Raw genomic sequence first — 118,278 nt, 5'->3', positions numbered from 1 at the left:
ATTTACTTTAACTGCTTTCCCTGCTTCGACTTCAGCTGACTTTAGGTGACTCGTCCTTTATACACAGGGATTTAACTGTCACTTCCAGCTCAATTTATCACATACAGTCAATTTCATGGCCAGCACTTTTACTTCAACTTTATGAATTTTACTCACCACCTCAAACAAAATTTCTGTGTTTAAAAAGAAACTTTAACCTCTATTACAATGTCCATTGCAGTTTCAGCTTCTTTCAGCTAAAATGTAAAGGCCCCATATTGTATAAATTTAACTTTCATTAGCTTTTTACATAGTAAAGCGGGTGTGGGTTCAAGATAAACACTGTGTAAGGGTCAAAACGATTAATAAACCCATTAATGCACACAGCCCTAATCCAGTAATCCAGCGAGCCGTTTGCACTTCCGTAATGTTATGACATCATATCGTCACGGAAGTCTAAAACTGTATAAATCTGCCCTCCTCGCCGTCCCCCTCTACCACCCGGACACAGCCTTCTTCGATCTGCGTCAAGGTAATGACGGTTTTGGACATAAGTTACCGATTAATACTATACTATAGCATGTTGTCTGAAATATGAAAAAAAGTCATAGTACAGCGTTTCCTCAAAAGCACAAAAGAAAGTCACAGTATCACAGGCACAATGGTGAAGTGGTTAGCGCTGGTAACTCACAGTGAGAAGGTCGTTAGTTCATTTCCTGCTGGTGACATGCATGGTCCAAAAAAAAATATAAAAATAAATTTATAACAAAGTCATGCTGTCCAAATTATGAAAAATACATTTTTAGTCTGAAATGACAAAAAAGTCATGCTATAGCATTATGTCTGAAATGTGAAAAAGTCATACTATAGGATGTGTTCCGAAATGTGAAAAAAAAGTCATACTGTAGCATGTCGGTGGAAATGTGAAAAAACGGTCATACTAAAGCATATCGTCCAAAATATGAAAGAAAAGTCATACTATAGCATGTCATCTGAAATATGAAAAAAAGTCATAATACAGCATGTCCAAAATAAGTAAAATAAGTCATACTGTAGCATGTCTTCCGAAATATGAAAAAAAGTCACACTATAGCATGTCATCCGAAATATGAATAAAAAGTCACATTATAGCATGTCGTCCGAAATATGAAAAAAAAAAAATAGTCATACCATAGTATACTGTCCAAAATTTGGACGAGCAGAACCAGTTGCAACGTTTTAACTTGCAGTTGTAATTTCCTGGTTCTCGTTCCTTATTCTTCTTTTTTGGCAGCTTTAACTTGCTCACAAACTCATGAAAGTTGGTGCCTGACTCGTGCAAAGGTTTTATGATGTTTGGAGCAGACCTAGACCTTAAACATCAATTTCCTGTATCACGGCCAAACATCAAACTTTGCCGCATTGCCCTGGTGACTCCCTTTCACAAAAAAAGCACGGGCTTCTCAATATATCATCATCATCATCATCGATGTCTTAACCCTCCCGTTGTCCTAGGGTCAAAATGACCCGCAGCTGTGTTCAACCAAGTTCTATTTTATTTCATTTTATTTTTATATTTTTATATTTTTATAGGAGACTTTTAGGGTTTCTTTAAAAGAAACCCTCACAGCCTCCTTGTCACCAATGATCCCCAAAAAATATAAAAATAAAATAGAACTTGGTTGAACACAGCTGCGGGTCATTTTGACCCTGGGACAACGGGAGGGTTAAGGCTATTCTGACCCGATTTGACGTCGACGTCACCAACCAGCTCGACGGAGCACGTGAAAGTATTCGGTGCTCGGGCCCAAATTAAGTAACCGTTTCCTGTCGGTGTTGCGTTCACAACTATGGCAAATTCAGCTTTGCAAAGGGTGAGGATGAACTGTCAGGTGATGTAAAACACGACATAAAACCAAACAATATTCGCTGATAGACGTTATTGACACAGTGATGTAAAGTGAGTAGTTTAACACATAAATTAGACTCTTGTGGGTAAACAATAAGACATGCAAACTTTGCAGGTCTTGTGTTGTAGAATCAAACAACCGAGAGGAGAACATGTTCGTCACTAAAAGTCTGTACTGAACGAAAGCTCGGCTGTTTCCTAAATTAGCCTGATCATGGGGTTTTCCCTGAGGAGGCAGGAATCATCAGTCGTTTGTTGGTACTCCATCACTTGCTGTTTGGACCGAATGAAAGGCGTGGATGGAGATATCCTGCAGGATGTAGCAGTTGACGAGCACCCTGTATTATATATCTGAGAACTCAGTGACTGTCGTCAACATTTTATGTTGTTTTAGAGCTGACTGTGACCCAGAATCAACCACATGAGGGCAGTAGGTTTATGAAAATATCCCACAAATGTCTTCTGTCAACAGAGCAAAGTGTCTCTGCCGAGGCGTCTCTCTGTTATCGACTCTGTTCTGTGCCCCAAACCTTCAGGAGGTGTCTTTTCAAGTCTGGGGGATGTGTGGGCTCGTAGAAGGAATTGCTGATCAAGTATGCTTTTTAAAGTGCATCAGAACGGTGCAGTCAGGCGGCTTCTTCTCACATGTACGTGTTCTTGTTTCGATAGAAGCTGCGAGAGACGCCCTTCAGAAATGTTAAACAAATATTTCTCTCTATACTCTCATACTGAGACACCATTATTCATGCTACACAAAATATATTTTTGAAAGTCTAAGAAACACAAATGAAATATGCTACTGGCTCAAACTTCCCATTGTGCAAACTTCAACACTCCCACGCGTAATTTTGCTGTAAACTGATGACAAAAATAGTTGTGGAAAATATGAATTTGTGCAATAATTTCTCCTCTTGAACAGTCTTAACATATTTCTTATGGACACTTGTCTTTTGTCGTCTTCTTTAGCTGTGCTCTGTACTCACTAAAACCCGAGACACTTGGTCATTTGCATTTAGAGTGCATACTGAAGATAAAAACTGCAGTTTCAGAATTAAGTCACTTGGGACTAATGGAAGCAGATGAAGTTCTGCTGTTGGATTAGATTTGCGAGGCAAAAAAAGAAAAGAAAAAAAGGAAGAGTTAAAAAGAAGTTTCAAGATTTGGTATCGGTAAAAACATCTCATCATAACTTCAAGCCGATATAGTTGGTTTGGATGTGTGGGCTTGTGTCAGGCCGCAGGGACGAAAATAAGCCAGCTCCAATCAATAGTAGAGTCGACTCATCATTAGTTTGTCATTTTTGCTCTCTTGCTGATGTGAATACCAATTTCCAAACTGTGCGCGTTTAGGTAATCATTTACCGTGGCACCGTATCAACAGTTTCACAAGTTCGGTTCAGGAAATTCGGTACAGTCAATTTAATGTTCTGCCAAAGTGTCTCATCAGCTGTGCTCGGGACACGGAAACTCACAAATCCTAAAACAGAATGTTTTGCTTCTCTGCAGTCATGATTACCATAAATATCATGTGAAGGTGCTGCGGTGATATAGTGAGCCATTAGAGATATGACAAATGCATTCATTAGCTTCCTTACAGCACGGGTGGGAGTGTGTGTGTGTGTGTGTGTGTGTGTGTGTGTGGGGGGGGGTGAATACCTTTCGTTGCTGCCTCTGAAGGCAGTGGTCTCGACCTCGAAGGTTAATAGAGGAAAGGATGTTGGGAAAAACTGATCGACTCGGCTCAACCTTCAAGTGCTTTTCTTGGCCTACTGATTATGATTACAAAGAATGTCTGAAAGGTAAGGGAGCTTTATTTCACCCGCAGGTCGGAACAAATAAGGAAAGAACAGCTGTGAAGACTTTCCTGATTGAAGTCTCACTTTTGTGTGCAGTTTTTCACTGTTTGCGAATAATTTAAAAGTCTGATTCGTGTAAAAAAGAAATTACAGATGAATAATTCCTCTCTGCTGTTTGCCTACGAAGTTGTCTTGGTTGTTTAAAGATGCCCTATGATTTTAATGCATTAATTGAAGTCAGTGAGGATGATTCAGTCAGATCTCATGGTAAGTACCATTGCTCAGGAAGTCAGAAAAATTGACTATTTAAAAAAAAAGAAGAAAATGGGTCGGACATCGGAGGGGCTGCAGTTACCTCAAACATCGGAGAGTTAAGAGTTGGTAGCATTGCGCTCTTGTTTTGCCGAAAAGTCTGAACTTAACAATAAAATTGGAACTAGACAATTTTCTAATGGATAAGACACTTAAGACGGTGACATAAGTTGACCACAGTGTACGACTCAATGACCTATGATCAACTGCCAGTCAAACATCAAGCACCTGTTGAAGTACTTTTCATTCGCCAATATGGATGCCTCATTCACTAGACCACAAGACAGTAATTAGGTCAGTCTTGCAGATTATGTTGTCACTTCGCCCTATCTGAAATGACCTAATTGTGTAAGCTCTATTCGACACGTGCAAAATAGATTATCTGAACCACGGAGGCCACTGTGGAAACTGAACTATGAATAGCTCTCTTTCAAAAGGTCAGTTAGGCCTCATTTACAGAACATAATTAAAACGTTTGCCAGGGGAATGCATGTGAATCTCTCATGAATGTCTAATTGATTTCATTTTAGATCATTACAGATTGAGAGAGTCCGTATTTTGCGAACATTTACAGCAGGTGCTAGTTTCACATGCACATCCGCTGAATGGCCTATGTTGACAACGGGTTTTGAGGCTACTGCAGTTGAAGAAGCAGTGTTTATGATTTAGTGGCATCTAGTGGTGAGGTTGCAGATTGCAGATAAGCACATAAGAGAAGCTAGGGTGGCTTCTAAATTAACCCGAGGTCTACGCTGATTAGGTCACAATGACTGTAGAGGTAATACCAGGCTGAACGGGACCTGCTCATGTTGATATAAAGGGCTTATTCTAAGGTAAGGAACACGCAACGATTCTTAGTTTCGGGTGCTAGATACACAAATAAAAACATCATTATGAACATTATACTCCATGTCTGCCAAAAGAGCCCTTTAAATCCTACACGCTGGTCCTTCAAACAAAATCTAGCTGATAGTTACTCAGTGACATCTTTTAGAAATAGCTGATCTACACAACCAGTCAGCTTCAGACTGTCCTGCAGCAGAGCAGGCTGACAGCAAATCTGTTCCACCTAACTTGCTGCAGTAGCTGAGTGTAATGAAGGTGATGCCATTAGCCCCTTAATGTCAAAGACAATAAGGTTAACTGTCTGCAGTCATACTCATCCTACCGTCAATTCATCATCTCCTGCAGTCATTGATTCATCTAATAAGGGCTGCATATATTGATATCATATCAATATCTTGATATTAGATTTACTGGTATAAGTTTTCTTTTCCTGGGTTTAAAGGCTGCATTGCAGTAAAGTGATGTCATTTTCTGGACCTACCAGACTGTTGCAGATGTTCATTTTTATTCGTTCATTTTATCCACATCGCTGATGATTATTTATGAAAAAAAAATTGAATTGTGTAAAAACATTTCGTGAAAGCACCAGTCATCTCACCAATATTGTCAAAAATATTGATATTGAAGTATTTGGTCAAAACTGTTGTGACATTTGATTTTGTCACTGGCAAACACTGGCAGAAAAATAAGCCTAAAGTTGACTGATATAAAAATATGTATTTGTATAAAAGAAATGGCACCAGTCTACATCTATTGTTTTTATGCAATTTTAAAAAGAAAGCAATTTGGTTGTTTGATAGGACCACGGTATGTGTCTGTTTTCAATTATTTCACAGTGTGCTCTGTCACTATTTCAACCAATTTATATAACTTAGTCAGTTTTTGAATTTTAAAGACAATTGACTTACAAATGAACTGAAAATAACATGATTCTATAGTATACAGTGTGTGTGTGTGTGTGTGTGTGTGCAAGCGCATCCCAGACAGTGATTGTAAGTGATTTAATAAAAGTTCCATATTTCTTTTATCATGTCCATTCTCTCAACCCCGGGAGCTCTTTCCTTGAAAGAATAGATCCAATCTGTTTTTACAATACACACACCGAGGCCTTGGCAGTCATTGTCACAGATCAATCTCTGAGGCTTGAGCTGTAGAAAGTTAATCTGGAAGAGGGGCCTGTTCGTATATGCCCCGACATGCTCGGCTGTCAGTCAAAGCTCTTCGAGCACCTGTCCTGACAGCTGTGGAAGTGAATGTCCCGGATAGCCCTCCCAGGACCCATCAACTGCCATCTCTTTATCATTCGTCAACCCCATTTAAAATTCCTCAAAAAAAAACTGAGAGTGGGCTGAATATGTGACCGTTCATCCGTCGTACATTTTACATGTATATTTTAGTTGTCGCATAGACTAAATCCTGAGCAATTAACAGAATTAACTACTACTATTAATAAGAATATTTTGCCAACGTAAACAACTTTTTCTTCATTATACAATATTTTAAAGAAGTGCCGTTTTGGGAGTGATATCATGTTCAGTACTGTTGTCAGATGCAATACATTTAAAGCACATACACACCCTTTAAATAGACACCTCAAGATAATTACACAAGCCTCGAGCATCAGCAAGGTGATTGACTAGATGACAACTGTGCAATATATATCAGAATGATCACTTGTACAGTGTCAGAGTGTCTGAAAAATAAAAGACTGTGGTGCTGTCATATTCAACTCGACAACAACTGGGAAGAAAAATAACCGCAGTAAGAAGTGACTTTGTGTTTTAATGGCATTGTCATGTGTGGGCAGAACATCACATTGTAAATCTTTTGCCAAACGGAAGCTAATAAAAAGGATGGATCTCTGTAAACTGAGTCAATATGGAGTCAACAAGTCTGGGTCGTGACAGGTTTATTGAGCCCATTCATTGAGAGACGAACCCTTAGCTGCTGTGCACACAGATAAGGGACGATTGCAAAGGAGTGCAGCCAAATACACAAATTCAAACCTGAGAATAAGTGACATTCAAATCGAGAACAACTGGTATGAAGCAGCAGTGTGTTTCCATCTATCTAACGACAATCTCAGTTGCCACCAAATCCTGGTGCTCCTGTTTCCCCTACTTTATTTCCCATCATGAAATATTTCAAACTCACAGATTAGAATTCCTGCCTCTGTGTTCAGCTCCTCAGTTTGGTGGATGGAGACTGTAGTTTATTTTAACTTTGATCATCTGTGACAGCTTGAGGGAATGTGACATTCAGGCTGCACACCAGTATGTTTTTTTGTCAATAGATGCTGTCGGAGGAATTGTAGGGAAGAAGAAAAGACGCGCTGACACTTTACACAGCAATGTAGGTGATGTTTCTTTCTTCATGTTTATTCGTTTTTTTTTTTTTGTTTTTTTGAAAGTGCATATCTTTAACTTTAAAGACCAAAGGCAAGTGAATTGATTACCATTATGGTGACTCATGCATTAAAAGTTATTTGTCTTACTTACTTACTTACACTAACTGTTATAATTGAATTGATGAATAAAAATAAAGTGAAATCCACATTCTCCAATCCACCACTTCTAGTGTCTAGGCTCCAGGGAGCTATGTGTATCATCCATTTCGGACATCACTGTACGAAGCTGCCTCTTATTGTTGGGGTTTAACCGCCAAAATTTCATCAAGTCAAACTGTCATTACTTGAATAAATTGTTTTCCACTCCAAATGATCTCTTCCTGTTGACATGTCTGCCTGTGACATGCCAAAATACATCATAACAACTCGAGAGTCATACCGGTGAAGTGCATTGCAGTGAAAACTTTGGAGCACTGAGTCCTTTCCTGTATATCCCTATTGATGCACCCATTACCAGTTTGTTTATCTGGCTTATAGATCGGTTGAGGATGCTATAAATCCGTCTCTTCACTTCATTTTGCAACGCCTGCAATCAACCGTCACCCACGCACACATCCTGTTTACAGACTTCAATTCAGCTTTCAACGCCATTTATCCTCTCACATTCTTCACCAGGCTTCAAGTCTTAGACGTGAACCCAGCTTTGCGTTAGTGGATAATGGAAACAGAATTCAATATTTCAAGGTTAAAACAACAACAACAAAAATCAGTTCTCACCGTAGCTCACTCTAAATGTTCAAGTACGTGGACAACAGCTCTATCACAGCACACGAGACCGCCAAGATGCGAGTTGTTCTGGTGCAGCAACAACCACCTCAAATTCAGTACCTCAAAAACAATGGAAAAAGCCATTGACCTCAAGCAGAGGACGAACATCAGAGGCTCGGTTTATATCTTTGACCAACCCATAACCCTGACAGACTCCCTCTTATTCCCCGGCACCAACACCAGTAACACTGACATGAACCACATCATTAAAAAGGGCCCACCAAAGACTGCAGCTCATCAAGGCAACTCAAAAAGTGTCATGTCAAAAAAAAAAAAAAAGATCTGTTGATCCACTTCTATAAAGCCATCACAGGGAGCATCCTCACATCATCTCTTTTTGATGATGTTTCTAGGTAACTCCCGTGAACCTTGGGAAATGAAGGCTATTGTGTCCCTTTTCACTCCCAAACCTTCCACCCTCCCACACACATGGCCGTGTTGGTTGTGGGGTACAAAATACACCGTCAAACTTCAGGAAGTCCTCGCCTGAACGTTTGAATCATCTGTCAGTTGACATGGCCCAGCAGCAGGTAGGCACAAAAATTTGTGTTCATAATTGCTCATATACCAATATGACTGTGTTTATTTGAAACTGTCAAAAATTCACAATCAAGAGGGGACTACAAGAGGCAACTATCACCCTCCCTACACACCAACCTAAATGAAAGAAAAATAAAAAATTAACTCGAGTTCTCGAGTAAGAACTTAATTAAAATGAATACTACCACTTAAACTGACAACAACAAAAAACAACAACATACAATCACATGACAAATTAATGTGCACTGTCAAATCTTAGATCTCTGGAGTCTAAATCTCTAGTAAATGATTAACTGATTATTTAATTGATTTGGTTTGTATTACAGAAACTAGCCTCTGATACCCAAACTGAAAAATACAAAGACATTTGTTTTTGTTTTTACCTGCCCCTTTTTATCTGAATTCGTGGAATTAAAAAAAAAAAAAAAAAATCGGACTTCTTACAGAAAAAAATGATTACACTGGGTGTTGATGGTGACACTGACAGCTGAAGCACTGCCTTTAACTCATCATTGGACTCAATTCGCTTTTTCTCAGATTTTAAATAAACCTGCTCACTGTTTAATTACACCCTCGATCTTGTTCTGACCTATGACACTGGATCTTGGATATTTTGATAATGTCATCTCACGGTACCTTATTTGAACAGAAAAGCGAAAACAAAGACACAAGATGGATGGTTAATTTGTTCCCTTTAGGTTTAAGGGTTGCATAAACTCAGTAGATATTTCAGTTGAGTGACATACAGTCCATCACTGCTCATTTTTTTTATTGTCTTTGTGACTGAATTCTTATAGATTATATTTGAGCCCTTTTGCTTTAATCTGACACATTTACAACAATTTGAATGTAATGTATAGTACATTTAAAAACTTGCCACCTGTACCAGGCATTTAAATATTAAACTTTATTTTAGTGTTTTTAATTTCTTTGTTTTGGAGTATCTGGTAGAGGAAAATATTTATGCTTCTCTAAATTATCACACTGAGGACCAATAAATTGACGTAAATGTTTGGATTTCGTAAAATTTTACAACCAAAAACAACATTGCAGTGAAGTAGTGATTCGTTTGCAAAGTGAAAACAACTATGTACATTTTCAGAGCAAACAAAACACAATTTACAATTTTACTCATATGGGAACAAACCCAGTTATGGCGTGTGACATACAAAGGTAGGCCTCTGATGGAGGCTAAATCTTGTCTTGTTATTACCCTGCTTTAAAAGTAAAATGTAAGTGTTTCCTGCGACCAGATAGCTGTTAACTCTAATGACTTCAATCATCACAGTTGACTTGTTTTAGAGACATTGGTCTGCAGCTCTGTGTTGAACTCAAACTGTTTTCCAATGCCCTCAAACGTGCCTCGATTGCATATAAGAAAACACCTGACACGATCGAAACTGAATTGACGTTTTCAAAAAGCAGCTCCTTCCCTCACTTAGCTGGGAAATTGGGACGGAAGCTGAAAAACAGCTTTTTAAAAATACAACCTCTCAGGAATGTCATTTCTTTCAGTGTGTCTTTTCTCCCGATTTTTTTTTGTAAACAAAATCCTGTCCAGCTTAAAGTGGAAGGATCTGCTTCCCTACTTTTTTTTTTTTTTTTTTTAATATATCTCTTGTGTTGCCTGTAAATTCAGCACTGGATATCTGAATCCCATTTGAATCCACAATGATGAGGTGACACAGCGTGATCTCCCACTCTTCAAGGATTATCCCACAGCTGTCAAGATGATTTGTAGCATCATATGCTATCGTTTCAATGATCAGACAAATACTTAAGCTACTTAAGCTTCCCACGGTGCGCAACATGTGATTTAATGCAGATCCTTTTGTGTGAGCGAAGCTGGACCGACAGCTAAAGTCAACAGCACTTTCAGTCAGCAGATGTTAGTAAATAAGGGCTCCCACTGGAGTCTCATAAAATGGCATCAAATGGACCACAGTAATTACACTTCTCATGTGGGTGATGTTAATGGCTCTCAAGAAAAAAAAAAAAAAAAAGTTGCACGTCTGTTTCTTTTCTACAGACTGCTTTGTTCTAAATTGGTCCGAGTTCATTCCTTAAGGCTGTTTGTTAATATCAATAAATTACAGGAAATACATTTCAACTCAAACTGTTACCTAGCAACAAAAATGACAATGAGCACGAGGAGGATAATCCGTACACCCTGTTACTGCACAGGTTTTTTTTTGTTGTTGTGTTATTTGTTTGCTTTGAACTTGACATATCAAATCACTAACATCCAACGTAAATGTTCAATTTCATTTATTATATTTGAGGTGACCAGTAGTAACTAATAGGAAAATGAATTGTTAGTGTGCTTAAAGCACACTAACAATAGGAAGAAACGGATCCGGGCCAGTGGCAAAGTTGGTGGGTTGAGTTCTTGCCTGAAGGAGCCTTTCATAGGTGAGAGGACATGCTAGACGTACAGTATCGGATTTAACAGAACCCTGACGTCTACTCTCATTCTGCACAAGATTGTGTTATTAGTTATAATAATCCAATGCTTCACGATGCTGTAAGAAGCACGCAAGTTGATACGCGGGGAGTTGCTTGACATTGGTGCACTCGAGGGATCAATACCTCAGGAGATCCATACTGTGTTTCCTAAGGCAAGGACTTGGAGTGGCTTGACCTTTGAGATGGTTCCTGTCTGGCTGACCTGCATTGATCTGACCTGGAGGAGAGTTTCGGGACCGAGACTGTTAGAGATTGAGCTGTGGGTGGTCCGTGTTCTCACCCAGGATATTACTGTACTGGTGTGTGTGCAGGCATACTTTACAGTGTGTGTGTGTGTGTGTGTGTGTGTGTGTGTGTGTGTGTGTGTGTGTGTGTGTGTGTGTGTGTGTGTGTGTGTGTGTGTGTGTAATGTGAAGTGCAGGGAGGCTAGCTTTGCAGCTAGATGGCAAAAAAAAAAAAAGTCCTCAAGGTTATCACACACACACACACACACACACACACACACACACACACACACACACACACACACACACACACACACACACACACACACACACACACTGCAGAAAGGCTCCCTCATGAGTCTGCATTCAAAAGGTATGAATTTTAACAATTGAGTCGTCTCAAATGAGCTGTAAAATAGTGTGATCAATGGGCCACAGTGTAGTGGGAAGATTTCAATTGTTTACAACTCACTTGTTAACATTAATTAGTATCATATGAACCTCATCACTTGCCTCAAAACAAGACAAGACTCCAATTATTATGACCCTGAAAACTCAAAACTCCGTTACATTTCTTGGAAACGGCCGAATGTTTTACGGTGTAAAAAGACCTGCCTCCCTCATAAAGATTAGCAAAGAATTTTGTATGCATCTTGATTAACTTCTATTCCTGGATTTCACCGGATCTACGAAATGCCATTCGAGATTACTGATGTTTGCCACTGAATTCCTATCCGGTTCTCATTTGACTAATCTCCTCATCTGGCTTAATAATGTTTATTTTAGAACAAGTGAATTCTGATTTACGCACAAGATAAAGTCACTTGTCTCAGCAGTACATCAGCTTGTTTGGTTTGGTGTTAATTTAAATCTCTGGGACCTTGGGAAGAGTACTTTCCTCTTGTCGACATGTTGAGTTTTACTTACACGTGTTTCAGTTTTCCAACCGAGTTAAGAGATTGGTCTGTCATTAACTGGCAGCCAATATAAAGTTGTAACAATTCTGAGCCCTGGTGCCTAATGATACTGTTAAAGTATTTATCATGTTTTATATGGGTTTGCACCCATGCACTTCTTTTTTCATCTCAGTTCTGTGAGAAAATATAGTTTTCCTTTTTCATTGTTCCATTATCATAGTTTCACTTAATCTCCATGTCATTCAGATTTCTGTACCATATAATAATGAGAATTATTATTGTAAGTTACATGTAACATAAAATACAGAACCAAAAGAATAGAATCTAGTTAAAGAATACCAGATCACTGTTGAAAGTCACCACTTAAATGATAAATTTATGACCCCTGGTTCTTTGTCACTTTTCTGTATTCTGACATCAGAAATAGGGCACAATTTCTGGGGACGGCCATGTTGCCTGTTTGTGAACGCTCCAGACTCGGAAGTGAGACCTCCCTCAATGCGAACGCTCCTGAATTCCTCGCTGCCCGAATGCACATTAAGTCCCCCAGAAGTCAAGAAGGGGATGATGGAAGTAACAATAACAAGTAACCTAGAAATCATCGAATTATCTCAAAAATATAATACTCAACAAAACCACAAAAAAAAAAAAAAAAAGTTTCTATAAACAACAACAATGAAAAAAACAGTAAAATATTACCTGGAAGCTGCCAAATGGCCCACGAGCATGGATGCATCTCTGCTCCCAATCTTCAACCCTGATGAGCAAAGTGGAAACAGGTGCATTGGATCAAATGCTACAGGAGGGCGGTACCTGGAGAAGCACAGGAGAGCAGAAAAAAAAAACACAGAAGGGACAAACACATGGCACTACAGCCGTAACACACGCAAACCAAATGTATGCAAAGAACACAAATCCACAGAAAAATGCCTTAATGAAAACAATACTTTTTATTTTTGCTATGTGTAACTTTTTATTTACACAAACCAATGCTTATTAAAGTTATGTAGCCTACTGCTGTTTGTATAAATGGATCTTTACCATTGCCACTGCTAGAGAGGAGGAGAATGGGATGTTGTGCAAATACAAAATACACAGCTATACAGTTACAGTAAAAATGCTATTAGGATAGCCAACATTCATGCACGAGAGCTGTTATCCTTGGGCTTACAGAACGTACTGCACTGAATAAGGCATACAAACTGTTGCTGAAGTTACAAAAAAAGCTAATATCTCAGTACTAAGTTAAAGGCAACCAGATTTTGGCGTTTGCTAAGTACTTTGACTTAATACATCAAGATATCTTATGACCTGGATGACTGAGAATCTTCATAGACAAAAGAAAAGCCAAGTACATTAACTATACAGGTGCATTATGGTTCATCACATTTCTCATTGTCTTGTACAAGGTCAAGTGCAAAACATTTGAAAGGAAAAGTACAGGAAAGACCAATTGAAAGCTAAATGGAGGCAGTGAAAAGCAGGAATAAATTAGCAGATCATGATGAATAAGTGGCAAGAAAAGAATGGAAGCAAAATGAGCAATTAATGAACACAGTCAAAAAAAATGAATAAATTAAGGGGGCTGAATAAATGCGGTGCTGAATGAGAAAACCATTATGAATATGAAGACTGCTTTTTGGAAAAGCTTTCACTTTGGAGAGAGGAAGAAGCTTTGGAAATTACTTGAGTTTCATTGTTAGGTGTCTAAAAGTTGGCGTGTGAAAGTGCTATTATTTAGTCCAAAAGTGTGTTTGCAGTACATTTCATAATGTACTGAATTAGTTATCCTCTTGTGCTGCCATTTATTTTATATACAAAGTGTTATGCTTTTACTTTGGACAATATCTGAATCAATTAACTCCTCGTGGAAAAAGGTAAATAGCTTGTGGTCAAATAAATAAATGTAATGTTGGCTTAATGAAGTGTGCCAAACTACTGAAGGAAATTGAATAAATTAACAAATAAATAAAATAAATTAGAACATTCAGGCACAACCTTTCCTTTTTCTACGTTTTCCTTATTTCATTATGTTCCTCCCTTTAAGAGTCGTCTTCTGTTTTAATGACGTGGAAAAGTGTGACATTAAACAGGACCTGGTGGCCGTTGTTCCAGCCGTAGAGGGCGCGGTCCCTGGCGTTGTAGTCCAACATAGACATGTGGAAGTACTGGTTATGAAAGGGAATGTCTGTATACTCGTATGTGGAGGTTTTAGTGGAATAGGCATAGTACACCTTGGCACCGGTCAGGTGAGAGTTAGTGATGTAGAGAGTCCCACAGATCATAAAAGTCTCGCCGGCGTTCCTCTTAGAGTATTCTGTGTTCCACGTGCTGATGATCTGGAGCGTGTCCGGGTTCAGCTGGCTGATGACGATGTTCCCAGCGTTCTGGTTGGTTGCATATACGGCCCACAGGCCCAGCTCGTCTGCCATCAGGTCGATGTCTGAGAAGCCTCCCCAGGTGTACGGGTACACATTGTGGAAGCCTGCCGACTCCAAAGCCCTCTGCGTGACCACGCGGCCTGTCTCGAAGCTGTACCTCACGATGATGTTACTCTGCATCTTGTTGTAGTACAGGGAGCCGTTGTACACCACGTGGTTAGTTCCAGCCCATTTGAAAGGCAGGTTATAGGTTCTAGATTCGACTCCTGCCACAAAATCAGCAACGGTTTTAAACTCTTTCACTATCTTGTTGTTGGTGTAGCTGTCCATGTACCAAACCTGGGGACAAATAAATACAGCATTCCTGTAATGGTCACTTACAAGAAAGACTATCTCACATAGACATGGCTTCTGCTTGAGATATGTACACAAGCCTGGGACAAGTGCTGACAGATGGACAAACCTAACACATAATTCCTTTGACTTTGGCTGTCACTGGTGTGGTGTCAAATAAATTTGACCTATATTGACATTATGTCCATAAAAAAGTATTGGAAACAAAGTTGCTACTCAAATAAAGAGATCACAGAACACAGAAGCTCCATAAAAAAAAAAAGATATAACGCAGCCGGTGGCCTAACACTTCTTTGAGGTCAAATGGTCAATGATGCACTTCTCTTTTATTGGTTTGTTAAGGTCACGCTGGGACTGATGCAGGGTGACTGTAACCACCCTCGGAAACAGAGACTTTTTTGGATTCATAAAATAAGAATACAGCATCCTAGCAGGAGGATTGGGACTTTTAGTGTTCTGAGAGATTTCAATTTATTTTTTATAAAATTTTATTTTTATGCCCCTGTGGCCAAAGGCATTACATTTTTGGATTATCCATCTGTCCTTTTGTCCATTCAAGGCTTTTGAATGCAATATTTCAGGAATACTTTGAGGTAATTTCTTCAAACTTGGCACAAGCCTTCAGCCTGGCTCCACTAGACTATTGCGCATAGATTCAGTTTTCTTCGCTGTAACTGGAACAAAACACTGAATGTTCAGCGCTGTGCAGAATAAACGCTCAGCGCCTCGTCACGCTGCTGGCATTCATTTAAAATCGTTTTTAAAATATGCTGTGCTCAGGAAAAAATGCTTTGGTGGACAAGTTGCAGTGGTGGTAGAGTGTCGGCCGGTTTCAATGCTTGCTGATTGGTTAAAATGAACCCAATGTCTATGTCCAGCAGGATTGAAGAACTGTGAACGACTCCCTATGGAGCGTGGCCCGATTAATATATTCATGCAGTAAATGTGGGTCTGTGTAAACCAGGTTAACAAATGTTCACTTTGACTCAAAGGTGAACTGAGTAGATTTTAGATCCATCCATCCATCCATCCATCCATCCATCCATCCATCCATCCATCCATCCATCCATCCATCCATCCATCCATCCATCCATCCATCCATCCATCCATCCATCCATCCATCCATCCATCCATCGGAATATCCATGAATCCATAAATTCATGGATCCATTAGTCCGGCAATACATCCATCCATTCAACAATAAATCCATCCATCCGTCCTTCCATCCGTCCGTCCGTCCGCCCGTCCATCCATCCATCCGTCCAAACATCCATCCATCCAGACAACTGGTTAGAGCACAAATGCATGAAGACTTTTCAAAACATAAAAAATATTGATCTCAAAACAGAAAACTTTAAAAGCAAGAGAGAAATTAAGTTCAAAAGCCTTCAGTTCGACTAAAATAAGCTTTTTCCTTTTATGTGACTAATTTTGTCAATTTGAAGAGCCACCTGACCCTGGATTTACCTTGTGTAAAGACCTCTGACGTCTTTTTGTGTTCACAAAACTGACTTTGGAAATGCTTTATGGAGATTGGAATGCATCAGCAAGCCTCAAGGATACACACATTGCTTTTTTGCCAATAAACATTGAATGCAGTTCTTGAAGTGGAAAAAAAACAAGTGCCAGTACCCCCCTTATTCACATGTTGGCGTGCGTGTCGCCCGGTATCAGCAAAGTGAATAACTACAAGGAGATGTTGCAGATCTTCACAACATCAAATTATTTAATTAAAGGGGCAATAATTTCAAATATTAGAGTAACAAGAATATTTCACAATCTAGTATATGGCTGGACTGTGTATGAAACGCTGAAGGGCTTTTAATTTGAAACAAGGGCTTTTAATCTGAAATGAATACAGGAAGTTGTGTAAATTTGGTGGACCAAATGTGATTGTTTTTTCATATGAAAACTGGAGTGTTCATAAGAAACAGCAGGCAATTAGGTTGTAATATGTCACTAAATATTTGATGGTGTCATAATAATTTTTGGGAGGACAGACAACATTGTTATTCATAATGAATACGATGTTCACCTACTTATTGTATATTCTGGGGTTAAACTGAAATGTAAGCCTCAGTTGTTTTAGTTACATCTTCGAGCTCTTCGCTGATGCTAACATTAGCTTGCTGCTCCTGACTCTCATTTATAATGAGATAGGCTCTCAGTTTGAAACTAGCATGAGCCATAAAGAGTGCCAGCACCTTGTCAGAAGTGCTGATATGCCAGAAAAAAAAAAAAATCACGGCATCCCAAAGAGTACAATGTTAAAGTGGCTGTTCTGCAGACCGGTGAGTACTGTCCCATTTTGAGCACTGATTGAATGTTAACATGAAAACTCCACAAGATAATCCTCTCCTCATCTCAATGACTCTATTCTTGGATCGTATCGGCGGTAAGTTTAACTTTTCAATTAAGAGTTTGACATTTATTTTGAAATTCCTGTGTTGAAATGGTAGCATCCTTTAACGGCTAACCATAATTACATAAATACACAACCATTCACAAGTACGGTGCTCATTGCATAGTTGACAAAATCAGCTAATTTTGTGCTGAATGTATTGTATGTGTTGTATGTGTGGCAACTGAAAAACAAATTGCAAACTTTTCCAGTCAGTCACATTCAGTTAAAAGAATCCAACCAAACTGCCTCATCTCAATCAAAATGCTCAACAAGTGAAATCAAATTTTGTGTTTGAACTCAGCAGTCGAGTGTGCAAAAAGCTTTTAGCGATTATGCTGCAGTTGTAATTCAACAACATCTCTTCCCTCCGAACAACAGGAGGGAAGCAGTTGTGTGTAAATCATTGAACCGCTCCGTGTTGCAGCCAAGACCTTTTAAACATAAAGAGATGCACACGAACTCACCCTGTTGTTTTTGGGAGACGCCAGCGGGTCGGTCATCCAGGCTCCAAATCTGGTTCCTGATGTTTTCACTGTCAGCGGCCCGGTGATCTTCATTAGCTTGCCACATGCTGCAAACACATTGCACAGCTCTGGTCACATATGTTATGATGTAATGACTGGAATACATCTGAAAGCAGTGGGTGGCTCATTTATCCCACATGGTTTAATATTTGAAGTACTTGAGAGGCACTTAATTCATCTTGCCAGACACTTTAATTGTGCCAAATGACAGTAAGCTATCACTCGCATGCAAGCTTGCTAGTTCCCTTTTAAGTATTGAAGTGCTATTTTACCTAATCAATCAAAGCTCATGCGCAATGAATGCTTAAGCAATAATCTCGAGCTCCGATGGATTTCCAGCAGCATCCGATCAGTATTCGCGTGTTACTTATTTATGTTTACACTTTGACAGGCACCGTCTTTTTTTTTGGAAATTGCAAATTGGAGCTTTACTAATGCAATTGTTTATCACAGGCAAAGCTGTTCTTGAGGCAGAATGGGTCTTATTAGCAGAGTTAAACCTCAATGGGTGGAGCGATTCAAACACAGCTTTTAGGGCTAAACTCCATGCGGCGAAGGAGCAACAAGAAGGAATCAAACTTAAGAAATAAACTTCTACTCTTAATTGATCAATCATCACTTTCAATAACCCTGAATCACACTTTATTGTGACCACGTTTGACCTTTAGCTTGGAAAAATGTATCTGCAAATGGGGCCCGTTTCAAGCCAGTAACAGAGTTTTAGCGGCCTGCTCTGTTCCCTGCTCTGCAGCTAAAATGCCAGTCTGCCAGTACGTGTAAGAAAAGTGCCTCTGATCCCTTTGCCATTAAATAATCTGAGATTATCGCGTCTGGATCAGCTTTTTATTCCTTCTTTTTTTGCAATGAACTTACTGAGTTTGCTCATACAGTTACGGAGCCTATTTTCCAGGCTTAGGACCCTCTGTTGCAGCTCCTCGTAGTCGTAGGCTCCCATCTCCTCCTGGATGCCCATCAACAAACCAGACAGGTTTCTGATCTCCTCTTTGAACTGTGAGATGAGCTTGGCGTCCGTCTTGTACTGCTCCAGGACGGGGATCAGCGGCTGCAAGGACTCCATCTTTCCCTTTAGCTCCTGAAATAGACAAAATGACAGAATAAATCTCTCAGTTTGGCAATATGTAAGTACTGCAATACCTGCATCTTATTATAGACGTGTCTTGATGCTTAATGAATTCAAACAATCTTTTGTCTCCTTTGCTTTTTACACAGATTCTCCCTTCACTTCTCAAGAACTGATTTTGATTAAAAAAAAAAAAAAAGCATTGTAAGGCGAGTGAAAATGGCATCCTTTAGTCACATTGATGGAAACAGAAAACAATATTTGCAGGAAAGGTTCTCTGTATTAAAAGTTCATCACATTAAGAGCAGCAACAAGGGGAGAATTAGAAAGAAGCTTTAGAACAAACAAACAAAAATTCACTAATGGATGATATTAGGCAAAATTGTTTTTGTAAATATAGTATTATTATACAATTACATTGTCAAATTTGATTAATTCTTTCCCCTTGATGAAAATGCTATACATTCAATGTCCTTCACAATACATTTTTTTTTGTGTGGTTTTAATCCAAAATTAAAAATCTTTGAATTTGAATTTATAATCTATGTATTTTGTTTCAGGAGGGTTCAGAAGAGGAGTCAGTATCTGAATTAGAATATCTCAGATATCTCAAATCCTAAAGAAGCATGATAGTGAAAGGAAGAAGTAGTGGTAAACATGAACATAACGAGTGAGACACAAGACTGATGGAAAAAAAACTGGAACGTTTGGGAAAATACTAAAGAGTTTAGACTACGAGACAACTCTGGTATCTCGGCGATGCAAGCAGATAAGCTGGCCTGGTGTCTGAAGTTAGCATCATGTTTTTCCGGGTCACAATCACAATACACACCTTTTTTATTGAATGAACTTTAGCTACCACTACTTATTACATACTGAAATGTGTATGCTGTGTATGTATGTTTCAGATCTACCCGATGCAACTCTTCTCTTTGGTCACGGCTGTAAAAAGTTCCGTGTCTTTTCGTGGGTCAAACAAATGGCTCATGGGTATTCAACTTGTAGCCACCAGGATCGCTCCGCATCCACACAAAGTCTGTCTATCTTTTCATGACAACCTTGTCTTTGTCTGGGCAGCGGTGGACCTGATCGGGAACGATAGTTTATCAATTCAGATGCTCCTCAGGTATCTTCAAGAGATCCTTTCCTGTGATGTTTCTCACAGAGCTGAACATCAAACAAAAACATACCTGAAAGTTTTTGTTGACGAGCGTCTTCCTGTCCGATTCGATCTGTCGGAACTTTGACCGCAGCCCTTTGATCTGACTCTCCATCCTCATGATGTACTGAAAGTCCCTCTGCGTTCGCAGGTTCAGCACCTCGATTGACTGCGACATGTTCTGCACCTTTTGAAAAGAATGAAACAGCGCAGCATTGATTTTTCCGTCCACTGCCAGATTAAAATGTCCTCCATGTTTAGCCCTTCAGTCGAACAAATAGAATAACGCTTCGAATTAATTACACAAGGACACGAAACTTTTACATCGCAGTTTTTAAACCCACAGTCAACTCAATGTGCTCTAATTCAAAATAATTGGAGTGTTTTTCACTATTAAATTATTATATCTTTTTGTTTTGGGAACATATTTCAGCGTTAATATTTGAGGCAGAAATCTCAAAGTGTGTCTCTGGTTTAACAAAAGCTTATTAGGTTTGTGGGGCATGTAAAAAAAGAAGAAATATGGTCCTTTTCTGTCTTGTCTGTGGCTCTAATTATAACAAACCAACATTATTGGAGCACATCATTGGCAAAGTGGTACAAGAGTCATACATTGTGTTCTGCATACTTTTCTGGCTTTGGTAGAGGGATCCTAAAATGGCCTCACTGATGCCCCACGGCAGCTTAGTACATTAGTGTCAAAGGCCCCAGTGAGTGACAGAGAACACCCTTTGGCGTACAACTTTAAATGTAGGCTGTAGCTGTGTTTCATTATATGGCCCACTCAATTGAGGAAAGTGACTCCAGTGCTTGTGCTGTGTTTGTTTGTAGATAATGCATTAAATCACTGGGGAAAAAAAAAATAATAATAACAATATAAATTAGTTTTGATGTTTCTACTTCAGTTCCCGATGTTTGCTGTTGTGTTAATAAATAATCTGGTGGAATCAATTCAAAGTGTGTACTTTTATTTTATATTTTTATTTCATGGTGCTAGAAGTAAAAATAATGATAACACTGGTTCTGAAAAAGCAGATTTTCTGATGACTGTCCAATTCCAGACATAAATAACATTTACAATCAAATGCTTCAACTCTTAAACAGATCCTTGAATGGTTTGTTGCAAAAAATAAATAAATAAGGGGGGCACTCCAGTTCTGTTAAGATGAGATGAAGAGCATTCTCATCTTCACAAGCAGCCATATCATCCATGTAATATATGCAGAAGTGGAAAATAGGGTTACGGACCTGGCTGGTGCAATCTCTCTGAGGATGACGGCAACAAAAGAAGCATGAATAACGATGGAAATCGATGAATTCAGGTGTGCTGGTTGCTTACAGTAAACGTGTGCGTGTGTGCGTGTGTGTGTGTGTGTGTGTGTGTGTGTGTGTGGTGGTCACGTAAAAACAGAAATGTGTTCGTGGCTGTGTGCATGCACACACCTTCTCCAGGAGCTGGCGGAGCTGTCTGCCTTTGGCATCTCTGGAGCACAGATTCTGTTCAGGTGCCACCACTGTGCAGATACAGCGGCCGTCTGCATCCTGAGCCGAGCTGTACACCTGCCACCCCTCCTTTGGCCTGATGGTCTGCACACAGAGACACGAGCGCAATCGTAAACACACGGCACACACACAAAATAAACAACACCGATGATATCACTATTATGAAATTGCAGCACACAGGCTTGAATGCTTTGATATATATATATATTTTTTCCCCCTCATGGGTCATCCATTCTTCTGCCTCACGCCCCCCCCCCTCCCCCAGGTTTGACACCAACCGATTCCACCGACCTATAAAGAGTCCCTGCTTTGAAAGAACAAAGTGCTTCTTCTGTAAGATATTCCTCTGCTCACAATATAAGCTCCCCGGTGAATTTCCTCTTCAACAATAAATAGTGTTTCCTGGCCTTGATGAATAACCCGGGTGCTGAAATTCCTCTGTTTCTCCTCACTAAGCCTCCCAATGCCTTAACTGCAAGTCCTGCTGGGAAACAGATAAACCTGATTTGTGGGTGCTTTACCTATTCTTTATTACATTCAATATGCTCTGCGGCGCTAGCGTATAAAACTTACAGAACATAAAGTTATACATCATAAGCAGGCGCAGCATATTTTAACACGACACCATCAACTAATGTCAGTGTACCGAGCAAAAAGTAGTTTTGCTCCAAATATTGATCAAAGCATCCTGAAGTGCTGAACACGTTAATAGCTATCAGGCACACAAACAGCATCCGTATTTGAACAATACTGCTTTTTACTGTCAGCATGGGAAACTAACACAAGCCTCCAGCCAAACACTGGCAACCTTTGACTGTTGATGGCGAATTTGTCTGCACTACCAGCCTCTTTGGCAGACCACCAATTATTATTTGGATTTTGTGGCGCATTCTAAAGCTAAATCCAGGGGGAAAGTCGCACGTGAAACAGTGAAACATGTGAACTTTGGCGTCTGCCAGCCTTTGAAGCTTATGGATAGATCAAAAATAAAAGTGGAAGCGCCCTGTTTTCATAGTGCAGGCTTTCGTTACTTCTCCCCTTCATCCCTGCCTGTCAGCCCGAGCAGTTTAAAGAGCGTTTGGAATCAGCCTTGAAAGATCATGTCCCCTCTGAGCAGGCGAAAGCGTCACACCGAGGGGAAGAGCTCAGGCTTTGACTCATCGTTTTCACCTACGGAGACGCTGCTGTATCGCTGCCATAAAAAGTATTGTTGTTCGGGAAATAAATGTCACATCAAGCCATCATCTGCTTCTGCAGTTTATACTGCTTTATCACTATTTTGCTTTTTAACACTTGCATCACGACTCCCTCCAGCGGATCTGCTTTTCGCTTTGAAATCTTATTTTGAAATCAAAAACATAACAAATATATCTAGAGTGCTTTCAATCTCCTGAGCTTTCCTTCTTCTTCCCACCATAACTCTCTTACGTTGACATGATCAGATTTCAAGAAAATTGTTTCAGGTATCATCAAAGCACTGCAGCCCTGATCTCTGTCCCTCTTGCTACTGTTTGCTTGTAAAGTTTGTGAGCTCGGAATTAAAGTGATGCCCTGGTATCAAGCTGGTCCTTATGTGATTATTCAATAAAAAACATAAAGAGAATAATATTATTACCTTTGCAGTCTTATTTATTAAACTGTACAACACGTGCCTCCTCTGAGCGCTTGTGTGCTGTGTGCATGTCATGGAAAACAAAAACCACGGCAGAAGAAAAGGTGATATTGCAGTGAAATATCTGGAGGTCATGTGTGGAGCATTGCCATAGTCTTAGTCAGACGTCATTGGAGAAGCGCTATTGGAGATACTGAATGGCATGGTGCAACATAACTGTAGCTGGAATCTGCCTTCTCTCTCTCTCTCTCTCTCTCTCTCTCTCTCTCTCTCTCTCTCTCTCTCCTGGTATCAGAACCGAATGGGATAAAAGAAGGAGAAGAAAAAAAATAAACATCCTCAGCTCATCTTTTTCTTACTCTGCTTTGAAAAGCTCTTGAAAAGAAGCGAGTTTCACTGATCTGTTAAAATGGTCCTGTCTCTTGAGTGACGCACATCCTCTCCCCTCTTCTCTCTCTCACATTTCCTCATATTAAAATGATGCTGATGCTCAGCCAAGCCAGATGCACTCTCCAATTAGGCTTTTTTTTTTGGTGAGGAACTCTGTACAAATACTTTTTCTCTCCTTAAATGATCCAGACAGCTGGTTCCTCTTTTGTTTTGAGCATTCATAGATACTTTTTGACTGATTTGTAGGCAGTTTGGAGTATTTCGTCAGCCTGTAAACGTTTCCTGTTTTTTTTTTTTCCTTTCTGAATAAATGGGCAACATTAATTCTGCACACCATTTTCAATCATGGCAAGGTGATACAATGTGAGGACACTGCTTTGCAATCAAGACACTGGCACGAGGGCTGTTCTCTGCATGGGTGGGATGAACCTAATCGACCATTGTTCTTGTCCAAATGGCTTGGTGATCTGCAAGCTGCTCCTTCTAATTCCTGATTATGCTCCTAAACTCGTTCCCATGTCGGAAGCTTACACAGACACTTCCTCGAAAACATTACATTTTCAAACCACAGAATAAGGTAGAATGAAGAAGAAGCCAGCATCAGAAAGCCATTGATATGCAGTTAAAGTCTGATTTTTACAGAATATTTGATGGTACCGAGCTGTTTAGTGTCTCTTCTTATGTCTGGGGAGGATTTAGATATATTTCACAGCAAGCAATACTTTTCTTTTCTTTAAAAAAAAAAAAAAAACAAAAAAAAGACAAAACTCTCCTTTAAAAGTGAGTTATATGCCTGGCAACAATCCACGATCAATATCAGTGCTATATGGTTGATGTAAGCAATAAACAAAGTGCTGTGAGTGTGCCTTCCACCACCACTACTTAAATGATTCTTTTGCCCATGATTTTGCATATTAGTGCCAGTGCTGGAGAGCGCAAAGAATACAGAAGCAAAGAATCCGCCAAAACAGGCAATAATGAAACGAGACATTTCTGTGTTTCTGAGTATTCACCGGTCATTATGAAATTCTCCACCCAAATTAAAGACATCCCCAATCACCTGAACTTAACGTTACGCGAGAGACCGAGCTCGTGCTCAAGTTTATCCCGGTGTTTTCTGGCAGAAACGTGAGCCAGTTCAATTGGGAACTCACCGCTGAAGGGCAGTATCCGAACAGCAGCAGAAACAGCAGCGGGTTCAGGACCACGGACAGCGACCACATTCTGGTCATGCTGCTCCTCCACCTCCTCCGCAACGGGAACAAAGATTTTCACGCAAGTTTTTGTCCGTGGGCTCGCGCCACCACGTCCACTACGCGCTGGTACAAACCGTGGCGTCCTCGGGAGGAGGGGGGGGGCACATCCATCCACTCGTCCCCGTTACGCATATGCCATAAGGGCAGCGGGGAGAAACCTGGAAGGAGGGGAAGGGGGGAGGTATAGAGTGGGGTGGGGGGCGGAGGGGGGTGGGGGGGGGTTCGTGGGCAGGCACCCAGCGAAAGACGGAGCTGCGTTTAGATTATAGGGACCCTTCTTCACGGATATGACATCATCCAGCCGCCTCGCTTGACTTTTAATGAATCGAGTTTGCGCGTGAGGAGGAACCACCGGCAGCTGTGCGGCTCCAAAAAGTTGCATCTGGCAGTATTCACTAGAAAATAGGAAGGATAAAGGCGTGAGATCAGAGCTACTGCTGGGCTTTTGTGACCGCGCAGGGAAAGAGAAAGAGCGCGAGAGGACACAAAGAGAGCAGCACGCGAAATATATGCTGTTTACTTTTTTTTAACTTTTTTTAAAAAAAACAAATTCAGTGAGTGAACAAGAAAACAAACAAACAAACAAGCAAACAAACAAACAACAACAACAACAAAAATCATTATTTAATTATTGTGAGCTACTTAATTGTTTTATTTGTAAACTGAATGTTAAAGGGTCACTTCCTACAAATTACAATGCATTTTTCAGCTAATCTCTTGTGTTTATTATGGAAGCCCAAATATGCCAAGAAAAGGGGAAGATAATGATTAAATTTAGGAAAGCTAAAAATAAAAATACTTGTAATCAATTTAAAATAAAATAAAATGAAAATCACAAATATTTTGATTTACCAGGGAATAAAAAAAAAACAACTAAATTTTGATTACGATTAGGTGAAAACAGTCATTTTGATTTTCCATTTCATTATTTAAACTTACAAAGTCCGAATTTTTATTTTATTCTTAACGTCAGTCTTGGAAATAGTATGAATATTTGTCATAACAATCCTTTCATGGCCACTTAAAGACCTTGCTGTGAGTGGTTATGATTCGAACATCTTTTTGACTGAATAAATGCCCCATCTTTTCACAAGGTTTGAAATTCAGAGGATAGAGGGACGCTGTTTCTAGTAAGAGAGTGGTTGGAGTTTTAAATGAAAAACATTCAATGTCATGACCACTGCAAACACGATTTCCCTGAATGCATGGCATGAACATATTTGTTTGTAATTCCAGTGAACTGACCTCTTAAACAGAGGAAATATTCCTGATTACTCAGATCTCATTATCACGTAGAGGAATTTAAAATCTGTCATATTACTGAAACAAATGACACAAAACATTTTGTGGCACAGTGCTGTTATAATGTTCCTTTCCAGCCAGAGCCATTAGTCACATACTCTCATATGACACATTGCTTTCAACTAACTGAGACGAGGTACTAAATAATCCGCGGAAAACTCATTATGCATACAAACAGAGTACACAGTTTGGGCAAAACTAACACACACAGCTGGTTTTTTTCAGCTTCTATGCTCAAGCTGTTTTTCTTCAGTAGAGATTCATAAGAGACCACTGGCAAATTTTTTGTCTGAACATAAACCTTCAGATTTTTGTCTGTTTTGAAATAAGACTGAAAAAAATGTTTTGAAAAGAGGGTTCGGGACTACTTTCATTACCAGTTTCCTCACTAGTTTTTCCACTGTTGTCCGAGAATATTTTCTGCAGCATTTGAAGAAACGTCTTTCATAATAGTACACAATCATTTGGGACAAACACGTCGGAGAAAAACACCCGTATCCTATGTTTACATTTCACGTTGATGATACAGCCCTATCTGTAAAAACACATTGCGTTAACTAAGGATTAACAATCCTACATTTCCTCATTTTATTGTGCAAAAAAATTGTGAAATTAAAGAAGAAATCTCATTTTACAAACACTCTAGATGTCTAGTTTTCAAATGAGAATTCTTGATTTAGAGATTAGATCAAAGGTTTTCCAAGTCTACTCAAAGAAAGTGTGACAACAACTGCTCCCCTTTAGTTATGTGGCTTGCGCGATTCTTTGGTGGATGTAAACAGGAAGTATAAAGTCGTCATGTGCTGCGTTTGGATTATCCACTTGTCCACTATATGACCAATCAGAGGGGATTTTGTTCACTATATTACACTATTTAGTGGACAAGTGGACAATTTGAATGCAGCAATGGACTCATTTGCCTGTATTAGTTTACATCAATGCAAATGGAACCATTAAAAGTATGCAATTAGCACTTCCTGTTTTCAACGTGTCAACAGACATAAAACTGGAACTGATAACATAATACTAAAGAAAACCTATAAATGTGTGGATTATCGGGTAAATTCAGAAATCCGAGAAGTGTGGTTTTCTTTCCCTCTTGTTAGTAGATGTAAGGACATTTCTGCACAATGAACATTGAATATAATGATACTGCAGTGGTCTAAGTCACACTGAATCTGAAAAGTTTTGACAGATTCAGACTCAGAGGAGTATGAATTCTGACACAAATTGCAGATACGAAGGGCTTTTAAGTTCCTTAGTTGCCTCCGTGAGCTATGTGTCACATCCTGTGCTGCACATCCAACTGCTGGCTGTGTTGGTAAGTGGGACAAATCAATGAGCAAAAAAATACAATAACTTTCCATTGGCATGCATGTCTGACTTCCTCCTCTTAGAGTACCTTTGCTTCATGTCTCCTTTCACGAGTCACTTGCGACTCTCCCACCCCCCTCTGGGGAGGTGAAACCCTCTGGACGTTTAGAACACAGTGCGCCTGAAACATTTGAACCGAAAGAGCACTCGACTTCGGCCCGAGCCACGGCTTTTGTACTCTGACTGTCATTCAGACCTTCCCTGAGAGGCCGTTTACAGGCTGCAATAAGAGCATGTCCTTGACAGCAGGAGTCACCTTCAAACCTCTGGGAGGACTCTGACTTTGGTTTGCCAATCAATGTTTTCCTTTGTCTGAGGAAAATGGACAGTTTGTTCTTGATGTGTACATTTTTATAAAGTGAGACTCAGTGGGATGTAAATTTCTCTCAGGTAAAGGTGAGTTGGGGTCCGCTTTTGCTTTTGGTTTCAGCTGTTTCCTGGGCACTCCAGGCACTTCTGATGTAAGAATGGCTAATATAAACTCGAGACCCCAGGGGGTGTCTCCAGGCCGTTTCCAGCTCACCAGTCAGCATCAGGCTGAGCAGTGAAGCACAGTACTGTTGGAGTGGATCCCAGTGAAACTGTTTGAACAGGGAAAACTCGAACGTCTTTGACAGGAGAAAGAGACACAAACTTGGCACACTTGAACAAAGGGTTTTTGTGAGCAATGACCTGCATTCCTGATGAGTTTCTCTCCAGCATTAACACTGGCTGCTGCTTGCTTTGTGGCTCAACCAAGTTCAAATTGTTTATGACATATGATGAGCCCAGTGCATCTTTTGTAGTACAAATACACTTCCAAAACTGCTGTAAACAGTTTATTTACAGAAGTAGCACAGACAGAATCAATAGACTGCTGAGAGATGCTAATACTGTAAACACAGCAGATTTATTGTCTGTATTTCTGTCTTTCAAGGAAATATCAACAGAAAGAACAAGCAATTATCTTGCTACAAAAGAGACACCAGTCGATACAGGCTGTTTGCAGTGTTCCTCTACAAATAGCTGAAAATTACACGGTGTCAGCTATTTTAAACAAGTTATCTTTATCTTCCTTTATCTAGTCAAGTGTAGACTTGCTTTTTTTTTTTTTTTTTTTTTTTTTTTTTTTGCTGTTTTGCTGTTCAAAAACATTTACAGTATCTTTCCAGGAAAATAGGCTCTTTCTACTCTTGGTCACTAAGCAGTTCAACGGATTGGAGGGTAAATACTTTGGTCAAAGAGAAGCAGCAGCTTGATATCAGTTAGCTGCACAGATTTCGCCCCTATCTGTTGGAGGGTTTAAACCAGTGCCACACAGTTAGATTTGGAGTGTTAAGATTACACTATGAGTGGTAAAGGGTGTTGAATGGTGGGCAGATTGCAAAGGCCTATGAGGCGAATTTTGGATTTTGGGAAAATCACATAAATTGAACTTGACCTGAAGTTTCTGTTTCCTTTCACAGCCCTACCAGACAAAGAAAAATTACCACCTTAATGTTTCTGGCAAATAAGAGAGATGTGTTGACAACGATTGTTGCCAAATGCTGCAAACTAAATATTCCAACCTAGCATCATGGCAAAACGTGAAATAGACACACTTTGGCCTGTCTAGGCGTAAAAGTTACATGTTTTCCTGCTGCGGACAAAAATGAAGCCTACTGCATGCTTAGAGCCATATGATTTACATGACAATTTAATTTACGGCTAAAACATGTGGTTGGGGTTTCTAAATAATATTTGGGGCTTGTCATACTTTAAGGGAACAGATATTCAGACTGCACAGCACCAAAAATAACTTTTTAACTTATGTAAATCGCAGCTACTGGTTGAAAGTGTGGGAGCTGTGACTCACAGTTCTTCCATAGGTTCATAAGTTCACTAGCAGCCTCCTTCTCTGCAGAATTCGTTTTCTGTTTAAATTATTGTTAATTTCTTAATTTGCAGTTTTTCCTCAAATCTCATAATTTCTAGGCTCATGAATTGGACCAAAGTAAAAATACACCAATTAACCCTGTGGTAGCATTAAGTTACATCAAATAGACAATATTCACAAAGTGCTGCTGTAACTAAGCCATGCTACATCTTCCAGAGGTGAGGTCAGCAGTTGGACACCAGTCAGTGATGATTAAAAAAAAATGATGAATGATAAATAATGAATAATGAGTGTCCCTTTTATAGGGAGTAGTAAATGACTAAACAAGGAAGTGGCCAACATTATCATGTTAGGTTTGCTCATTTAGATCATTTTATATATGCAGAATTTTATATTTTAAGAAACAAAAGCAGCCAAAGTGAAAACAAAATGATTTACTTGTAGTAGACATATACCGCTTCTTTCTGCAAATCAGCTGAATATGTGAGAGAAAGAGAGAGAAACATAGAGCAGGATCTATAAGTGACAGTACGGTATACCATCCACAAAGGGCTTCATGAATAGACTATATAGAAGTAAAAACACCTGGTAGAATAATAAGGGTAGCTCAGGGGTGTCTCAGACTGTATTCTATTTTTTTGTTTGTGTGTGAGCTGCGTGTGTGTGTGTGTGGGGGCTTTGTGTCGTTTCATTTAAAATCCCCCAACAAAAGAGATTCGGACTTGTCAGTTGTCTCAGACGTGATTGTGTGTCTCACCGCGTTAGTCTTCAGACGTGTGAGTAGAAACTTTCTTGTCCTCTGGCTTAATTCCTGCTGTGGCAGCGTCCAGCTGTTCATGACCCTGGAAAGGATTAAATGGGCGGGAAGAACGTGAACAGTGGATGGAGAACTTAACACTTTCTCATACAGACAAAAATACAACAACATCCCTTTCCCTTTTCTATTATATTCTATTTTTTTATTCTTCTACGTGTATTTTGTGTTTATCATGTAAGCTGCTGTAACACTAATTCCCCTTTGGGATTATAAAAGCGTTATCTTACACTATCTTCCCTTTGAAATGCATCTCATCAGCTGTGACTGTTGCCCACAGCAGCTCTTAAGTTTTTGTTTTCATCCTGTATCCATTTAACAGAAAAATATTTAATTCTGTCTCTAAAAATGAAAAACAGGTGGCCCTGTATTCATTTAAGTAAAAAAAAGGAAAGAAAACTAGTCACCAACTCGAGCAAAATTGCCAGGCACAAACTTTATGATTAGTCATCACCATATGTGCATCCACTGACCAAAACATGATACAGCATTCAGGTTCAAGAGGTGCACGGAGAGCTCTACGAACAGATGTAATGATTCACGAGGCAAAATAAAATCAGCTATGGAGGAGGCAGATAAAACTAATAGTTTTTCTGTATGTAGTCTATTAAAAATAATGTTTTTGCATGTGAGATAACAGAGCTGTGAGGCAGAGGTTTGTTTATTATATGTGAGTATTTTGCTTACAAATAAAGATAAATATAAATTTCTCTCTTTGCACTACAAAGATTCCAAATATAGCACATGACTTGGTAAACGGTGAAATTCCAACAAGAGGACCTACTAATTAATTGTTCAATATCATGAAGATATGTGTGTTTATGAAAAAAAGATCTGTCCTGTCAATTTGACATTAGCTGAGAAGATGTAAACGTGAGGGCAGGTAACATCGGCTCCTACTTTTAACTCTGTAATATGTCTTTATTACAGGTTACAAAGCCAATCATGACATATTTATGTAGTTGTCATGACAGAGATGTCTTTAAGAGTTTCCATGACACTGTCAAGCAAGCACTACTCAGTTTTCTAAAATGATCTAAAGTCAGAGGTACAGTAAGTGAGTTTTCAAAACCAAAAGTCTCTGCAGCTGGAAAAACCAGCACTTAACGATGAAACCATACTGATATTTACCTCTTTATTGTGCTGTAACTCTGAAATCAAAACCCTATAACTGCATTGCTTATAAAAACGAACCCTTTCACTTTGCTACTGGAACACTTGCACAACAAATAAACTAGATTTGTTGTTGTTGTTTCTGTTTTGGGTGTGATGAGCTGTCATACTTGCTTTTCGGCAAGTGGTTTTACATGCCTCATTATCACGAGTGTAATCTGCTCTTTCGTACTCGCCGCTGCTAAAATGACAAACTTCCTGGGAAGAAAAGATAATTACTGTCAGTATGCATTTGCTGCGGACACTTCAGCGGCACAGACAAAAGCTGGGATCTATCATTGTGTCAATATTATGTCGTAAATTATCCTCGGTGTGAGCTTCGTAAGCATTTCATCTCACAGTAAAGGATGGTAATCAAAAAATCACACAAAATGTCAAGAAACATACACGAGCCATTTCTGCCGCCTGTCTCCGTGTGGACCGAACTCTCTGGAATCACGCAGCGAGCTGTTTGATGTATGGTATATAAATTGATCGGTGCAGTCGCAGAAAAGTGAAAGTTTTGGAGGTTGGTTGTGCTTTGAATGTTGACGCGTCATACTCACAAAGTTTTTGACTGCAGTCACTTGAAACCTGTAAGAGAATACTAACAATGTCTGATCACAGGCCTGAGGAAAATATATTTTTGAAGTAAGTAGGCTACTGGAAAGATTCTTTGGCATTTGGTCTGACTGTATTTTCTACAGACGCCAGTGGTGCAAACGGGAAGCCATTCAGTGAGTGTTGTCATTCAGTGTTGATCTCATGCATCGTGAAACCATGCATTTCAGCAACATACTCTGGTTCTATAGACTCTGAATACAGTTCAATCTGCAAGTGAATGCAAACGATTGCAGTGTGCATTTGGCAAAGCACCAAAAGATTTATTTCAGTTGTACATAGGTTGTAGACATACTGTAATTACACAGGTTTAAAAGCGGCTCTGGAGTCTTTGCTATCATAGCTTTAAGCTAAAGAGGGGCAGATGCAAACAGATCTTGATCAAAGTCAAATCTGAGTCAAAGAAAAACAAGCTGGAAGACATAACGGCGCCTGGGCTCGGCAGAATCAATGACATGAACCCAAACGCTCGGAACCACTAATCCTCCTGATCTTAAATTATAATGGCGAAGGAGGGTAACACGTAGAAGGCAGCGCAGAATCACAAAAAGAGCACTACTCATCTGGGCACTCAAATAGCCAACAATACAGACATTCAACCCGACATTTTTCAGAATCCAGTTTTAATATTTTTGAATGAACAATTCAAGGCACATGAAAACATTTCGTTCACTGTTACAAAGAAAGTATCAACAGGGCTTTTTCTGTGGATTTGTGAAGAACAGTTGGACAAATTTAATCACGTAAAATTCATTTATCTTTGTAAGTTAGAAACCACAAATAATGTTCCAACATGATTGTGTTCCAAAGATATTAACATGGTTGAAAAGCTAAATAAATCCACATTAAAAAAAAAAAGAAACTGAGGTATAATAAAGTCTCTCTGGAAGAATAAGCCCTTTCTAAGAATATTTATATTACTATCTTGCTTTATTATGGCTTAAGTTCCTAATGGGCATATTGTACCAACTGGTTTGTCTTTTATGCTAGGCTTTTTGAGTTTGATGTTGTGTTTCCAGTTTGTTTTTAATATCTGATAAAAGTCCAATAATGGAAGTTATATTATTTACAAAAGGATTATTTCATACTTACAAATTGGAGCTTTTGTCAAATGTATGCCATGAATCTTTTCAAAAGACATAATACTTCTCATGAAATTTGTTCCTAACAGACATTAAATATATTCATAGGATTTATTCTAATATAGTTTTACCGAATATTTATTTAAAACTTTAAGAGCTGGGTCACATGCAAGTTTTTAGAGTGGATTCGGAAAGGAACAATATTGTACAAAATAATAATAATAATTACAGTTTTATCAAAAAGCACTTTTTTGTAGCACCTTGAGTGTTTTGTGATTCTGCACAAAAGCACCTCTGTGGTTGTATTCAGAGCAGCACCCGGAGCATCCAGAGAGGGAGGCATGGTGGGAGGGGGAGGACAAGGGAGGGTGGGGCTTTGGGTGAGTGGATCCTCTCTCTGTTGCTGAAAGTGCGCCACTGTCCGCCACGGCATCAAATGTCCTTTTCCTGATGTCACTCCCATTACTAAGTTAAAGTCATGTGAATCTGGCCCTACAAGGGCGAGGAGTAGTTTCCCCTGGTCAGCGCTTCCATGACAGGGCCTGAGGGGCACTCTTCTTCTTCTTCTTCTTCTTCTTCTTCTTCGGGCTCGAGTGGATCTTCTCGGCAACAAAAGAAAACACAGGTTTTTGCTTCGCGGGGAGAGAAGGTAAAGCTTGTCAGATCTCAGCATGTGGGTGTTGTAATATATACCCTCTGACCCTGTCCTTCAGCGGGGGAGTATGGGCGTGTCTAGCCGAGGAAACAGACGGGGCCGACCTCGAAGCCAAACCTCTGGTTGGAGTCCCCAAAGTCATTCAGCATGACGTCAATGATGGGCAACTGGTCGATGCGGGGAGTGTTGATCTCCATCACTGTCTTTGAATAGCCCTGCTTCAGCTGCAGACAGAAAAGGGCACATAGAACAGACAGACAGGTGTTTAGCAAGGTGGTCCAGGTATAGGTCATACAATGTCTTACAGGAAATATCAAATAAATAACAGGGGAAGAAGATCCAGCCCGCTCCCTGACCCAGAGAGAACAGGTTGAGAGAGCTGGATTGACATACTGCGTTGTGCTGAAACAATCAGCTGATCAGTTGACTGACAGACAAATAATCCATGATAGGTATGATATGTGAACTATTTAAAGCCATTTATCAATCAAAATATGCAGCTTGCAGACCTGCAAATGTGAAGATTTTCATCCTTTCTCTGTTTTATGACATTTTAAAGGCTAAAGAACTGCCAGAAAAAAAAAATACACATATCAATCTATAGTGAAGATTATATTTAGCTGCAGTGCTAACATACATGTTATAACTAACCTGTGCAGGTTTAAACCTCCAGGTTTATATTCATCTTTTGTAGAAAAGTAAGAAAAAACTTCTAGATGAGACGTACTATTAACATCAAATTATATGAATCTAGGAATCCAAAATTAAAGAGTACATGTTTTTTCTTGAAGTAAAATCAGTTTCCAACACCTGATGCTGGTCTGCTGCAGAAGTTCTCCTGTTCAAAATTAGCCTACATTACTGCATGATGATGGCAATGATTAACGAAGCATTTATGCATCTCTAAATAAAATGTAGGTTGCACCACATAAACAATTTTTCACAGAAAAAGTGAGTTTTTACTAAATATTTACTAACTACAGTACTAATCACAATCCATATTTTATGCAGCTAGCTGAACTAACTGTTAAAACTTATGACGTGTTTTAAAGACTGACATACACTCGACGGCCACTTTATTAGGTACACCTTTCTAGTATCGGGTTGGACTATGTTTTACCCTCAGAACAAACTTATATCTTTGTGGCGTAGATGCAACGAGATGCTGGAAACATTCCTCAGAGTTTTTGGTATTGTCATGACAGCATAGACGATGGACATGATCAGCAACAACAAGATACTCAGGTGGTGCTTCAGTGATGCTCAGTTGGTGCTATGGTGCCCAAACCTCCACCACCAGCATGAATTGTTGATACTTATCCTACCATCTGAATCTTCCATCTGAGATCGAGATTCATCAGACCAGGCAGCATTTTCCAATCTTCCTTTGTCCAATTTTTGTAAGCTTGTGCCCACTGTAGCCTCCGTTTCTTATTCTCAGCTTTGAGTTACTGTTGCCTTTCTGTCAGCTTGAACCATTCCTCTCTGATCTCTGCACAGAGAACTGCTCACTGGATGTCTTTTCTGTTTCGCACTAGAGATGATTGTGCTTGAAAATTCCAGTAAATCAACAGTTTCTGAAATACTCAAACCAGCGCCAACAACCAGTTTAAAGTCATTGAGCTCGGTTTGAGCTTGAGCAGATCGTCTTCACCATGACAACATGCCTGAATGCATTGAGTTTCTCCCACGTGATTGGCTGATTAGGAGCAGTTGAACGGGTTTACCTAATGAAGTGGTCTTGTGTGTATTTGACCTGACACTTCAAAATACTGTTCAATAGTGATGCTCACTGGAGAGAATTTAAAGGATATCTGTCTCAAATTATAAAACTTGATGCCAGTACTGTTGCATATTTCCATTTTACTCCAAAATACATGAATATTTATGGGTTTACAGCATAATTAACACAAAGTCACACCTAGATTTACCTTGGATCAGCATCTAGGTTTAATATATTTACATCTTGAAAGTTATATTACAGCTTTTAATGCTACATGGATTTCCATTTACTTAGGAAGGTGTTTTTGATTGGATGACGTTACCAGTGTTTTTCAGCAATCTGTTTACAATGGTGCAACCAGGTTCAGTAAATCACTTTTTAAAACTGCCGAGCAGCTCCGAAGAAAGCAAGGATTTCACAAAAATAATGGTGATTTATGAATAGCAGGTGCAGCCCAGTTATAGTTTGTCCCTATTTTTTAAATATTCCCATACTGACTCCTGGTACTTGATTGTCCTCTTATTATTCTGTCCACCATAAACATTACTTCATGACATTTCCCTACAACAGTATACATATTTGTAAGGATTAATGGGATTATACGGGATTTATACAAAGTTTAATTGCAAACCGAAAGTTAGAAAACGAGTGTTTACCGAGCAGCCGTCCATCAGCGGCTTGATGAAGGGATTATTGTCGTAAGACATTTCCTCATCGTTGGAGCCCAGGAAGCGCAGTGCCTTGTCGTAGTTGTCAGCCTTGGCGTCGTACCAGGCCACAGACTGATGGCAAATGTAGGTGAAGTTCTGCCGTGCCGAGGAGCTCAACAGCTTCAGGAAGGTCATCTGCACTGTGTTGATGGTGTTTTCTGCCCCATCAACGTAGTTCAACTGGGGATAGGTGGAGAGAAAGAGAGAGGGGAGAGAGAAGAGGAAAAATGGGAAAGAAGAAACGAAAGAGGACATTAAGGGATGGAGTGACGTGAGTGGAGATGGAAAGTTGGAGACAGGCAAACAGAAGAGAAAGAAAGAATGAGAAAATTGAGAAAAGGAAGGATGTAAAGAGTAAAGGGAGGGAGACGTATGACAGGAAGGAGAGACATTAGTGGGAAAGAGTTACTTTACGTGAGACAAAGTGATAAAGGAGCAAAATTGAAAAACTTATCTCAAAAGGATGTTGAATGTCTACTGGGAGGTAATAGAAAAAGAAAATAAGAAGCTGTGTGGGCTGACTCACGATTTTGCCACGTTTGAATTCACTGAACCATGAGCCCGGAGCCTCCTTGGGCCAGTTGGATATTCTGACCTACAATAAAAACCAAGAAAAAAAATGTATGAATTATAGAGATTATTAACATGTCAAGAATAAATGTGCTTTACACAGACTTTTGTTAAATAGCTGCAAATATCACGAATAAAAATGGTGACTTTAAATTTCTATAATGGTCTGATAATGTATATAACCAGGTGTTTGAAGTCACTTACTCCTGTGGATTTCTTATCTGGGTAGATGCATGTTTCTCCCCCTGCTGTGAAGTTACAGGACACTTTGATGGCGTCTCCTATGCAGCCCTGGTTTGGATCAATCCAGTATTCACCTGAGAGAGAAGCAGAGCTATGAGACACAGCCAAGACAAACAAAATGCGCTGATTTTACAATGTATTCTACTACTGATGAATCCTGTGAGATTGTTGATACTATGGTAAACACGATCTCGGTCGTACCATCTGGGAAGTCGGGCTGGCTGAGGTGCAGGTCGTTGCAGGTCCTCGCAGGGTTGTCCTGGGTTCCCAGAGGGAACTTCAAGCGCTCAATGTCCTGTTTGAGGTTGTTGAGAGATCCGAAGACATCCTCCATTCCCTCCACGCCCACGTCGTCTACGCCGTAGTCTGCCAGCGCATCGTCTCCCTGCATCTCAGCCTGCCGCCTGGTCTTTCTGGAGGGCTGCTGGAGGGGCAGCGGCTGGATGACATCAGCAGGTGGACCCTGCAGCACAGAGGTTTAAGGTCGAGCAGATCGCTTCTATTATTTCTATTTTTTGTTTTTGTTTTACCATGTAAACTCTTCTACCCTGGGATAGAATGCCAACACTTACTGTCAACATTTCTTAATCTTCCAATTATTTCCTAAATAATCAATTAATCCCATAGTCAGATGCCTCATGATGTCAAATGCTGACTTTGATTTGTCTCACTACTCAACATTTAAAACTTCAAAGATATTGAATGTCCAATGCTACAAGCAAAGAAAAATATTATATTATGAAATGACCGATGATGAATAATTAATAGATGATCAAAATAATTGCTAATTAGCCTTAATAATTTACTAATAGAATAACTCACTAATTGTTTTAGCACCAGTGACGCATAATGTTAATACAAATTTATACCAATTTCGAATATTGGTAAGCTCTCTTTAAATTAAATGTCAACAAAGAGGTAACTTACAGGAGGTCCAGGTGGCCCAATCATTCCACTGTCTCCCTTCTGACCAGTTGAACCCTGAAAGAAAACAAGGCATCACAGACATATTTAAAAGAGAACCCATTCTTACCGAATGTAGTGGTAGGTGAAAACCATCAAAATATTGAAAAAGAACCAAAGAACAAACTTACAGTTGATCCCTTAGATCCCTTCTGTCCTTGAGTACCCTAATAATAATAAAAAAAAAAAAAGATGAAGAGGTGAACAACAGCTGTGGAACAGAAGGTGGAAAATACACATTTGGTCGACAAGAAGTGCAACTTACAGGAATTCCAGGAGGACCAGGGGGGCCGAGAGGACCTTGTGAACCACCAATACCCTTTTAACACACAACAGATCAGATCATTCAGCATGCAGTAAATGCAGGTCCAAAATAAAATATGATATTTTATCTATGTATGTGACCACAATGTCTTGCAGTTAGCCCTAGGAACTGAAAATGAAGTATAGTTTTTTTTTCATTAAAGATTATTTGTGACAATATACCAAAGAACAATTTTTCTTTGTTTAATAAGAAGATGCAGGACACTCACAGAATCGCCCTTTCCACCACCAGTACCCTGAGGTCCAGGCAGACCTCTGTCTCCCTTCTCTCCAGGTTCTCCGGGAGGTCCAATCAGACCGATCAGACCTGGATGACCCTGGAACAGGCGGAGAAGAAAACGAAGAACAAATAATTTGAAAAAAAAAAAAGCACTGAAATAATTCACAAATCAAAACAATATTTGTACTAATTATCCATCTGACAAAAAGTAATTTTCATACACTAGCAGATAAAAAAATAAAAGTGAAACAAATACGGTAATACATCTGTATGTTTATGGACAATGGTCGGCCAGACAACCTCAGTACTGTCTTATTTCTCCCTATGAATAATTTGTTTGTTTATTGTGGTCGTCATAATTAACACTGGTGGTCCGTCTCAGCACCTGCTGCTGGGCAGAGTTATGACCATCTGCTTCTGACTGCTGCATGCTGGCATTAAACCAATGACCATTACACAGATGATATTATTGAACTTATACATATTCATTCGCTGCATTAAATCACTGTGAGAAAAACTCCTGGCAGAGCAGAAGCTTTCTTCATCTCGCTGGGAGACAGTGTGCAAAGAGATAGGGAGGGAATAGGCCGAGATGTTTGCTTACTTTGGAGGTTTCAGATAAGGCACATGAGCAGATATAGAGAAATACACAATAAAGCAATTTGAGATTAGCATCGTAATAATGTCTTGCCTTCTCTCCCTTGTATCCAGAGTCACCTTTCATACCAGGAAGTCCAGGGGGTCCCTGTGGAGAGAAAATCAGTTTGTCAAGCATAACTGACAGCAAAATGAATTGCTATTATTTTGCAGTGGGGACCAGCAGAGATCTCTGCACTAATGGTGACCATTGCATATCTATCCTCCAGAGCTACTAAACCAAGTATCATACCAAAAACCTGCATATTATACCAGAAAACCCCATATCTCAAATTCATTCATTCTTATCTAATAACCAGAAAGCATGCATTATTATCATTCAGTCCAGCAGATTTTTGAATGCAAACAATCTGTGCTATGAGTTTATGCTGCAGGTTTGACAGTATTCTAACAGGGAGATGGAAGAAAATGCCTTACAATAGGTCCAGGAGGGCCGTCCTGACCAGAAGCACCAGGGAGTCCTTGCTCACCCTGAAAATAAAGAAAAACAATTATTGTTTCAGAGGTTTTCTTCCTGTTCAAAGAAAGTTTTCCCTCGAGCTTTCGCCCACATGAGAAATACTGAGAGGTTAGGTTCCTCTCTATAATGTTGTAAAGTTCTGTTGTAAGGACCTTACTTTGTTAGGTGCCTTGAAATAACTTGTGTTGTGATTTGGCGGTATATAAATAAAATTGAACCAAATAAACAGACAGCCTGGCTCTGCCTGACAATTGCTCAGATTCTGTGTTTGCTGTAATTATAGTCCAGAAACCCTGTTTGCATTAAAGTTCACTCGGCCACTCTGAAGGGCGGACTATTCAGAGATCAGTGGGGGTGGCAAAGTGCGATGACATTGCTGCTGTGGTTGAGTTTAGGCTCACAACATATGTCATACAATGGTCACTGCTCCAATAGTTTCAAAATTAACCTAAGGGATTTTTCACCTAATGGGCAACTGAGAGAATCTGGGTCCTGTAACACCAGGCTTATAAACACCAAGAGATTTTGAAAATCTACTCACAACAGCACCAGGGATTCCACGCAGACCCTCAGCACCAGCTTTTCCAGGGGGACCCTGAGGTCCCACGGGTCCAGTTTTCCCAACAGGTCCCTCTGCTCCGGCTTCTCCCTGTAAAACAAAGAGACATTAGCAAAAAACAACAACAAAAAAAACAACAACGGTCTATTGGACTAATGCAAATGTAGTGTACCAATTGGAGTTCTCTTCTAAACATAATTTGTTTCTCACCAGAATGCGATGTGTGTATCCTTGAGGCCTTAAAAACATTGTTCCATAGTACTGACAACAGTAAAATAAATGTCACAGGGTACAATACTTTGCAATACAGACAGTCCTATGGTCTCTGCACTACATGTGTTAAGATTAAAGTCAAATATATCTCTGCTTCAGAGAAAACAAGACCTTTATCCAACTTAATTTTAATCCTGAATTTGAAAGTCACTGTTCGATATTCTGCAATGTTTTCTACCATGCAGGATTCAAGGATTTGCAACATCCAAACAGATCAAATGTGACCAGGTCTTATCTATTGGCTCTGAGCAGAACCAGCAAGTTTTTATGTATTAAAGTTCCAGAGATGTCATATTGACTGGGAGGAGGGGATTATATTGTTCTGACAACCAATTAGGCCTGGATGTGACACTAAAGGATCACAATGCGGGCTTTGTCTTGTCTCCATCAAATCAACTCTAATCCTTTACCTCGATGTGGATGTGAATGTGTGCATGTGAGGAGGAGAAATCAGAAACGGAGTGACAAAGTAGAAAAGAGAGAGCCGGGCTGTGTCTGAGATTTGTCAGGTTTTCTGTTTGTGCATTTCTTTGAACCATCTCATTTGGAGACAAACAATTTCTTTAAGGCTTACAAAGATGTTCCCTCTTTGATGCACTTCGATTGTGCAAACACTGGCATGTTATGGATTTTAAAAAGCAATCAAACGTGTTGATAGGCTCAAGAAACATGACTGCTTCTGCTGTGAGACCAATTTGAATATTCTTACAAATACAAGCCACATGAGCCGAGTTTTAGAGGACAGGGGATTGATAGGTGAAGCTTTGTCCTTCAAAACATCTAATGGACATCTTTCTTTAAGACATTTCATTCAGTTTTATTTGAATGTTTAATTGGAATTGTCATTTATAAATACTTTACTGGTTAGTTGTAGTAAATTGTAAACATGACATGTTGTACTTAAAGTTAATATGAATTGGACTGGTACTGATACCTTACTGGTTCCTGAATGGTATTTTTTTCAACATCAATTTTATGAAATCCATTTTAAGAAAAAGAAAATTACATTACACATTACAGTACATTATTTCTTTCAGTTTAGAGGGGGAGAGTGTTACCCAGGTTTTCTGTAGCTACAATTAATCCACTAAAAGCCTCACATGCAAGCTATCGCTAGTCACTACAATTTACTGAGGTTCCCTAAATGCCTCAAATGCTTTCGGTAGGTTCCTGGCTAGTCGGCTTCACACAGGCATGCCTCTGATCTTAAGGTGATAATTTTGTCTTGCTGCAGTTGGGTGCTGAGCGGTGGATTTTTGTCAATGAAATCACTTGATTCCTCTGGCTAAAAATGACAGAGCAGTGGGAGGGAAACAATATAGGAAAATTACAGGCTGGACAGATTTTAAAAAATAGCTGAAAGATACTATAAAGCTCAGTAAAAATTAGGGGAGCTGCAGATTCAGGAGATAATTCTCTGTAGGTTCATCACTACAAGAGATGCCTTTGTTATTGCATATAGTCATACTATACTTAGGCTTTATAAAAATATTGATTATAGCTGTTTTAAGATCCTTTAATGCCTCCAAAAATAAACAAAAAATAAACTCTTGACTGAAGAATCAGATCTGCACTTCAAACATTGATGCCTCAACGTTGATTCGTACAACGCAAGTTTTTCTATCTTACCTTGGATCCCTTTTCTCCTTGTCTGCCCTCCTGACCTGCAAGTCCGACAGGTCCCTAAGAAAAACAACAATCAAACACTATTAGAATTTTGTAGGTGAGAACTTAAAATAAAGCTATAATCATAATTAATAACATGATTCAGTAAGCTCCATTATGTCAACATTTTTTAGGAACCTATTCCTTTAAATGGTCCAATATTTACTGACAAACGGTAGTTTAATGTACATAATTATTCAGCTAAAGCACGCTCTGACCTTGAAAGGGAGAGGATTATGCAGGGCCAAGCAACAGCAATGCAAGCAAATTGTCCTACATTCCAAACATACTGAGATAAAAAGACATCAGCATTTTCACCAAACAGCCTCTGGTCACAACCTTGTAAGTGGGCTGACATTTGCCATTAGAAACCATAATCAAATAGACCAAACAAAAGCCACCCGTCTTCAATGTAGGTTATGAGCCCTGGCAACCGTGTATGTGCATTAGTGAATATGTGTGTGTGTGTGTGTGTGTGTGTGTGTGTGTGTGTGTGTGTGTGTGTGTGTGTGTGTGTGTGTGTGTGTGTGTGTGTGTGTGTGTGTGTGTGTGTGTGTCTATGCAGGCATGTGTGTATTCACCCGTGCGTGTATGTGCGCTAATGTAGTCAAGCAACCACATGCATCAATGAGCACCAAAGCGGAGTCAATTTTGAGGAGATATTGGGAAAGAGACTAACCCCGAATTACCTTGGTGAAGGATGAAAAATCATATCGCAAAGTCCATTAATATGGACATGCAACTGGGCTCTAATTTGTTCTGTGTAGGCTCTGTCACTTGCACACTACCCCTTTGAATACAAATTCTGGGGGTAAAAATTGCTTACCATATCAATGTTTTAAAAAAATGTATCATCAACCACTCCATCCCGTCCGTATTTAACATGAGCCAAAGAACTGCATCGAAAACACGCAAACTAGTGAGCCTGATGCTTAACAAGCATTTCTGGTACGGCACCACCACAGGTGCATCTTTTATCTAATGCTACGTTATCTACCCAGTGATCATTTTTTGTCCAACAGCCCACAGAATTGTACAGTATCTTCACAACTAGTGTGGTCATGATAAGGTTGATAAATGAATGTTTCAGTCGCATCACACATTTTTTTTTTATCACGTGCTGCAGTCAAAATGCTGCTTAAGAAAAAGTGAAAAAAAAGATGAGCTAAATACACCGAAAGTATCAAAAGTAGAAGTACGTGATATAACTCATATGTTGGATTGTAAATACTTTGTAGTTTGCTGGGGTACTTTATACACTTAAGATAGTTTAGTCCTGTGTTTCCCAATCTAGGGATTAGGGCCATATACGGGGTCATGACATAAATTAAGGGGGGCTGAGACAACTAATGGGAAATGAATGGGTTTTATGCTGCTATATTGTGTGTAAGGAGTCACAAAAGGTTTTGAACCACTGGTTTAATCTTTGCAATCAATGTCTTTGTTTTCTAAAACTGTTAAGAGGTCGCTACAGCGGATCATCTGTTCCATCCTCTGGGCAATCACTCTTTTCAATCAACGTGATCTGAAAAGTAACTACTGCTATAAAATAAATGCAGTGAAGTAAAAAGTGCATCATTTTCTTATGAAATGTTGTGGGGTAGAAGGAAAAAGTATCATAAAAATGGAAATACTTAAGTACTGTACATAAACCTAAGCAGAGAAGGTTGATTTTGAAGCTATGGAGGATAAGTCAGACTTTCCTGAGCAACATCTCTGCTGAAGTAAACAAAAAAGAAATAAACTGACTTCAAATGTGAGAGTCTCATTTCTGTCTTGCCATGTTGTGTCAGCCTTTCATATGGTACATTAATGGCATGCTTTATTGTTAATTGTAAAACATTATTACTGTAATTGGAAGGCATCGTAAAATGGCTGCGCCAGTGAAATGAAATAATCTCAGCTCAAGTTTGATGTGACAGAAAGGGCATTGAGTGCCAGAAATCAAAATGACAAGTTAATTTCCTGGCATTAGCAGCAGCAGCACTCCTCCTGCTTTCACGTAACTGTCATTTAAACCCACAATATGTCAATATTCTCTTAACAGGATGATCGCTATTTGCAATTTCGGGTTATTCTAGACTCTCCATTTAACTAATGGAAATAATTTCCTGTCAAACTCATGGAGATCAATTCAAAAATCTAAGCATATGATCATAAATATTTATTACCCTACAGTGAGTGATAAAATAGCTGGGGGCATGTAAGAGCACTGAGGCTAAAAATAGAGAGTGTCTCAAGAGTTTAACAGAAGTATTTTCTCATACATCATTCTGGAAATATACTCACCCTTTTGCCAGGAGGTCCTGGTACTCCAGCCTCACCAGATGGACCTGCAGGGCCCTAAAGTGCAGCAGATAGAACAGATATAACTCCACTTCAGAAAAATTGAGGGTATTGTTACATAATGGTTATTATTATTTTTTTTTTTTACAAATGTAGAGATATCTCAATTTCACAGGATGGAAACTGCAAAATATTTTAAAATGCCAAAACTTGAAATTTCGCCTCCATCTTCTTCTTAGTGATTCTTTTTCTATACTTAAATTTTTTTTAAGAAACACCAGAATTACTGAGATATTTATACAAAATGCAGCTAATTCTAAATACTCTACATTATCTGGTTATTGTAAATGCCAAAGAGTGAAACCTACTCTATTTCCCTGCATGTAATGAATCTTAGTAGCACAATGTGTCTGGCTGATACTTTTGAATTTTTTACATGGCTATTTTTTTTTTTTTTTTTTACAATTTCAGTTCCTGTTAGACTTACTGGTTGTCCAGCCTCTCCATCGTCTCCTTTGTCACCGGCTAAACCATCAAGACCCTAAAAAAAAAAAACACAAATAAGACATGACATCATTAATCAGTTGTCATGCTGTGACAAAGCTTGGACAATATTCTGACCCATAAAAAAAGATTTCTCCTACACAAAACAGAGAAGTTATCATGAATAAACATACCAGAGGAAAACAAACACTAAAGGTATAAGGGCATTTTTTTGGCCTTTGAGTCTATTTCAATTATCAATATTTACTCAGACTCACAAACATAATGATTTACATTATTTATTGTAATGCATATTCTTTAAATGCTATAATATCCTGAACATAAAACCATATTTGAGGGATAAATGCAGCACTTACACCAGCACCAGGCTCACCAGGGGGACCAGGGTCTCCTGGAAAGCCGACAGGACCCTGCAGACAGATCAAGACACGGAGAAGACTGAGCTTGACTCTTATATTTAACATCATGTCAACAACAACTGTGGAAGCAGACAGCTCGACAGAGAAATATGACACAAGGATGCTGTCGCTGACAGCTCTAATAATGCATCAGTTACGACTGTGTGTGTGTTTCAGCGCGGATGACGCACAGGGTTACCCTTGGGACCATCATCTCCGGGGGGACCACGGCCACCGGGGGGTCCTGCAGCACCTGGGGGGCCGGTTTCTCCCTTTTCACCAGTCTCTCCTCTTGGGCCCTGAAGGAAAAATGCATCAAAGTCTTGTCACTATGAAGACAACACAAGGGCCATCCACACCACTTTGATAACAGGATGCTAATAAGGCACCAAAAAGAAAACTGTTATAAAAACTGAGCTTTAAGCATTTGTTTTATATATAGATATTTGATCATAGCTGCAAATGAAAATCTGAATTTCATCCACGAAATGATAATGCCAAATGGTCCAGCATCATATTTCATTAGAGTAATAGCACAAATAGGGCCTTAAAGCATTGGTGATGACTCAGAGCAGCAGCTGAAGCATGAATACAAGCTCAGAGTCATTAGTTGGCCCATTAGAGCCGAGCGCTTCTCTCGTCAGCGTGGCACCTTTAAAATTGACCTCGATATGACGTGCAATACCGGGTCTATCTGTCACTGTAAACAGATACAGAGGCAGCAGACGGAGACGTCAATACAATCTGATGGATTCAGACTCAAAGAGGGTGAGTGGCTCACACCCACAACTAAGGTGAGGGATCCCTGGTATTACACAAGCAATGGCTACTGCTCAGCCCGGATCGATGGTACTGCCCAGATCTGAGACATATCCTTATTTATACAACTACAGACACTTTTTTGCAGGCAAACCAATGAAATTATGAAACAGATTTTTTTTTTATTTTTTTTTACCATTTTTCGATTGATGTAGTTGATGTAAATTTACCACCAACCAAGTGTAATTAAAAAAAACAACAACTACATGCCGTTATGATGCGGCTGTCACCGAAAAAAACAACTCCTGACATATTCAGACTTTCTTTCCAATAACAGCCTGTTACAAGAGCTTCGATTAATGACAGCATCAACAGTGGAGGAGTACAAATGTGGCAGAGTTAATTATCTGCTGAAAAGCCCTCAGGTGGCGAGCGTTTCTGTGTATCAACCTACCGTAATCTGAGGGAAAATACTCAGAGGTAAAACAGCCCCCATAGCTGAAGCATCAAATAATAAACACAACCTAATTAGCTGCACTCACAGACGTTGCTTGAACAGTCACAGTTACATATGGGAGGAACTGTACACGAGGACATGCTGCTGGATTAGGTATAAACCGTCAGTTCTCTTGTCTTTGAAAATAAAACTTACTATTTGAGATGTGAGCATGACACAGTGTACTTACTCCAATACCAGGCTCTCCGGGTGATCCTGGGTTGCCAGCCTCACCGGTTTCTCCCTGTGATGTCACAGTGAAAATGTGCATTAATGTGTGAAATATCTCTTATCACAGTGACATTAACCAAACCAGCATTATTGGCTGACTAATTAGTATCAACTGCCACCTCTTTTTGTTTTTACTTTGCATCTCTATAATTAATGGCAGTGTCCTTTAGATGTGGAAAGAGAAACACTCAAAACAAGTTTCTTTTTTTCTGCAAAACATACGAAGGGAAACTAAAGATATTAATTTCTTGGCGATGAAAATTTCTTCACAAGTGCGTCATCTGGCATATTTGGTTCTTACCTTCTCACCAACACCTCCCATTGCACCAATACCTCCAGGGGGACCTTGTGCACCCTGCAGATAAATCAAGCATTGGTTGAAATAAGTAAGAGAGTCACATAAAAGAAATGTATTTTGGACAAACTTCAGTTTTGAAATACAGAGTATGACTAAAGCTTTACAGAGAAGAACGAAGAAACTTACATTGGCACCGCTCGATCCTTGAGGGCCTCTGGGGCCAGGAGGACCAGGTGGACCCTGTCAGAAAGACAGGAAAATATGTTTAGAATAGTGAGATGTCACATGATTTCCAACCAAATTTATTTACACAGTAATAGATAAATGCTAAATAATCACTGTGCTGTAAGGTATATTTTACTGTTAATGTAACTTGAATAATAGTGAAACCATAGTAGCCTCTATGATAGTAGTTGTAACATCAACATGTCAGACCTACTGCTGTAATTTACTGCATAACTTTTTGTGTCTTTCTTTGGAAGTAGTGTCACACCAAACAACAGTAGCCATGCTTTGTGCAATAGTTATCAAATGCAGGTAAGATCATTTTAAGAAACATTTTTCTGATGACACTCTGTCACTGAACTTGTGAGTTACTTGTCTAGACCCCATAAAGGGAGAGAAAAAAGTACAGGCTGTTCTGTTTTATGTCATCAAATCAAACCTTTATACGATATCTAGACATGTACTGCTGTTTTGTTCTGACTAGTCAACTTACTCTGTAGGACTCCATTGAGAGTGAAAAACTAATAAATGATGGTAGAAAAAAACATCCTGCACAGAACCAGAGCATCGAAGTTTCACCCATTGGAACGTTTGTGTCAATACATCTTTCACTGACGAAAACATCTGCCTCCAGCCTCCAGCCAAAACTTCAGAACAATCAGCAAAAATTCCCTTCCACTTCACTGGGTTGTACGTGAAAACAATGTGAATTGCTGCAACAGAGAAAAAGTCTCACCATTGGTCCGACGTCTCCATTTTCTCCCTTCTCGCCAGGAGGGCCGGGCAAACCCTGCGAAGGAGAAAAAAAACACTCTTCATAACTCAGAAAAAGAGGTCGTGTGAGGCAACACCTGAGACAAAACTGCACATTAGATAAATCCACTGATGGGACTATAAATACTTTATTTTTGCCGCTCATTAACAGGTACTTTCAGATGATGTGTGTTGAATACTGGGCTTCAGGATGCAAGGTGATAGAGAATGCATTAATACAAGCAGAACCCCCTGAGTGTAAACACACAATTAGTCAAAAAGGACACCTTTTGTAATTAAAGGGTATGGGAGGCTTGGGTATAATCAGCCTGTGTAAATTGCTAGGTAGGAACTTCATCCATCTACGTCCACAGGAGAGTGGAAACAAAGGGGACAGTGCAGGCGGTGCGTATTATCCAGGTTCGAAATTCAATCAGGCTCGAATACAACAATTTGAATACACCTTGGCAGGGAGTATCTGTAATGAAAATGAAGAAGCTCTCACTTGCTGTTGTAGCTTATTGTCTATGTGCATAATTGTGGTTATTATGTGTTGTGTTAGTTTAACTACAGTGATGGAGCGTGCGTAATCAATAGGTGGGTGGAAAGCAGCAGTGATAAGTTGCTGTAAAAATCAAATGACATAAATATCTATCACTGCGATCACATATGTGTACTTTCAGCCTGTTAAGTTGATTTACAGTACTTTGAGATGATAGAGGATAATTTATTACAGACTCTGACTGGGACTTTAGTCACAGTAATAAAGCATGAAGGTAATGGGAAAATAAATAAATGATCAAATAAATGATAAAACATCATGTGTAATGTTCAAAAGTGACAGACTCTTGATCAGTAGTGGACTTGTTAGGCTTGTTTGTAAATGTACTGGAAGAAAATAGAGGCACATTATGAGTAAAATTAACAAATGCCATATACAAACACACAAATACATAAGTACTCTTTGGCACACATTAGAGGATATCAATAAACGTTTACTTATGACTTGGCATTTCTCTCTTTTTTTCCACACCAGCCTAGAACTATAAGGACTCTGGTGTAATCAAATCTGATATTTACTTTCCTCCACGTCCCCAATCTTAACCTCTTAATCTGAAGAATTCATCCGCCAGCAGAGGAAACCAATATTCCACAGCAAACACAGCCCCGTACGATGGAAGGCTTTCGGACTGAAGCCATTTGTTCCCCATAGTCAAAAATCATTAATGCTACAGATAATTGCATTGAAGAGCTGAGCTCGCAGCGGCTGCTGCCATCTATTGAAGGGCAGCTTAGCCAAACATAATTAAAAGAGTGGAGATGGAGTGCATTATGCCCAATTAAAAGCCAATTGCTCTTAATAACAACGTTATCTGGCCCTATTGACCAGCGGGGCTTCGCTCTAATTTCATCCTCAGTGAGGCCTTGGATAATTGACTTTGAAATATTCTGAAGTGTACCGTTTCTTTATTCATTGCGACCAAAGCAAGTTTCTTCCACTTTAGCTTGTTGGCTTAAGGAGTCAGTGAGCTTGCCTTTTGTTCATATTTCACTCTGTTGCAGTTTTGAGGAAAGGAAGGCTGAACTGAGCAAAGTAGAGAAATACTTGTGCTTGTACTTCACCTACTACTTCTACCACTACTACTAATGATAACTATAATAAACCTTATTTATATAGCAATCTTTAAAAATTAAATCACAAAAGACTTTACAAGACAAAATAAAATCATTTAAATTATTAAAATAGAATGGGGAAAGTGCCTTTGTAGAAAATACGATCTCAAGAGGTGAGAAGTCCAATTTACACCACAAACCCTTTAAGGTGCATTTATAGAAATATGTTTTAAAGGGATTTAAAGGAGGATAAGAAGTTTCAGGGTGGGTGCCCAAACAGAAAAGGCCCTGTTGCTCCTGGTCTTTAGCCTAGACAGAGTAGGGCAGCACTGCCATAATAATTACTCTTAATATTACCAGCACACAGTTATTATTTCTGACCAGCTAACATATGGCAATAGCAAATCCAGAATATATATATGTATTATCTTTAAGTGAGACTGCATCTTTGGCTGAACACCAACAGCAGTCGCCACAAGTGACAACTGCCACTAACCCTAACCCTAAAATATAATCTAACACAAGAAGTGCAATCACTGCAATTATCTGACTCTATAATATCTGACAAATGCAATATTTACAAAGCTTAATGTTAGCTAACAGAAATCACCATAGCTAACCATTAAATTGTATCTGAAAAAAAAAAACCTAATTTGAGTGGATTAGATTAAAGATGGGTGCATAATGTTGGTTATTTTTTTCAATGTTTTATTAAGAATCAAAAGCACATGTTTATGCTTCTCTGGAAACTTACATGGTCTCATTTTGATACCAAGAACTGGTGCTGCACTCAACACTGTGCGTGTTTCCAAGAAAAAAATCTATAAACTACAGCCATTAAAAATAAGATAAATAGCCACAGATCAATGTGTATTGAGGTGGAAAATATAAACTGTGGGTCAGTTATTGATAAAAAAGCCCTCCAACCCTCCATGATTTTTAAGATGCAAAAGTCTGTGTTGCTGTTTCCAGGGAGTCCTGGTGGGTTGGCAGGATATTTGTAAGGTCACGGCTTTGATACCCAACAGAAGTGTGTCTATCCAATTATCCGCATAATTCTTTCTACAAAACCCAAACTTCCAACCTGTCTAGGAGTTGCTGCCCTTTTTCTCTAAACAATCCTCTTGGAAATGAATACTGTGTATTGTAATATGTCTTTTATGCTCCATATTTGCAAAAGATAAATAGATTTGTACAACACATTGATCAAAATACCTGATTAAACACAGGCTACCACTGCAGCTGGTCTCCTATTTGGACCGGAGAGCACTGGAGGGGAGCAGTTTACTGCATGATAATGATGCAGTCTGAGTGGAAAAACCAATGGCAGCACCCCCACCCCACCCCCACCCCTTCCGCCATTAACGCCACGGCAAAATGCCAAATGCTAAATGTTAGCAATGGTGATGGATTTTTAGCACTGCCTACGCTAAAGAAAGTCCTTGAGGGGGGGAAAAACATTATTTGCCCAGGAGCAATACAAAGTACCATTAGGAGTCAAGGCTGCATTAATAAATTATGCTTTGTTTTGATGTAATGTAAATGACGCAAGGAGAGAGGAAGTGTTGTCGGTTTAAGGGCTGTGGAGGAAGTCATTCTGCTCCGGATGGATTTGACAGAAGGAAAGTACTGTGAATACCTGCTCAACGTGACCTGGTTGCCATGTGATTAGAGAGTGAGATATTGAGTATCAACATGTGTGTTTGTGTCAATAAAAAGATTTCAGAGTCAATGGAGACTTACCTGCAATCCGATGGGTCCCGGTAGACCCGGGAATCCTCTGGCCCCTTCGTCTCCTTTCTGGCCAAACATACCCTGCTGTCCTCTCGGTCCAGCTTCACCATCGCTGCCCTGTGGGGGGTCAAAGGTCACAAAATCCAAACATCTTTATTCTGATCTCCATTAGCTGGAGCTTCAGCAAATGCAACGTATATCTCAATTTTTTTTTTTTTTAATTTTTTTTTTCTCTTATGGGATATTTTATTTCTTTTTAATCTTTTTCAAGGTTACAGAGTATATCCAAACAGAGGGTGCCTCAATGCACGCATTCAAACACACATTTAATGAACAGTTACAGTGCTTGAATGCCTGTTCTGAATATCATTTAATGGCAGTTTCATCCCTCCATTAAGTGCTCTAAACCCATGTATTCTTGCGCGTGTGCGTGCTGGAGTTTTTCCAAGCACGCACCCTGGACAAGTCAACAGTGCATCTCAGGGCCAACTTATAAGCAGATATTTGCACTCATACAGTGGCGAGTAAACCTGAATGTCTATTTGATCATTTAGAATGTATTTAAAACTAAAAACAAAAAATGGACAAAGGTCAGGTAACATTTTTTTAAGCCAGTGATCCACTGTGCTGCTGGGGTATCTGAGGAAACAGCAGCCATCCAACCAGAGCTTCTCATCAGGGAAAGCAGGATACAGTGTAGCCACAGGGTTATGGTAAACAGTGTATGTGAAAGATGCTGACTTCATCTGTGAAGCCAGAGGTGCACAGGGCTACAGAGGATAGAAAGGGGAGACTACAGGGAAAGAGTGAAGTGCTGACAGACTAGGAGTTTGCAGTTCAAACGCATGTCAGCACTTGAAAGTGCTCGAGGAGCTTTCCCTGAGCCCTGGGACATGTAGGCAGCCTCGGGCGCTGCTACTGAATGCAGAACAGCTTAGAAGGAAATGTTAGGTGATTAAAGGTAGCTCGAGTACAGCGAAGAGACTAAGAGTCGGATACAAGATGGACTGAAGTTTAGAGAGACTTAAAAAAAAAAAAAAAAAAAAAAAAAAAAGTCAGCTCTTCAGGGAGACTAGAAACAGTTGTGTCTGGATGTAGACTGCTTGGGCTTAATTGCTGTATAATTTGTTATTTATTGTATCATCACAGGCACAACTCGTACCACTATTTTATTGACTCAATCCCCACTCCCAAACCAGTGTAATAGAGCTGCTCGCTTCAGGGAATTGGATGGAAGTGCCACGTAATAGAGGAAAGCCTGCAACAGATATTGTCACGAAAATGTGAATTTTGATTCTCATGATTAGTGAAATGGTCCAACACTTGTGAACATTATGTATTCAAGTGACAATGGGCAGCAAAGGTTGAAAAAAAGGGAATTTTATATTATAATCATCATAAAAATCATAGGTTTAAAAAGTTCTGTAAACTAAATTGTTCACTGTTTAAAAGTTAGAATTGTTTTCGTTTGTCTAAATGATTACATCATTTACATCACTGTCCACTTCACACTTGTGGCTATATGTACGCATCTTTGATTCAATAGCAAGCAGATCTAACCACCACAGGGAAGTCCATTACTGTCCATCATTTACCTTGAAATAAACTGCTTCTGGTCTCTGTTAGTCAGTAAATATGTGAAAATGTGCAAGCAGTGTAAGTCACAAAAACATTTTCTGTTTAGTCTGTTTTCCGAATTAAAGATCTAAAAGAGAGGGAACTCGAAAAATTCAACTCAATGAAGTTCTAATTATTAAGATGCCTTTTAGGGGCTCTAAACATAATAAGTCATAAGTCACAAGTGTACATTTTCTTTCACTAAACCTTGTTAACTTGTGAACATTTACGTCTTTAAGACTCCACAGTAATTTTTGTACCGATCCATTTGGAAATTTGACATATGATTCAGCATAGCCACATATTGTACTTGGACTGTTCAACCTGCAGACACCACACACACAGCTAAGGGATGTATAATTTATGATCCACCTGAAATACATCTCGCTGAATATATGTTGAGAGATTGTCTGTGAGACAAATCTCAGCTTCACATTATGCTAGAAACCAACTTTTACATCATAAATATGTGTTTTCTTCCAAAGAGTGACATTTCAAAGATTGTTCCAACACAACATTTTTGAGTTTTAATTAGCTACAGCTAAATAAATCACACTTGATTTGTATGATGTTAACCACATCTTGATCAATATGATCAATATTGCCCTGCCAGAGACTGTTGGATTACAAATGCTTGACCTTAGCTGAATCTTGAAAACAACAGCCAACAGACTGAGCTGTTGTAAATCTTGTTCAGCCTTGGCTGAGGAGGAAATTGGATCATTCGTTTTCCCTACAAACACCAACATTTGTCCTGGATTGAGAGGTGGGGTAAATAGTATCGTCATAAGTGATAACAGCATTAAGACAGAAAGCAGATAGTGTTGAAGCTACGCAGCACGAGTCAGAACTGTCATGAAGATGTAAATACACATGAGCAGATTGACTCACCAGGACAAACAACTGTTAAATAATTTGTTATTCAGCTTGGGCGCACTACCTGCTCACGGCAATCCGTCTCACCAGGTCTATTCTAGCTCCCACTGAGTCTTGCAGATGCTGAATCTTTGGTAGGGTGGTTGTTAAGGCCTGATAATTTACAGCAATGAGCTGTTAGTTGCCCCCCGAGCCAGCAGCTATTGTAGAAGCAGGACTTTCCCTGTTGTGTTAATGAGATGGATGAGCTGAGGATGTTCTGCAGCATACAGGGCAGTATTTTCAGCTAGTTGTGGTGACATATGAGGTAATACATGGAAATGATTGGCGAGCCGGCTGGCTGGGTGGCTGGCATACCGTTGTGAGTTGTGAGACTGTTTTTTTTAAATGAAAGGTCACAAGTTTAATCCTATGTGTGAATAAATTCCAAATTTGTAATTAGTTTAATTGATGACTGGGTGCTAAAAATTGTCCAGTAAAGCACATCTGTTGTTAAAGACTAATGAAAGAAGTCTTTGTGGGGTACCCTGATATAAATATGATGCCTCAAGTAGAAGTTGTGATTAAAATGAAATTTGTGTAGCATTACAATGACAAAAGGATGGGCATTTCAAAATGAACAGGGACCGCAGCCAAAGGTTTTTGGACTGCAGAGGCGACAGTAAAAAGCAATAATGCATTCATAATGTGTCCCTGACCTGGCTGGAGCAATACTTAATTTCCGTCCATCTGGGGAATAGAACATTGTTTATTTAAATTACGCTACCTTGTTTTAACAGGGGTCTCCAATCAAGCACCAGTACGAGCCAAGTGGCCAGTTTTCCAATCCATATAAATGCTAACAACTAATTTAACTGATCATCTCGTCATCAGCCAGAGATGGTTAAGTAAAATGAAAACCTGCATAGAGTACATATTGCTGCTTTTGGACGATGGCTGAACAAAAGGGTAACAGGGTGAAGTCGTGCAAAATCAGACATGATTCTGGGACATCATGAGATAATTTAAAACTCTTTGCTGGCAGTCTTTTGGTATAATCCATATCCCAGATTTGTATGATCACCTTCACTGTCTTCTTGAGGCCTTTTGTTAAAGTAAATATTTCAAACATTAAACATTTTTAAGGCATCAGAAATGTTGCAGAGGATTTGATTTTTTTTTTAGTTTCTGCCAAATAAAGGTTAAAAACTTTGTTTTAAAGGGGAAAACAACATTTGGAGCGAACATTAGTGTGCATGGGTTATTTGTGGCACTTTTTTCACTTCATATTTTATTCCTCACTATGAAATCCCTACAAGTAAACAGTAAAAGTCAACTGAGAGTGTACGGTAATCTTTCATGGGGTAAACATTGCCATCAGATGAACAGAAGAAGTGATACTCACAGCGGGACCAGGAGCTCCAACCACACCCTGGAGACCAGTTGGGCCTGGTGGACCCTAAAAACAGAGGAAACAATGTTATTCTCGCTATTAACATTACTATTAGTATGACACACCTGTTGTCTGTGCACAATGGAAGTTAGCAGATAATTATCACACACACTGTCTGCCTGAAGGAATTTCATTTGTATTGGCAAAAATCGAATTCCTTTATTAATTTATTTGAAGTGAAGCCTGCGATAACTAAAACAAAATTCAATTGAAAAATGCAACTGTTTCAGATGAAGATTTTAGTTTTTGAAGATATAATTTTTTTGGAAACTAAGTAACCAATTAGTAAACATACCAACACTTCAATTAATATTTGATATGTTGCAGACTGTTTAGGGCAAAATAAACATACAGTGGAGGAGTCAATGCCAAACAACCTGTGTTTTCACATTTATTCAGTTCATTTGAGAAATCAGCAGCTAAGAATAATGTTCTTTGCTCAATTAGCATGGATAATTAGTTAAAACTCACTGCTTTATATAACAAACAAAAAAAAAGACTTACAAGTTCACCCTTGTCTGCTTTGCTTCCCTTCTGTCCAGGTCCACCAACTTCTCCCTGTAGTGAAACACACACACACACAACACTCACATCTCTCCTACACAAAAGCTCTTGTTTAGTCAATATCTTAAAGTGTCACCTTTACCATGATTGGGCAGTAAATATTTCTCAAGAGATTCTAATTTGATTGGCCCACAAAGACCTTGGCCGTGTGTTTGCAATGAATTGATTGGCTCCCTGTCTCACCCCATTGGCACGATGATTGACACAAAATGGTGTGATAGAAGACGTGACTGGGATTGGAGGGATGTGATGGTTACAAATGCACAATCGCACATCGCTGGTAGAGTGTTTGTGGATGTGGGATTCGCTGGCCTGACGGTAAACAGGGTGTGTAAACAATTGCCTATTTCAATAGAAGTATTTGTTCATCTATTTGCATTCAGAAATATTTCCACGCTTCCAAAGCATACGTATTTTGTTTACTGAATGCAACAATCTATTCTTTCAGAAATAATATTTTCTGCAATCGCAAAGTTGAGGCTGAGCAGTATCTGACAGACATGTAGTGTGCAGTGTATTTCCTATATATGTATTATATATGAAGGCATTATGTTTGTATGACATACTATGCAACAGCCTGAATCTGAAATGGTGTAATGATAGGTAATCATAACGATAGAAGTATAAAAATATCAAAGAAACAAAAAAAGAATGTATAAAACAAATATGCATATGACATTCCTTACATTTCTAAGCACATTTTGAAGATACTAGCTATGTTTTGTTTACAAAATTGATTTGTATTAAAACAAAAATTGTAGTTGCTCTGATCCCATTAGGAAGGAGCTGATGGTTACAGATATTGAAATAGAACTCTGAGGATATCTCTGCTATCTCTGTCTGCTGTGACCTTTCACTAATTGCTTTATGTGCTTTTGTTTCGATCTATAAATCTTTTAGCTTGTTCATCCCTAGCATTAAGATATTTGCTGGCCTTGGTGATGCACAAGTGGACAGCGTTAAGTACTTCTTTTTCACACCTGACATGATCATGCATCTCCACATGCATCCTGAGTGATCACTTGTAGTCGGATCTCACCTACCCACTCGATACGCAAATGAGCCCGTATATCACGTACATAAACACGGAAATAAACATGGAAAGACGTACAGAAACGCAAAGAGAGAGGAGTCTAAACAACCAGCATTTAACCAATCACTCGAGCCTCATAATGTGCCGTCAACGCATTTTACATTTGTAAATGTCTGAACACTCTAATCTACAACGTGAACCGTCAGGCACAGCCTGCTCACATCTTCAGGCTCAGGTTATTTGATTATTTCAGTGGGTTTGAGAGGGTTGGTCTCTGTGCTGCGGTGGATAAAAGAACTGTGTGAGGTGGTGGGGGCTTTACAACAGCTGTGGGTTTGATGAGTGTCTAAAGTAAACTAAAAAATTAAATAAAACTGAAACCGAAGGAGACTTTGGTGAAACAAAGTTTCCAACTGCTTTATAGCCACAAGTTCAGCTTGCAACTAAATCTCTCCTGCTTTCTATAAAGTTCAGCTCCTCTTGGCAGAATCATGTACTGAGTACATGAGCACTTTTTCTATTTGGTATTTTTATTGCTTATTGGCCATATGTGTGCCAGAACACCTCATTATGTCGTCTGAATAGATCAGATCTCAATATATACGTGTCTTGGGTGTGTTCACATTTGTACATCAAGCTGTCCACTTGTGATTGGATCACCCAGAATGCATGTGCCAGGTCTGAACAGGCTATTTGAGAAGGATATTTAAATAAAGGATCAATAATTCAAGTATAAAGTAATACAGCTTTACTCTACCTTGTCACCGTCTTCTCCAGGGGGACCCTGTGGACCAGCTGGACCAGGAAGACCAACAGGACCTTGAATGCCATCACGACCAGCAGGACCCATGGGACCTTTCTCTCCCTGCGAATAACAGTGCTCACATTCATTCGAAGGTATTGCAAAAACTTGAGCTTAAAGAAAACTGAAAGTTAAGACAGTTAAAACTTACAGGAGCTCCCTTTTCTCCAGCGGGGCCGGGTGGTCCTTGTGGGCCGTTACGTCCTGTCTGACCAATAGGACCTCCAGGGCCAGCAGCACCTCTCTCCCCAGGAGAACCCTGTCAACCAAAACACTCATCAGTCACTGCTGCATTATGTGGAGGCGAACGACAAAAGCCAAATTCCTGCAGAAAAGGTAAGAAACAGCTCAAAGCCACAGAGAGTTTCTTTGTCTAGTTTCAAGCATGACGAGTCTGCCTTCTTTAGAAAAGCTGCCTTAATTAGGGATTTTTTTTGTGGAATACCATCGCCACAGGATATGGTCACAATGATGTGAAGTGTCTTCAACACATTCGAAATAATCATTTTCATTTGAAGACAGAAACACTTGTTTTTTGTGTCCACACAACCAGAAATGTTTCTCTCGAGGACGCCGAACACTGAAGTTTGGAGTCAATGTTATTTTTGCAAAAAGCATACATTATAAATATAATCTTTTTATTTGATTTCTTTTAATTTGATTGGTGTTAGGAGTGCTAACAAGAATAATAATGTAAGCTGCAACTTGACAGAAATAAAATCATACAAGCATAATAATACTAAAAGCATATTGACCCAGCCGAAAGCCTCAAAGCTTCAGTAGGATGAGAGCTATTCTGACGAGCAAATGCTTATCTAACTAATAGGACTGAGCTGCTTTCTACGGCCAAGGCTTTATGAAGGTCTCCCCATTGTTTCTCAGATTAGCATGTCTTATTACGTGCTGCTCTACACGACATCCAGGTGGGTGCTCATCGCTGTGAAGGTGGCTCAAATCACCTACAGCTGTGACTACATCTGTGGTCAGCAGGTCATTACGGCATCCTCCTACCTAGGAAAGGACTAAGGCTGCTTTCAAAAAAATATGAAATGTGCATATGTGCTGGCCAAAGCCTCACCCTGATTCACACACACATTTACGCACAAAAACCCACAAGCACACGCGCTGATTCAGCTGCTGATGTGAGCTGCCACCTGGCACTCATATGCCTGGCCCATTTCATGACAGACATTGTTGGTGACACACACACAGCTCCAAACTGTCATCCATAGCCTGCCAAACTGGAACCACCAGGCCACACACACACACACACACACACACACACACACACACACACACACACACACACACACACACACACACACACACACACACACACACACACACACACACACACACAGTTTCTTTGACTCAAATGAATTCACATTCTTTCCATCCCTCTCATTTTGCCCATGTTTTTCTCCCCCACGTGATTCTCTGGCTCGCAATCAAAACCACGCAGATACACAAAAGTTTGTGACTTGTCGCATTCATCCTTTCTGCTCCTTTTTTTCCCCCTGTGCTATTCTTTCTTGGTCTTCCTCTTTCAAACCCATACAACCCTGTAAAAAAAAAAACGGGAAAAGCAACACACACACACACACACTGCACAAACTTTCCCACAGCACAACAGCAGCTCGATCTCTGGCAGGAAATCGATGGAGCAAAATATCAGATCTCCTGTGTGCGTGGGCATTGCACACTGGCCTCTTTTTTTTAAGGATTTTTTTCAAACGCTACCAAAACAGTCCATCGCATGTTTTCAGTCAACGGCTCACTTTCAAGCCAATTTAAGAAAACTGTCTCATTTCACCGTGGAAATGGTTTCACTCATTCAGAGAACACCCTTCTTCTCGCTTTCATCATCTTTTCATCTGTGCTCTGCATATCCGCTGTCATCTAATCTGGTGTTGCTCTGTCACTGGTGAGCAGGGGGCAATTATCGGGAGCCTGCGTTTAACGCATGAACAAAATGTCAGACAGTTCAAAGCTTCTTGTCAGTCAGCGTTCTGTACAGAATCACCGCCGGAGCTCCTGAGGCTTTTCATTGCAATGTATCGCTAACTGAAAGGCTCAAAGGCAGGAAAAAAAAAGTGACCCACTTATTTATGGATTACCCCTCCATACGTCTCCCATTCAGGATCCCAAACTCTGTGGAATACCTTTTTCACCTTCACTGTTATTTTTGGTGTATCAGAAAATAATCCTTAGTGTTACACGTGGTTATCATTGTGAATAATTTCTCTCAATGTAGTGGTCATAAATAAAAATAACAAGAGTGAAAATGAAACTTCCTCCATTTGTGCAAAAAGTAACTACTAAATGTGCGAGGAAAACAGCTTACAGGGATGAAACGAGTTGTTATTCCATTAAGCAATGAAGCAACAATTAGGCCATGATTCAAAGTAAAACACGATGAATCAAGCAGCATATTGCTTTTATCTAACAGTGGTAGATATAAGTGTAAGCTTGTTCATTTAAACAGCTGAGAATTAATACTTAAAACATGTGATGTTTACCTTCTAAAAGAAATAGCTGCAAGTTTTAAGTGTTAAACTTGATAAACATAGAAAATACATTTTGAAAAATGCCATTGGATCATTAATGTTAGAAATGCACAATCATATCGAACACCATCTATTAAACAATAATAAACAATGGATTTCCATCGCACCACCTCACTCCACTCTAACGCCCTCTACGCTGCAGTTTACACTTGCATGTGCTGCTGAAGGACTGGAGAGCGGAGCTGCGCGCAACATGTGCAACTCCATTTTCCAAAAGCACGAGTCACTTTTCACTGCAATCTCTGTGGCGAGAGAGAGACGAGGTAACCATAGTAACGGGCTACTTACGATGGGGCCGGGGGGACCCTGAGGCCCTTCTCCTCCCTTCAAGCCACCTGGACCCTGAAAGCAGAGGACAGGAGAGGGTTAGATCGCGCTCACTGCGGGCCGTCACTTAATGCCATTCAAAGAGCAATAATCACAGCTGTCAAATGGGCCTTTAAATGTTACTGTGGGAATGTATGTGTGCATGTCCGTGTGTGTGTGTGTGTGTAGATTTATGTGGATACCTGTGTATGAGCATGTATATATGGAGGGCACAGAGTACCTGCCAATTTGGAAAATCTCTGTGGAAACTGTTCTCTATGATTTTTCAGAATTATCCTGCTTTAAAAGACATTCACCTACTAGTGACAGACATCTTCAAGAGAGATACTCTAAAACATGGCAACATAAAAACAAAACCTTTTTGATAGCCAAATGAACATAGGTGTCAGGGGAAAGGCTAATCATAAATAGTAATGTATATATATATATATATATATAAATAAATTGTATCAATCTACAACAAATTTAGAGGTATGAACCCTTTAAAGAGCATCATCCCTCTGAAAATCTGAACCCAAAAACCAAACTACACTCCATATATTCGAAGGTGAAATGGATGTGAAACGTGCGGCCAGAGAGGGCAATAAAACACTGCTGTTCAGATGTTGAGTCTCGTTATGCAATCAAGAAATCTCAGTGATATTCTGTTATAGCCTGATCTGTAGGTGTATTTTTATTTTTTTAAAATTATTATTAATGCAAAATGAGTCACTGAATGAGCTTCAAAGGAAATAAAAAAAAGATAAGCGATGACAAGCTTGTGAAGCCCACAGTCGGCCACAAGTTCAGGTATAGTCCATCTCTCTCTGGCCCCTTGTCATCTGCTCAAGATCCCGGTCCTTGAATTGTAATGCCTGTGCTGAATCATAGCACCAGGAGGCTTGAGACTGCATATGGAAAACACAGTTCACCAGAGGCAGTAAAGACTTTCATTATAATAACTAATTTACAGGCTCCAACAGAGCCAGGGGGTGCAGAGGCTGCCAAGCAGGCGCTCTACCTCCCCTGGCTTCCACTTTTCACCACGGTGCATTAGAAGACGGGACGGATCTTTCTTTGCTAGACACACAAAAAGTTATTTATTGGCTCATATATTGCCACTGTGCCTTTCCTCAAGACTGAGAGATGGGGTGAAGAGAGAGTGTGTGTGTATGTGTGCAACTCTTTATGCATACCGACTGTGTGTGTGTGTGTGTGCTTGCAGGCAGAATGTGTGTGCGCGAGTATCTGCACTCTCTCAGCAAACAGAAGGAGATTATCATGTCAGTTTTCGCTCATACAACAGGTGTACATTTGGATGGGATAACTTTAAGGGAAAGTGGGAGGATACGCGTGTTTGCTCAAAGTGTGTGTGTGTGTGTGTGTGTGTGTGTGTGTGTGTGTGTGTGTGTGTGTGTGTGTGTGTGTGTGTGTGTGTGTGTGTGTGTGTGTGTGTGTGTGTGTGTGTGTGTGTGTGTATGCTGCGGTTATAAAAGGAAAGCCATCCCTCTGCACACATGGGGCAAACATAACGGTTGTAATAAGTCTGGGCAGTGCTGTCGTATTCTCTCCTAATGGCCAGCCTTGAAATGAGCTTCAGCCACAGTCCCCCAAGCTGATCCTCAGTCAGCCTCGAACAGCCATCCGCTCTCACCTTGAACTTTTTCTCACTCACTCCCATTCCTTTGGAGAATTAATTCGGGTTTCTCAGCAGGCTAGGGTGCATGCAATGCAATCGCTGAGTTGTGGGTTGGAATCAAAGGGCTCTGACTCATTCTTCGATCCAAAGCAAAACAAGAATTCCTCAAAGGAAAGGATTTGCTACTGGCGCAAGTCTAAATGAAGACATACATGGCTCTAAGAAGCAGACTACAGCTGATTACAAAGGAATTATTCTCATTAAAATGCTTCGCCAAAGCCCAATATGCTATAACCTACTTCAGATTTGCTGATCTTCACAATGACAAAATATGTCAATATTGTGTCTGGCTCAGGCCTCTTTATTAGTTCTATGTGAGCTTGTTCTGAGCATTTCAGTGAGCTCCACTGCCAAGCCTGACATTTGGTTTAACAGCAGGTTGTTAGACCGGTAATTGGGGGTTTGGAGTTAAATTCAGCCAGGTGCATGCTCAGGGTGTGGGATGACACACACTTCTATGTGCACATGTGAATGTGTTTGCATGTTAATCTGTGGGTGGTCATGTACGTTACCATGGCCCCTGGAAGACCTCTTGCCCCCTGGAAGCCCCTCAGGCCGGGTGGTCCGGACTTGCCACCGGGACCCTGAGAACCTGGATCACCCTACGGAAGGAGACAGAATAATCCTCTCAGGCAATCATCATCATCATCAGGTCAGAATAAAACACAGAATTGCTTTAGGAGTAAACAAAGAGAAAGACTGTAATCTGTGAGAATAGCAGATTTAAACAATTAAAATGATTGATCTGTTTGATAGCAGCTAAAATTATACCTTCTTATGTGCAAACATTGGAAAGTGATTAAGAGGTAATGGCAAAAAAGAGCAAAGGGGCCAATTGTTAACAAACAACTATTAAAAGAATAATAAAAAGTAACATAACAAGAGCAGCATTTTAAATTGTACCAGTGGATTTTAGTTTTCCTGAACACTAAGATACAAATATGTCTGCTACACTTGAACCTCCCATTAACTTCTACTAAAAAGTCATCTTTTGAATCTGCACATTTTTACCAATGAGACTTTTTTTACTAAAGAAATAGAACAAAAACAAAAAAACTTATAGAGTTCAGAAAAGCAATTTAAAAACATGTATTCTGATGTAAGTTGTTTAAAGAACAAGGATAAAGATTACATTTCAATAAATACAAACGCACTGTTTGATCTAATTGCTGCTAAATCATCCAGTTCAGTGTAGAGTAACTGCTGGCCACAACTCGAAAGTGGTTTGGATCTCTATTTATCACACTTCTTTTCTTCCCATGAATAATATTAGAAAACAAATCTGTTCCAGTACAATGCTATTTGTACTTCAAGTGCAAAGAAACACAATCCAATTACAACTTCCAAGGGCAAAAACTAAGAAGCCAGACATTAATTTCCATAGTCGTCGTCAAACATAGAAGATGACAAACAAAATGAGAAAAAAAAAACACTTGGGATAATAAAGTATGTATATAAATACTAATGACTGGTGTAATTTGATAGCCAAACATCTCAAATGTGTGCTCATTCACCTTTCCACCCTCTTTTCCAGCTGATCCAGGTAGACCTTGCTCACCAGGTGGACCAGGAGAGCCTGGGTGTCCTCGCTCTCCGCTTGGTCCCGTCTCTCCAGTTGGTCCCTATCAAGGAAAGAAGAGACACTTTAAGGTCAGTGTGCTATAAAAATGTACCTTCGTGTTAACTACTGTTGATGAGCAGCATACATTACAGCAGTATCTGGACCTCAGATCTCTTCGTGTTTGACTAATCATACTTTTTCACCAACTTATGACTTAATGACATGGAATCATTTATTTTCAGCCTATGCTTCATTACTTTTGAAAAACAAAAGATCTCACTGAAGGCATCCAAAACCTTTTCAAACCCATCCAATGCATCTTGATTACAGTCTACCCATAAAGGTGTTGTTTGTCAGGGTCAGCTACTGTTAAAAGTACATTGTTAAATCTCTGTGTTTCATAACTCCCCACCAATAGAGAGCATTTGGTGGAACCTAACAATAATAGTGAAGCTTGCTGTATAGAGTATTTACCTGTGGTCCAACCACCCCTCCAGGTCCTGGAGGTCCAGTCTTTCCTTGAAAGCCCTGAGGAGGAAAACAAAGACATTGTTGAGTTATACATCATGTACTTTCTACTTTGTTTTGTGTGCTATGTAATCGTCTGATGCTTTTAATTAAGTAAAGTACCACAAGATTCACTTTATTTCCCCTCGGGGATTAATAAAGTAACTACCTAACCTACCTTTACCACCTGTTTTAGGGCTGAATAACAGACAACATTTCTTGCTTCATTTTTTACAGCAAACAAGCAATTGTAAAAATTGTTGAAGAAAACAAGACTTTAAAAAACTCCTTATAAAGATATAAAAAAAACATAATGGAAAACCTAGCTCAGTAAAATTAATAAAATTCAATAAATATATCATAATATTAGAAGTGCTGACTCTCATAATGCAGCACATTTTGTAGATGTTAGGAGAAAAAAAATTACATCGTATAGGACTGTATATTGGTTGATAACATTAAGTGAGATTAATTAATGCATAATCTTAGATGAAATTAGTGTCAATTAGTATTTAATATGATGCACTAAATCAGATCATCACCACGTCCATGTTTCATTTTCTACTGCTTCTGCTTCCATTGTGTCATAAAACACAATTTGGTTGCCGTTTTAGTTATACTCTCCAGTGCTATATTTTTTTCATGCCAAATACGAGAGAAAATGACCTGTTTCGTTTTTACAGCAAAAAAATAACTTATTAAATTTTTTTGTAGCAAACCAGTCCTTATACAAGCAAACAAAACATGTCCTGCATAATTACCTCATCTCAGCACATTGAAACCGTCACAGTAACTATCTGGGAAGCCGCAAGACATGATGTTCAGGGTCAAAACAGCACAACACGCATTCATCTACACAGCTACCCACTCACCGTCTCTCCCCTCTGCCCAGGATGACCTGGCAGCCCGTCTTTCCCCGCTGGGCCCTGTAAGTGAACAGGTGAACAGTTCATAACAATGAAGACATTGGTTGTGTATTAATATTTGAAAAGTGTCAACAGGCTTGTGGAAGATGACAGCTCGCTGACAGTTTGACAGAAGCTACTTACATTAGGTCCTTTGGGTCCGGGGAACCCGACAGGTCCCTGTGGTCCACCAGGTCCCTTAAATGAAAAGAAAGCAAATGCAGTGAGTAGAAAGAAGAGTGGAAGAGAAACACGGCATGACACACACAATTGGAATATAATTGGATTTTAGGTGGCAAATCCAACTTTCTTACCATTGTGATTATAACACCTTTTTCATTATAAATATGGAGGATTTTAGCATCAGTAATTAGATCTCTTCAGGAAAATGAAACAAAAATAAAATCTATCATTGAACCAGCAGCTGGAGAAACTCAGATTTTGAAGTGACAAATAGCTGCTGTATGAAGCGCAGTGCACCTGATGTACTTTTGCTGTCACTAACTCAAAACAAGAGGTACTGATCAAACAAAATCCAATACTAACCCGCTCTCCAGGCGGGCCGGGAGGTCCGTCATTGCCTGAGGTGCCCTGAGGAGAAAGAGAAACCACAGAGAGGCGTTGTGAACTTTGTCAAAAACTGTTAAGAGTGCGAAGGGAGAACAAAATATATGCAAAGCACGGATTCTGAGGTTGCATAGCAAGCCTATATGCGCATGCACATGAATATTTCCATATGATTTATCACTCCAGAATTATGCTTAATATGACTTATGTATATTTTCACATTCGTACATGATTAACAACAAACACACGGAGCCAAAGCTTTGCGTAATGTGTGAGAATCGCAAAGTCATTGTCTCCATTTTTCATGTTGAATTCAACCCACTGATGTTGTTTATGTTGTGTTCGCTTTCATGTATATTCTATATGCAATCATAAATATGTAGACAAATTAATCAACATTGGCCCCGGCATAAAAATAAAAATAAAAAAAAAGGCCTCGGCTCTCACCTTTGCACCCGGCTTTCCTGTTGGTCCTCTCGCACCGCGCCCACCACGTGGACCCTATTTTCATCGTATACAAAACAATTCAATTATCATAAAATAAAAATAGCATTTTCAGTACTGTGTCTGAATTTAGAAATCATCACAAAACAACAAGTAATTAAATAAAGGGGAGCAAATCAGTGTCTGATGTCCCTTTAATAAATTCCCACTACTCAGTTCAGGTCTTCTTAAAAAGACAAAAAATATACCCTATACACTGCCACACAAAGGATGAGATTTTCATTTAAACACAATAAATCATTTATGTCCATCACTGGAGCTGAGTTGGCAGACAGATGAATCGCCTACCGTTGGGCCACGTTGCCCTCTAGGGCCAGCTTTTCCAGCGATGCCCTGAGAAAGAAAAACAAAAGCTTTGATTTAGGACAAAATCATACCTCGTACCATAAGCCAGTGCAAGTACTTTTTAAGAAGTTTAAGCTGATTCGGTTTTATAAAACCAAATACCGTAGACTAGAACATCGGACAGAAACCGCTGCTGGGGGAGTTTGAGTCGGCGATGAAATGAAACCAGTCGAGCATCTTTGGACAAAAATAAATAATCGAATTGCCGCAGTAAGTAGTTACCCACAGGCGCTTGACAGCTTGAACTACCTGTCAGTTGTGGCGTACTGGGGCCAGGTGTGCATGCCTCTCAATGTCTGATGGAGAGCACAGACGAGCTTGTCTTGTCAATAATAAGCCACATCATATAACAAGCCTCACTCTCATGCCTTCATCTTCTACTGGACAATTCGACTGTTGTGCTCACACAGCTGAATACAGATGTCAGTCCTCCCTCAAGAGCTAAACTTTTTTTTTGGCAACCTTCTGGGGAACGCCCTTCAGACATGACAAAGTAAAGCACATAAAGAGGTGTTTTTCACAGTTTGGTCTTGAAAAACTTGACTGGGCTGCACAGAGTCCTGACCTCAACACCATCCAACACCCCTGGGATAAAAAGGAACGACAAGCCTTAGCCTGATGCTCCTGCGGATAAAAGGAAGTACATTCCTGCAGCCAGGAACCAAAATCTTATAAAAACTCTTGCAAGAAGAATAAAAGCTGTTAAAGTAGCAGATTAATGTCACATGTTTTGCAGGGAGATGATCAACAAACACATTTGGGTGTCCACATACTTTTGAGTTTTAAAACAATCACATCCAGATTCTATAGTCAGTGGTATATTTGGTATTCATAAACAAACTTTAGTGCTAACTTAATCATGTGCAATAACTGTGTAGTGCATGGAACAAAGTACAAAGTAGATTTTAGATTGATACTTATTGGTATTTTTTTCCCTTCGCGTCCTCAATCAGATCCAAACTAGCAGTTAAATGATGTGTCTCAGACCTCACTGGATGTGCTACATTCCAGTATTTACACCATCTAATACTTACTTCCCTTTAATCAATAGGAAAGCCCTCAGTGAGTCAGTATGCATGTTTTTAATGGAGGGGAAAATAATGAATTTTTGCTCACCCTGGCTCCCTTCTCGCCGTTTGCCCCGGGGAATCCAGGGAAGCCGTTGGAGCCCTGCAAGGCAAGGGAGAGAAAAAGTTGGAGGAGAGAGAGAAGGAGTGACAGAAAGAGGAAACACATTAGAGGAGTGGAGGGTACAAAATCGGAAACGACTACGTTAGTCTGTGTCCAGTAACAATGTCTTTTTGCACTTTTCTGACCAAAGCTAATTAACAGAGGAAGTCCTTACATAGAAAAGACTGCCATGCTAGCCAGCAGATTGTTACCGTAGCACTACAGTTTATAATTTGTGGGTCCCCATGGATAAAAGAACACCGTCTTTTAGGGCTTACTAAGGACCCCAATGGGATGGTCTCCTCATCACTATCTGACACATAGACAGACCCAGGTGTTGTGAGGTTGTTAGCACAGTGGGGAAGCAAAATAGGAAGATAAAAAAGGCAGCAGGAGCAAATAAAGACAAAGGACGGGGAAACAGCGGATCCCCTTTGATACCCATCAGCAATTTAGTTATTGGGCTTTTGCAGGCTGTGCTGTTTGATAGCACCGATGGTGCCAGTCCAACAAATACTAGGAGGGCAATCACTGTTGGATGAATAACAGGAATACCGAGCAGCTTACGAATACAGCTTTACTTTATGCAGAATTAGGTAGCACAAATATATATATATGCAATCAATTTAAATGAAACATGTCTTTGTCTTAGCTGCACACCAAGGTCATGTCCATATTGAGGTGTTTGGAGTTTAAAACATTATGTGACGCAATGCATCTCTATAGTGCTCAACAATGCTGGCATCCATATGTATATGAGGCAGAATACTGTGCAGTGTAGGCAAGGGCACCACAACAAGGTGGCGTGGGCAGAATTGCAAGAGGTAAACAGCCCAACATTGTGGAGACAGCAGGAAAAGGGAGATCTATGCTGCTTAATTTGTTTTTCAGAGAGGTGCAGTTATGGTAAATTGAAAGGAGAGCTGCTGCTGGACAAGCCTGACTTGCGCCACAGAGATAAGACAGTCCACTGAAGCTTTTTGCAAATGGCATCCAGAATTAACGGCGTGGGAAAGCTGTTAACAGAGTGTGATGGGGTGCAGCAGCCAAAATCACAGCCAGTGGAGGGATTCATGCGCCGCCTGATGGAAGGGGGATAAAGGCTGCTAACGAGCCAAAACTTTGACCCTGAACCAACTCATGAGGACAATGTGACATTTTTTTTTTACTTTGATGATACTTGGAATTGACATGTATTTTGTGGTTTTGATCTCACATGGTAAATACCACCTCATCTCTTCAATTTTATGACTCAGTTAAGGAAAAATAGAGGTTAAAGAAAAGGTTTATTAAGTTCTTGAGAAACATAAAGAGAAGCAGCTTTGAAATAAGTTACCACAAACAGCCTCATAAAAGTTTTAACTTGGAGTGGGAGTCACGGTTTTTAAATTCAGAATGACTCTAAGAAAACTCTTCAAATAAATAAAGAAAACTGTGGCACTATTTATTTACCATGCCAATGTCAGGATGCCTCTATTGTCTCAAAAATTTTTTTTTTGAGGCATATGAAGTCTAAAAAGAAAATGTAATTCCTCACTTCATCTTTATTCTTTCTCGGCTGTCTTCTGCTTTTGCTGTATGCCTAATTACGTCAAATGTATTACTATCTGTTTTTTTGTTTGTTTTATTTTAGTCTGGTATTGTTAATTAGCGTGCTGTAACTTTTAGTTTCTTTTGGTGTGACGTCTCCAGGTTTTTTTTAATTTTTTTTTTACAATTATCACTAATAAAGAATTTTCTATATGAGGTAACTGAAGGAACATGAACGACTGATCGCAAATGACTATAATTAATAGATTAGAAATACAACCCTTATCTCACTGGATTTCTTTTGTATCTCCTCCACTTTGTCTGATTTGCCTCTTAATAATTTGTGGGCCAAGCTCAGCTCCCATTTTGCTGACACGAACAGACACTTGCCTATCTGGATGTTGTGAGAGTAGGTGTATCTGACCCATCATATCAGTGCCAAGGTGTCAGTGCTGACAGCAGCAGAGAGGAACCAGCTGCAGCAGCACATCTCGAATAGTGGAGCCTTAAGCACAACGGTCAGCGCTGCTAAGGTGCAAGGAATATGCCAGCCCGTTAGATAATGCCTGCAGTTTAAGGAGGCAGGACGGCTGATGACTACAGCAGGTGACCATGCCAGTTATGCTTCCTGTAAGAGTCGTGTAGCGTGTGCAGGAGGTGCCTGCTCGGGTTTGTGTTCGTGGGTAGAAGGGTTAGTCAGCAAAACAGCAGATGTTTTGAAAGGTATGTGGGAGCAGGTTTAAATAAGGGTGTTGATCAGCCACTGGAGACACTGAGAGGATGCAGACATACAATCACATATTTAAACACATGCGATACACACGTGGATTATACACAGACAGATAGGAGAACTACCACAAATGCAGGTATACAAATATATAAAGAACAGTTGGACACTGAAAAGCAGTGTGGTGAGCGAACACAAACATAATCCTTCAACCGGCTGCATTACTGTGTTTTCCAATGTCTCCTAGGCTAAATCGCCCTTGACCAAGACAGTGATCTTTGACCTCCCCCTGAGGTGGGAGGATCCATACGAAGAATTTCGCTGCACTGATCTCCAGGAGAGAATGATATTTACTCTCATCACAAACCTTAGAGCCTTGTCTTCCAGGGTATCCAGGCAATCCAGGGACTCCCAGTTTTCCCTAAAAAAAAAAACAGAGGAGGAAAGAAAAAACAAAACAAAGATGCTGAATTCTCGTTGTGCCACCAGAGACATTGCTGGAGGCTGCAGTAAAGTTCACAGAAGCATTGCAACAAAGCAATAAACTTATAACCATAAAGTTTTACTTCTGGTGTGGGAAAATGTTTTAATACCATGTTTATGAACATGACATCATTCGTGGAAAGGATTTCCTGCTTCTCACCCAAATGTGAATTCACTTTGGTCCATTTTGGTTGTTTCAGATTGTGCATGGTTGTTAAGAATAACACTGAATCAGATGTAACTGCCCCCTGTGTTTTTCAGCTTTGGTTGAGTCACATATTTTAAGACTAATTTGAGGAAAAACTTCTGACTTTGTAGCTGTTAATTTGTACTTCTGCTGTGTGGTAAAAACTCATTTTAAGCATCTCAGGATGAAGATGTAGCCTTGAGAAAGGAATTAAATTAAATTAGTATATTTTTGCACAAGTTGATATTAGCTCATATTAGCTTGCTAATGTATCTGGTTTTCTTTGTCAGAATTTCCTCAGTTAACGATTATTTCTGGGGTTTTTTTTTATAATCTAATTTAGCCAGAAAATGGGATGATCCATCACTTATATCCTTATCCTTGAATTTGAACTGCGACAATCTTGTTGTAACCTTCATTACTAATTTGTTCATGTATAAATACTGCAGCACACCGAAGCAAAATACTCTATGACCAGGTCAAAGCGCCATGGATAAATGTTGGCAACACAAGGCCAATTAAAGTGGGACTTCTGTAGAGTTGATAGAAAGTGGAGAAAAAAAATTCTAAAGTTCAGGGCAGCTACAAAGCTAAAGTACAATACTCTCTCCAGACCTTTATCCTTTCATTAAAAACAGCTATTAGACTCCTCATACTGTATCTTATTGTGCAATCTAGTAATGTACAGTATTTATATTGATATGTTTTAATTCTTATTTATTCTGTAACTAGTTTTATTTTGTCATTCTATGCAATTCAACTTAAATTTCAGCACAATAAAACACATTAATCCACAAGAAAATCTCAATTTTCTTTTTTTTGTGTGGATAATTTACCTTCTCTCCAGCGGATCCCAAGGGACCAGCTTCTCCGTTGGGTCCTGACTTGCCCTTAGGTCCCTCGGGGCCGTCCTCTCCTCTCGGTCCTAGTACGCCACCCTCACCCTGAATGCAGGTAAAACAAGTATAACAAATGGGATTTGTTTTAGTTGCCCATGACTCTCTACACCCGCAACCATCAGTTTTCTCTGTAGAAATGATGACTCACCTTGTCACCCTTGAGGCCCATGTCACCTTTAAAGCCAGGAAATCCATCTTCTCCCTGAAGATGAAAGACAAAATATTTCACATCTTAAACCATGTCAAATTCCAAAGTGATTATTTGAGTGACAAATTTATTGTGAAAGTTTACCATGGCAGTCTTAGTGAACTATTGAAAGAAAGTTCAAGAGGACCGGGGCTCCTTAGGAAAGATTATTACTGACATCTAGTGGCCATTTGAATGTAGCATTCACGTTAGCAGTTTTGATAATAAGCGTCTTGTCTTTCCTCGTCTGTTATTCTGCTGACACCACGTGGTTCAAATTGAGAATGCAGTTTTCCATTTTTTTCATCATTGTTTCATGAAAGCTGTTAACGCTACAAAATATAGTGTATTCTGAGTCCAAGTTTCTGATATATTGTTACAATTTAAACCACTAAAGCAGACATCAAATCGCATTACAATAAAATATTATTAGGTTACGCCTAATGTGTATGTCGAAACTGGCCAAACATGTGTCTCCACTGGTTTGTTTTGTGTGACAGAAGTATCAAAGTCAAGGAGCTTTTAACAACATGCTTAGTATTTTAAGGTAATCTCTTGAGAACTTCAAATTCCTGGCAACAGAGTGGAAAATCTACACAGGCTCAGTTCGACCAGTGCAGTCCAAGAAAACAATGGCAACCAATCAATCTTCCTTAAAACTGCACTACAAAACAGCCTCATTCTGGTTTAATGTTCCACACTCCATTACAGCTCAGTGGCATGAGGACTTAACTGCTAGTCTGATGGGCCTTTCAGTGTTTTTCCACTTGCTGGATTCAAAGGAAGCCTCATGTGCAAAGGAATTACAACTTTGATGGGTCAGTTTTTTTTTAGAGGAATGACATCTGTCAACCGTGTAGAGTAGAAAGAGGAGGCTGGAGAGGTGCTTACCTTTTCTCCTCTGTCACCTTTAAGGCCCCTGATTCCCTCAGCGCCCTGGAGAGAGTGGAAAATACAGTCAGAATGAAGTTTAAAAGGAAAAATGGAAATTTATCAGGCATAGTGGTACTGTATGACTATAATAGCACTTACTTTCACACCACGAGGTCCAGGGTAGCCGATGGATCCCAGAGGACCAGGATGACCCTAAAAATGTAAATTAAAAAATGACAGAAAAACAAGTTGGAGTCAATAACTGTTTGGGGACTTATTGGATTTAACTATGTCCAATGAAAAAAACATAACAACAACAAAACTCTGAATGAATAATGGATCCTAATGCTAAGAAGTTGGGATCAAATATTTGACAAATACAGTACAATAAAAAACTGTTTATGTGATATTAAAATGAGTTACTGCTTTCAATTTTAGCATTTTAAACTGTGTTCAAAATTTGACAGTGGTCTCTTCTACAGTACTTACTGCAACAGGACAGGTACAAAAACAACAACAACAAAACAAGCAATACTGCCTCTGAGGAAATGGATTTCAAATCTGATAAGCTACATATTTGAGTAAAATAACGGTACGATTCCAATCATTTTCATTATGTACTTTATTTATTGTTGGAGTCAATTTATGATCACCATCTTTAAAAATGAGACCATTTATTGGGCTTAAGTACATGAAATGTGTTAATTGTCTTCATAAACTCTCTTGAAATACCTGCCTTGATGAGTTATATATTAGTCATTATTGTTTACTAGACAGGACAAAGTGACAAGTCACTAGCCAAGACATTTAGGAAAATGTAGGGTATTTCCATTCTGAGACAATTTACCTGATAGTATTTCAATTGTGTAATTATATTAAACCTCACCCTTCTGGCTCACTAGCCTTAGTAAAATACAAAATTTAATTATATGAAAAAACTCCCAAACCTGCTGTTTTTCCTGTGTTGTGACACTATTGATGAATCTTTGAGAATTATCACGGTAAAACAGATTAACAACAAAATGATGTTATACTTACAGCGGTTCCTTTCTCGCCCGGGGGACCCTCTTTGCCCGGGTGACCCTATGAAAGCAATACGAGAGATTCAGCATGTTGATCATGTTTGGATTTTTGTCTGGATGACAGAAAAACAGACATGAGATCGTGTTACTTACGGGAGGGCCATCTGCACCACCAAGGCCAGCCAGACCTTGTTTCCCTTGAGGTCCCTACAGAGACAGAGAGCAATAAATAAAGACAGAAAAACAATAGATAGATAGATCGATGCATTCGGAGAAGCAAGTAAAGGCCTATAGCGCAGCAGAAAATCTGCAGAATCACTTATGCGGTCTGGACTGAGACATTCACTGAGCGGGGCAGCAGAGTTGTGGGGGAGGACAAAAGGGTGACTGGGTTCCCTCTTTACTTACTTTTTCACCAGGGGGCCCGATTGGACCTTGAGGACCGATAAGACCCTGAAAGACAATAGAGAAACACTTGTTATAAGAGAAGTCGGCCATATTTAAGGAGACAAAAAGAAATGTGTAAAAGAACACCTGTTATATCAACGTGTGAAAGTCTACATCTTTTTTTCTGGTGTACCATAATTTGTAATTAGCTTGTTTAGAATGTATTCACCTTCCTCCCTCTACTGTTTGCTTATTCAGATGTATTTAGATATGTTCATTCAGCTGTGCAAAGGGAGGTTCATTATTTCCTGGAGTCATTTTATAGACTTGACAATTCTACCCATGCAATTAACAACAGTTTAAACAAAAACAAAAAAGCGAGTGGTGTTATTTTTCAACGGTCCAACGCTTTCGTTGGAAGCCATCAATCTGCCTCTGGCCAGGTAAAACTAAAACCAATGACTTATTTATTCAACCTGTATACCATAAGGACAGGTTCCTACTAAAACTTTCCAGGGGAATGACGCCATTCTGTTCAGGCTGTGACTGAAAATCTTACCTGGCAGTGGTCATTTACCCCTGGCTAAAATATGGGGAGCACTGTTTCATATTAAAGATGACTCAAAAATGGAATACTTGCCACCAACCGGACAAATTGGTCGGCTTCAGTGCTATTAAATAAATGCAATATGTCGAGTCTTAGCAGGACAGAAAGGGAGTTATTTTTCTTTGTGGTCCTGAAAAAACATTTATTAAAGACCACTTGCAAAAGGCTTTGCTCGTGTTAGATGTGAGTTCTGTGACAGAATGATGGTGGCTTGAGGAGTGAAGGATGGATAGGGAAAAGAAGAATGAAGGAGAGCAAAAAGGAAAATACGACTGTGGACTTTTTGATTAAGAAAACAGGAGTGCGGGTGATCATTTGAGTTTAAAGTACTCCCTGTGGCACGGTGGATATAGAAAAGAGAGGATGGAGCAGACAGAAAGAGGAAGAGAGAGATCAAGAGACGGAGTACGAAAGGAGACAGTGGGAGACGCAGCAAGAGAGACGGAGTGATCAGATCAGATAGATACCGGGAGACAGAGAGGACTTACATGTGGACCAGGCATACCCTGTTGCCCAGGAGGTCCTGGCTCTCCTTGTGGACCCTGAACACAGCAAAGAAAACAAAATACAGGATGCAATTAATATTTCCAATCACTGTAATTGACTGTATTCATTCTAATGCAATCCTTTAAATCTAACTAACTATTGAAAATGTTGCAGATTAATTCAGATTATTTAAATTAATACAAGCAAATACTCATTTATATAAGTACAAGGAAGAGCAAACCCTACAAAGACTAATTGGAATGAAGGCTAGTTTGGCTTCCCTGCTGACATTCAGTGTGTCACAAAACAAACACACAAAAAAACAGTTGAGGCCCTTGTGAAGAAGTTTACTCCAGCTGTTGCAACAGACAGAGAGCTTTATTCTGAGAAATTGAGGTTCCCTGACAGTGGAAACTCGGGCTTTCATTTTAGAATCCAAAACGTGTTTTTTTTTTCTGATAAAGGTTGCCTTAAAAACACCCATATGTTAGAGAAGCGTGCGTGTACCACAAAGGCTTATAAACCCTTAAGGGAGGTCTATCGCATTGGATGTAATCAATTTATTTTTTACATGTTTGAGAATACGGCGTGATCATTACCAACTTTTGAGGAAAATAATGAGAAACAGACCACATTTTCTATTGTTCTATGTCTCTTCTACAGCTGCTTGTTTTTTCAGCTCAGTGACCACAAACAGCATTTGGGCTCTACCAACTGTCCTGACCAATAATCTGCTCACGTCATTCAGAAGTCCCACGAGAACCTCCGGGAAGATAAATGGATGCTGGGACCGCTGACATAAACACAATTCTCTGTTTCATCCTTTACAAAAGCTTAAGGCCCCCCTCACAGGCCTGTCACAACTATTACATGAATGCCTGACTGCGATTATCTGAGTTAACTGCAGTCATTTTGCACAATTGTTCAAACTGTTTTCATTCATTTGTAGAGGAACAGCTGGATGAAACGAACACAAATGTCATATTTCTGCCGTATTCAATTTATGTATATAAAGCCAAAAAGGTGTATTTTATTAAACTATGGCAAGGCTTATACTATATTATACTATATACTGTATATTACTAACTAAAATTTCCTGACGTTGAGCCCCTCAGTCAGCAGACTGTAATCGATGGAAGAAAATATAAAAAGTGTAAGACACTTCTTGCTACCATCTGCTATCATTATTGATGATGAATTATGTCACATGGGGGGGTTAAAGGTCACTGACCTGCAATAAGACACGTTCAAAAACAAACTCATTGCTTGGGTGGTCCTGATAAATGTGTCCTGACAACCTGATTTTCTATTTTGCTTCCAAACATTAATGTTTCTCACCATGTTTCCTTTGGGACCGCCTTGTCCATCAAGTCCAGGAAGACCCTAAAGAGATCAGAATTTCACAATGAAAGTCGCTGTTGAGCAAGAACCACATGAATCTCTGAGGATTCATTGATGTAGGAGGCATACTTACACGCTGTCCTCCAGTACCGGGAGACCCTCTGGGGCCAAGCAAACCTCGAGGACCCTGCATATCAAAACAAACACAAGTTAAAGAACATCATATAAAATAATACCGAAACACAGATTCATGATCGTTTATAAAAACGATCTACTAGAGGTTGCCAATAACATATGCTTATGTATATGCTGCACATCAGATGCAGTGGAAGTCATCTAAAAGTGCTCTGTGATTACCCTGAATATGTATAATACTGACCTCACGTGGTCACTTATGGAAACTGCAGGCATGGAGTTCGTATGAAAGTTCTTTTGTATCTCAAAATCTTAAGTTAAGTGCTTAAAATCAGTGCACTTACTTTGCTCTTTCATCTTATTGACAGTGGCTGATGAAATGCTCTGCAACCGTTTCTTTTAAAAGGAGTTTGTCTTACGACTGGGAGCAAACTATTTCTCATGCAACTTTATGGTCCATTAAAGCCGCACGAGGCAAAATATGCCAGTTTCTCGTTGGTAATGACAGAACAACACATTTCCTAGTTCTATTTTCAGATCTATTATTCAAAGACATTCTGTCTTGGCAAGGTCGAGATTACAAGCGCAATGCTCCTCGTACACAGAAATGTCGTTACAGTTGCAGAAAAGAGGAGGATGGCGAGGTCGTGTTTTTGAATATTTGCCAAAATTAATGTTGAGGAATGAGAGTGAGGGATTCTGTAGCGGCGAGGGAAGGGGGTAGCATGAGGTCAGATTCTTATCGTACTCAAAATCCCATAAAAGCTTCGGTTTAACAACCCCCGTCCCACTGTGTTATCAGATGTACTTACACTCTCTCCAGCCACACCTCTCTGTCCAACCTGGCCGTCTTCACCCTTTGGTCAGAAAGACAAATACTTGGTTATTAAGGAATGCAAAGTAACTTTAGAGAGACAGTTGAAAACAGGATGGCAGAGATGGTAACTTACTCTTGGACCATCTTCTCCTGGAGATCCTGGAGGACCTGTAGTCCCATGTTCTCCCTGGAGAGAAAAAGGATCAGAGAATATCAACAAAGATTGGGAGTGGTGCGGGGTTACAACAAAGTTCACAAGCTTTATCTCTGCAGCTAAGAGTAAAAAAAAAAGATCTAAATTTTCACTAAAAAATTCACAGAACACACCCAGAAGATGCTGTAAAGAAAGCAACAAAAAATGGGCAACTAAACTGCCTTTAATCTACAGTAAGCCTGGTGACCGCAACTGGCATGGACCTATATGGTTTCCACTATTTAGAGTGCCCTATAAGGTTTGGCCTACCTCTGGTGGCCCTGTAATTACTCAACATAGCATAAGGCATGGAAGCCAGTCTAGAAATACCCCTCTGTGATCTCTGTGCTCTCTTTTTGGGCACTATATGTGGGCCTAAATTCCACAAACACTAATTTCAGCACTCCTCATTTGCCTCCAGGCCTGGTTAAAGGCGGCACTGGTGGTTCTGGAGCAGTTCCCAACTCTCGTAACTGGGTTAAATTGCCGTAATGAGCTCCGCTGGGTTAGAACTTACATCTGTCAACACTGGAGTGTACACATGAGATTGATGGAAAGTGGCCTTTGAATTACTAAACCCTGACGCTGCAGTAAGGACAGGGTACAGGGTAGCAATAACTGTGTCAATGGGTCAAGAAATAACAGACTGCAGGATATTATTTTTAGAGGCAGATAGTCTTTACTGATATTCGTCCTCTGAATTTTTACATCCAACAAAAACGTTCTCTCTCCGTACTTACTCTGTGTCCTTTCTCTCCGGGAAGACCAGGGAGGCCGTCGAAACCTCGGTCACCCTGAAAGAGCACGGTAAGAAACGTATATCAATCAATATGGCAGTTGTCAATTATTCAAACACAGTGAATCCAAAGCATCTTTTCAAATGCAGACTGTTTTTTGGAAAAGCTTCATGTGCACTTTACCTTGCCCCCTGCCTCTCCTGGCATTCCCCGAGCACCATCAGCTCCATTACGGCCCTGGAGGATGTGCAAATATCATGTCATGTTACATGGAAATCCCATTTGAAAAATATTCAATAATCTTGGTTGGTTGTGAAGAATAAACACTGGGAAGATGCAATCATTTTTCTAACCAGTTTACAGTTATATAAACAGAAGTTTATGAATTTATTGGGTGCAGCTGACGTATTTGAAATAGAGCCATGCATGAAACTAAACAAACTCTTCTGCATTGATCTTTGTGCTCATGTTATCCTGAAATATTAGAAAATTAAGGAGTGTAAACTTATTCTTCTGGTGCAATAGAGCTCTTAGGATGATTTATCAATAAATGTAAAAGAAAGAAAGGAAAAGTATAGAAATGTTCTAGTTGAGCCAGGTTGGAAACTACTCTTACCCTCTTTCCTGCCTTTCCCAGTGGACCAGTAGAACCCTGAAGACCTCTGGGTCCCTATGGAGAAGACATATAGATATCAAACACCATCATTAATATCACTATGTGTTCATATTGAGATTTACAGATGTTAAAAATAATGAGGCTTACTGTACAAATCCAGGAAATAAAAAAAGAATCGAACCTGTGGTCCAGAGTCACCGCTGTCACCTTTCAGTCCAGAAGCACCAGGACCTCCCTGTTTAAAAATGTAAACACATGCCAGTTTAGTAAATGGATGTTATCAATGATGCCAAATATTTGTCATTTCATCATTTGGATAGGAAATAATTTCTGGTGGACTACAACCTAATGCAAATCCAAACACACATTATGTAACATTTCAAACTTGGACAATGCAAGTACAACAACAAAAAAACTCCCGAAGCATATTCCCGTGTGCACAAAATCTCTCTGGTATCCAAGAATTACAGGAGTTAAGTAATATTCATGTTTAGATTGAGACTGCACCGGTCATACAATTACTATTATCAGCTCACAAGATTGGGCAAGAAATTATCCTTTTACTATTACAAGTAATTGCAATATGTACAAAAAAAGTGATTGTATTTTTATTACTTAATAATAAAAAGTAGATATTATGTATTGATGGAATAAAATCTGTTGGTGGTCTATAATGACCAGAGGTATGTTTGCATGTAAAGCTACTCACCACAGGACCGGATCTTCCTGTCATCCCCGCTGGCCCTGGAGGACCTCTCATTGCTAACTGTGGATTAGACAAAAACAAATCCATAAGCCACCATTCGTAACCGTGGAGATAAGAATAATATGTGCTATAATTATAAGTGCTGCCATGTCTATATACTAGAAAGCCCTCAGTTTGTTAAAATGAAGTGACGTGATCTTGAGATCATCTTTACTTGATTTGATAACGCTGCTTTTACTGTAAACATATAAATGCGTTTTTATGTCTACTGATGTAGTTTTTCTCAAAACAAAGACTAGCTTTGTTTGTATTATTAGTATTACAAAATAAATGTGGTATGCATGTTAAAATGCTACATGTCATCTCTGTAACAAGGGGACATCAACTGATCAAAACACCGTGAGGGATCTGTAAACAATAAAGGACACGCTAATAGAAAATTCTCCCATTTTGCAGCATGAACTCTTACAGTGTGCAAACTTTACTTCATTCTTGTTCACACTTTCCCTCTCGAGTATTTGCCTGTGCTCATGGTTTTACCACAGTGAGGTACTGCCAAATAAGTTGTCTGGAATGTATTTGCAGCGTGATTACCGAATGACAAAATTTGCTAATTCAAGGGAAAGCAATTCATGCCCGATAGTACGCTCCACTAAGAGTGAACTGCACATGTTAGTCAGCGTACATGCATTGCGGTGATTTGTTTGCAGGTAGAGGGGAAGACAAACTAGCACAGAAGCCCTGAAGAACATTTCAAAACTGAAAATGGCTCCAAAGGATTACAATTTGAACCTATAATTTACTCACAGTACATTCCAGGGCCTTTTTGCTTCCTCCGGCAAAAACTTTTTGCCATAAAAGACAAATATAGAAAGGTGACAAGTGCTTTCTAGACATGACTAAACACCAGCTCTGGCAGCGCTCCAGCTCCATGGAGCGTTGTGAATGAGTGAATATTCAGTGTTTGTGCAGCACTTAATGATCTCCATCTGTTCGACTATAGATCACACCTTGCTGAAAGCCCCCAAATTCAACTTGTTTTTCAACAGCCCTCGGCCCGTCAGGAACCCTGAGTGGGTGTGAACATCTGTTGTGGCTTTATATACGACCTAACCTGACATAGGTTTATATTTTGGAATTTAGACAATTTATAGGATGAGTGGGACTTGTAAAAACAGTATTTGTCCCTTTTATTTTTTGTTACTATGATTTCTAGGTCATTTAAAGTTAGTCTTTCGTAAACTTGAGAGTGCTGACTTCGAGTACGACAGATTTTCAAACAAATTGAAATCTAAATTTTAAGTTGCATTCAGTTGAAGTTAAATTGAAGCTACAAAGAGCACACAGAATCAAGAAGGATATCCTTCTCTAAACTGAGAATGATGCACTAAGGTCCTATATGGCACTGATACTTACCCTAGCCTGAGACATGATTGCCTGAGCCTGAGCTTCCTGCGCAGTAACCACAGGTCCCTTGTGTGCCTCGCCGCCTGCACGGAACTGTCAGCCACAAAACACAACAGTATCACAATTAAAAACAAATCGACTTGTCTTGTTTTTACAGACAGAGACAACTAACGCCTCCCCTACTGACGGTCTTCAAATTTTTGCTGTGCTCTGGTAAATCAGTAGAACTGCTGCCACACACACACACACATAGATAGACTCTCACAAACACACACACACACACACACACACACACACACACACACACACACACACACACACACACACACACACACACACACACACACACACACACACACACACACACACACACACACACGCATATGTGAACAAATGTGTGTCACCAAGCCTTCGAAAGCCTCAGTCACTGGTTCCACTCCATTGCACTGGCTGACATTTACAAGGTAAGTGATTTGTAACCCAAAGAAAATATGGCTGCGATCTTCTGGGCTGCTGCTTGATGCAATGAGGTAAACTTACTAAATGAAGTGAGTTCACGGGCTAATGCGTGAGATGAAGGGTGTACAGTATGTGAGGGAAATAGGACAGAGAGCCCGGTGGGCATATGGAAAGCAGCGGGACTTACTGGAAGCATCAGAACGGTACCTGAAGGCCCAGGGACACCGTCTGAACCAGGAAGACCAGGACGCCCCGGAGGACCCTGGAGAATCAGAGGAGGGAGAGAGAGTTGTTTGTTCTCTACGTAGAAAAACATCAGATCTCTGTGTGACTGCATAATGCAGCTGGAGCTGAGGTCTACAACCAAAGTAAATACAATCTCCATTAATTAAAAGAATGCTATTTAAAAGGACTTAAACAGTATTTTTGTAAGCAAAGACATCCTCAAATAATTGATTTTGAATAATAAGATATTGTTTTGTTAACATGTGGACCAGTTTTGCTGGTAATGATTAATTAGATGTGGTTAATAAGCTAGCCACATATTTTCCCATGCAATAACATGATTATTTTGCTGTTTCTTAATAATCCCCCGCAGAGGTTCTGCAAATTGAAAAGAAAAAAAAATAATTGTTAACAGTACTAACAAACAACAGCTACAACAGCAAAAGTGCAGAGACTGAAAAACAAATCTGTTCACAGCAAACCCTTGTTTATCTACAACAATAATTTCGGCATTGTTGTTGTTTATTCTAAACAGAAAATGCACTAATCCTACTAAAAGAATAAGAGAGGGAATTCAATCACTGGCAAAGACAAAACCTGTATTTTCATTAAGCTGGCCTCAGGATATTGCCTGCAGGAGAGCACTGACACTGTAACAAGACTAAAAAAAAAAAAATCCTCAGTCACCGCCCTGGGAGGCGATAATGCTCATTAAAATCCACAAAACAACATGACTCAATGAATGCAAAACAGAGGGAGAGGTTTTTTTTTTTTTCTGTTCTTAAATGCTCTCCACAAGTTGCCTAGAAAATGTGCAGCCTATGGGTGGCACCAGAGGAGAGATCGTGTTACATAAATGTAAAAAAAAAAGGATGCATTCTTTTATGGTGGCTATTTGAGGAAGTCTCCGGGCCAGCTCGGCAGCTTTCATCCGTCTGAGCTGCGTTTTGCGAGTTCGCGGCTATGACTTGTCAGCCTTCAACCGGTATCTCCCATCTTAATCTGAGCTCTGTCTGCCTCCAATTGGGTTCAGATGTGCTTTGAGCTCAACGCTAACATTAGCATGCTGACACGCCAACCTTGCCTACCTTGGTGTCCTACTATGCTAACAACTTTAAGCATGGGAGGTTATGCTGCTGGCATGAAGATAAATGGATTCAGCTAATCATTTTAGAGGAGCATTGTCATTAAGAACAGGTGGAAAAGCATCATTGGCGCCAGATAAAATGTTGGGGTGCATTTAGTGGGGATAATCAAAGTTATTAGGATTCTTTCTCCGGAGATCATCAATGTTTGTGCCAGATTAATGGCACTGTATCCAAAAGTGTTGAGATATTTGCTGAACTTAAACACAATGACACTATGAACAGACAGTTAAATTATAACGTGAAGAGATGTTGATTTAATAAGGACGCAAGCTTACAATAGTTATAATAAATCAGGTCAGGCCTGAGAAGTGCCCACTGCTTCCAGGGAAACTTGAATCTACTTAGCAGTCTCGTCATGTGCAGCGATCTAAGACTGGTTCAAATTGTTGCCATATGTTCCCATCTGCCTTCTCACCCGTGGTGGTGACTATTCTCCATCCATTGCTGTTATTGTAAGCATAGCAGCGGCATCTAGTGTTAACGACGGCCCTGCATGGCTGGGGAAAGTGGTGCTTGAGTGGAAAGAAGGGAGACGGTGGTCGCGAGAGAAATGAGCCGATCAAACGTCGGGTGAAGGCGGGTACTGCGCAACGGAAAACCGCAAGACTACAAGAAACGAGTCACTTTTAATCCCCCTGTCAATCCTCAGCAAGACTGTTTCTCATGGGAGGAAATGAAGGGTGGGGGAGCGACTTTTGGACCAACAGAATATGTTTTGATCACTTTGACCCAGTGGAACAATAAGTCTTTTGTACTGGTGAGGAGTCATATTTTTTTTTTTTTTGTTGGAAACTAAACGGTTAAACTTACAGAGACAGAATAGATCCGCTAAAAGGGCGATGGAAGAGGGGTGTAGGGCAATCACCACATTTGGGAAAAACAAACTGAGATCCAGCTTTCACGAGGGGGACAGGCACTTATTTTGTGTCATCCAATCAATCGAATAAAGGGTGCTGGGAAAAAAAAAATAGTTGGAGACAATTTAGGCTTCTACATATTTTAACAGAAAACTGCTTGGTATTCTCACCAATCGCAGAGCACACTGACACAGCTTCTTCTCAGAGCTTTTTCTTTGTTACTATATTGACAGTTTATAGGCATCTCATTTCCCTCCAGCTCTCCTCACTAATCCCCCCCTTACTGCTGCAGTAGCAAGCTGCGTCCAGTTGTTTTATTCATTCCAAGGCGCTGAAACGGTACTTCACAGCTTTTCCGTAAAGAAGGAAGACAGCAGGATAACAAATGCAGGGGTATTTTTTTTTATACATGCTGACCCCCATAATCCTTCAAGAAAGATGAATTGCTGAGGTTGAAGTCAGTATTTCAGTGTTTGGTATCAATAACGGTCTGAAAAACATGTTTTAATTGATACCTGGAATTTTAAATGATTAGTGTACATACAATATATTCTTCTTTTAGCAAGATATAACTGGTTAGTAAATTTTAACATTCATGAGGAGTAGAAAATGGGTGACAGAGCTTCTTGAACACATCTGCAATCAGCTGTAAAATGAGGCCGGCCTTCACTCACCCTCTCACCAGGATCTCCATGAGGACCTTGGAGACCCTGCAATCCTGGGGTACCGGGAATACCCTGAAACCAGACACACACACACACTTATCATAATATCCCCAACTACTGCTAACCAGCCTTCCCACCACAGTCAAGTCTATCCACTGCTTCACATGCACAGGCCAACAAAGACAGACGCAAAGACACGGGTTTGAAAGAAATAAGCCTCAAGATAAAATATCCCCCCTCCTCCCCCCAACACTCCCCTCTGCTTCTTTCTCTCTCTCTCACATACGGAGACGCAGACATACACACATTCATGCACAAATACACACTCTGACTGTCTCTCCCAACTCAAGCTTCACTGGCGATCAGGGCTGACGCTCTTTCCATAAAGACATTTTTTCCCTCTTTAGCTGTTCTCCATCTGTGGAAGGCAGACAGGAGTGTGGGAGAACGTGATACTCACTGCTTGGCCAGGGGTTCCTTGGGGTCCTTCTATAAGCATCCCCTAAAAAAAGGAAAAAAAAGTGGATACAGTAGCATTATAGGGCAGCCCATAAATCCACAGGCAAAGGAGAAGAATGGAGGAACCGGGGCAGGGGGGTTTGGGGGGGGATGGGAGTCAGCGGGTGCGTTGGGTTTGAGGTTGAGGAGTTTACTCAACACGCTAACAATTTTGCCGCTATCTGACGTTGTATTTTCTATAATGTGCGTCTGTGGTCAAAGGTTTGGACAAGAGCCGTTCGTGGTACAGATGCTATGGGAGGAGAGATGGTAACTGCAGCTGCTATTTCAGTCCATGTTTATTCTGAGGCGGTAAATTGTAAAGGATGGCTCTCTAAAGCACTTATGTGGCATTTTAGTGGAGACGGTGCCAGTTGTTTTGTCTGTGGCCTTCAAATGAAAGATGAAAGTTAAATCTCATTAGAGGGGAAGATACCCTTGACGGCCTTTGCATTAGGGGAAAGCATGAGCTAAAGTTCAGTTGCAACGAAAATGAAAAAAAAAAAAAACATACATATGGATGTAAATCAAATTTGAAAGAGATATTTCTCAGAAAATATGCAGAGAATCTGATTCAGGACTTTTATGGACTCATAAATCATTGCATGCAACCAAAGCGCTAAGGTGATATGAAAGCTTGGCACTTATCTCTGAACATTTTGTTAGTTAAAGTATATATATATATATATATATATATAAATATATATATATAGCTTGATTGTTGACAAGATAGATAGAAAACATCAACTAGATAGACGTATATACAGTATACACCAGTGCAGAGAAATACAGCAGTAACGTTCATATAGACCTCTGCTATCAAATTAACATCAGCTGTGAGTTGAAGTACAAATGTCTGAATGGATCTGGACAAAAAAAATGCCATTAGCATCTAACTAGCTAATGTCTTACAGCACAACCACATGATAGTTCAAGTGGGTGTTTTTGTTTCTATTACATTTAACTTTGGCAGATTTTTTTTATGTAACTTTCAACATTTGCAACACAATTTATTTAGTGAATCAAACACCACTTGGACTGTTTCTCCTTTAACAGAATGGTTTATTATCAGAATTAAGACACATGAAAGTGATGCTTCACTTACTGGTTCAATGACAGCAGGTTCACCCTTCTCTCCTTTTTCTCCCAGGTAAGTTTGACCTCCACCCATCTGCTGAAATTAGAAAGATAAAGTGAGTTTCTTCACACGATAATAAGCCAGACCGTTATGTGTAAAGATGGAGTATCAGTGGTTTAAATGCCAAAAATGTGAAACCAATGGACAGCAGATGTCCTGCCTGATGTCTCAGGTCATCTCTTTTGTAGAGGTTATTTAAAAACACAGACAAAACTGCTAAGAAGAGCTCAACAAAATGCTCACTAGTGTCCAGCAAGCCGTACAGGATTAGGTAGTTGTCGTGGCAAAAAGCAGCTTTTTTTTTCCAGCCTTATGGCAAAAAATCAAACCTCAAGAATCATTTTTGGAAGAAGCCATAATTTTGAATTTGGTCTGAGTTCTATTTATTAAGATTCCTTAAAGCCATAAACAGAAAAAAAAAAAAAAAAAAAAAAAAAAAAGACCCCAACTGTGCACAAATGTCGAGGTCGTTACCTGACACTATCCATACAATGACTTCACATGAGAAGAATTCACAAACCGACAACAGCAGTGTGCCCAAAAACCCACTCGATTGTACAGTTTAGCCTTCAGAGAAAACCGGGACTTAATGAGAAAGTCATAAAGACGGGCTGAGATTGTAGAGCCCATAGCACTAATGGAGTGGTTGAGATGAACCCACAGCAGACAGATCTCCAGCCAACATCCAGATCGAGGCTGTGTCACTTCCTGCCTCAGAATCTGGATTCTGGGGCGAGAAAGAGGGCTGGAAATGAGCCACGATAGACACTGGCTCAGCAGATTTTTCTGTCAGGTTTTAGATATCGATCTACAAGGATCTGGTGAAAAAATATTTGCAATGACTTTATTTGTCATCAGCAAATCTAAGCGGATTATTGGTGGGATAACCAGGGAGAAGTATGTATTTGCTAAACAGCAGAGGTCACCGGGGTCAAGAGGTTAAAGAGGGCGTGCCTGTCCTGACAGCTGGGTCGACATCTGTTTATCCGCATAAGACAAGGTGTGTGTTTGTGCTTGCTCGTGTATTTCAGTTTTGTGTTTGTTTATGCCGAATTCTTCAAGCTACAACCATTAGAAACAACAAACAAAAAAGTGCACCGATACCAGAATCTTTTCCATCTTTCCACATTCCTGAACACCACCTCCTTACTCCCCCTCCACCGACCATCACTCCTAACCACTCCAGCACTTACGCTGCTTTCTCTGATGTCTGTCTCCGCTGGAACACCGGGACCGAACTCTTCCTCGTATGTTTCAGATGGAGGCTTGGTGTCAGTGGGGTTGTAATCCCCGTAATCGCCATAGTCATACGGTTTCTCTACAAACTCGTTGTTGTCGTAGTTCTTCAGGTCGTATTCCTTAAACTTGTACGTGTCAGGAGCAGGATCCACCTTCTCCAGGGTGTCCACTGGGGGTGCGGTTTCCACGGGGACAGTGGGTTCAACTCCGACCTGCTCCACGCCAGTGATGTAATCATCCACTATTTCCCCTCCGTAACTCTGGGATCGATCCAGGCATCGCAAAGATGAGGCAGGGGTTGTTAATACGGGAGGAAACATGGAGGTGCGGTTAGTGCATCGTTACCATGTGAGCAGATTCAATGATCACATGTTTTCATAATCACAGTCAAAGCATTAGTATTTAGCACTTTGTTTTAGCAAAATTACCAGATGCCAACTAAGTGAAACTTCCTTTAGGTTCAACTTAGTTGTGCACATGTCCATGTGTCGAGGTTGGGACGACACATATGTGAAAAAACACATATGTTTGGTTAATGGGTGTTAACATTACCATCTATCATCACATTTTTTTTTTTTATCAGTAACTGTTTCTCTGTTTTTAAAAAGAAAAGTACAGTACAACTAAAAAAAATATGGTGTATAGAACAAAATATATTCGAGCTGTACACTGAACTGAAACATTACAATATGAGGGACGGATGGGACATTTTGGACATTATTCAATCTTAAAGTTAAAAAGTCAAAATCAAATGATTCTACACAAACTTTTTTTTTTAAACTGTTAAAGACCCAATGAGGTGAAAATCAGAACCGTGTAAAGTTTAGTATTATCTAAAATGGAAAATATTTGCACAGAATCTGAGGCATTCAGGAAAAAGTGTTTGTACGGGAACAAATGTACTTTGATTTACTAGCACTGCTTTGTAAATCTGCTTGTTTGCAAAGATGCCAATCAGTGTTACGTTCAAACGCTCCATTAGACATCAATGACTTGAGGGAAAATCTAAAATAAGAATTAGAAAATATCCAGCCTCTCATGCACAGTTTTGTCAGTAATGTGCTGAAGTTGTTGCAAACAACTTGAAGTTATGGAAACTGCAGCAACTCATAAAAGTAAACGTCACTTCATGGGATCTTATCAAATGCAAGAGAATTATATGAGGTTAACCACTCTGCAAGAGTGCTTCCATGTCCACATAGGTAATAAATCATTTTTAAAGCTCTCGTCTGCTTCTCTCCACCCACTGGCCAAACACTCTTTAATCATATTTATTACGCACTGCATTTATTGGCTATCATAAATATAAATAGTTAATTCCACAACGTGGCAACAAACCACAATATACTGGCTAAATCAAGGTGGCGCAGTAGTAATATATTTTGTCAACACGAAAGTCGAACACATGTTTAGTTGGGCTATCCATCAAGAGTATTTTGTAAATTGTTTACAGGCTACGTGTATGACTCCATTGCATTGTCTAAAATGTCATCCAGTGCATCACAGTCCTCAGTAATCAGACAAGTGTTCCAGCATAGGGACAGCATGTGCTTGGTTTCCTTGGTTTTACCCCTGATCTGTCATTTCAAATGAATGTCATGTCTCAAGCTAACTGAAGCGGCGTTATCCACCTCAAGGTACATCACGATGCAATCGGCAGTCATTTGCCTGGCGGAGCGCGCGGTTGTATTGTTTTAATTGAACCTCCAAATGTTCCTCATTATCTTGTGTTTTATGTGATGGTTTAGCACAAATTAAGACAGGCTCTGCCAAACTCAGGATATGGCAGAAACGCAGGAGATGCGTCTGTCGACTGATTTTCCATCGGCCACGGTTCATTAAATGACAAAGTCTTCCTGTTTCGGCCTTTATCCAAACTCGTGCTTGATGGAGGCGGTTTCACATGGAAATCAAGGAGTGAAGTAAGCTGTTTGATGTTAGTGAGGCCTCGATGGGTTTCAACCTCGCCATCATAAAAATATGTTTTGTTGCTGGTGATGCCTTACAGCTTTATTGGATTTTCAGTTAAACCATTAAATCAGAAATTTTAAAATAGGAATTTGGATGTTCATTTTCAAGTCAACGATGCAGAAAGAACTTTCCACAATAATAAAAAGTGTAACCCACAGGGCAAGTTTGAAAAAGCACTCCTGTTATCCGAACCTTGATTTCACAAAAATCAAGAAACCAGATATGGATAAATAAAAACATCAACCAACTACTGATTATAGACAGCTGCTACCTTCATTGTGCCGTATCGTATTACATGAGTATGAATAATCCATGTGGCATTTGGGTGAGCAGAAATAATTGTTAATGCATCTGGGCCTCCACTGACCGCTGCTGACGTAATAAAACACTCGAAACTGCTTTGTCATTTGATATCCTATAACTCTCAGGACATTGTCCCGCAACTCTTTTATCAAACACTTTGCAACATGATGCACGTCACACCCTGCAAACATAAATAAAAAATGTACCCCTTGATCTTTCTGAAAAGTATGCATGTCTAAAAACGTACCTCTCCTTGTCCTGCAGTCTCAGTGGGAGTTTCCGGCTGACTTCCGTCCACTGTGGTGTAGTCATACTCACCCGTGTAGTAGTCTCCACCAACATTTGTCTGAAATCAGAGCAGAAACAACACAAGGAAAGTTTGAGATGGGTAAAACACGGTTGTTTAATCTGTGTACTGCACATCCTTTCACAGCAGCAGCAACACAGCAGAGGTTAATACCATTTATCGATCATCAGTACAGTTGCGGACACTTATTGTTTTAGAAGCAGATGCATTTGTGATGAGTAGGATATGCATCAGTAAAGATAATAACAATAAATCATGTAGTCAAGAAACAGGATTAAAGAGAAAAAGAGGGCAAGAGAGAAAATGAAAGACTAAAGCTGAACAACAGAAGATAACTGCACTAGTTAAGTGTTACCTCAGTCTTGGCTCTTTCAGTTGGTGGAGGGTCAGTGGTTACCTCTCCTTCACTGTAGTCATAGAACTCACCATATTCATAGTTAGTGTACTGTAACAGAAAAGCGATTAGGGGGGAATAGATTAATTGATGCAGTCATGTAAATAAACCAGCACAATGTCTGACAGACATAATGTACATTATTTACATGGCGTGTAAGAACTGAGGCTTCTCGGAACAGTTTCAACCTCAAAGTTAAACCACAAAATCAGTCAAATATTTTGTGTCATCATGCAGTTTTGGAAATAACATGGTCAAATGATCTTAGGGGAAGATTTTCCATCCATATTAGAAAACTGAACAGTTTTGCATATGGATGAACCACTCATCCATAATGGCTTCATTGATGCTTTCCCCTTTCTCCCAAACTCCCCGAGCTTCATGTGAAAGATGTTAATGTCTGTAAACAAGCCAACAACAATTAAGATTCTTGTTTGCTTCTAACAGGATGTTGGAGGGTTAATGCAACGCCAGTGAAAACTTATCTGCCTCTGCTGCTTAATTTGTTTCCCAACAATGGCCCGCGGCTTTCATTAAAAGGCTCTTCAAAGCAGAAAAGTCAAGCTGTCCTGACTCGTTGCATGTTGGTTAATCTTGGGGAGAATAGAGAATACAGTAGCATGGGGTAAAACCACTTTAATACCTCACCACTTTTAAGAAAAGGATGGGGCTTTTTTTTGGATCTCCAAACATTCCACTAAGTTATGATGTGGTCTGTTTTGTGTATTATCCAGCTGTTTATTTACTTTTGAGAATGAATTCAACCTGACCCAGCAGAGAGGAAACATCATAATAAACACCACGCAATGTTCATAAGACTGAACTGGTTACTTGGGAAATGCACTTATCCATCTTCTCATCCGACTCTTGGGAAGAACGTGTATAACACTTTTATGTATTGCCGTTAAATACAAAGCTGGAGCCAGAAGATGTTTAGCTTAGCTTAGCTTAGCATTAAAACTAAAAGCAGAACAAGAACAGCAAGCCTGGCTATCTCGAAAAGGTCAATAAGTAACACCACCTGACAGCATCTCTAAAACCTACTCAGTAACAATTTAATGTTGCTTGTTTTAAGTATAAAATGCAAATTGATGCTTTACAAAGCTGTTTCTCACTGCTTCCAGTCTTTAAGATAATCATCAATTTAACTCTGGCGATAACCCACACAGACCATGTCCTATTAAGTAAATACAAAGGTGGGGGAAAAAAAATGCAGTTCCCCATAATGCTTTATAGAGCTGGGGAACATCCCGGGAAGGAGTCTTTCATTTTTACCGTACAGGCGTGAGAGTTCCTATCAATCTTCTCATCTAACTCTTGACAAAAAAAAAAGGAAATATGCATTTTATGTGTTAAACTATTCCTTTAAATCACATATTGGCACAAGGCCCACAACCCGCATAAAATTATTCAATTCAGCCACTTTAGTAGCTACTTTTAGTTTCCCCGAAACTGTCAGATCAGAAGCGAGGTAGATTAAGTTAACAGAACAGCCCCTGATATGCAATACTCTATCAGCACTGGGATGAATATTAGTCCCAGGACAACTGCTAAGCTCATAAAAATAATACAAGCTCCACAGCCTGCTGCAACGTCGGCCTGGCCTGCCTTCAGCGGCCCAGAGAGACAGAGAGAGGTCACAGAGGAGAGAAGCCCTGGCCAGACCAACTGGACTGACTGAGAGGGGAAATGGAGAGACGGAGAGGGTCAAAAGGAAATACAGAGAAAGATAGAGTATGAGGGAAGGATTCATAAAGATTAATGGGGTTGAAGGGCTTGGCTGAGGCGAAGGACTTCACCACTGGCTTGGATGAAGGATGTAAATACTGAAGTGCGCCCTTGAAAAAAAAAAAAAAAAAAAAAAGCTTGCCCTTCCTCCTCCCGAATCACATTTTCTTCCTCTTTTGAACCAGCTGCAGACTTGTGGCTGATGACTGCAAAGGCGGCGTGCTTCAGGTCAAGGAGCCTCTTCAGGGCAAAGCCACGGTTTTGGGGGGATTTTAGAGGTTCGGCTTGAAAATATTGAGGGATACAAGGAGAAAAAAAACTGTTGTGCACTGTGAGATTTGACCTTTACAACAGTGAGTTGTCCTTTGAAGGAGTAAATAATTTTTGAAAATGCTGGAACTGGAATGTAGGAAGGACATTCCTGTTAGAACTGTACAGAAACCGACAATGAATAAACCAGATTTACAATGTTCCTGAAACCAAACTGCTCCCTGTTGTCTATTCAGAATTGACAAGCTCCTTGTATTGGCGCTGAAAAGTAACTTGATGATGAAGCAATATTTTCCAGGACTGGTACCCACTGTACAGCCAATATTTTTGAATAGAGAACCTCCTCCTGATTTTTTTTTTTTTTTTTTTTTTCAAACCAGGGATCTAAAGTCTACTTTTCCAGGTACTGGAAGTCTAGATGGGGAAGGAAAAGCTTAAATTTCCTTGGGAGTCTGGGCAGAGCCTGCTGAACTCGTTAGTGATATAAATCACGGGGCCACTCCAAAGTGGGCTCAGACTTCGTGGCAGGAAAAAAAGAAAAGTTTCCAGTGTGAGCTCATCAGTTATTTAGTGAAATACTGAAGGAAAATGTCAGCCGGCAGAAAGGCTTGAACGAGCAAAATAACCCCCAAAAAAAGTGAGGATGAAAAAAGAAACCCTGACACAAAGCACTGTATTTCAATTAAGAGATTTGGCTGAAGAAGCAACAAGCGATGGTTTGGAGCCATTGGCAATAAAATTTGTATTTTGATATGTCAGCATGTTCCCACTACTTAAACAAAGAGCAGAGAAAGAGACAGATTAGATTTGACATTGAGACTCATACAAGCCTCACTCCTTCTGAGTGCTTATGTCTGGAGGAATGTTTGTAAAACTATTCACGTAATTTGAAGAAAATGTTTTTTGTGCCTTTTGTTTATTTTTTGGCAGACTGAAAGTGCACCGGCTTAAACCAGGGCAAATATTCTAATTCAAAATGGGATTGTCGAAACTTGATGCGTTAAACTCAAATAACCCCAACTACCCACCCATGAACCCTTAGCATTGTTTCATATCTTCACTTTTCATTTTATCTTCACCCTACTAACCACCTGCTTTTTTTTCATGTCAAACTTCATATAATTTCTGCTCAGAAACTGAACGCCGTGACCCTGCGAGGTACTTTGTGTCCTCATTCGATAACGGGGTAATACGTGAAATTGACTGAAGCTACAGAGCTTCCTGTTGCTGTGAGTTTTGACAGCGTGGTTATTTACTGTCACCACAATTGGATCCATTAAGGAGCGTTAGACCCCAGGCTCCTCATGACTCAGCAAATGTTGCATGAAATAACATGAAACTTTTTTAATTGGGAGACAAACTTAACAGCAACACGTCCTTCCAAATGCACGCTTGATGAAAAAGGGGAAAACTATTTGTGGCATTGTTTGAAGATTAAGCAGTATAACGATCTCCAGTTGGTAGATAATAATTTCCCTGAGCATAAATGAGAATGGACGTTTCAGTTCCACTCTTACATCACCCTATCTTTCATATTGATCTACCAAATATTTGATCTATTCAAGCCTTCTGTTTTATTCTCTTACTTCATCTTTTGTTTCCTCGCTTTCACTAAAAACACCCAAGTCCAAAGGCATCTTTCCAAATTCCTGCAATCATCCTTCCTAAATCGCAAACTCTGGCTCCCATACTTGCTCCCTCACTACAAATATTCCTCCCTCCCTACCTCTCCTCAGTCCAACCATCTGTAAAATCTGCCCAACTTCCCCCTCCTTCCTCCAAGCTCCCCTCTTCCTTCGTACAACCCCTCCTCCCACCTGATTTCTTCTCCTAAATCCACCTCGGTCCGTCTTGCTTTCCCCCCTTCAAAATACTGACCTCGTCCTCAGGTTCCTGAGCCTGGGGGGTGTCGTGATGGTTGGGGGTTTCACAGTCAGGGCTGTAGTGTTCACAGTAGTCATAGGCTGCCCTGGAGTCAGCCACTATCAGCAGCTGCTGGATGTCACCCTGGAAGAGGAGAAGAAGTGTGTCAGCAGAAGCCAAGTCAAAATCTTACAGACGACAGAGAGTATTTTTTCCCAAAGCAAATTCCCATGCCGGAGTTTTCTTTTATCCTCAGTGGTCCTCGATATAAAACAGGGAGTTTGCTGGATAATTTACAACTCCATATGTCTATGTTATGACCATCAGTATTATACATTTCAGCTTGTTTTCTGAGAAATTAGGATTTTCCAGTTTGGTTTGGCGAATGGCTCCAATACCCAGGAGCATCGGCCAGTGTTGCTATTGAGGAGAAGCAAATCAGAGGTACGGAAAATACCTAAACAGACCTCTTCAGAGCTGCAGATGGGAACAAAACAGCATTTCATAGTCGCTTAAGCCCTCCACAATTAATCCAGAATCAAGTGCACAGTTGTAAACTGTACTATCAGGTCAGTACACAGCCAAGTCTTCGGTTTACCACTGCTAGCAGCACATATTCAGAGACAAATTTAAAACTACGTGATTAGATATGACTGGAAATATCCCAAGGGGGATTGCAGTTACTTTTTCTCCTTGCATTTTATTAGCAGGAGGCTTGTATGTTTGACTTTTAAATCAAAGAAACAAGGTAGTTGTGTGACAGAGGAGTCATATGTTTGCACTCAGAGCTTATCCGTCAATCACCTAAAACTCCCCCAAAAAATACTTCCACTTTCTCCAAACACCACTCACACTGTCCATTTTTCTTCTTTCATCATTACAAATAGAAACCAAATGTTAATGACTCCGAAGTATGCACCTATTCCTTCCAGCCTGCTTGCCCCGTGTTTGCACCAGCGTGGTGATAATAAAATGTGACAATAAAACAACAAGGCAGATGCTGTACAGTACCAGAGGCGGCAGAGTCTTGACTATTAATTACATATATCTTTATGGAACGAATCAAGCTTTGGGGGAGTCTGTTAGCTTTTAAAAAGAACTATTGTACAGTCCCCTTCACTCAGCCATTAGGGACGGCAAGTCCCCTTACACAGCAGATAAATAACCGAGGTCTGTACTTATCTGAGGCCGTCTGTTTTTCATGAGCCTTTGGAAAAGGAAATTAGATCCCCGCTCCCAACCTTTCCATCAACCAAAGGTTTTTTTTTTCCATGATAGTCTCCTGAGGGATTTTTTTTAAAACGGGAATTGTTATGCCCCTGATCTGGAGAACGTTATCTATACCCATCAACCATATAGGCACCTCAGCTGACCTCTTTCAGACCTGGACTCAGCAACAAAGAGGACAAATAAACAGGGAAAATAACCTGTGCGAAGGTGAAGAGAGGCCACAAACAGGGTGGCCCCAAAAGAGGAAGCACATACATGCAGATTGCATTAAATTTTAGGAGGCAACATCTGTACAAGCTTAGGTCTCTGGAACACATTAGGTACTCACTGTTCCTATGCTCCTATCAAATGCAACGACTAAAGTTCAACAGGCTATTGAACAACCCAAATAATAACGACCAGAAGATATACATATATTTGACATGAATGCAATAGTGTTCAGTAAAGTCCAATCCACCTACTGATGTTAGAAGTTGTGCCATTAAATCTAATCTGTTGCTTTTTGTCCATTTGCAGATCCACCCTCCAACATAGACCCACACATACAGGGCGCAACCAAAGAGTTTCAAAACTGTTCCTGTTGTAATAGTAATTAATAGTAATAATAATAGTAATAGTAATGTGCATGGAGCTGGGGGAAGCAATAACCTCCGTGAGTAAATACTCCAAGTTACGTCAATTGATCAGCATTAGCATTTGTGTTACTTGCATTTTTGTGACCACTTATTCAGGTACATCTGTGATTTCATTATGGACCTGAAACTTGAGCATCAAATTTTGTGTCCAAGTTTTAGGCAACAGAAAGAAGTCACAGGGAGCTAAATCTGGTGAGCAGCGGTGGTGGGGAGCAACGAGTGTGTTGTTACGGTTGAGAAACTCCCATGTTTTCAGCACAATGTGAGCGGGCGCGTTGTCGTGTTGGAGAACCCAACTGCCATCTCGACATGGTTCAGCCTTTTTCCATCGACTTTTTAAAATTTAAACGCCAAGGAATGTTACGATAGAACTCTGTGCTGACAGTCTGACCCTGGGGGACGAATATACAGTCAAATAAAGGCCACTGGTTGCGCTCCTGACCTGAAACGCCTTCTTCAGTCTTGAAACATGAATGCTCACATATCAGTGGCCACAAAAACACGCATAACTCAGGTACTGATGTTGATCAAGCGATGTAACCGGGAATACTGACTCACAAAAGTCATTGCTTCCCCCTTCTCCATGCACGTCACTGCGCTTTACTCCATCGGGAACAGAAACAGTCTCAAAACTTTTTGATCACACACCGGTTATAGTTTTTCATTCAACAACCTGTGTGAATGTTCCTTTACCATCCAACAGTGTCTGTGATGTATCGGAGGTGGGGAAGCTCTAGGACTTTGAGAAATGCAGTGTTGAGGATCTTGGTGTAAAATGAAGCTTAGATCTCATTAAGAAAGACACTATCCTGCACATACCACATGGGGGGTGGGGGGGAATTATCATTCTTAAAGAGTTTACCCTGCTCCTGCTGAACTCTCTACTGAAAAGAACAAAAACCACAATAAATACTTCAGATTGTTGACTGTGTTACAGCCACACCATACTGTTTTTTTTTTTTTTTATGACTGAGCACAAATGGATCCAAAGTTGAAGTCGGAAACAGAGAGGACAGCTAAAAACATAGACACATGGCGTTTGGCAAGAACTCCGTCTGCTTCCTCCTCCTCCTCCTCTGTTTCTTCCTGTGTAACTTTTCAGCCTCCTTCTTTCTCACTCTTTCATTTTTAGCTTAGTTTGTGTGCGTATTCACAAAGAAAATAAAGGGTACTGCATAAAGCAACAATACATTGACTGTTACAAGAAAGTATGCATGGGAGTCCAACAAACGTCACACAGAGCTTGTCAAGAGACCACACACACTTCGCCTCATTTATAAAGCCAGGCAGTGATTCAACCACTCCCACACTCCCTGATCGGCTTCTCATTCCCTCCCTCCACCTCTACTTTTACCCTCCGTCTTCCTTGTCTGCATCTCTGTGCTCTTGTTGATGTTATTGTCTGGATTGTATTGCACATCTCTTTGGCATCTGCTGAGGTTCCTTCTCAGAATTCCAGGAATGATCTACTGCATTGCCCTGGACCTGCTCAGAGCTGGCACAGATATTGTGGGATAAATCATCTGTTTCGGGCTAGGCAATACTACAATCAGTCTATTAATGGGTCTGTGTACAATGTGCATGTGTGTGTGTGTGTGTGTGTGTCTGTGTAAATACAGCACGCCTTGACACATGTTAACCTTCATCTCACAGCGTAACAACAACCATTTGTCAGAGAAAAGTACATGAAAAGACGAACTGAAAAATAAAAAGTCTGCCCCTTAACATTTCACCCACAGGCAAACCATTTTTTTGGGGTTTTTTTTGTGAATAAACACATTTGAAATACACACAGTTCTGCTTTTACCTCAAACGTGCACATTTGATTTTAAACTAAAAGGTTTAAACCAGCAGACAGACACTGCTGTGATCATAACATCTGCTGTGGGGAGTATCCCTCCCAACACAAAACTCTGATCCACAAGGAACAGGAATCACTTTAAAAAATGGACTGGCAGACAGATTACTGCTTAGTCCTCAGCAGACCATAAAATCCGCCTTTGACATTGTATTATTATTAAAAAGTCAAATATATGCATCTGATTGCCACTCAGAGAGCGACAGGTACATGGGGGGGAGATTGTGATCAGGCAAGTAGATGTCATCTGATTATGAGCACGCATTACTTCATACACAAGCATCAGGAACATGACTGGCCTCAAAACTTCAGACATGACTTTGATTATATGCAGATAGCTCCTGCTGGCGCCGGATCAGAGATGACAGGAGGCGCAGGGGTTTTCCCATCCTGCCTTTGTATAACTAATTTGAAAACATAAACAAAGATGTAGTTTGTTTTTGACTCCAGAAAATTGAACCCATACTTCATTTAGAAAGTTTATCAACATCAGAGTGTTGATTTCTGGAGGAAACTACCCTGATTCAGGCTTTTTTTTTTTTTTCAAAGCCTGAAGACATTTTGCCACAACTCTTTTGCTGGGGTTAGCAATAATTAAAACCATTGATGCTCTGACTTTAACCATTGATATATGGTCCTTCAATAATCTGTTGCTCCAGCAATAGAACTATAGACTTTGTTTCTTTATATTTTAGATGGTTTTAATCTTTTAACAAACAGTGATCCTCTTTTCTACCTATCCACTGTGTATATCTGTGCTTTTGAGGATAAAATAAAGTTGGATTAAACTGAACTGAACTGAATTTGTTTGGTCAGCACGCAGACAGGCAGAAGTGATCTTAGAAATATGCAGCAGTATTTTTACATTTGGTGCAAATTCAAAGAAAATATCCACAGTTGCCTGCATAAACCCCTATTGCTCTGCTAGTGCCTGAAGTGGACTTGTCAAAATCCCGAGAAAGTACAATTTAGAATGAACTGCAATGTTTTACAATCAGCAGAAATACAAACTTATTTGAATTAATTTCATAATTAAAAATGGCCTGCATCTATGTCCTCAAATCTAGAACTAAAATTACTTGTTAATTAATTTAAAGGTTAATCGCAGAAAAATGTATCAACATATAATTCATAATTTTAATACTTTTTAAGCAAAAATGCCAAACATTCCTTCTTTTACATTTTTGTACATGAATATCTTTGGGTTTTACACTGTTGATTGGACAATTTAAGTAATCTAAAGACAAAAAAAAAATGATTCCACTTTGCAGGACTACTCTACACACAAACGTTCCACTAATGCCTAAAAAACAGCACGTAAGTAAATAATTACATGGTTGAAAGGTTATTGTCTGTGTCCAGGTGTAGCACGTTGCTTTGCCTCCAGGAACAGCTGGGGGATATTAATACACCTGGAACACACATTTATGAATATGCCCAAAGGATCTGCAGTTTGACCCAGTAAAACACAAATGAACAAATGCAGATGATGGCGAAAAAAGGGGGTCACGATCACAAATCATGTTTGCATGGTGTACACTGACATCTTGCCTTTTCTGAGACGAGTTACGCAGGAAAAAAGTAAAAATATTTCCGTTGAATTGCTTCGTGCTGAAGAAGTTCAAATGAAACTTTTAACAGTGACACTGTGACCTGTCTGTGACACTGGACCTCTAGGAGCACTATCCATCAGACCAGGCATTCAGTTTCATGGGTGTTACTCTTGCAGATGTTTTCCCTTTTAAAAAAAGATACCGTGCACACCTTACATTGTGTTTTGTTGCCATAATTTACTCCAGTATTTTTTTTTTACTTTACCTCTTGCACACACACCTCTGAACCAATCTCGGGATATCATCTAAAAAAGCCTGCTTTTCCACACTTTGGGAGGGAAGCACATCTTGAAAGAACAAACAGACAGATGGAATTTCAAAACTGTACAAGGACAACAATTAACCAAGAAGCACGGAGGAGGAAAAATGTCTAACACTCTCCAGATTTCAGCACAGTGTTTTTATCAAACGCAGACTTTGTGGCCAGAACACGGGATAAAGTTTCTTTTTGAACACTGGGGGCATACAAATGTATTGCACCCTTCGAATATTAAAACATGTTGCCTGCCAGTAGCTCACAAAACTGTTGAACTGTTTGAACCATCTGCTTGCTTGTCTGCCCGCCCTTTCCTCACTTCTTTCTCTGTCTCTTTTTCTTCGCTCTGCTCTTTTCCATCAGCAAAAGCTTTAAAGAATCAACTTGGGTCCATTACTTCTTGGCTGCGCAGAGAGCATTTAGCGAAGGTCAAAGTGCAAAGGACAAAGAGGTCAGATAAAAGTAATCGAAGTCTTTACTATCAAAGTAAGACTAGCTTATAATGATAAATGTTAAATAACAACATACTTAAGTATCTGTTTCTTGACTTCATGTTGAAAAAAAAATCTTAATTGCAGTGACTGATGAGATTTTCAGCAACACTAATACTAAATATGAATAGTGCTATTACACAACCCTAACTAAAGCATTTTGTGACTGAGGCTGATGAGAACCCGTCCTGCCAACTCAACCATAAACAATGATTCACTTTAAAACTGAGAGCCCATCAGACTCTTGCTAGAGTCCTCTGCCAAACACTGTCCTGCTTGAGGGACAGCATTTTGGAAGAGATCTGCTATGACAGACACATAAACAAACTATCTTCACCTCTCTCTCCGGCTTTCACAGACACACACACACTTGTATTTAATGCATGCACAGACATGACACCACCCACTGTAGAAACACAGGCTGACATTCGGCACAAACAAAAGAATCCCACTCAATCCTCTAAAATCTGAAAAACGGATTTGCATAAAAATGAGAAGGAAAGATGATTTCACTTTTGGATATCTTGTGGCTTTTATTCAAAAGAAGAAGAAGAAAGAGAGAGGGAAGGGGGAAAAAAAAGGCTTTTGGAGACCCGGTCAGTGAGCATATCTCTTAAACAGCTGTGCAATCCCAGCCAAGACTAAGCACACACTGCTCATATTTTCCTTTAGCCTTCACTCTTCCCCGAGCTTCCAGCTTTGACACCTGCTTATGCAATCTGTTGCAGTAAGGTAGCCATGTGCTCACAGCAGTTTTAGTGAGGGAACTCATCACCACCCTCAGTAATTAAACTGAAGTTTAAGATAAAAACCCACCATTTCTATATTAGTTAGGTAAGCAATATGTTCTTATAATTAATTGTATATTATTAAATTGAAAAAATATGTAAACTCTTTGGAGGAAAAGCTTCGCTAGATTTGCTCCTGGTTATCCATTTACCAAGATAGGTTCAGGTATATGCCGTAAAGAACGCAGGTTTAAATAAAGACTGTTTGCTTTGGTAAAGTTCAAAGATGACTGTGGGTACGTGTAAGGTTTGCTGCAGTTAAAGTGCCAGTGAGAATCTATAAAAGGCTTTTGTCTACCTGTAACTGCACTGGGATCCATAACAGCAGTCAAGAGGTCAGGGGGACCCAAACATTTGAATTTAATGAAACTATTTATCATTTTGGGAAATACTACTTATTGAGAAGATATGTTTGTGAGTGTTATAGCCTTACAGAGGAGAATTAAATCCCCAAAGTGGACAGCCATAGCCTAACATGTCTGGAAATAAGGGGGGGAAAGAGGGAAGGAGGTCTGGCCTTCTGCAAAGTTAAAAACTCCTCTAACTTATTCTCAGGCAGAAAGCCTATTCCCAAAAGGTCAGGCTATTATTTTATTCTGACAATTAGCTGTCAATTTATGGATACAGAGCCAGTGAATCAAAATAAATTAATCATGTGAGATTTTAAACAAAGTTTGGATGCTTCTCCATAAGATTTAGATACAGCAATAATACATTCTTTCCATATGAAACTGTGGAAGACTCAGAACCTGATGTTTCAGATTTTCATAATGCACTTATTGAGACAATACAGCCAGCAGTCTTCCAAAAGTTTCCATCACCTCCGAGATCGTCTGACTGTTGTATACCTACAACAGCTGTATATTCACAAAGGATGCCAAAGTATAATCCCATAAGCAAACCCTAAACCAAACACATGGCTTACATATACTTTGCAAACCTGTTTTTATCTATAGGAATATGCAGTAATTAACCAACACCCCTGTGGCCAGAGAGAACTGTTGCCATCAGCGGTACAGCTTGCCCACAAGCAGCCATTTTGCAATCAAGAAATCTAAGGTTATTAAACTTGAAGTGGAAATAATTACAGTTTAAGATATGGCTGCAGCTCGAGCTGGGGCCACCACAGCATTGCTATTGTGTGATACACTGATTAAAACCACCTTGCAATGTGCAAAAACCCTAAACTCTTGGAACAAAAGGAATTATTTTCTCTTCACTAGGTTTTAAAAAGAGAGCAAAACAAATTACTCTGTAATTCAACACCATTTAGTGTAATATACATTCAAACAAAGAGCTCTTAAAAGAGCCAAATGGCTGCTTTTAAACCAGGCTTAGAAATAGAAATGACTTGGTGAAAGGTCTACTTTTATCCTCTTCACTCTTATTTATCTTAATTACAACTGTAATCACTGTGGCATTCACTCTTCCGTTCGAAATGCTATAAAACCAAATCATTTTATTATAGTGAATGTATGAAATTAAAGCTGTAAATCAGGACTCACTTCATCATGACCTCTGATTGGCTGCACATTTTACCTGCACATTCAGCAACGCTATATGCTTGCCAGAAACCTATCAGTGAAGAGAAGAGGCATGACATTTTCAAGTGGCTTCACAGTAGAAAGTATTTTTTTGACCTGGAGGCAAACATTTTGCAGGCTGTTCTACTCAGCAAGCACTCCTCACGGAGACATCAAAGAGAGGCTATTATCTTTTGTGCAACCCTTCAGCTCACATTTTCCACTGAGCGCAAAGCTACCTGTGCTAAACCTGGTAGCTATGACCTCCATGGACCTGTGGAGTCTGATTCTGTCTGATAGTCATGGTTATTAAAGCGGATAAAATGAAATCCTCACACCAATAGTGACCAAATGAGTGATTCTCAAACAACACCATGTCTTGTATAATCAACTGCAGCCTAATAGACTTCTGTCATTTCATTTTTCAGACGACTATTCAAACAAATCCTACCAGTGTTGAGAGAAAAAGAACACATTGAACAACACATTGTGTAAGTAGCCTTTCCACAGATATTACCCTTGGCTCTCGCCAAGAACACAAAGCCAATATTGTACTACTGGCCAATACAATTCACTATTTACTACCTTATGCTCAAGTCAATGAAAGACAAATAAAATGTCTGGCCCCCAAAACGTTTGGACTTAAAATATTAGAAACTAAAACTGTCCCTTTTCACAATGAGATTCATTGAGTATAAGATTCACAGTATGCTTTCAATTATGTCCAAGCTGGAGAGATCGCTCTCTGTAACTCCCTCAAAACCTACTAACTCCAACCTAATGGTGAATGTATGCTTTATATTTGTGAATGACACTCCTGTGTAAATGATAAAGATATCTTTTTGCAGATTTTTACCACAGATTTCAGTGTTACAGGTGCATTGCTCCACAAGAGCATCATATTCAAAAACTGCTGCAGGTCATGATAAAACTCAGTCTTCTGTTCTGATGCAACCTAGAAGAGCATTAAAGCAGTGGTTTGACATTTTGGGAACACACTTATCACACCTACCAACACCTACAGCTCACTAATTGACACGTTGTAGCTTGTTTGTTTAATCCAAATACAGGCAGAATTGTAAAAAAGAACAAATTGAAGTCTTATAGGTAGTTACATGCTTTAAATGGTTCTTGGCGTCCAGCACAGCGCCACCAGGCATTGTGCAAACCTCAGTGAAAAAGCCTCCTGGCTCTGACTCAGTAACAGTCACACACCAGACCCAAGTGGAGAACATCTTCTACCTCTACCTCTACCTCTGGGCAGAAAACACGCTAAAACCATCACGACACAGATAGCCTGGGTGAGAAGAGATTCAATATGGTCATCTTACCTCAAAGACCTCCTCATCCAGGATTCTGGTGCCAAAGACAGTAATGCCCTCTGTGCTGATGACGGCCTGGTCGCTTCTGCCGAGCGGCCTGATTACCTTCTTCTTACAGTCCACAATGATGGTAACACTCTTCTTCTCCACGCTGATAGCTACGCGATGCCATCTGTGCAGCAAAGAAGGAGGTCAGAAATACAAGAAAAATGCTCTTCCATTTCCTATTTAACAGAGCGGCTTTCACCTCCGGTTAAAAGAATAGTTTGATGTTTTGGGAAATACATTTATTTTCTCTCTTGATACAAGTATAATATTTGTAAAAGCTTAGAGCATGCAGCTGGTTAGCTTAGCTTAGCCTAACGTGACTGACTGAAAGACTGGAAGCAGCAAAAAGAGCGAACCTTCCTCTGTTTGGAAGTAAATCTCTCCTCAAATCTAGATTTTTTTTTTTTTTTGTCTGGTTTTAATATGAAGGTGGTTTTTTTTGTTTTGTTTTACCCTTCTGCAAATTCAGAAATGCAAATCGTCTAATTAGTTTTTCATCAAGTGGTCAACACTGATTGGGTTTGCACATAAAGGTCAGCACAGCTTGGGTCAAAGTTCAACAAATTATAATTGTTGGCATACTCCTTCTCTGCATCGATGCGAAAATCCCATAACTCATGGCACAAAACCATGTAAGTGTATTTTCCAACATGTTGGACTTTTGATTTGAATAAAGTATGTTTCATACTTTTGAGTATGCAGGGTAATACAGAATATTTACATTCAGTGAAAGACTGTATCAAAGTAAATCAGCAAAAGCCTTGATTTAAAAATCATCAGTATTTGATAAAACACTGGTTTATCTTGTTCAAAAATACAGAGGCAGCTCATTAGTACAAATTTGGAAAGGGTGAATTCCAGCTGTGTCAAAAAGGATAAACTGTAAACTACTTCAAGCTACATTTTTCTCATAATTGTAATTGAAAGCAATGACTGCACTTTTTCTGTAATAATTTACTGCAGACTATCAACAACACATGGAATCATTTCAAGGCCTTTCTGTTAGCGTTTATGTCAGTGATTGATGACGACATTTAACAGTGATTTGTATCAGCTTCATTGGACAGCTATGCGATTTATGAAGATCCTGCTCATCACTCTGTATCACTGTTGTAAATAATCTACAAAAGCAAAGGCTGTCATTAAATTGTTGCCAGCAATGTATTGCCATTAGTGTCTGACTTCTTACATGTGGTATTAATGACTGAACAAACATATGATAATAATAATAGAATCAGAGCCGTGTGTCTGTTTTCCAGGCTTGAAGAGGTAAGTATGTTCTGAGTGCTTGAGAAAATAATTTTAAGCAGATCGGTTTTGTTTTGCATTAAATATAAATCTTGATAAAAAATGGTCATAATGAACCTCAAAACATGCTGCTTTGTTTTGGAGCTGATGTCACATAAATCAAACTAAAAAAAATGGAATCAACACTAAAAAAATCCTAGATTTAATTTGACCACACAATGGGGCATAGAGAAGCAAAGATCCAAGAGGTACCACAGTCAGCCACCCACATCCGACTTCTGGCGTGTTAAAGCCTTCTCGAGAAGCAGTCAGTCACTTACTTGCCGTCAGCAAGGTTGATGGAGCGGAACAAAGGGTACTCCTCCGGGGCAGGCTTGCCATGCTGGTCCTCGTACAGGAAGACGGGGGCCCGGCCCACCTCCACGCCGAGCTGCTGGATGCCCTGCTGGTTGTACACGGACAGCAGGAAGGACTGGAGGCCAGCCTTGGGCTTGATGGTAAACAGGATAGAGAAATCTTCTGGGAAAACCCCCCCTGAAGGTGGAACAAGCAGCAGGCAAGCAGGTTAGTATGTTAGTGAAGAAAATCAGATACGTGGTTTATGGTAAATTCTGGTCAATGTACAAGTTTTACAATATTGCGCCGCGTCAGATTAATACAATTACACACAGTACAACAACAGTATTTTCAATTAAATGTTATGAAATAAATCTTCCAGGGAGTGTTTTCTCCATTCCTGATCTACATTTCCTTCTTAAGTTAAAGGAAAAGTTTGTAAAAAAAAAAACAACAACTCGTATTCATTCTGACAGTTAGATACAGTTTTTAACGAAAGAGCCATAGCACATTCAGAGAGGTTTAGAGGTGCTACTAGACAGGATTTTTTTTTTTTTTTTAATCTTTGGACAGAGCCAGGCTAGCCGTATTGCTAACTCATTACTAGTGCTTAATATTTATTATTCAGACATGAAAGTATATTATCAATTTTCTCATGACTCTCAGTGAGGAAGCAAATAAGCATATTTCTCCAAATGTTAAAGCCATTCTGCTTTGATAGAGAGCTCTTCCACTTGTATTTGAGCATAATTGACATGAAAAGCATTACATTGCAAAGCATTGTGTGTTGCAGACTCCCTTTTACCTCATACCCTGTCTTTTAAGCATCTTCTACTTCTATAAACAAGGGCAATCGTATTGTTAAAGAGAGTAATGAGGAGTTTATTAGCCCTCTAACTTTCTCTTCTCACATTAAACCCTGAAGTCTAGACAACTGGACCTGAGGCAGTGTTTATTAAGGAAGCAGAAAGAGACCGTGGCGTGTCCAAAAAAGGACACAGTCGCGGTGATGCAGCCACTTTAATTTTACAAGGGCTATAAATACAACAACTCAAACAAATGTCACATTTTTAAAACCATAATAGCTCGGTTCAATGAAAAAATAACTAATCCTGATCAAATAAAAGTCCAATTATTCTGACTGAGGACATTTCAACACCTTACTTCATGGCACCTCCAATGCCTCACCTCTCAGGCTTAATTATATTCTTCAAATTTCCGTAAGTGAACATGCAAGGTGTGCTGGCGGTTTGGGCCAAAAATTACAGAGACTTGCTTTCTCATGCCTTAAAATATTTTGCACTTTCTTTTTGTTCTTTGAAACTCACCCAAATCCGTAAAGACTAACGCACACTGCACAGAATGAGACAATTTATTTAACAGGACTCAGATCCTAATAAATTTCTCTACACTTTCTTGCCAAGTCAGTTTGGAGTAAGAAAGCAACTGGGAGCTCTTTCTACACTGTGCTCCAGTCATAAAGAAATAATTGAATTTTATAGTTAATTTATTATGTATTGTATTTTGCACAATAGGGTGTTTTGTTTCCCAATATTTCAGATGAATAAAAGTAACAAACAACACAAAATAATTTATAATTTTTATCCAATTGGTTTTCCTGTAAGTCTTGTCCTTTACGGTTCAATATCAAACATTCAGATGAGCTCATTCTCTTGTTTCTCTGATTTCTTTGATTGACAAACAGCCGGGCAACAGACTATGAGTCAGGGAATACACTTACTGCCCTTTAGATTTCAATACGTCAACCACATTTTGCGTACTTGAGTCTGCCAGCAATCAAATTTGAAGAAAGACACTTTATGGAACAAGATCAGCCCACAAAACATCAATCAACAGCTAACTTTTCTGAAAAGATGGTGGATTTCCCCAAAATATCAAATAACAACAATCCTGCATTGCTCTCTTTACTTTTGTTTACATAACAATTCATACGCCAGGTGCTGAGTGACTTTCATCCCCTCAGGGCTTTTGGAGGCAACTAAAACTCTACTGAAATGCATTGTGATCCTCTGGAAAATAACGGCTGAATGTCATTGTGTTTTGGAGCACCGATATTTAGAGGGAAGGGTTCCATTAAAGTTATTCATTTTATTACTTTTTGTTATTTCATTGTGAAATAGAAACTTCTTTAAGATGTTTTTTTTTTTTTTTTTTTAATTTTGCCATTTAGTAGTTCAAGACAAAAGCATCCGTCATACTTTCATCTGAGCAATGATTTGTTTGAGCAGCCATTCAAATAGTATGACTTCAACCGACATGGCATGAATTGCCTTTATGTTTTGTAGAGTCAGATTCTCCTCTGGATGAATTGAAATAACTTCATGATGATCCTCCAATTATTCATCCACCAACACCATTAAGTCTTGCATATCAACTAATTACTGAGTTATTTATTTTGTGAGAGGCACTGATTGTCTGGAAACAGCAATAGACAAAGCTTCCCGATTCAGTGAAAATGCTGGTAACATGTGAGAGGTGCAGAGTTAGTTTACCTGGGAAGAGTTGTTTGGTTGGAGCGCTGATCTGAACCTTCTTTCCCACTCGGTAAGCTATGTCGGGTTTGGATCCTCTCCGGACTGTGCAGAAGCCCGGGGCTTTCCGTACTCCTTCAGGAGTGCTCTGGAAGTCTAGCACCTTCAGTACATCCACTGGTTCAGCTGTGGAGGCAGAACAGTAAAGTGATTAAATCACCAAATGCTACATGGGCAGCAACATTACATAACATGATGCGTAGCAATGAGCTATTTGGAGAATGCATTTGTCCAAAGTTGAGTGCTCTGTCACCGTTTCGCAGATGTGGAATTTATTTGGGTGGTGCACTCACAACCACAAAAATGGTTTCTGTGAGGGTTAGCTTTTTTGTAGTTATTAGTTGTTATAAATATTAATGTTATGTCATTGTTGTTTATGACATTTTTAAAGGTATATGTGAAAATATAGGTGAAATTTCTCCTTTGATGCTGCATTCATGTGCAGTTGTAAAGTTAGGGAAAACTACTACTCTGATCAGGTGTCAGCTCGTAAATGAGATATTGTTTCAAGGTCAACTTTTAAAAGTCAGAGTAAATTCTTAGTCTACTGGAAACTCAGACTCATGTACACAGATAATGAACATTAAACTGATTGCTAAAGCCATCTTAGCTGCATGTGCTCCCACGATGTAGATTAAGCTAATTCAATTTAAAGTAAAAAAAAAAAAATACAGACATCGATGAAATATAAATGATTGGGTTATACAACTTGGATTAAAATGCTTTTTATTGTTTTATATTATTAACGTGTGTGTTGCATGTAATTTTAGAGTACACTGTAAGCATAATTCAGTAGTTTACAGAAAATCTAAGTGGACATGGCATGTTGATAATAAATAAACATGTACACCCATTCCACTCCTTTGCTTGTGGAGGGATTGTTGGCCAAATCTGTCAGTTCAACCAGTTGTTCGTTTATGAGCTGCCTTGGCAGAGGAGCAGTAAAAAAAAATCTTAAGAACCATTCAGCAGACATAATTGGCCTGCCCCCTCCTCACCTCCACTGCTTCCCCCTCAGCCCAAAAAAACCCACAGCACCTATGGGATGATAAAACTCATTGCTGCTGATCACCGGCTCCTTGGAATAAGGAGAACACAGAAGGGGGGGGAGCAGCTTTACAAGCTTCTTAGCACTACTAAGCTTCTTTTCTATGAATGGACCTGGAACTCGGGGGTAAAACTACTGTGCAGTGCAGTCATAAACACCGCTTCTCAGCTCTTCTCCCTCCTGCTGTTGCTTCATTCTAGTCTTTCCCTCGGCGTCTCCTTCTGTACCTGTTTTTCATCTTAAACGTCTGTCTCTCCCGTTGCTCGAGGCGCATCATTAGTTACAGTGAGATTATGGGGGAAATACAGAAGGCCTAATAGGGTATGTTTTGAGACTACTGTTGGGAGCGCTGACGTCCAGTAAAGCGTCGTTTGTGATTTAATGCAGATTTGCCTCAGGTATTTACTTAAAAAAAAAAAAAAAATACAGTAAGTAGAGGTCACTAATTCAAGATCATTATGAGTGCTGGCGTGGATACAAAAGTAAACCTACATACAGAATTAGTCACGAGGGAAAACAACAGAGAAGGAGTACTGTAGGTCTCGTTACTTATGTGTACGTTCAGTGTCAACTGAAGCAATCCATTTATTATAAAATACACACAAGCATACAATATTGGCTATCTGACGCCATGAAAACAACAAGAGGGGTGTTGATGTTAGCACAACTGATAGAGGGTTTTTGCCACTAAAGGTAATATTGGGGAGTTTGAACATTTTCAATAAGCCAATTACCCTAAACAACCTATCAGTCTGGCTCTTGTGTCGCTTTAATGTATTTCAAACCTACTTCTTTACAGCGATTATGTAATTTTGGCTGACCAGACAGTTACACGGCGAAATGGGTTTTACGCTAACATTAGTATTAGCCATCACCAAGTTACTAGTCATACCAGGACAGTATACAAAAACCCTGAATGTAGTGAAATAATAAAGGCTGGGTTTTATTCCTTATGAATAAAACTTTAACTTTTTGAGAGGATGAAGTGTCCTCTTTCAAAAGTTAGGCTACATAGTTTAACTTTAAATAATCAGTCTGCAATAAAATTGGGATTGATTACCTTATATTCATGTTGGTATGCGCTACATTTTGTGTTTTAATTGCTACTAACATACTGTTATTTGGTCAAAACCACTTTATGAACACCGTACATGTATCTACTGTTGAACAGCAACATACTAAAAGACTTTAAGACTGCAGTATTGGCCTGATGACTAAACCATCCAGAAACGTGTTCTCCCCCAAAATAAAAGGTGAAAATAAAAAGTTAAATGTAGGTCAAATGCAGAAAATAAAATGACGAGCAGTTAAATCTCTCCAAATCAAAATAAAATCACTCCAAACCAAACTCAGTGCACCCAAAGTATTAAAAGCTGGTAGTTTAACTGTTAGACCAACCACAGCAACAAAAGCCAGCACAACTGTGTCCAGTCATCACATTATTTTACATTTCACTGACATTGTCTTTTCACCGAGTCAAAGGCAGGATGTATCCTGTTCAAAGGCCCAGTAATGATAAACAGTGTCTGAACGCTCAGCTTAAAATCCCACAGGGGACAATAAGGCCTTTACAGGAAGGCAGATAACAGGCTTAATGTAAAATCTCCCTTCCAAGAAAAAAAAAAACACAAAAAAAACTAGATTCATGTGTTTGATACCGCAAGAAAACCTTATGGGAAAATTATTTAAAGGGATCAGACAAAAGCCTTTCCTGAAGTCTGAACGGCAGACAATCTTCTCATTGGCCTTATAAAACTGCCCTAAACTCTCTGGACCAGAAAGACAGGAAGGCAATACAGACAAGTATACTAACTAAAATAACATATGCTGGTGGTGACCAAAAAATTTAAAGAAACATAATGTAATGCTATAAACCTTTTCCACATCAATAGAAGAACCATATGTTCTTTAATTTCAAGCAAAATATAGTCTAGCCTGTCTTAGCCTACAGTTTTACCATATCATTTAACTGTGCAGTGCCTCTTTTTAAAACCTTTCAACAAATATCTATAGTTGATACTAAAATAATTATATTTGCCCTTTTAATAGTTGCCATTTTCTAAGTCATGTGGCACAGGAAGACAGGAAGTGCTGATTGCGCAGTTCCTGTTCGCTTTTAGTGACCAGGAGGGGGTCTGATCGGTGGAGCCACAAGTCCACATGCTGAAACCATTATGGCACTGGCACCACTCCCCCCTCCACCTCCCTCCCCCAACTAAAATAATACATGAGACTAAAGTAAGAAAGGCCCCATCCCTGTAGCTACTTCTCCTGTGGCCAGAAAAATAACAGCTTGAGAGGTGAATCAAACCCGCCTGATTTGAGCACATGCTCGGGGGTTGGGTCTCGAGTTTAAGCTCATATGAAGTTGTCCAGATCCGCTCTTTAAGTGACGGAGCTGATTGGAGTCATCTATGCTGTTATTGGTGCAGAAAATCAGATGCCACAGCTCATGAATTTGATTTGCTGAGAGTACAAAGCAAGCTGCACTGTACTCTGCAATCAAGCAATGTTGGATGTCTGTACTACAGGACTGAATTTGATAGAAATGTAAAAGTAACGTTTATCAACTGATGGGGGAAAAGGAGTACAAAAAGGCTTTGTGACTGCCACTGCGAGCAATTTAACAGACAGACGACCAAACTGACTTCTGACTCAAACACAGACAGAATAAAATCCAAATGTGAGGAACCAAATCACGCTAAATGCCTCATAAAAATGAAAATAGTCTGTGGCTCTCCTGAATATTGTCCCGAGTACAAAGCTACTGGTTCTTGAAAAAAAAAAAAAAAAAAAAAGAAAGCTTGGACTAAAGGTCTCTTTGTGAGTTTTAGAATGCCTTTCTGCATTACTGCATACCTCAAGGCCTCATATATTCCAGATGTGCTGAATTGGCCAGGAACCCCCCCTTCCCCTCCTCCACACACAGAGAGACCCACCCACCAGCACCCTCAACTCTTCAGCCCCTTCTCCTCCCACAACCATTGCTTCACAGAAGCCCTGAAAAACAGGCAATATCCCAAAACCATTAAAGACCCCAAAATGAGTAGGCAAAGCTTTTTTTTTTTTTTTTTTTTTTTTTTTTAACTTTTCAGCCTCGTAGGAGGTCGAGCCAACGCGCTATGCCCTGAACACTTTTCTATGAAAAATAATATCCTTCCACCCTGAAAAGAAATAAACCATATTCTAATGATAAGGATGTAAAACCACGAGAGAGAGAGAGAAGACAGTTCTCTCGAGCTAAAGGTACCAAAAGCAGTCAGAGACTCTCCGCAGTCTTGTCTGAGTGGTAATTTGTCAGTCTCTCTGATTTTTAATGACACATCTTTCTGGCTGCCTTAGGGGACTTGTGATATACTATCTGCCATGTTAACAAGGCACTAACATGACAAAGAAGTGTGATTTCCCCTGAAGCACTGAAGCATGTAGTGACATGAGAGACCTCTGAAAAATCATGAAAGCAATTTCACCAGCAGACCCTAGCACATTAAAATACAATTTTCAGCTGAACAGGCACAATTTCCAGCAGCCCCCCCATCCCATAACTTATTGGAGCCATACAGTTTGATGTTTAAGTTTAGACTTATGATTAACATTTCAATCTATGACATTCTGACTTAATGTTTCTGTAGCTTTGTGGTCATGAAGCAGCATCTTGGGATGTCTTGTCGGTCTTTTTCGTGTCACTGCCATCTACTGAGAGTTGGAAGCATAGGCAGCAATTAAAGTACATTGGAAGGCCTGTAAATGTTTGCGAGCACATCATGCAATTATGGTGAGTTTAAAAAATCTGTCATAGTGAAGAAAGATGGGCAATGGGCAAGGCATGCCATTGTGGTATTTGCTTTCATGATCTTTTCATTTGGCACCTTTGCAATTTGCCCTCTGCTGAGTTATTTCTTCATGTATCATAGGAAGTGTACAACACTTAAAAACAATGGAAGATGATGGTTCTGTAGGACACATTACACAAATGACCAACTGCTGTATATATAATTACCTTCTGATTAACATTTTCATGAAGAGATATTGGATACCATTTTTTTTTTTTAATAAGGCTTTGATAAAATAATTCAAGTATTTGGAAGTCTGTATAGTAACTGATCTGCTGTCAAAACCACAGATATTAAAAAGTTACATTAAAATAGAAGTACAACTTTGAAACAGACAAACTTATCCTGGCAAAAGCCTACAGTACGGTGCGGATGTCTCTATCCTTTCACAGACAAAGGAAATATAACAGAATTTAATGTGACCCACATATGTGTTTTTAAAGCAGAAAAAATACTCCAGATTCTTTTTTTTTTCTTTTTTCCATCGACGCCCCTTCTTGGAATTAGTGGGAGCCTGGATAATGTGGAAAGATGGTGATACTTCAGGCCAGAATATGAATTTCACTCCCAGAGGTCCCCAGTCTGGAGCCCAGTTATTATATGAACCTTGAAAATCCATCACAAAATGTCATTGTTTAAAGTTATACTGTTCTACCGTAAACTCTGTTGACAGCTGTCAAATGATGATAACAATAAGGCAACCCACAGACCTATCAATCACAACAAAAAGTGAAGTTTAGTGTCTATTTTATAGCCTTTGTGAATTTGATTTAACTATTGGGCTCAGAGTATACTGATATTTTGTGAAAAAAGTGATGTACTATCTGTGGGCTGCTGATTAGATTACCAAATGTCGTGCGTAAAAGTTATGCGTAAAACCTTAACGGTTTCCAGCAGTACTTGCAAGTAGAGTGGAATATAAATACACAAGGGATTTGTTTGTGTGATAACTTATCTGTGCCAGCTTCCAAAACTATGCAGCAGACTGAGTGTAGAGTATACCACTAATGAGCGTCATCATTGCTCACTGATAATTTTTACGCACACATTTTACGCAGAGCTCAGGGCTATTTGTGTCAAGAAGAAATCAACACCGTCAGCCCTCTCCTCGTTGACCACACCTGGATGGCAGACATTAGCTACTTAGATACTCAGAGGAAAGAGAGACCAACCTCTCCCTCTGATTGTGCCAAGAATAAACTTTAAATCACTTCAAATCTAACATTAATTTCGACGTCATGGTATAAAATGAAAGTTTAAGACAGGTTTCAATTTAATAACGTCAAAGTCACCAACAAAGCTTAGAGACACAACTTGTGATGACACAGCAAATCCAATTTAAAGGTTATTAAATCTTGGATCAAATTTCAGCCACATGATTTTGCCTCAATTGGTGACAACCAACAACGAACTTGGAAAAGAAAAAATGATCATAATTACTCCAAATATTAAAAATAATAAAACAAAAAAAAAAGATCTAGTAACTTCCGTAAATTCTACTAAACTAAAAATCTGTACAGAGGTGAGTTGAATTGACGGCATCTGGCATTAATTGAAATAAAAGTTGAGAGCCAGTCGTTGGCTACCTCCTAAGATTACTGCCATCTGCGGGCTGTCTGCCAGCCCTTGGGACTCTCTCAAGTTGTCCGGGATGCCCTGGAGTTGGCACAGTGACTGAGGTGTGTGTAGCAATATGCAGCTTCTTACCTGCTCCGACGTTGGCAGTTTGTAGGATTAAAATTAATGTGACCACAGCGGTTAGCGTTGAATCCCATAACCATCTTTTCGTTTTCCACCTGGTGGTCCACCTTCCCATCTCCATGATGAGCGCCCGCAGCTATACAAAAATTGGGCGACTTTCTTTAAAATTCGGTCCCTTCCACAATCCACAGAAATTGTACTTATATACTACAACGCCATGTGTGAAAGTATAAGGATGCCTCTCACAGCCAGACTGGGCCCTTCAGATCCGCTCCCCCTCTTAGCCCAGCTCTCACACAGATGGTAAAAGGGCTCTCATGAAAAAAGCGCAAACCACTCCGCTCCCTGAGAGTTGCGCACCGTGAGGAGGCAGGACAAACGCCGCAACACTGAACCTGAACCGACTGTAAGATACTGACACTGGAAAATCCTCCGCTCATCAAATCACCAGTCGGGAAAGTTCTCGGGGCCCGCCCCCTGTGCTTTGGAAGAGGTCTAAACAGCATCAAGCGGAGCATCACTACAACAAACTAATTACAGGACACGGAGCAGTATCCTTCCGAGAACTCTGGGAGCACCTTTAACTACGTTGACTTATCAAGCTGAGGACACAGATGTGCAATACATTAACACAACAAATAAATGAAAGTGTCTCATTCCCTAAACATTAAGATAAACAAGCTTAATAGGAACAGAGCAGGAGATACAGAAGCAGAGGCACGAAACCAAATGCAAGACAGAATATGCAAATTAAGCGGTGGGGTGGAGCTGTTATTTTAGAAGTTTCCTGACAGCATAAGAATGTGAAATGAGAGCCTGAATAGTCCCTGCAAGGGCTAATATAAATGCCTCAGTGGCCAAAATTAAATGTTTTCCAGAATGTAGGAATTTCCTCAAGGAGCCCTTGGATTTTCTTCTCTTTTTTTTTTTTTTTTAGGACAGCAGGGCTTCTGACGTCTAACGATAATTAATGGTAAAAGATGACTGGAACAAATAATGGCAGCACAGGTGTTAACTACACAGAGTTTAGCCCTTGATTTGTTTTTCCTTGTGTACAATGAAAGACGGCTTCAACAGTGTAATGGCCATTGTCACACAAAGCCAAACCACATTTCAGATAATTTGTCATTAACATGTTTTATCACAAAGCAGAAACTAGAATCACGGGCTGAGCAGATTTAGTATGTTGAGGTGATGATTTTCCACAGCACTGTGCAGGTGTAACTGATTAAATAGAAATGGTTTGGATCCCCTATAATAGGGATCAAGAATAAAAACTTATGCAGATCAATGGCAACATGCCTAGAAGACGCAGTTTTGCAGAAGTGTGGCTTTGATTAGTAGTTTTCGACTCCAGGCTGTGCAGGACCAGCGGTCTGATTTATTAGGGCCACGTAATTTTTAAAGATGTATTTACTCAGAGAAATTTGCTGAGCATTTGTATATTTACATGCGTTCACATCTGGTTGCAGCTTTGTAAAACCACAGTTTTGTACTGCTGGCCGCTTTGCAGCGCTTGCTCGCGAGCACTTTGGCGGCAGTTAAGGGAAGGATGGTTCTCAATTCCTTTCAACTTTCCTACCTGATTGGGAATAAACCTGAGTACTGATGATCGTAAAAAGAGGAGGTGTCCAAAGCCAAGCTAGTGGCTCTGTTTGTAATTAGGCACAGAGGTGCTGATGTCTGCATGCTAATGTCACAGAGTAGCATGCGTTAGCAGCTAAAATGTTAAACACGTTAATCATGTTAGGTGAATGTGTTAACAGTCTAACGTTTACTAATTAGCACAAAAAAACAGTACAACTGAGGCTGATGGGCATGTCAGTAATTTTGAAGGTGTTCGATCCTCAGCTGATGTATTGGACAAACAGTGTCTTGGTAGCTTTGATCAAATGATTTAATGAGATGGAAGTTAGGAGATCACCAATATTATCAAAAATCACTGAAATGGGGCATGAATGTCGATGCCAAATTTCACTGCAATCCTTCCAATAGTTGCCAAAACAATTCACTGAGAACTACAAAGGTCAACTTCATGGTAACTGGAGGAACAGTCAAAGTTTTTAGGTAATTTTAGGAACTAATCATGTCAACACAAAATTTGATGGCAATCTATCTGGTAGAATATATTGGTTGATATATTTCACCAGATAAATGGGAAAGTTTGGCAAGGTACTGACACTAAAAGTAGAGGAATTACTGTAGCTTCAACCTCTGGGGATTATGAATGACTCCACAAAATGTCATGAATATCAATTGATTCAAGTCTGGACTAAAGTAGAGGAATGACTGAGCATGTAAAAAATGACTGCTACAGTTAAAAAAAAGTTTGATCCTGGTCTTTGCAGCAGATGCTTTTGCAATCACACTCAACATGAGCAGAAAGGTTCACTTTTTAAAATGTTAAGTGAGATTGAATTAGCTCTGTGGTTAATTTAGTGATGATGGACTGTCTGAAATGTTTGCAATATGCATCTATGGTCCACTTCGATGGTATTGTGCTTGCTCAGCAGTAGAAAACTTTCCTGAAAGCAGCCTGGCTACGTATGTTGGTTTCTGGCAGATTCTTTCTGGCTTTTTTGGGGGGTTATTTTGTTTCAAGTCATTTGGCAGAGAACGTCAGAACCTCTTGTTCACGTTGCTTCCTGGGACTGAAGCCCAAAATGTTTGGGTGAATTGGAGAAGACCTGCACTGGCAGAGAGGGACATAAGAACAAATCTCAAAAGTACAGTCTTCAATTTTCCTTTTTTCAAACAGGTTGGCAAAGTCAGCCGACAAAATGTACTGACAGACGTCTAAAAACTCCTTATAGATACATGTTCCTTGTACAGTCTGCAATTTTAGGAGGGCTTGGCTTTGGAGCTGCCTTCTTTGTAGTTGGAAGCGTATGATTACAACTGATGCATTTACTACCAACGTGTACTGAGATGACATTGTATAATTATTCTATAATAAGTGTCTACTCTATGCACAGCTCAGCCCAGAGCAGCTATAAAAACAAGAATGTCTTGAAAATGTTGCCCAGTGGCTTTGTTTTTTCTGTTGGAAGCAACTTATAATCAGTGAGCTTTCAAGTTTCAGACTAAAATTCTTCTCGCTTTCCAGAAACAGCAGACTGGCATGGTTCTCTGCAGATTTACAGTCGCTGGAGTTCTGGAGTTTTACTTTAAGAATAAATGTTCTCACAAATGAACATCAATTTGTATTAAATGCGCAATTTTATGATTCGCAGCTAATATGGTCATGATTAGTAGACAAGATTTTTTTTTGCACTGGTGTAACTTCAAAATAAATGAGTTTAGAAAAAAAAAAAACGAGAAGTGCAGGGTAGAGTCAGTCATTGGCAAACAGGCAACAATGCCATCTCTGCTATGTTGACATAGCGGCCTCTGTGCATTGATAGTACAAGCTAGCAATGGAAGGTGAAGGGCGTGAGTTTTATTTTGTATCAAGCTCATGCAAAACTGCTGCAGAGAAACTAAGATGCATTTTGACATGACTGGTTAGTGGAGTTTCCTTGGCTGAGATGCAATAAAGAGAAGAACACACTGCACTGTGTAAATTGCGCCAGATGTGTTGTGACCAGGACTGGCAACACAAAGTTTGCAA

General features: G+C 39.7%; 2 protein-coding genes across 3 annotated transcripts; both read right to left on the bottom strand.

The window, feature by feature from the left end:
- Positions 1-13,069: 13,069 nt before the first annotated feature.
- LOC138617425 (noelin-3-like) lies at positions 13,070-24,978 on the bottom strand. Its single transcript, XM_069692456.1, has 6 exons — positions 24,705-24,978; positions 21,489-21,632; positions 20,077-20,232; positions 18,679-18,898; positions 17,746-17,852; positions 13,070-14,862 (listed from the first exon to the last, which is right to left on the bottom strand). The coding sequence occupies exons 1-6, from the start codon at positions 24,780-24,782 to the stop codon at positions 14,185-14,187; spliced, it is 1,383 nt and encodes a 460-aa protein (XP_069548557.1). The 5' UTR covers positions 24,783-24,978; the 3' UTR covers positions 13,070-14,184.
- Positions 24,979-32,154: 7,176 nt separating this feature from the next.
- On the bottom strand, positions 32,155-115,018 carry LOC138617417 (collagen alpha-1(XI) chain-like). 2 transcript variants are annotated; one of them, XM_069692415.1, is made up of 68 exons: positions 114,675-115,018; positions 108,048-108,212; positions 105,519-105,732; positions 103,912-104,074; positions 94,202-94,330; positions 90,287-90,376; positions 89,872-89,970; positions 87,305-87,610; positions 86,079-86,147; positions 84,936-84,977; positions 84,485-84,547; positions 81,768-81,842; positions 81,131-81,214; positions 79,718-79,774; positions 79,190-79,243; positions 79,009-79,062; positions 78,576-78,629; positions 78,396-78,449; positions 77,596-77,649; positions 77,458-77,502; positions 76,644-76,697; positions 76,508-76,552; positions 75,172-75,225; positions 74,098-74,142; positions 73,843-73,896; positions 73,706-73,750; positions 72,827-72,880; positions 72,686-72,730; positions 71,756-71,809; positions 71,545-71,652; positions 70,406-70,459; positions 67,728-67,781; positions 66,555-66,599; positions 66,210-66,263; positions 65,742-65,786; positions 65,340-65,393; positions 65,163-65,216; positions 64,258-64,311; positions 63,737-63,844; positions 62,735-62,824; positions 60,506-60,559; positions 57,802-57,909; positions 57,606-57,713; positions 55,756-55,809; positions 55,204-55,257; positions 51,336-51,443; positions 47,962-48,015; positions 47,187-47,240; positions 47,004-47,057; positions 46,662-46,715; positions 45,408-45,515; positions 45,175-45,228; positions 44,802-44,855; positions 44,318-44,371; positions 41,993-42,046; positions 40,073-40,180; positions 39,489-39,542; positions 39,106-39,159; positions 38,404-38,511; positions 38,136-38,189; positions 38,002-38,037; positions 37,835-37,888; positions 37,109-37,370; positions 36,869-36,981; positions 36,621-36,689; positions 36,041-36,274; positions 33,700-33,885; positions 32,155-33,605 (listed from the first exon to the last, which is right to left on the bottom strand). In XM_069692415.1, the coding sequence occupies exons 1-67, from the start codon at positions 114,787-114,789 to the stop codon at positions 33,739-33,741; spliced, it is 5,475 nt and encodes a 1,824-aa protein (XP_069548516.1). In that variant the 5' UTR covers positions 114,790-115,018; the 3' UTR covers positions 32,155-33,605; positions 33,700-33,738. The 2 variants fall into 2 exon arrangements, with proteins under 2 accessions (XP_069548516.1, XP_069548517.1); XM_069692416.1 differs by having other exon boundaries at positions 86,079-86,144.
- Between the last annotated feature and the right edge of the window lie 3,260 nt (positions 115,019-118,278).

Source organism: Brachyistius frenatus, unplaced genomic scaffold, assembly GCF_029030835.1.
Source record: "Brachyistius frenatus isolate BFR_SWC_R1_liver_20210118 unplaced genomic scaffold, ASM2903083v1 Contig_12, whole genome shotgun sequence".
NCBI classification, from domain to species: domain Eukaryota; kingdom Metazoa; phylum Chordata; class Actinopteri; family Embiotocidae; genus Brachyistius; species Brachyistius frenatus.
The sequence above is the reverse complement of the archived record's forward strand: the minus strand, read 5'-3'. Positions and strand labels throughout refer to the sequence as shown.

What these genes read in the sequence shown, in the direction of transcription:
- LOC138617425 (XM_069692456.1), bottom strand. Translation starts at nt 24,782, where the DNA reads ATGACCAGAATGTGGTCGCTGTCCGTGGTCCTGAACCCGCTGCTGTTT. An exon ending in TCGTCAACAAAAACTTTCAG is followed by an intron (nt 18,899 to 20,076) that starts GTATGTTTTTGT and finishes TGTCTATTTCAG; the next exon opens with GAGCTAAAGGGAAAGATGGA. An exon ending in CGTCTCCCAAAAACAACAGG is followed by an intron (nt 14,863 to 17,745) that starts GTGAGTTCGTGT and finishes ATTTGTCCCCAG; the next exon opens with GTTTGGTACATGGACAGCTA.
- LOC138617417 (XM_069692415.1), bottom strand. Translation starts at nt 114,789, where the DNA reads ATGGAGATGGGAAGGTGGACCACCAGGTGGAAAACGAAAAGATGGTTA. An exon ending in CAATCATGTCTCAGGCTAGG is followed by an intron (nt 79,775 to 81,130) that starts GTAAGTATCAGT and finishes TCTAATCCACAG; the next exon opens with TTAGCAATGAGAGGTCCTCC. An exon ending in CTGGATACAAGGGAGAGAAG is followed by an intron (nt 38,512 to 39,105) that starts GCAAGACATTAT and finishes CGCCTGTTCCAG; the next exon opens with GGTCATCCAGGTCTGATCGG.